We start from the raw sequence: 141,553 nt of genomic DNA, 5'->3' as shown, positions 1-141,553 counted from the left end.
ACTTATTCTCTTCTCTTCTCTCTATACCAATTGGATCTATCGCTGTCGTGTGCTTAGGTGTGTAAATCGTTCAATTTACACAATACATAACGTCATATCACGAAGGTTCTCTCTTTCTCTTCCCACGTCTTACCTCTCTCTTTCCCTTCTTGCTCCCTGGCCAGGCTGATGATTGACGGCCTGAGGGTTTTAATGGGCACTAGAGAGAAGAGCTGAGGTCGGGTTGTCATGGCAACAAGCTTGGTACGACAGGTTCCCTTTTAGGCAATATCGCTGGCACTATATGGACAGGATAGAGAGTTGCGAGTGGGGATATGCTGCCGTTCCCTCGCTGGCTGGCCTGACTACAGTCTGTCTGTGTGCTTCAGAACTCACTCGATGGGCTGTTCGACTTGCAAGGAATTACAATCTCTGAAACGTATAATCATTTACCTTCTCTTCTACTATTTTCCCCTGACATTCACATTTTTAAGGTAAAAGTGTTGATCCTAACTGGACCTAAAGAAGGAATTTTTTTTAACTGTTGGATTAAAAATGTCAGGATGTGAAAAACTTGAGTTCGGCACAAACTGTATGGGTCTAGGTCTATTGGTAACCTTCCACAACTTCCCCCGGCTAAGGTCTATGGTAAACTTCCCGCACTTCACCACTGCACAAATACAAAAAATTTGCAAAAAGGGTGCTTAGCCTTGGCCGTTCTGAGACTACAAGCAAAGTGGGTTCAACCCCCCCCCCCCCTCATGATCTCTCCTCCCCAACATGAGCAGCCCAGCCTGCCGTCCATGTCAGCTTCTACTGACCAACCGGTCGCCTGCGCTCAGCTCAGCTACCCAGCATGCCACTGATCACACTGCAGATAATGCAGATGAGGCCACCTGTAATTCTCTCTGCTCAGACAGACTTCTGTCTCTGTCTCTCCATCTGTGTACGTCTGTGTGTTTTTATCTCTGTGTGTATGTATGTAAGTTTGGACACACGTACTCATTCAAGGGTTTTACTTTATTTTTATTATTTTCTACATTGTACAATAATACTGAAGACATKAACTATGTAATAACACATATGGAATCATGTAGTAACCAAAAAAGTGTTAAACAAATCAAAATATATTTGAGATTATTCCAAGTCATCACCCTTTGCCTTGATGACAGCTTTGCACACTCTTGGAATTCTCTCAACCAGCCTAATCTGGAATGCTTTTCCAACAGTCTTGAAGGAGTTCCCACATATGCTGAGCACTTGTTGGCTTCTTTTCCTTCACTCTGTGGTCCTTCATCAGAGAAAATGACCTTACCCCAGTCCTCAGCAGTCCAATCCCTGTACCTTTTGCAGAATATCAGTCTGTCACTGATGTTTTTCCTGGAGAGAAGTGGCTTCTTTGCTGCCCTTCTTGACACCAGGCCATCCTCCAAAAGTCTTCGCCTCATTGTGCGTGCAGATGCACTCACACCTGCCTGCTGCCATTCCTGAGCAAGCTCTGTACTGGTGGTGCCCCGATCCCGCAGCTGAATCAACTTTAGACGGTCCTGGCGCTTGCTGGACTTTCTTGGGCGCCCTGAAGCCTTCTTCACAACAATTGAACCTCTCTCCTTGAAGTTCTTGATGATCCGATAAATGGTTGATTTAGGTGCAATCTTACTGGCAGCAATATCCTTGCCTGTGAAGCCCTTTTTGTGCAAAGCAATGATGATGGCACGTGTTTCCTTGCGGGCAACCATGGTTGACAGAGGAAGAAAAATGATTCCATGCACCACCCTCCTGTTGAAGCTTCCAGTCTGTTATTCGAACTCAATCAGCATGACAGAGTGATCTCCAGCCTTGTCCTCGTCAACACTCACACCTGTGTTAACAAGAGAATCACTGACATGATGTCAGCTGGTCCTTTTGTGGCAGGGCTGAAATGCGGTGGAAATGTTTTTTGGGGATTCAGTTCATTTGCATGGCAAAGAGGGACTTTGTAATTCATCTGATCACACTTCATAACATTCTGGAGTATATGCAAATTGCCATAATACAAACTGAGGCAGCAGACTTTGTGAAAATTAATATTTGTGTCATTCTTTTGGCCACAACTGTACACACACACGCACACACACACAGGTAACTGCCAGAATAAAAAGGGTTTTGTTGATGGTGGGGAAAATGCTGTCTCAGGCGCCGCTCCAGAACCTCTCATAGGTGTTCAATTGGGTTGAGATCTGTTGACTGAGATGGCCATGGAATATGGTTGACATAGTTGTCATGCTCATGGCAGCAGCTAATGGGGATCCATAATAAATACAAATAGCCATGGTAGCCAAAATAATGTAAAAAAATAATGGCCTACCCAGCATTTTTATACATGACCCTATGCACGATGGGATGTTAATTGCTTAATTAACTCAGGAACCACACCTGTGTGAAGGCAACTGCTTTAAATATAATCTTTTATCCCTCATATATACTCAAGTATTTATATTATTTTGGTATATGTTTTGGTTGAACAATAACCGCTATCCAAAATGTCATGACCGTCAGAGCCCTATGTGTCATAGACCTACCTGGAGTCTGGATGAGACGGTAGTCTGCAATGACAGTTCCTGTGTGCCGCCATCATACCCATTTTTGGTTCAGTCCAGTCCGTGTCTCCATGGTTCTTCCACTGGCTCGGCCCTGACATGTTTAACATGCGGAGTGCTGCCGTGTTTGTTTCTGAGGGTTTTCTAGCCTCAACATGATGGCAGTAGTGTGTAAATGGCACACGAGGCCAATCAGCCAACATGATGGCTCCACTGTGCTGGACTAACCACTGCCATTGAGTAAATACGTGCTGACAAACTCTGTTAACCACCTCCGCTCACTCACTCCCCTCCCCTCTGCCCTCTCGCCTTTCACTCTGCTCTCCCACTCACTTCCCCCTCTCTCCTCTCTTTCCTTCTCCCACTCTTCTCTTTTTGTTGTTGTTGAAGCTGCAGAGAAAATTATAATCCACCATTTATACAGTCACTATTTTCTTTTGCCTGCTGAATAAAGCAGAAGGTATACAGCCTCTGTTCAGTGGCACCTGGTTCAACTGTATGTAATGAAAACATCTTCTTTACTACCATTATCTTGCAATCTCATCACACGCCTTTTATATACACTAAGGAGGAGAAGCTGTGTGAGTGTGTTTGTTTGTGTGTCATGGGCTGGCCCCTCTGGGTGTGTTCTGCTCTCAGTCCCTGACTGTGCCCGTGGGGCTTACGGCTTCACACCCTCACACCAGGGGTAGCAGCCATTGTGTGTGTGCGCGCTTGTGCATGCGCTGTGCCTTGTGGTCCCAGGGCCCGTTAGTGAGTTTCTGGGCCGATAGGGGTCAGGGATGGAGGGGCTGTTTGCTCTGTGGCTGGCTGGGGGGAGGATCTGGTTACAGTGGGGGGGAGGAGAGGAGGGGTGGGNGGGGGGCTCTGGGCAGCTGTGTAATCCCCTTCACTGGGTGCTGCCTGGTGAATAGACAGCCTGGGAAACACACAACAGACCCAGCCACTGCCTTACATACAGTACATACATTGGGGGAGGGGACTCCAAACCCAAACCCCATTTAACTGCCTAGGAGAGATTTCACCAGAGCTAGCCAGACACATACTCCATCCATGCCCTGTGTTTTTATTTCTACTCAGCATAAATGTTCACAGATTCATAGACCGACAGATGCTTGTCTTTTTTTAATATCGTCTTAATGCGGCAACGGAGAAGCAATCTGAGCCAGACATTCATGTTCCAGAGAAACGTTACGCTGTAACTGCGTCGTTTTTCTCCGCCAATTCCTCCCGCTGTCTGAAAACGCCAAAACCACCCAAACAATCAATGTCTCGCTAATGTCCTTCCTCATGTTGAAAAAACACACCAAGCAGTGGAAGCTAGGCCACGTCAGACTCTTGTGGTGAGAGTGTGTATGACGTACAGTACGAGTCAAAAGGTTGGACACACCTACTCATTCAATGGTTTTTCGTTATTTTTACTATTCTACATTGTAGAATAATAGTGAAGACATCAAAACTATGAAGTAACACATATGGAATCATGTAGTAACCAATTWAAAAAAATAACATTTTAGATTCTTCAAAGTAGCAACCCTTTGCCTTGATGACTGCTTTGCATGCTTAGGGATGGTGTATCGCTGCAGAATGCTGTGGCAGCCATGCTGGTTAAGTGTGCCTTGAATTGTAAATAAATCACAGACAATTTCACCAGCAAAGCACCCCCACACCATCACACCACCTCCATGCTTCATGGTGGGAACCACACATGCAGATATCATCCATTCTCCTACTCTGCGTCTCACAAAAAGACACGGTGGTTGGAACCAAAAATCTCAAATTTGGGCTCATCAGACCAAAGGACAGATTTCCTCCAGTCTAATGTCCATTGCTCGTGTTTCTTCGACCAAGCAAGTCTCTTATTATTATTGGTGTCCTTTAGTAGTGGTTTATTTGCAGCAATTCGACCATGAAGACCTGATTCACTCAGTCTCCTCTGAACAGTTGATGTTGAGATGTGTCTGTTACTTGAACTCTGTGAAGAATTTATTTGGGCTGCAATTTCTGAGGCTGGTAACTCTAATGAACTTATCCACGGCAGCAGAGGTAATTCTGGGTCTTCCTTTCCTGTAGCGGTCCTCATTAGAGCCCGTTTCATCATAGCGCTTGATGGTTTTTGCGACTGCACTTGAAGAAACTTTCAGTTCTTGAAATGTTCCGTATTGACTGACCTTCATGTCTTTAAGTAATGATGGACAGTCGTTTCTCTTTGCTTATTTGAGCTGTTCTTGCCATAATATGGACTTGGTCTTTTACCAAATAGGGCCATCTTCCCTGACCACCCCTACCTTGTCACAAATGCATTTCAGGTGACTATCTCATGAGCTTGTTGAGAGAATGCCAAGAGTGTGCAAAGCTTTCATCAAGTCAAAGGGTGGCTACTTTGAAGAATATGAAATATAAAATATATTTTGATTTGTTTAACACTTTTTTTTGGTTACTACATGATTCCATATGTGTTYTWTCATAGTTTTGATGTCTTAACTATTATTCTACAATGTAGAAAATATAGAAAATTAAGAAAAACCCTTGAATGAGTAGGTGTGTCTTTTGTCTGGTATTGTATGTGTCTACAGCGTTTTAATCTGTGTTTCTGAGTAGTGTGTGTGTGTTTCTGAGTACTAAGTGTGTGTTTGCTTTGTGTTTTACAGAGTGCAGCCGCTGCCCCCAGTCCGGTGATGGGCAACATGCCCCCCAACGATGGCATGCCTGGCGGACCCATGCCCCCGGGCTTCTTTCAAGTAAAACCTCTTTCTCTCTCTTTGTCCCACAACATGCTAATCCTATCCCCCCCTCCACCTCCTTTTTTAGTCTCTTTAGCTGACCTACTCCCTGTCCAGATGTCTCGCTCTCCCTGTCTATGTCTCGCTCTCCTGTTCTTGATCCCGTCTACTGTTCTCGCTCTCTCTGTCTATGTCTCGCTCTCCCTGTCTCTATGTCTCTCCTCTCTCTCTGTCTATGTCTCGCTCTCTCCCTGTCTATGTCTCGTCTCTCTCTCTTCTGTCTATGTCTCGCTCTCTCTGTCTCTGTCTCGCTCTCTCTTGCTCTATTCTCGCTCTCTCTGTCTATGTCTCGCTCTCTCTGTCTATGTCTCGCTCTCTCTGTCTATGTCTCTCTCTCTCTGTCTATGTCTCGCTCTCTCTGTCTATGTCTCGTCTCTCTCCCTGTCTATGTCTCGCTCTCTCTGTCATGGTCTCGCTCTCCCTGTCTATGTCTCGCCTCTCCTGTCTATGTCTCGCTCTCTCTGTCTATGTCTCGCCCTCTCTCTGTCTTATGTTCTCGCTCTCCCTGTCTATGTCTCGCTCTCTGTCTATGTCTCGCTCTTCCTCTGTCTATGTCTCGCTCTCTCTGTCTATGTCTCGCTCTCTCTGTCTATGTCTCGCTCTCTCTCTGTTCTATGTCTCGCTCTCTCTCTGTTCTTTGTCTCGCCTCTCTCTGTCTATGTTCGCTCTCTCTGTCTATGTCTCGCTCTCTCTGTCTATGTCTCGCTCCTCTCTGTCTATGTTCTCGCTCTCTCTGTCTCGCTCTCCCTGTCTATGTCTCGCTCTCCTCTGTCTATGTCTCGCTTCTCCCTGTCTATGTCTCTGCTCTCTCTGTCTATGTCTCGCTCTCTCTGTCTATGTCTCGCTCTCTCTGTTATGTCTCGCTCTCTCTGTCTATGTCTCGCTCTCCCTGTCTATGTCTCGCTTCCCTGTCTATGTCTCGCTCTCCCTGTCTATGTCTCGCTCTCTCTGTCTATGTCTCGCTCTCTCTGTCTATGTCTCGCTCTCTCTGTCTATGTCTCGCTCTCTCTGTCTATGTCTCGCTCTCTCTGTCTATGTCTCGCTCTCTTGTCTATGCCTCGCTTCCTCTGTCTATTGCTCGCTCTCTCTGTCATGGCTCGCTCTCTCTGTCTGTCCTCGCTCTCCTGTCTATGTCTCCTCTCTGTCTATTCTCGCTCTCCCTGTCTTATGTCTCGCTCTCTCTGTCTATGTCTCGCTCTCTCTGTCTATGTCTCGCTCTCTCTGTCTATTCTCGCTCTCTCTGTTTCTATGTTCTCGCTCTCTCTTGTCTATGTCTCGCTCTCTCTGTCTATGTTCTCGCTCTCTCGTCTATGTCTCGCTCTCTCTGTCTATGTCTCGCTCTCTCTGTCTATGTCTCGCTCTCTCTGTCTAGTCTCGCTCTCTCTGTCTATGTCTCGCTCTCTCTGTCTATGTCTCGCTCTCTCTGTCTATGTTCTCGCTCTCTCTGTCTATGTCTCGCTCTCTCTGTCTATGTCTCGCTCTCTCTGTCTATGTCTCGGCTCTCTCTGTCTATGTCTCGCTCTCTCTGTCTATGTCTTCGCTCTCTCTGTCTATGTCTCGCTCTCTCTGTCATATGTCTCGCTCTCTCTGTCTATGTCTCGCTCTTCTTGTCTATGTCTCGCTCTCCTGTCTATGTCTCGCTTCTCTGTTATGTCTCGCTCTCTCTGTCTATGTCTCGCTCTCTCTGTCTTCTGTCTCTGTCTCTCTCTGTCTTGGCTCTCGCTCTCTCTGGTCTCTTGCTCTCGCTCTCTCTGTCTTGTCTCGTCTCTTCTCTGTCTCTGTCTCGCCTCTCTCTGTCTCGCTCTCTGTCTCGCTCTCTGTCTGTTCTTTCTGTCTCTGGTCTCGCTCTCTGTCTTGCTGTCTTCTGGCTCGCTCTGTCTCTGTCTCTGTCTGTTCTCGCTCTCTGTCTCTGTCTTGTCTGTCTCTGTCTCTGTCTCTCTGTCTGTCTGTCTCTCTCTGTGCTCTGTCGTCTGCTCTCTGTCTCTGCTCTGTCTTCGCTCTCTCTGTCTCTGTCTGTCTGTCTCTCTCTGTCTCTGTCTCTGTGTCTCGCCTCTCTGTCTTGCTGCCTGTCTCTGTCTCGCTTCTCTGTTCTCTGTCTCTTGTCTCTGTCTCTGCTCTCTCGCTCTCTCTGCTCTCTGTCTCTCTCTCTCGCTCTCTGTCTCTCTCACCTCTCTGCTCTCTGTCTCGTCTCTCTCTGCTCTCTCTGTCTCGCTCTCTGTGTCTCGCTCTCTGTCTCTGTCTCGTCTCTCTGCTCTCGTCTGTCTCGCTGCCTCTCTTGCTCTCGCTCGCTCTGTCTCTGTCTCTGCTCTCCGTCTTTCTCTTTCTTCCCATATGTCCTTGTGTCCACTCCCTCCATCAGTCTGTGTGGCCAGGGAGTTGGGATGGGAGGGAGATGTTTTCTCTGGGTGTGTTGCTCCTCTAATTCCTTCTGTCATCACTGCTCTCTGATGACTGTCTGGAGGCTAGGGAGATCACCTGATGATGGGGGCACAACCCTATCTGACTGTGCGTACGCACGCGAACACACACACACACACACACACACACACCATAGCTAAAAAATATCCTGAAAATAACACTTGTAAATGTCATGAAGCAAATATGGTTTCCAAGTTGTCTCGGTGTGGGTTTTATAGGAGGAGGTAGAGAGGGAGGTAGAGAGGGAGGTAGAGAGGGGGGGAGAGTGTGTGCGTGCTGGGGTCGTAGGCAATGTTAATGATGTATGTGGAGTGATCAGAGCAGGGAGCTGCTATCTGATGGTGTTGCGTGAGTGACATTGCTTTCCATAAATAGTCTGCTGCGTGCATTGGAGGGAGAGAGGGACAGAGAGAGAGGGGGGGGGCAGAGAGAGAGAGAGACGACAGGGAGGAGGGAGGGAGGGAGAGAGAGGGGGGCGGGCAGAGAGAGACGACAGAAGAAGGGAGAGAAGGGAGGAGGGAGAGAGAGGACAGACAGGGAGGGAGGGAGAGTGGAGGCTGAGATGGAGAGAGACAGATAAGGGGGGGGGAGGAAGTCTTGCTCCAGTGTTCTCCACTGCAGCAATTCCCTCCCTGCTCAGCGGCCAGTCAGGCAAGAGAGAGAGGAGGGAAGGAGTGTGAAACGAGAGCCTGCAACACACACACACACACACACACACACACACACACACACACACACACACACACACACGCTGCTCCCTCCAGAGCTTCATATGTGTGCTATCAAGTTCCCCCAGCAAGTGGACACTGAGGCCGGAACAATGCTGTGGATCAGTGTGTAGTAGTATATAGTATGGAGCAACGATGACACCAGTTATTCCCTTGGCATCATTTTAAACTGGTGTACTGTAGAGGGAAACGCACACAGAGAGCTCTCTAACAGACTGCCCCTCCCAGTCATGTAGTCTAATGTCGTTGTTGCCTATGCACAGTAAGATCTTGCTAATCATGTGTTACTTCTGTTTGTACTACTATATTTCTTATCCAAGCTTAGACCTCTGTAGAGGAGTTGTGGTGTTCTGAAAGCTCCCAGTGAAAATGGTAAACACTTCACTGTTATGGACAAGCGCTGTCTTCTGTCTACTAATGACCTTCCTCCTCTCCTCCCTCCATGTGCCTGCTACCTCTCTCTTTTGCTTTCTCGCTCTCGCTCTCTCTTTCTCTCGCTTTCTCTCGCTTTCTCTCTCTCACACACACACAAACTCCTGTCTCTGCCCCCTCTTTCTCCTGCTAACCTCTCCTTTTTGCAGGATTCAGCTACCTTCCTCTATTCTTTCACCATTCCTCAATCTTCCACATCCTGCTTCTCTCTTTCTCTCTCCTCGTGTCTCCTGACCTGTCTGACTGTCTCTTTCGGTTAGGGAAGGAAGTACATGAAAAAGTATTCAAAAGTAGTGCATAAATCAGAGCGTTTCAGAAGGTGCTTGCTAGGGTGTACAGTACTGCATACAGTATGATTGTGCATGGCTGTGTGTGTGTGTGTGTGTGTGTGTGTGTGTACAGTAGTAGCAGGCAGTGTGTTTTCTACCATCCGTCCCAGATGCAGAGGAGAGGGGTAATTAACATAGGTGACCCTAGCACTGCCGTGGTAGCAGCAGCCCAGAAAGCGAAGACTGGGCGGGGGGTAGAGGGGGGGGGGCCCCGCAGCTTCAAGACTCCCCTAATCTGTACCTTGCAGGCCAGGACTCAGTTCAGGCTCCTGCAGGAGAGGAGTGAGAGAAGTGTGGAAGGAGGACCACAAAGCCTGCATGTTGGCGTCTGGCCCGGATCTGCGATTCTCCCTGGTATAGCAGGGGTCAGCCCGCTTAATAATCCTCACGCCAAAACTCCACTGCAGCAGCCCCTCTGGGAAGGGCAGGCCCAACTCACACTAGGAGAGGACAAGGAGAAACTGCCGGCACACACTAACAGCATGTTGGCCCAGTGGGGATCGAAGAAAACAATGTCAATCCATTGGTATTACAAACACTGAAGGAGTAAACGGTGGTGATAAATGGAACAGAGATGGTTTCTAATCTATATGTACTGTTACAGGAATGTCTCTCCATAGTCACTAACTGTCATTGAAGTTGGATCACAATTGAACGTTTTGTAGTTCTGCAGCCCGGGTGTAAACTCTAAATCAAGACTAACTGAGTTTGAGGTCAGTTGAATGTGTCTGAGTCGAGGTACCGATAGGTAGACTTGTCTAGCTTAGGTATAGTAGCTACTCTCTTGTTGAGAATCAGGTGCTGAACTCTGAGTTGGACTACCCATTGTGATTGGAGATGGCTTGGTCTCTGGTAGGTTAGACTGGATCCTAGAGGTAAAAGTTTGAAAATGCTTAGTAGAAGAAGTGATGAGTGAATGGGACCACTGGAGAAGGAATGTTGGCATTCCAGGGCCAACCCTTTCTCTCTCTCCACTACCAACCACTCTGTTGTTCACTCTATCAACGGTCTGTCTGTAGCCTAGTCTGGAAGTAGCATATCGACTGACATTCCTGACCGCTGAGGCAGGAATCATAGATACACGGCAGTGACTCACAGAAACATGCTAAACGACTGTCAGCGCACTGTTCTTCAGTCTCCTCGGGGGGAAAAACACTCGGGGCAGTCTCTCTCCACCGAGCTGACATGTTGCCATGCCATGAGCCTGTAGAGCTGCTGCCTCTGCCCGCTGGAATGTAAGAAAGGAATGACAATGAGTGTGCATTGTGCTGTTGTTCATCCAGGCTTTGTTTGTTGTGTTTCAGTTTGGCTTTGTGCTCTGCCTGCCTCTCTCAGTAGTTCCACACTGCCCTCTTGTGGTGGTGGGCAGTACTGTATATACGGTACACGCATACACATGACTGGCTCAGTATAGCCATCCGTTCTGTGTTCAGTGTTACTACCCCTTCAGGGATAGCAGTAGCAGAGGTGTTGTGTTCTTCCTAATGCAGATCTGAGGAGGGGGAGTCTGGGAGTACGTCGGGGGGGGGGGTTTGTTGATGGGTTTGTGGTACGCTGCCAAGCTGTTATCTCCTTAGCTGGGTTGAAAATGATTGTTTTATTTTTTTCTTTTTCCCCCCCCCCCCCCCCCCCCCCGGTCCCCCCGTCTCTCTCTCACACACACACTCTTACAAACACAGACACTCGCACAGACACCCACACACAGTCCAGCCGCGTTGTTTTACAGACGCGGATTGGCCTAGTCCCTTTCTCTCTCTGCAGGCACACATCGAAGGGACCGCAAACCTCATGAATGCCATATGCTTCCCCATTCAGTCCTAATAGCATGGAGACTGAGGGAGGCCAGAGTAGCGAGTGGAGCTCCATTTATAAGGTATTATAGGGGCCAGATAGAGAGAGGAGGAGCTGGGGGCTGCAGGTTACAGCAGCTGGGCTAGCGTTGCCTGGCTCTGCAGGGGTGGCTTGTTAGAAAAACTGCTACGACAGACTCCCCAACAATAATAACTCTGGGGTCTGACGGATGGACAGCGCTTCCACTGCAGCGCTAGCCCTTCATGCTAACCTGCTGAGGCCAGCAAGCGCAGCTGGTGTTAACCACAACCCAAAACGCTGCTCAGGACCCACCTCAGTCATTTCTAGAACACTTACAGTATGTCAGAGCTACCACTCTATAGATGCAGTCACATTTGTTACCATTTAAAAATTGAATATTTGTCTCTACTCAATATTGGTAAGAATTGGGAATGAAAGCACAAGGCCACTATGGTAAGTGGGTTTTATATACAAAACACATACTTGTGAAGACTTCATGTGAAACGCTCTATTGGGCAACAATTTATGTGGATTCAATACACCACGCTGCAAACACTTCATCTCAAGAGCTCCTCATAGATCCACAGCTATGTGCCTTTATCAACATGGCTCTGACATGGAGAAGCCTGTACGTGAGGTGGCTGAGGAGGACAATGGCTGACTGCCTACCCCATTTACCCTGTACACCTCTCAACCACCCAGGTTTGACTTGCTGCTTGACTTCTCGGGCTGAAGCATTTCTGTACTGCATCTGTAATTCATCTTTTATGAAATAATAGTTGAATGCATTAGTCGAGGTTTTTATTCCTTTGTTTATTCTGCTCAAGCAGTGCCCACGGGTTTTCACTGCTCTCCTCTATCAGCTCACCACCATCTCCCCGGTGCCAGAGCTTCTCATGGTGGGTGAGAATGAGAAGATGCTGCTGGTATCTGTGCAGCTGCTGCTGCTTGGTCTGTTGGAACTGAAGAGAGCTTGTTTGATTTACCGAGAATTAGGTTTCATCAGACAGGTCGGATCTTCCTAGTGAGATGACGTTGAATAGTAGAATTGTCTCCTGGCCAGGTGCAAAGACCTGCAAACGATCAGTGTCTCTCTGCTGCCGTGAAAAGACGTTTAGGTGAAATGGGGACGTATGTGTTGGTGGATGGGGACGTATGTGTTGGTGGATGGGCTTGGTACTCATACAGGTGTGTGTCTGGTATTGCTGATTTTGAAAGGGCAGGATTACCAGTCTGCAACATTACCTGAAGGCTTCAAGGGTAGTGTGTGTGTGTTGCATGGTTACCCGAGTGCTTCGGGTCTCATGGAGGTTCACAGACTGGTTGATAACACGCGGCTGTGAACGTGTGTGGTCTCCTCTCTGTACGCTGTATGACTCTGGGTATACATATGGCTTGTTAAAGTCGGAACAGGGCCTGGTTTGAACGTGGTTGCTTAGCAGGTTATCTGAGGTTAGTTATCAGTTGTTCCATATGTCATATGTTTACATAGTTCCTGTATATGATCAGCTCTTTTGTCATCTCAGCCATCTTTTTTTTCACACAGATAGATGTTCTGTTGGTTAGAAATTAAGTTTAAGAGATTCATTGTGTTAATTTCATTTCATTGGACTTATTATTCAACACAAAGATGTATGATGCATTTAAATAACTATATTAGAGATCCATACATTCATATGTGTTGTGGTAGTGATCTACGGTACAGAGTGGTGTATTGTACTGCTGCTTCTGTCCTGTGCTGCTGTTATTGTGAGGTAGACGGAGCAGCTACAGCCAGGTTCAGTCCATGGTCCTCCAAGCATCACTGTATCACTCATCTCCCTCTCTCTTCTCTCTTAAAGGGACCTCCCGGCTCCCAGCCGTCACCCCACGCACAGCCACCCCCACACAACCCCAACAACCCTATGATGGGACCTCACGGCCAGGTAAGACACACTCACACACACCCTGGTCTCTCACACACACTCTGCTCCCTCTCCCTCGCCTTTCGCTGCACAGGCAGGGACAAACTTTTTTTTCGCGCCACGTCGATACAGATACGCCCGGAAGGGATTTTCTTAGCAGGTTAGAAGAGCATTTTCGCTAACCCTAACCCCTTTCCTAACCTAATTCTCCTAACCTGCCACATTCCCCCTACCTGCTGCATAATTTCTCCTAACCTGCTATGAAAACGTAACTTGTGGCGTGAAAAGAGTGTTTCTCACACAGGCAGGCAGTCCCTCTTCCACTTTCTCACTCAATCACTATCTCCCTCTGCCTATCCACTCACACAGAGAGGCCTCTGTTCTCTTCCTCCCTCTCTTCCTCTTCTACACCCACTCACTCCTTATCTTTCTCACTCACTCACTCGTCCACACCCCCTCTCCCCCTACCCCCACTCCTAACCTGGCTCCCACCCCCCACAACATATGTCTATACAAACTGCCCTGCTACCTAGTTGTGGACAGACAGACAGTGGCCATGACGCTGTAGATAGGATAAATAATTCAGCTGTGTTGGCCCAGCTGTAGGAAGGAGAGGAGGGGAGGAGCAGGCCGACTCTCTCCTCTTCCTAAGCCCAGCACTCACTATCCCATCTCCCATCAATATCCCATTAATATTGCAGCAGGGCCTGACACTGTGGAGCGCTCGTACACAAACTCACCACAACTTGGCTAAGACAAAGGCAGAGGGAGAGAGATGGAGATTGGGGGAGAGAGAGAGGGAGGGACCTAAGGGGAGAGAGAGGGGGTGGAGGGGAAACGGCAGTCTTTCCCTTCAGGGCCTGGTCATTATATAAGCTGTCCTCCAGCTGGCCTCGTTTTCCCTCGCCCAACTAGTAGCTTGCGTTTAATTGGCTCTGAAAGCCTGTTTCTTTGTTGTCATGGTGTCATGTTTCGCCTGCCTGTACGCATTTCTTATAGCGTGATAATGTGTTTGTAATGATTTACTGTCAATCACACTGGTTAGTTGCACTCTTGATGATTATATTATATTTAAGTTTGTTATCCCTTGATGGATTAAATTATTTTCCGAATTGTATTGTTTRGTTAGATACGTTGAGCTATTTTCTGTGGTTGCATCACAATGTAGAAATGTTTCTTGTAGCTCTCTGGTACGATGGTCAGTACAGTGTGTGGATGCATATGGAAAAACAGATGTAGGTTTGTATATTCTTCACTACCCTCCTGCACACCCTCCCAACCACATCCACCACCCATCTGCACCCTCATTCCCTCATTCCCTCATTCAACATGCTGCATCACCCACAACCATGTTCACCCTCAGCTATATATCTGTCTCTCTGTCTCTGTATGTTCTATTTGTTTTCAGCATCCGAGGACTGGTCTTCAGAACCCTGACACAACCTTTGCCTTGTGTAGAATGACAACAAAGCACCTTCAAACTTGGAGCTTTTTCTCCAGCACAATGGCTCCCCCTGTTGACAGCTGCAAGTAACACAGTAGCATGATGGATAGGACTAACGTTAACATCTGTCCTCCTCCCCACAGCCTTTCATGTCCCCACGGTACCCAGGTGGACCTCGTCCCTCACTTCGCATGCCAAATCAGGTAAGGTACCTATCTCTGAGGTGTACATTTTTAGGGAGTTGAATGCTCTGTGCTAATGTTTCTCTCTCTCCCGTCTTCCTTCAGCCACCTGTGGGAGTCCCAGGGTCACAACCACTCCTGCCAAACAGTCTGGATCCCACCAGACCACAGGGTATAACTTAAGGATATGTGCTTGTAGAATGTATTTGGTCTGAAATTGTCCCATGCTGACAACTTTCTCTCAATCGTTCCTCCTCCAGGACATCCAAACATGGGCGGCCCGATGCGGATGAACCCCCCCAGAGGGATGGGCGGCATGGGCCCACAGGTACAGCCAGGCACCATCCCTCTCCCCTAAAGTCTGCTGCTCCACCCCTCTGTCCATGAACCCCATGCCCCTTTACAGCACAACACACTGAACACACAAGGTTTTATTCATCTCTACTTTATTCCATAAATATAGTCTCAACCTTTTTCTATCGGTCTCAAAGCAAGCCTGACATAATACCTCTCAAGTACCACTCGCTCCTCGTTGAGTTTTTAATTCCGCTGTCTAGTTTCCAATCACCAAGTCAGTCAGTTTGAGCATCGTGGCCCTCTGTGCCCTGCTGCCCTTCTCCCCGCCTCCCTTACTGTGTGACTTTGGCAGTCAACAATTCAGCAGCTGGTGCGGCATCTGCTCGACAAGTGTAATCGTCTGCTGAACAAAACTCTACCTCTGAGTGGAGCTGCTCTGTGTCCTGCCCCACGCTGCCGTCCTGCCAAGCTCCCACTGTGCAGCCATCACATCACAACTTAGACACACACAAGTCTGCCCCTGTTATCGTTATACACATACATTACTAATCAGGATCGAGTCATTAAAATCTCAGCGCCTGGCTCAAACYGAACAAATGAGAGTGTGATCCCTGGCATGTATTCTCCTCGGTAGTATGAAAGGTTGACGCTGTGTGTTCCTCTCTCTGTGTAGAACTATGGTGGTGGAATGAGGCCTCCTCCCAACTCGATGGGGCCAGGAATGCCAGGGATGAACATGTAAGTACAGTCATTCTCCAAAGGCATTTCATCACCTCCATCTACTTACTATGATGTTTTATTTTGTCCAAATATCTGAATTACTAATACAATTTCTATTAATAGCACTGATGGGACGTAAGAATATTTGACAAGCAACAATATGAGGGAATACAAGCTCTAATTTGTTCTGCAGTGAACCTCTCTCACACAACCTCTTCTCCTCCCCTCTGTCTGTGTCAGGGGTCCTGGAGGTCGAGGTTGGCCCAATCCCAACGCAAACTCAGTAAGTCCTGCTCACTCACCTTCTCAATCACTCTAATGCCTTATTGGTTTTTAGAGCCTTTTCTTTGTTGTGAAAGTCACAAGTTTACTGATTGTGTCCCCTTTCTGTTTTCTCTCTATAGATAGCCTATTCCTCCTCATCTCCAGGAAACTATGTGGTAAGTCTCAAGCCTAAACAATGACTAGTATTGTTGGCCACATCTGACTGCTACTTTATATGTCCAGATGTTTTGGGAATATCATTCCTCTAAATCTCTCTCTCCTCTCGTCTTTATCCCAGGGTCCTCCAGGGGGCGGAGGCCCACCAGGAACTCCCATCATGCCTAGCCCAGGAGGTTCGTCCTACTTATTTGTCTCCATGTGCCTCCTCACTAATCCCACTCTAATTAAACTCCCAGTGCTCATTTACTTTGTGGGCACAGCCACACTGACATATTGAGTGATTTGTATGTTAAACAAGCGTAGCTATTTATGTGTCGTCTATACTGGACCTGTGTAAATTAGCAGAGTATTGAGCTGTGATCATCTGACTGTGATCAGTCTGATGTTCCTGTTGAGGACAGCACAGACAGAACAAACCGCTCTGGTCTAACATCCTGTGGATGTGCAGTTTTTGTTCGGGTGTGGAGCGGTTTCTTTTTGTGTCCACTATTTATTATTTATATACATACTTCTATTGTGATGCGTTGCCTGGGCAACCTGTGCACAGTGCTCCTTACACGTAGAGCTGGAACACAGTTTTCCACTGCAGTCGCCAAGGCCCCCCCCCCACACTCCGCCACACCCTCCGTCACGACTGCACAACCTGCTGCACAACCTACACCCAGGGCCACAAACAGGCATCAAACCCCACACTCTCTTTCTTTTTCTCCCTTTCTCTTGCTCTCTCACTTGCTCCCCTTCTCTCTCCCTCTTGTTCCCTCTCTCTTTCACTCGTTCTCTCTTATCTATCCCTTAATTTGTTATATACATGTATCTCCTACTATCACCACACTGCAATGTCAGCTCAAGGTCACCTCTATCCTCATATTCTATTCAGGATGGAGACACAAGGAGAGCAACATGATGTGCTGGTCTTGTTTACTTTCTACTGTAGTCATCAGGATTTAACCCCAAGTTCATGGAAACATGAGATATGAAAAGTGTGAGACATTAGGCTTTCCCAATCCATGTGGCTAGATGAATTACAACCTGCATGTGTCTGTATGGAGCATTGTCATGTTTGGTGGTTTTGTAGAGTTCAATCTCAAAGCTGTCCATGCATGTGGCTGAAGGAAATACAGAACAACACTGTGTAGTTGTGCTCAGTTACTGTAGCCTGGACTAACTGTTTCCTTCTCACCAGACTCCACAAATTCCAGTGAAAACATCTACACAATGATGAATCCTATTGGCCCTGGTGGTAACAGACCTAATGTAAGCGGGCTCTTTGTTTTTCATGAGTTTCCTGTTTTCAAATCGGTAGAGGTGATCATTATACAATTGAATATGATAATGACAAAGTTCAGTAAGTTGTAACTTTTTTACAGTTCCCGATGGGGCCGGGCCCTGATGGCCCAATGGGTGGAATGGGAAGCATGGAGCCACACCATATGAACGGATCGCTAGGTGAGTTTTAACAGCAGCGATCAGCTGATCAATCATTTAGAATATTCTTRTCTGTCAGCATGTACAACTTTTGTCTGGAATTTGTTTAACCATTGTGATGAACAGGACCATTTACATTTCAGAAAATTGTGTGTCAATATTAGGCAGTAATTTAGAACTACCGTAGAACTACCGTAGAATCTAGTTAAAATTGTTGAAAATCGGTAGCTGAGTTCTGTGAGAAGTAGCACTTTCCTATTGTGACAATGCCCTCTTGTGGATGGTGGAGGGAATGCTCCCTTCATAGTAGTATTGATTGAAGTGGAAGCAGATTATGTGGGCAGCACGCAGGCACATTGATTATGTAGACAGGTGAGACATGATCGATGAAGCCAATGAAGTTGGGTCTCATCTGTATTTGAAACAAATAGCTTAATTAAAGTACATTAGCTGTGTTAAGTGTTGAATGTGATCCCCAGCCAGAGATGTTGATTATAGCTTTACAGTGATGAGCTTTTCTCTCATGTCAATCTCTCTCTCTCTCGTTGTTTTCAGGCTCTGGTGACATGGATGGGTTGCCAAAGGTAAGCCTCTATAAAAGACTCCATATTAGATAGACTTACATTCATTTCAACGCACACCCATCAGCTAAAGTTTATCCAAAGCACTTATAATACTGATGATTTGGTTTGGACCCAAAGCTGCCAGAAATTCAATAATGGCACTTTATGATGACATCCAGTCACTAGAAAAGGCTGATGAGAGTGGAAAGGCCTGTCTTGGTAAATCTTGATTTGTTTCTTTCTCTGTTTTGTGTAGAATTCTCCCAACAACATGGCAGGCATGAATAACCCCCCGGGAACTCCGCGGGATGATGGGGAGATGGCAGGCAACTTTTTAAACCCATTCCAAAGTGAAAGTGTGAGTTCTCCACAGTGGTTCTCTTCCCTAACCTGCAACCATCAGTCAGCGTGCTTCTTTGAACAAATTCTCATCTCACTGCTGACTTTATTCCTATATCCTAAACACTTTCTCTTCGGTCTTTATTTCACGTTGTTGGAATGAGATTTGTTTTATAATGTCAACGTAGAAAATTCCTAATTACCTGGCTGTCTCATAAAGCAGTCTGCTTGTTAACACATTTTTACGTTGACTAAATCGTAATTACATTGAGTGAAGTTGCTTATTGCTTGCATGTTGAATTAGCATCATATAAACAGTGTAATATAGCATTGGCTCATCTATTTCCCCCCTTCCCTTCTTCTCTCTTTGCAGTATTCACCCAACATGACGATGAGTGTGTGATTTATTTTTTATTTTATTTTTCTTTTTTTTCTTTTTTATCTCTCCCCCTTTTCCTCTTACTCCGTTTCTTCTTTCTTTGCCCTCTCCTCTCTTCCCTTCTCTCTCCCCCTTTTCTCCCTCCTTCTCCCCCCTGGATTTCTTTTTGCAGTCCCCCCTCCCCCGGGATGTCACTGGAGCGCAGGACTCCCATCTAGATCACCCATCCCAGTGTGTGCAAAGTGGGGCTTCTGAGCAGGAAACAGTCTCAGAGCCACAGGAAGAGCCAGCTCAGTGACTCTCCCTGTCTGCCTGGTTTCCTCACAGGCCCAGGACAGTGAGAGTGGGGGACTCTGGCTGTCTTGTCTGCAGGAACCCTCCTCAGCAACAGTTCTCTCAGCATCAAGGCTGGTGGCGCCACTCTACTTTATCATGTTATTATTTGTTTGTTCAAATGTTGTTTTTGCATGCAGCAGTTGCGAGGTTTGAGGCTCACCTTCATTCAGTTAATGTGTCCTTGTTTTGAAATGAAAAGCTTAACTGGTGATGCATTAGGGCAAGAACAGTTTATTATATGTTTATTTTATTAATAATAATGATATCATTTTCATAATTGATATTGTTGTAATGATGTAGTTATCATTTCCTGTTAAGGGCACATTGTATCTCAACAACATCGACAACAGAATAAGCACACACTCAAAAAATGCACAATGACACTTCTGTTTACATGATTTTAGGTATTTGATGTTTCTTGTTTGTTTATTTGTCTCAACGCCCTACGCATACCTCTCTGTTCTGTTCTTCGCAGAACTTGTAGCCAATGTCTTTACTACCAGAAAACCATGGCACCAAAATGTAAACACTCAAGCAGAGTGTGATAGGAGTACAAGAATAGCTGTTCACCTGCTTGAAATCACTCATCTAGGAATGATCCTTCCTAAGACTCCCATCCATGTTAGCACTGGAGTTCCCCAAAACGTGAATGTGAAAATGGAGGCGATATCATAAACTTCTTTATCCTTTGGTACTCTAGTCTGTCAGTCTTCTACATGTCTGGTCACACGTACCCCTCCCAAAATGTTGAGTCAGTGTATATAAGTGTTTGTTCAGGCTTGTTGCATTACTGTGCAAAGATGGACTGATCAAATGTAATTTGGACAATTGCTAATTCTACTTTCAGTTCAGGTGGCTTTGAACATGTATTATTCTGTCTTGCAACCTGTGTCCTTCCAATTCAGTAAAGACAGAAAGGGTTTTACAGACCCTCTATGTTCTTCTATGGATTTGCTCTTGCCTGTAAATACAACATATTTAGCTTGTATTGTGGTTGTTTATTTGTTGTTTTGATATACAACTTGTCTGTGAATCCTGAAAGTGGATCCTTCTCGTCCTGCATTGCTTCCCTGCATACAATCTCGAGGCTCAATCTTTATTTACTGATTATGTCATACAGGCCACGTTCTATCGGTTTTCATGTCGTTGTTGTTGGTGTACAAACCTCTATCTGCTTCCTTCCAGTTAGGGTTGAACTCACAGATCCTTATGATCCGGTGTCTGACCCCTCTCACATGCAACCATAGTTTAGAGAGGGGCCAACTCCACAGAGCTCCCATCCACCTGTTCCCTCTGTGGGTCTGGGCCTGTCCATGGGCTGCTAGATCCTGGGTATGGGGTGGCTGTAGCACCACTGGTGATGGGAGTGTGAAATGACTGGAGTGACTGCACAGTGTGGCTTAATTCACTCTCCTGCTACAAGAAAGGAGTGCTCTATAGAACCGAGTAGCTTTTAGTCCACCTACTCACACTTGAATATGTACTTTGAGAAATTAGAGAATTCCACCTGGTTGGACTGAATTGTGAGTCAAACGATGTCTTTTATTCTAGTTTTTTGTTTTGTTTTAATTTCTATGAAGTCTATTCAAGAAATTGTGTGCAAAAAAGGCCATAGAATATGTACACCTAAGGAATGAATTGACCCAAGGCTGTTCCTCAAACTTTCATGTGATTTGCTTATGTGTTGTGCTTCTCTAACCTGTTAAGTGGCAGATACCGTTTATTTCAAAAAGTCATTTTTTCAACAAGCTACATATTTCTGTTCTTATTTAATATCATTCTGGCCTCTGTCTGTGATTGGTCTTTTGCCAGTGACCTTGCTATAGTGTTGGCAGATACTTTATGGAGTAGCTTGGATTCAGAGCTGAACAGGGACATCTTCTGGGTAAGTTGTTTTGAGGAACGACTAGCTCCAGTGTTCCTCTAGCAGACTGACTGGCACACAGCCCTCTGTCCCCCACCCGCCCCCTACAAGCCCCATCCTCACACTCTTGAGCCCTCCTTTCCTTTAATTTCCTTTTTGTAAATACTGTATAATGCATTTTGATATCATTGACATGTTTTGATATGTCAGTCACTACCAATGAATACAGCTGAAAGTAAATTATAAATGAACTGTCCATGTTTTCATAATAAAGAGACGATGTGCTGGACATTTTGATTGGCCAAAACAAAATTGTGGTAAAAATGAAATATGCATGTAAATTTACTTGAACATGTGAACATAGAGTAACTGCACCCTAAACACTTATTTCTGGTCGGGATACATATGTGAAAATAAACTGTCATCCATTTAGCTGGGTTTGAGGCGTCATTTTATTATCTTGTAAGGACAGAGAGGGCGGTGAAGGGGATGTATGATGTCAATGATGCTGTTTATTCTTGCAATTGGAGCGTCCTCACTCTGTCCTTGTCTTCTATTACCAATAGAAATAATCTCAAATGGTTTCTAAGAATGGTTATTGCCTACTCAAAGGCCATCGTCTCATTAAAACATGTGACCACCTATTATTACAGTTTTTAATATGAAGGATTTTTATCAATTTAAGAACTTTAAAAAGGAAAACATACTTAATGTCATTTTAAATTAAAGAATAGATCAAAAGTAATGCTTATGCGGAAAAACTGTGTCCTTGCCATTCACTCCTGATGAAATAGCGTTGTATATATTGATTCTCACTGATCCTCTCTCAGTCCTCTGTGTATAACAATTGTTGGCCATCTCTGTACTTCTATTGTGATGTATAATACTGTAACATTAGAAGATTTGCGGGTGATGGGATGGTTGTGTGGGGCAGGGGTCAAGGGGAGGGGATATAAATATTCTCCTGTACCGTTCATTGTCCTTTCTGATGACATGGCAGTATTCTATATGAAGCAGTCTGTCCCTTGGGTTTGCTTTGTATTTCATGGTAGGATAGTTCAGATCTTGTCTTAGGGACTTAGGTGTCTTGTGTAGGTAATAAAMATGTCCTTTGTATGTTTCTTTATATTGTAAAGTTTCTTTAGACTGAAAGAAAAACGGATAATTTGCTTATCAAAAAAGAAACTGCATCAATAATAAATGTAATTTGATTTTTCCTCGTTGTTCGAGTCTTTTTTCTGTGCACATCTGATCATCAGTGTGTATTTATTTTATTAATTGACACTTCACACAGCCTGACGCTTTTCAAACTTTTGCAAGGACATCATAAAATATGACAGCTTAATGTAGCCATTAAGAGAATAAAAAGTGATTAATCTCCCAAAGTATCTTGTAAGACAGTAATAATAATTTACTAAATTATAAATAAATGTGTGGTTTGAACCTATTTCAATGTTTTTGGCAACCATATAAATTCATTCAATAATTTTTGAACCAATTATTTATATATACACTAGATGACTAACTGGGTGCTGTTTTGAAGCCGCCGCGCCTCCATCTTGGCACTCCCCCACGATCGTAAAATTGAGAAGCTATAAGCAGTAAGACCCGAGGAGGTGTGGTATATGGCCAATATACCACATGACGCAATGTGGAGTACATGGACACAACCCTTAGCTGTGGTATATTGGCCATATATCACAACCCCCGAGGTGCCTTATTGCTATTATAAACTGGTTACCAATGTAATTAGAGCAGTAAAAAATGTTTTGTCATACTCTCTCAGCCAATCAGCACTCGGCTCAAACCACCCAGTTTATAAATGCATTTATTATTGTCTACCTTTATTTTTGCCACATTTTTTCTATTACAGACACCTTTATGCATACTTTTAAATTATATGTGTGCTAAACAAAAATATAAAATAAAACAAARATAAATGTTAAATACGAATGTTATTGTCCCCACTACACCAAACATTATTAAATACATGACATTTTGTTCTTTATTTTGATTTATTTAAAATACTGTTGAATTCCATTCATTCCTATGGAGGACTGCTTCTTCGTGTTGGCTTAACCTGTTGTGACGTTTTGATAACTGTAAATCTCTCTAGGACAAGGTAACTTTTATCAATATATTCACCTGTATTTACCCCCCCCAAAAATGAAATGCGGCAGGTAGCCTAGTGGTTAGAGTGTTGGGCCAGTAAATGAAAGGTTGCTGGCTCTAATCCCTGACAAGCTGACAAGGTAAAAGTCTGCCCCTGAACAAGCCTACCACTGTTCCCCGGTAGGCTGTCATTGTACATTTGTTCTTAACTGACTTCCCTAGATAAATAAAGGTTAATTAAACATTTAAAAATATATATGTAAATAGCTGCTGATATGGCTATCATAAAGAACTACAAATGCCATGATGAGACTGCTGAATCGAGGTAAAGGTAAAAACTCTGGATTAACTATCTAATGCTAGCTAAACATAGTAATGAATAAATTGGCACCATTTCTTTAAATGGACAATTCTGTGAACAGTCTTGTGCAAGTTTTTAATTTACAATTCAATACCTGTTAGCAAAGGTGTCCTGGCGTGCAGGAGCTTGCGTGGATTTGTAGTTTTGCATGATGTCTACTTTGACGCTAATTAACATTTTCGAATCAGATTAAATAGAGCCGAATATATTGATAAAAGTCACCCTGTCCGAAAGCGATTTTTGGTTTTCAAAACCAGGGTAAACCTACGTGAAACACAGCCCTTATTTTAAGTGTTTCTAAAATCCCCTATGGGAAAAATTAATGGAACCATTTCCCTGTTTGACCGCTAGGTTTTACGGGTAATATGACACCTTCACTGTGGGGTTCGATATGGTGGCTGGTGGCTCTCAATTGCAAGTGCAGAGCGTCAGCAATCCAGGGTTTATATCATTGGTTTGAACAGCCAATTAATCTGTTTGACTGTCACCTGGATCTACCAATTGCGTGATCGCTTACAGAGGATGAGCCAATAGAAATAAAGGAACGATGTCAGGCCAAGTCTTTCTACGCCTGCTAAATTAGGTTATTGGTTTAGGCCCAAAGTGAACTCAGGAAGAGTCTGCCATCGCATGACAGAAGCATCAAGCAAAGCAAGCTATCGTCACAAACACTTCGATCAGGCATTCTGTCCTTTTATCAAGCATATCATAAGGTAAGGGTACTCACTGTAGCATCGTTAAAATAAACATGAAGGACACAATTACAGAGGGGTAATTTTGTATAAGATAGCAACTAACTAGCTAGCCTTCTAACAGGCAAGCTTGGTCGCTAGCTAACTCATAACAACAAACTTCTCAAAGTTCTKAAAACACCCACTGAAATCCTGAACATTATCACCAAAATTATTTAAAATAACTGATACTAGTTTAATTTGAACAGTTAGCTATATAGCTCATGCTAACTTGCTTATGAAATGTGCTAGCTAGCTACTAGTAATTGGCTCTAGTTATGCACAGTGCTAGCTAACTACATTTATTGCTAATTGACAAAACTAGCTACTGTAGCAAGCTAGCTAACTGGCTGTTTTCGAGCTTTTCTCTCTAAGAAACGCAATGAGTCTTCACTGTTATGGTAACGAGCTAACGTTACGAGACCCAGAATCATAGAGGAATCTGGTCAAACCACAGCAATCCATTCTTTCTAAACAAGGTGCACTGTATAATTCCAGTGTGTATAACAAATAACACCCCTTTATTTGAAAGGCACAGTTTATGCTGTTTACCAAAACATGCTTGTCTTTTCTCTGCTGTATTTCTAACTGACATTGACATTTCAACAGATGACTGACAATGAGGATGTGACTGGTGCTAGTGATAACCTAGAGGTGATTCTAAGAGGGAAGAAGTCAGGGAAAGCCTCGCTGCTGGACAGTGGGGAAGACTTTGAGATGTTGGATGATGATGAAATTGATGATGACCCTCCTCCTTTGGAAGATGCTGGGGGTGGGAAGAAGACWAAAAAAGAGCCTGCAGAGGACCAAGATGCTAGCCCTTCATCTCTAGTAGATGAGTGGATGGATATACTAGGTAGCAAAATGACCTTTATATTTCCTATAGGTCAAAGAAAAGACAATGATCATGGATTGACAGTCGTCACCATTTGGTTAGGCTTATTCTCACTTATCTATTTGCAGGTAATGGCCAGCTAAGGAAGAAAGTTCTGCGGGCAGGGAATGGGCCAGACAGCAGGCCCACAAAAGGCCAGAATGTTGTGATTCACCTGAAGACTTCACTGGCTGATGGGACTCTAGTAGAAGAGCAACCGGAGCTGTCTTTCACTCTGGGAGATGGTGATGTCATCCAGGTACATTCTACTTAGTCTTTTAAGTGAAGGCAAATCTGATCTGATTCTATACAATGCAGTGATGTGAGTAGATATGAGAAATGTAAATGGAACAAATGTATGTTTATGTTCAGTGTTGCTTTTATCCACCAGCAATGCCTACAACTTTGATCTTTGATTTAAGATGAGAAGTATAACTATCAGGCTTTAACTCTGGTGTGCTTTCTCGCAGGCTCTGGATCTCATAGTGCAGCTCATGGAAATGGGGGAGAAGGCCCTCGTCCAAGCCGACGCTAAATATGCATATGGTGCCCTGGGGAGGTATGGAGGGTTTCTTAATCTTGCTGGTTCTTTGTGGTTTCACTGGCATGTCTCGTTGTTGTTACCCAAACAAGCCATCTATTCTAAGATAACTCTGAAATGCTTGCTATGCTTCATGACATCAGAGTAGATATCATTAACCCTTGTGTAGTCTTAACATTCTGTATACTCCCCTTGTCCTAAGGGACAAAAAAATGACCCGCCTTCACTAAACCCCTAAAATAAAGCAGCTTAATTGAATTTTAAACCCCAAATCTATTTAGCATGAAGAAACAACCTGTCATTCATCACAAACTTTGTGAATATCTGGGTTTTCCCTTTTCACAATGCAGAAAGACTGCATTTAATCAGTGGACACCACTCGTTTTTATTACAACACCTGTCATAAGAGGTTTTTTATTATTATTGCCAAAGGTACTGCATAGGTGTAAACACAAAAAAAAAATTGCAAGAGATGGCACTTGTATAGCCTAAGAAAGTAGCAGAAATGTGCAGAAAGTAGTTTTGAATGCATTTTATTTAAGGGAAACAATAAAAGTCTCAATTTTTTTTGGCAACATAATGATATATTCTTATATACTGTACAATGAGGAATTCGACTACAAAATACTAGTCTTCTCCCATTTTTGGAACCATTTCCCCCACCTACAAGGTGTATAAACAATAAATAAGAATAAAATAAGGTAATAGCTACAAAACAAAAATGTGAAGAATATCAATCAACTGTAATTAGCACATGTAGGACAGTATGCAAGTGTGTGTGCATGGACTTTGCAGATYTATTTCTCACATGTGCAGCACATAGTATTTGTTTTACAGTCCTTCTTTGGGGGGCAGAATTGGCATCTCATCTTGCCTGCTGCAGCCTCAGGTGGCTCAGGACAATATTTCGCCCCCTGAACAGCTTTCACAAGCGCTGCTGTGCGAAGGAGGCGCTCCCTCCTTTGAATTTGTGGAGTTACAAGTGTCTTTCCCAGCTGCTCCAAGAACAACACCCTCTTGTTCCGCTTGTCAGGCATCCAGGTAGGGTTGATCTTGTTCCATATCACGAAGGCATTGTATGAGGACACATCAATGATGTTATGGAAGATTGCCCGCTGGCCTCTGGTCGTCATCCTCCTGCAGCTATAAGTTCCAATCACCTTGTCCAGGTTGTCCACGCCTCCTTTGTTGTGGTTGTAGTCCAAGATGATGGCTGGCTTCCTGTCCTCACGATCACTGATCTCAGCCGTTTTGTGCAGTGTGCTCAGGAGGACCACATTATTGTTCCTCTTTGGGAGGTAAGAAACTAGCGTGGGGGTGAAGGCGAACTTTGATGAGAAGGCCTCTCTCCCCCTTGCTGCGAGGAGTGCAGGGGGGAGCTCAGGCTTGTTCTTCCTAACTGTGCCAATCATGGTGATCTTCCTCTTCAGGAGCTGCTGGCTGAGTTCATAAGAGGTGACAATTGTCACACGTGACATTGTTCCCCCTCAGTCCATCTGTCACATCAAGCACAACCCGCATCCCCTGGTTCTTCTCCGGGCCTCCACTGGTTGGCTTCCCTGTGTAGACTAGCATCTTCCAAGCGTAGCTGAATTGTGTGTCACAGACCACCCATATCTTGATGCTGTACTTTGCTGGGCATATACTGCTGGAAAGGACAGTGACCTTTTGACAAAAGAGATTAGTATCAGCGTCACAGAAAACAATCACATAAATCAATGATATTACAGCAATACATTATACAATTAACAGTGAAAATCACTTACATTACAGATATGAAAATAAAAATGTACCTCTGAATGGAACCAGCTGCTCATCCACTGTTACTGCAGGCCCAGGGTTGTACATGTATGGCAGACGCTCCCCCAACTTCTCCTAAACCTCTCTTATGGCCGCCAGTTTGTCTCCCACACGTCTTGCAGGTCTTGACTCACGGTTATCAAATCGTAGCATTGTTGAGAAAGTGTGAAAGACTTTCAGTGGCATGGAAAATCGCCCTTCCACTCTCTGGATCGCAGAGACTACATAGCAGCCCTATGTAGGCACGCAGGTCAATCTCATCCATCCTTTTCCAGTTGTCTCCATATTTACGGGAACCCTCCATCTGTAATCTCCAGGCTGATTTTTCTTTTTTTCGATGGCTGGTGTGATGAACATATAGAATGTTGAGGCGATGTCCTGGGCATGGGCAACTGCATCTCTTGTTGGCCCTGGGGTCAGCCTTATGACATTTTGTGCTGCCATCCTGCCCTGGTTGTCATATGGTAACAATGGCCATGTTATTTTTCTATTCTTTGACAAATGTCTCCTTCAGCTTGGGTATTTCTTCTTCATCTGAAGATGATGCATCGTGCTCTGGGTTGTATTATTCCCTATCTTCTACAGATACCTCTTCTAAATCATTGTTCTCTTCCTCCTGGACATCTGAAAAAATCATATCTACGACCTGTTGTGCACTGAAACGTGCACTTATGGCTTCAGCAAAGAGAGAACTGGGGGGGACTGTCATCTGCAGCACCTTTATAGCCTCTGACTGCATTCCACATTAGTAAACCATGTTTATTTTCTCTGAAATAGTTTTTTTTGTCTGTGAACTTGAATCATGTGGAGGGGAGATCCTGCACATGCACAAGAACGTTTTAGTTTTGTCTGTGTGCTACTGATTTAACACAATCTAAATTTCGTGTGCGTTTTTGTGGTGTAAATGATTTTTAGAACTGCCGGGTCAAAAATAACCATAAGATAGTCTTTGTACCCTGGTGGTGTACAGCTTTAATGGAAATATGAGCAGAGGCAATGTTTCCCTTTTTCTAATGTTGGGGTCAATAGGAAAAGTCATCAAATTTCAAGTTGAAAGAATATAATTCAGGGGGATTTCTCTGTTAAACAGTGGTGGGTCATATTTTTTTTACACTTAAGACAACACAAGGGTTAACTTGTGTTCCTCTTAATGGGAGCTAAACTCCTCAGCACTCTTCCCTTTTTAAGAAAGAGCCGTGAGTGGAATGGTGCTGTCTTGAGCTCACTGCTTATAGTACACGACCTGACTTTGCTCTCTGATTGTGTGCTCCCTGCCCTGGCCTTCACCACTGTCTCCACTGGCAGCCTTGCCCCGGAGGTGCTTCCCAATGCTGATCTGGCCCTGGAGGTACAGCTGCTGGATGCCACTGAGGCCATCGACCTTGAGCTCCTCTCCCCCCAGGAGAGGGTCGCCCTGGCTGGGCAGAAGAGGGAGAGGGGGAATGTCTACTACCAGAGAGGAGACTACGCCTTCGCTGTAAACTCTTATGGCTTTGCCCTGCAGATCACCGAGTCCAGCTCTAAAGGTGACCGTGGTGACAGATTTTTTTTGTTATTTGCGAAAGCACTGTTTTTGGATGGGGCCTGGGCACAAGACTCCCTGTAATTTACTAATCAAATGTATTTATATAGCCCTTCTTACATCAGCTGATATATCAAAGTGCTGTACAGAAACCTAGCCTAAAACCCCAAACAGCAACCAATGCAGGTGTAGAAGCACGGTGGCTAGGAAAAACTCCCTAGAAAGGCAAAAACCTAGGAAGAAACCTAGAGCGGAACCAGGCTATGAGGGGTGGCCAGTCCTCTTCTGGCTGTGCCGGGTGGAGATTATAACAGAACATGGCCAAGATGTTCAAATGTTCATAAATGACCAGCATGGTCAAATAATAGTAATCACAGTGAACAGGTCAGGGTTCCATAGCCGCAGGCAGAACAGTTGAAACTGGAGCAGCAGCACGGCCAGGTGGACTGGGGACAACATGGAGTCGTCAGGTAGTCCTGAGGCATGGTCCGAGGGCTCAGGTCCTCCGAGAGAGAATTAGAGAGAGCATACTTAAATTCACACCGGATAAGACAGGAGAAATACTCCAGAAATAACAGACTGACCCTAGCCCCCTGACACATTAAATACTGGAGGCTGAGACAGGAGGGGTCAGGAGAGACTGTGGGCCCATCCGATGATACCCCCGGACAGGGCCAAACAGGCAGGATATAACACCACCCATTTTGCCAAAGCACAGCCCCCACACCACGAGGGATATCTTCAACCACCAYCTTACCATCCTGAGACAAGGCCGAGTATAGCCCACAAASATCTCCGCCACGGCACAACCCAAGGGGGGGCGCCAACCCAGACAGGAAGACAACATAAGTGACTCAAGTGACGCACCCCTCCTAGGGACGGCATGGAAGAGCGCCAGTGACTCAGCCCCTGTAATAGGGTTGAAGGCAGAGAATCCCAGTGGAGAGAGGGGAACCGGCCAGGCAGAGACAGCAAGGGCAGTTCGTTGCTCCAGTGCCTTTCCGTTCACCTTCACACTCCTGGGCCAGACTACACTCAATCATAGTACCTACTGAAGAGATGAGTATTCAATAAAGACTTAAAAGTCTAGACCGAGTCTGCGTCTCTCACATGGGTAGGCAGACCATTCCATAAAAATGGAGTTCTATAGGAGGAAGCCCTGCCTCCAGCTGTTTGCTTAGAAATTCTAGGGACAATTAGGAGGCCTGCGTCTTGTGACCATAGTGTACGTGTAGGTATGTACGGCAGGACCAAATCGGAAAGATAGGTAGGAGCAAGCCCATGTAATGCTTTGTAGTTTAGCAGTAAAACCTTGAAATCAGCCCTTGCCTTAACAGGAAGCCAGTGTAGGGAGGCTAGCACTGGAATAATATGATCAAATTTTTAGGGTCTAGTCAGGATTCTAGCAGCCGTATTTAGCACTAACTGAAGTTTATTTAGTGGGTTCTGCATCATTTTTGGACAGAYKATTTCTGATTTTTGCAATGTTACGTAGATGGAAAAAAGCTGTCCTTGAAACAGTCTTGATATGTTTGTCAAAAGAGAGATCAGGGTCCAGAGTAACACTGAGGCCCTTCAGTTTCATTTGAGACGACTGTACAACCATCAAGATGGTCAGATTCAACAGAAGATCTCTTTGTTTCTTGGGACCTAGAACAAGCATCTCTGTTTTGTCCGAGTTTAAAAGTAGAACGTTTTCAGCCATCCACTTCCTTATGTCTGAAACACAGGCTTCCAGCGAGGGAAATTTTGGGGCTTCACCATGTTTCATTGAAATGTACAGCTGTGTCATCTGCATAGCAGTGAAAGTCAACATGTTTTCGAATGACATCTCCAAGAGGTAAAATATATAGTGAAAACAATAGTGGTCCTAAAACGGAACCTTGAGGAATACCAAAATTTACAGTTGATTTGTCAGAGGACAAACCATTCACAGAGAGGAACTGATATCGTTCCGACAGATCTAAACCAGGCCAGAACTTGTCCATGTAGACCAATTTGGGTTTCCAATCTCTCCAAAAGAATGTGGTGATCGATGGTATCAAAAGCAGCACTAAGGTCTAAGAGCACGAGGACAGATGCAGAGCCTCGGTCTGACACCATTCAGGTCATTTACCACCTTCACAAGTGCAGTCTCAGTGCTATGATGGGGTCTAAAACCAGACTGAAGCATTTCGTATACATTGTTTGTCTTCAGGAAGGCAGTGAGTTGCTGCGCAACAGCTTTTTTTTTTTATGTTGAGAGGAATGGGAGATTTGATATAGACTGATAGTTTTTTATATTTTCTGGGTTAAGGTTTGGCTTTTTCAATAGAGGCTTTATTACTGCCACTTTTAGTGCGTTTGGTACACATCCGGTGGATAGAGAGCCATTTATTATGTTCAACATAGGAGGGCCAAGCACAGGAAGCAGCTCTTTCAGTAGTTTATTTGGAATAGGGTCCAGTATGCAGCTTGAAGGTTTAGAGGCCATGATTATTTTCATCATTGTGTCGAGATATAGTACTAAAGCACTTGAGTGTCTCCATTGGTCCTGGCAGAGTTGTGCAGACTCCGGACAACTGAGCTTTGGAGGAATACGCAGATTTAAAGAGGAGTCCATAATTTGCTTTCTAATGATCATGATCTTTTCCTCAAAGAAGTTCATTAATTTATTACTGCTGAAGTGAAAGCCATCCTCTCTTGGGGAATGCTGCTTTTTAGTTAGCTTTGCGACAGTATCAAAAATACATTTTGGATTGTTCTTTTTTCCTCAATTAAGTTGGAAAAATAGGATGATCGAGCGTCAGTGAGGGCTCTTCGATACTGCACGGTACTGTCTTTCCAAGCTAGTTGGAAGACTTCCAGTTTGGTGTGGCGCCATTTCCGTTCCAATTTTATGGAAGCTTGCTTCAGAGCTCGAGTATTTTCTGTATACCAGGGAGCTAGTTTCTTATGACAAATGTTTTTAGGGGTGCGACTACYTCTAGGGTATTGGAAAAACATTAAGATCCACAAAATGTATTCCATGGGACAAAACTAGGTCCAGAGTATGACTGTGGCAGTGAGTAGGTCCGGAGACATGTTGGACAAAACCCACTGAGTTGATGATGGCTCTGAAAGCCTTTTGGAGTGGGTCTGTGGACTATCCCATGTGAATATTAAAGTCACCAAAAATTAGAATTATATCTGCTATGACTACAAGTTCCGATAGGAACTCAGTGAGGAACGCTGTATACGGCCCAGGAGGCCTGTAAACAGTAGCTATAAAATGTGATTGAGTAGGTTGCATAGATCTCATGACTAGAAGCTCAAAAGACGAAAACGTCTTTTTTTTTTTGTAAATTGAAATTTGCTATCGTAAATGTTAGCAACTCCTCCGCCTTTGCGGGATGCGTAGGGGATATGGTCACTAGTGTAACCAGGAGGTGAGGCCTCATTTAACACAGTAAATTCATCAGGCTTAAACCATGTTTCAGTCAGGCCAATCACATCAAGATTATGATCAGTGATTAGTTAATTGACTATAACTGCCTTGGAAGTGAGGTATCTAACATTAAGTAGCCCTATTTTGAGATGTGAGGTATCACAATCTCTTTCAATAATGGCAGGAATGGAGGTCTTTARTCTAGTGAGATTGCGAAGGCGAACACRGCCATGTTTAGTTTTGCCCAACCTAGGTCGAGGCACAAACCGGTCTGAATGGGGATAACCTAGCTGACTACACTGACTGTGCTAGTGGCAGACTCCACTAAGCTGGTAGGCTGGCTAACAGCCTGCTGCCTGGCCTGCATCCTATTTCATTGTGGAGCTAGGGGAGTTAGAGCCCTGTCTATGTTCGTAGATGAGATGAGGGCACCCCTCTGGCTAGGATGGAGTCCGTCACTCCTCAACAGGCCAAGCTTGGTCCTGTTTGTGGGTGAGTCCCAGAAAGAGGGCCAATTATCTACAAATTCTATCTTTTGGGAGGGGCAGAAAACAGTTTTCAACCAGTGATTGAGTTGTGAGACTCTGCTGTAGAGCTCATCACTCCCCCTAACTGAGAGGTGGCCAGAGACAATTACTCGATGCCGAAGCATCTTTCTAGCTGATTTACACGCTGAAGCTATGTTGCGCTTGGTGACCTCTGACTGTTTCATCCTAACATCGTTGGTGCCGACGTGGATAAAAATATCCCTATACTCTCTACACTCGCCAGTTTTAGCTTTAGCCAGCACCATCTTCAGATTAGCCTTAACGTCGGTAGCCCTGCTCCCTGGTCAACAGTGTATGATCGCTGGATGATTCATTACAAGTCCTAATACTGCGGGTAATGGAGTCGCCAATGACTAGGGTTTTCAATTTGTCAGAGCTAATGGTGGGTGGCTTCAGACCCCGTAACGGGAGGAGTAGAGACCAGAGAAGGCTCGGCCTCTGACTCCGACCCGCTGCTTAATGGGGAGAACCGGTTGAAAGTTTCTGTCGGCTGAATGAGCGACACCGGTTGAGCATTCCTACAGCATTTCCCTCCAGAAGCCATGAGAAAGTTGTCCGGCTGCGGGGACTGCGAGGGGATTTATACTACTATCTGTACTTACTGGTGGCACAGACGCTGTTTCATCCTTTCCTACACTGACATTACCCTTGCCTAACGATTGTGTCTGAAGCTGGGCTTGCAGCACAGCTATCCTCGCCGTAAGGCGATCGTTCTCCTGTGTATTATGAGTACTGCGACTGCAATTAGAAGGCATCATGTTAATGTTACTCCTTAGCTTCGGCTGGTGGAGGTCCTGACGAACCATGTCCAGATAAAGCGTCCGAAGTGAAAAGTTGAGTGAGGGGAAAAACAAAATATAAACGGTTAGTAAAAAACGTAACGTTGTCAGGTAGCAAAGTAAGGTTAGCAACAAAACGCACAGCAGCACGTAAACAAGTCGCAAGTTGTGACCGGAAATGACACGTATCAAACTATGTGTCACGTGGCTCCAACTGATGGTGTGTGTGTGACTGCTGTTTCAGTGGACATTAGCCCAGAGGAAGAGGAGGAGCTGATGGACATTAAGGTGAAGTGTCTAAACAACATGGCAGCTGCCCAGCTCAAGTTGGATCACTACGAAGCAGCACTACGGTCCTGTGTTTCAGTGCTGGCCCACCAGCCAGACAACATCAAAGCCCTATTCCGCAAAGGCAAGGTAGGTATCACACAACTGAATGTATTTGAGTGTGCATGTCTGAAAGCATCACCATGGACTTCTGTATCTGTAGGTATTGGCCTTGCAAGGAGAATATGCTGACGCTATAAGGAATTTGAAGATGGCCCTGAAGTTGGAACCAAGCAACAAGGTACTGCACTCAACATTCACAAAATCATTATTTAGAAAGATGTGGAATGAAAACAAATTCTCAGGACCACATGTTTTTGCAGTTCTTTCTGACATCCACCAGGTGGTGCCACATTCTCTAATATTGGTGATGAAGGAAACCAGGTGGACTGCAGACTCATCATTTTGGTGGATCTGATTTCGTGTTGTTGCTGTAAATAGGTTGGTTTATCGATGCCCAGGTGAAATCTAAGCATTGCTTAGACATGTTGCTCCCTGCACAGGGAAATCTGACAGAGCGAACCACAGCGCGTTTGCTACTTGGACCAGCTGCATGTTAATACTTAACACTCATGCCCCCCCCCCCCCCACTCACTCCTGCCGCCCCTGTATTTTTTTCAGTCCCACACACCAATGTGAAATCATGCTCTGACAGAATGCCTTGTACAATTGTCCCATACAGTCTTTTTCTTCTTCTTGGACACTAATGTAGTGCATGAGTGTGTTGGGCTGGTAGTTGTTCATATGTTGACATTTTCTATTAGCATTAGACAAGCTCTTGCATTCTGGACTGGGCTGCAGGGTGCACCACAGAGTTGGTTACACCATCTCAAGTGTGGCTGCCTGGGAATGTTTATGGTGGTGTTTTTGCTGAAGTGTTTTAGATTAGGAGCAGTAAACCATTGCAAGTAGAATCTCAATGGTCTAGATTAGAAGATTTCATATTTAGATGCAAAAATTGTGGTCCACTCCCTACTTTATATTTTTTATGGATGTTATCGTTTTCTTGTCTGAATTGATTAATTTAATTAACACAATTTGCCTTTATCTTCTCAATACAAAAGTTTTTGTAAAATGGGGAAAGATGACAAGAACTGCAGCAGTTATGTAATTTCTGTCCTCAAACATTACTGTTGTGTACATGACCAGAAGTATTGGCTGATTTGAACATGGGAATGCCCTGTAGAAACCTGATATTGTGAAGCACCCATTTAATCTTAGCAGCAGTGGGAGATGAGACCCTAAGAGCAGAGACTTACCCAAACTCTCTACCCCCCTCTGTACACAACACAGTGCCTGTAAGTAGCTCCTTGGAAGCTGTAATGGACATTTTGGCCAGTACTGTGAAAATGTTCTAAATTTCCCACTCACAAACCCTTGAGAAAAATAACTAAGACTTGATATGAAGGGGCTTGCTCATGCAGGGAAGCTGTTAACTTACTACCCTTTTGTTGGCTGGATTTGTATTGGCACGAATATTCATTTTACAATAACATCAATTGCTAATAATCAAGCCACCTGCAGTTAACAGAACACCTGACTATTATGGTGTATAAATGAAGCCATGAGGCATTGGGAATGGGTTGTCATCAGTGAATGTGTTTTTATATACACAGGCTGTGGGAAGGGGGTAGAGTAGTACGCCTGCAGCTTATTCTCACACTTTGCTGTCTCCTGGGGTAGACCATCCACTCAGAACTCTCCAGGCTGGTGAAGAAGRACTCGGAGCAGAAAGGCGCAGAGCAGGCCATGTACAAGAAGATGCTAGGCAACCCAGGCAGCGATGGCATGCAGAAACACCAGGCCAGGTCATCATGGGTGAGACAGTCCTCACATGAGGCTTAACCTGCTCATGTCAACAAACTGATGCTAGCATAAAATGTTATTTGAACCCAGCTGGGGATCAGAAATATATGTTTCGAGGTGTACATGGATGTCTTACCTTTTTGAATGTATGTCAAAGTGATGAAACAGTCTTCCAAGTCAACATAAAGCCTCACATTTTTATTTTCTTTTGTCCCCAGGGTGTCAGCTGGAAATGGCTGTTCGGTGCCACGGCTGTAGCCATCGGAGGTGTCGCCTTGTCAGTTGTCATAGCTGCCAGAAATTAGATTAGACCAATACATTTTCTGGTGATTGCCTGCACCCTCCACAGTGGGACCCCACAAAAAGCAACTGGACATCTGGCAGTGCCTGTTGGAACTGGTAAAAAAAAAAAAAAAGGGGGCACAGAAATGGCTTTATCTGCCACAACCTTTAGTGTGACGGTCCATAAGTTTCTCACACTGTTCTGTCACTGCTTGGGAGAATTATGACAAATACTATACAATAAACATTTGTATATGAAAAGTACTTACCACTTTTTAAATGTGCATATGACCATTTATTTCCAGAGACAAATTGTTAATTGCTCCTATATGGTAATGATTCTAAATATAAATTGATTGAGCACTCTGAAATGAGAATTCTATGAATGATCGGTCAAAGTTATTTAAAATTAGCGAATGTGATATGGTCCTATATTTTTAAAGCATATGATTGTGCAATTATTTTATTGCTGATCATTTTTTCTTCGTATTCTGCTTTTGATCTTTTACTGGGACGGTGCCAATGATGGCTATGAGATTAATCTAGATGCTGTATTATCTGGCCCTGGGATCCACACAGTCTTGGTTGACGGAAACTGTCACATTCTTTTAAATGGAAGAAAGAAGAAACTCTAAGTCAATGGAGAATACCTCAGTTTTGATAATTCTGAGAACAAACTTTGAAGGGTGTACCTTCTAAATCTAATTTTAGTTTAGGTCAGTTTAACAAAATGGCTATTTGATTATCATTTTGTTATATTCAGGATACTTGTTATATTCATGATATGTGTTATATTCATGATACTTCTCACCAAATGAAAAGTATCATGTTTTCTCTACAACAGACTATATGTCAAGACAGTCAAGTGTTGCAGACATAGTTTGAGTTTCACATTCCTTTATTTGTTAATTTTGTATTTATTTCAATAAAAGTTTGTCAATTCTGTTACTATGAGCCACACCCTTTTTTGTATAATCAACCTTTTGGTATCTAATCTTTAAGTTGTCTTGTCACCCGTACAACTGTCAATCTCTGTTTGACAGGTTGGGAGCACTTCATCACCTGTTATTACAGTACATAGACTCCACGCCTACACACTTAAGTCAAATGAGCGCTTGTTACTGTCAAAGTAAATGGATTTATAACACTACAGGAGGTAGAAAACACTGATTTTGTTTGTCTATTTTATATTTGACACTGCTCGTTTTCAATATAAACTGTATATGTGTCAGACAACAGGTACTCATTTTCTTAGAGCAGGGGTGTCAAATTCATTCCGTTGAGGGCAGTGCTTTTTCTTTCAATTTGTGTCCAATTAAGAGCTATACCGCCAGGTGAGGGGAATTCCTAACTAATCAGTGATCTTAATTCATCAATCAAGTACAATGGAGCTACCCTCCATGGAATGAGTTTGGATCTATTTTGCTGGTTGGCTTTACAGCTAGCAAACTAGAGCATTTCCTCTCATGTCCAATTTTTTTTTTTTTTTTGTACCAATTTGTTATTGACTGCACATTCCCAACTCATGGATTCAGTCAGACATTGACGTCTCGTTGACGTTGTCCAGTGACCGAGTGTTTCTTCCTTGCAGATCTCTGGTGTGTATCTGCTTTACTTTGGTAGCCACTGACCAGACATGTCTCATGTTTTTAATGATTCACATTCTATTCTCAATGCCTCATTATATTGAAGTAAATAAACAGTTTATGATTAATCCTCCTTATAAATGTGTCGACCTTATGTCACGTGGATATGTTTATATATATTATTTAGCATGTTTCAATTTAACTTGTGACTTCATCACGCAATGCACGTAGCATGAATATTCATTGTTAAGCTAATGATAGGTTTGTGCGTTTACGACACAGTGCTGTTCGTGCGTGAGCGTGGAGGAAATGGTAGCAAGATGGCGGCGTTGAAGGAGGAGCAGTGCTACGGATTGTCTTGTGGACGAGTGAGCAATGGCAGTAATGTCTCCGTCTTTCACGTAAAACTCACTGACAGCGCCTTGAAAGCATTTGAAGGTTATCAGAGCAGCAAGGTAAGTTAACTCAAGTACATTGTTATTTAACTACACGTTGGGTCTATTTTGCTGGGTGGCTGACAGAGCTAGCAGTGGATATGGTAACGTTACTTCACTGCCAAACCATGCCAGCTCAACTAGAACTAGCCAGCAAGCTTATTTGGTTCGATAGTCACTTAGCCAACGTTATCGCGTTAACGCTATTTTATTTACATGAGTTAGATGGTAGTTAATTACTCACTAGAAAAGTTAGTCCTTTTTACCTAGGCAATTGAGCAATATTTTATTTATTTATTATTTTTATACAGATTAGTTAACTTTTTTAAAAACCTGAACGTAGTGGCAAACGAGGCTGGTAGCTACCAATGTGTTTCAGATATAACACTAGCTAGCTTTATCCCGAAGGCTCGCTAGTTTTATCCCGAAGGTTCGCTAACTCGCATAACAAGTGTTCTTGTCAGCATAGGTAGGAATTCAGCTATATAGTTTTTGTCGTTACAACCACTAGTCGGAATCGATTAGTTAACGGTCAACTCCATTAACTAGGTAGGTAGCAATGTAAGCTAGCTAGCCAACATTAACTAACCAACTTGTTACCTAGATATGCTGTTAATCCTTTGATTCGGGGTCTGTAATCGAGCTAGGGGCGAACGTTATAACAACCATATATTTTATGTAGTTAGCAGTCTAGTTAGCTAAAAACAGTTAACGATAGCTAGTGGTGTTGAACAGCTAACTTGGCCAATCGATGACATTTGGAAAAGTTTAGTAGCTAGCTAAGTTTGCCGAGTTAACATTAAACTCTGGCGAGCAATGTCATCAGCTAGCTACCTAGCCAGCTATGCATGAATTGTAATCCACAAGTAAAGTGCAATAAAAATCCCTAGGTTACGTTGCTTTGCTCTGTTGCTTCTGACAGTCCTGAAAAGTGAGCTTTTAAGGCTAGAAATCAGTAGCCCAAATTGCCTGCTCGATCTTGCAGTTTTGGTCAGTTTAACCTTCTCCCATTTACAGCGATTATCATTTTTAAAAGCTAGTAAATAACAATGTTCTTGTGGTGATGATAGTCAGTCATGGACTTGGAGAATTATGTTAGCTAGCAATATAAAAGGTCCCCTCCCTACCTTTTTTTGATTCTACTCCTCCCTTGCTTGATTCTAATTGGGGAGCTGGCTGGCTGGCTCATTAAATATTTGACTGAGAAAAGCCTGGTCATGCAAGCTAGCTACAGTATAACAAACAAGTTTTATAGGTAGTATGGCAAGTGTTTTTATGATTGTCTTTAAATTAAGTTAGGGAAGAGGAAGTGCCCAACACAGCCAGTGATATTTGACATCAGCTACCTACCCTGGTAACACTTAAGTGTCCTTGATGTAGGTAATAAGAACATGAATGATATCCTGCTGTGCTTGTCTTTGAAGCGCATTGCCTATTAGTTTCATAATTCTGTTGCATTGTCTTGCCCACTAAACAAACATTAATTTAAAGACTAGGCTACATTGTTAGGAGTACAATGCAAATAGTCTGGGTAGCCCATTGATTAGCTGTTCAGAAGTCTTATGGACCAAGACTTGGTGCTCCCGTACTGCTTGCTGTGCTGTAGCAGAGAGAACAGTATCACTAGGGTGGCTGGAGTCTTTGACCATTTTTAGGGCTTTCCTCTGACACCGTCTGGTATAGAGGTCCTGGATGGCAGGAAGCTTGCCCCCAGTGATGTACTGGGCCCTACGTGATGCAACCAGTCAGGACGCTCTCGGTGGTGCAGCTGTAGAACCTTTTGAGGACCCATGCCAAATCTTTTCAGTCTCCTGAGGGGAAATAGGCTTTGTCGTGCCTTCTTCATGACTGTCTTAGTGTGTGTTGACCATGATCGTTTGTTGATGTGAACACCAAGGAACTTGAAGCTCTCAACCTGCTCCACTACAGCCCCGTCTATGAGAATGGAGGCGTGCTCGGTCCTCCTGTAGTCCACAATCGTCTCCTTTATCTTGATCACGTTGAGGGAGAGGTTGTTGTCCTGGCACCACGCGGCCAGGTCGCAGACCTGCTCCCTATAGGCTGTCTCATCGTTGTTGATCAGACCTACCACTGTTGTGTCATCGGCAAACTTGATGATGGCGTTGGAGTAGTGCCTGGCCATGCAGTCACGAGTGAACAGGGAGTACAGGAGGGGACTGAGCACGCACCCCCTGAGGGCCTACTGTGTTGAGGATCAGAGTGGAGGATGTGTTGTTACCTACCCCTATCACCTGGGGATGGCCTGTCAGGAAGTCCAGGATCCAGTTTCAGATGGAGGTGTTTAGTCCCAGGGTCCTTAGCTTAGTGATGAGCTTTGAGGACAATATGGTGTTGAACGCTGAGCTGTAGTCAATGAATAGCATTCTCACATAGGTGTTCATTTTGTCCAGGTGGGAAAGGGTAGTGTAGGGTGTAATAGAGATTGGGGCGGTATGCAAATGAGGGGGGTTAGAGTTTCTGGGATAATGGTGTTGTTGTGAGCCATGAACAGCCTTTCAAAGCACTTCATGGCTACAGACGTGAGTGCTACGGGTCAGTAGTCATTTAGGCAGGTTACCTTGGTGTTCTTGGGCACAGGGACTATGGTGGTCTGCTTGAAACATGTTGTTATTTCAGACTCAGTTAGGGACAGGTTGACAATGTCAGTGAAGACACTTGCCAGTTGGTCAGCGACTGCTCAAACTACACGTCCTGGTAATCCGTCTGGCCCTGCAGCCTTGTGAATGCTGACCTGTTTAAAGGTTTTACTCACATCGGCTGCGGAGCGCATGATCACACAGTTGTCCGGAACAGCTGATGCTCTCATGCATGTTTCAGTGTTACTTGCCTCAACGTGAGCATAGAAGTAATTTTGCTTGTGTCACTGGGCAGCTTGRGGCTGTGCTGCCCTTTGAAGTCCGTAATAGTTTGCAATAGGCCTGCCACATCCGATGAGCGTCTTAGCCGGTGTAGTAGGATTCAATACTAGTGCTGTATTGACACTTTTCCTGTTTGGTGGTTCGTCAGAGGGCATAGCTGGATTTCTTACAAGCTTATGGGTTAGAGTCCCGCTCCTTGAAAGCCGCAGCTCTAGCCTTTAGCTCAGTGCAGATGTTGCCTGTAGTCCATGGCTTCTGGTTGGGGTATGTACGTACAGTCACTGGGGACGATGTCATCTATGCCCTTATTGATAAACCCAGTGACTGATGTGGTGTATGGAAGAATCCCAGAACATWTTCCAGTCTGCTAGCAAAACAATCCTGTAGCTTAGCATCTGCTTCATCTGACCACTTTTTTTATAGACCGAGTCTCTGGTGCTTCCTGCTTTAATTTTTGCTTGTAAGCCGGAATCAGGAGGACAGAATTATGGTCAGAATTGCCAAACGGATGGCGAGGGAGAGCTTTGTACGCGTCTCTGTGTGAAGTAAAGGTGGTCTAGAGTTTTTCCCTCTGGTTGCACATTTGACATGCTGGTAGAAATGTGTGGTAGTTAAACTGGAGGGATTGGACCGCTGTGATCTGTGGCGATGCGGGATAGCTTTTCTCTTTTATTGCCCTGCCTGAGCTTGGTGCTGATTTTCAGAGGATGCAGCTTTGTAGTTGATGAATAGTGGCATTTTTTAAATGTCTTTCATCCCAAGGCTCCATTGTCCACTGCTGAGGGAATTAAGTTTTGAAATGTCTCTCGTAGAGGTTAAGAGCGTTGGGCCATTAATCCAAAGGTTGCTTGTTCGAATCCCAGAGCCCGCTAGGTGAAAAATCTGTCTGTACCCTTGAGCAAGTCCTCCCGTACAGACATGCCAAGTAGTCCCTTAAAGGGATATTCACCCAAATTACACAATGACATATTGGTTTCCTTATCCTGTAAGTAGTCTATGTACAAGGTATGAAAGCAATAAATGCTTTGGTTTTATTTCCCTTACTCTTCTTCCAAATGCTAAACTTTTAGCATTTGATTCACATTCAAATCATGGTACCGATATTAGCATTTTCTTAATCATTTGAAATTATCTAACATTTGAGTCGCTACAGTCACTTATAGATTTGAACATGATGTGTGAGAAATGCTAATATCGGTGTCGTGACTTTAATATGATTTGTGTTATATATGGGATTTGGGSAAATGCTTTTGGCGAAGGTGCCAGGGAAACCAAAGCATGGATTGCTGTCGTTTTGGTGAACTATCCTTTTAAGCTATGTCAGTATGTAATAGTATAAACCTCATCCTATATTCACTGGTATTAGACCACAAAGGCGTCCTCATGCTTCCCAGCTGGAACAGTTCGGAAGAGTTTGTGCATATAATTTGTCCATTTGATGATAGTTTGGCAAAAACTTCAATTAATGACAGATTTCTTGTTATCTTAGATTATTTCTGACTCTTTTGGCTACAGCGTCTCAAAATGGACAGACAGTACTGAACTCAGCAGAAAAGAAACGTCCTCTCACTGTCAACTGCGTTTATTTTCAGCAAACTTAACATGTGTAAACATTTGTATGAACATAAGATTCAACAAATGAGACATAAACTGAACAAGTTCCACAGACATGTGACTGAAATAAATGGAATGTGTCCCTGAACAAAGGGGGGGGGGGTCAAAATCAAAAGTAACAGTCAGTACCTGGTTTGGCCACCAGTTGCATTAAGTACTGCAGTGCATCTCCTCTTCATGGACTGCACCAGATTTGCCAGTTCTTGCTGTGAGATGTTACCCCACTCTTCCACCAATGCACCTGCAAGTTTCTGGACATTTCTGGGGGGAGTGGCCCTAGCCCTCACCCTCCAGTCCAACAGGTCCCAGACGTGCTCAATGGGATTGAGATCCAAGCTCTTCGCTGGCCATGGCAGAACACTGACATTCCTGTCTTGCAGGAAATCACGCACAGAACGAGCAGTATGGCTCGTGGCATTGTCATGCTGGAGGGTCAGGATGAGCCCGCAGGAAGGGTCCCACGTGAGGGAGGAGGATGTCTTCCCTGTAACGCACAGCGTTGAGATTGCCTGCAATGACAACAAGCTTAGTCCGATGATGCTGTGACACACCGCCCCAGACCACGACGGACCCTCCACCTCCAAATCGATCCCGCTCCAGAGTACAGGCCTCGGTGTAACGCTCATTCCTTCGTCGATGACGAACGTGAATCTGACCATCACCCCTGGTGAGACACAACCACAACTGATCAGCGAAGAGCACTTTTTGCCAGTCCTGTCTGGTCCAGCGATGGTGGGTTTGTGCCCCTAGGTGACGTTGTTGCTGGTGATGTCTGGTGAGGACCTGCCTTTTCAACCTGCCTACAAGCCCTCAGTCCAGCCTCTCTCAGCCTATTGCGGACAGTCTGAGCACTGATGGAGGGATTGTGCGTTCCTGGTGCAACTCGGGCAGTTGTTGCCATCCTGTACGTTCAGCTGTCCGTCCTGTCTCCCTGTAGCGCTGTCTTAGGCGTCTCGCAGTACGGACATTGCAATTTATTGCCCTGGCCACATCTGCAGTCCTTACTTACTTACTTTATTGTCCCCATGGGGAAATTTTGTTGCAGTGTCATGTACACATTTAAAGTGGCGTTAAATACAAAACAAGATTGACAATACAACTTTCAATAACAGTCACGCACCAATAAATAAAATAAAATTTTTAATTTTAAAAAGAAGAAAAGACTAGCCTGCTGGCCTTACGGGGTCAATGGGAACATTTGCCAGAGCTATTTAAGAGGGATATCACACCTGGCACAAATGATTGTCTCGTTCTATTTTTCCTGCTGAGGGGTGCCCTATACCTGCGCCCAGAGGGGAGTAATTCAAWGTCCAGGTACAGGGGGTGACTTGGGTCTAAAATGATTTTGTGAGCCTTACGGAGGGCCCTGACCTTAAAAATCTCATCCAGGACTGTCTGTTTGAGTCCTCATGCCTCCTTGCAGCATGCCTAAGGCACGTTCACACAGATGAGCAGGAACCCTGGGTATCTTTCTTTTGGTGTTTTTCAGAGTCAGTAGAAAGGGCTCTTTAGTGTCTTAATTTTTCATAACTGTGACCTTAATTGCCTACGTCTGTAAGCTGTTAGTGTCTTATCCTCTCTTGGGTACGTGAGACGTTAGCGTCCCACCTCTTCAACAGCCAGTGAAACTGCAGGGCGCCAAATTCAAATACAGAAATACTCATTATAAAAATTCAGAAAACAAAACATATTTTACATAGGTTTAAAGATTAACTTCTTGTGAATCCAACCACGGTGTCAGATTTTAAAAAATTRGCTTTACGGCGAAAGCATACCGTACAATTATTTGAGAACATAGCCCAGCAGCCAAATCATTACAAACAGTAACCAGCCAAGTGGAAGAGTTACACAAGTCAGAAATAGAGATAAAATGAATCCCTTACCTTTTGAGGATCTTCATATGGTTGCACTCAGCAGACATTCATTTACACAATAAATGTTCCTTTTGTTCGATAAAGTCTCTTTATATCCAAAAACCTCCGTTTGCGCGTAATCCACAGGCTCAAACGCAGACAAAAAATCCTAATTGTATCCGTAAAGTTCATAGAAACATGTCAAACGATGTTTATATTCAATCCTCAGGTTGTTTTTAGCCTAAATAATCGATAATATTTCAACCGGACAYTAACGTCATAAATGTGAACAAGAAAGGCACTCTCTCGGTCTCGCGCATGAAAAAGCTCTGTGACACTTTAGGGTCCACTCATTCAGACTGCTCTTCTTCATTTTTCAGAATACAAGCCTGAAACAATTTCTAAAGACTGTTGACATCTAGTGGAAGGCATAGGAACTGCATTTTGAGTCCTAAGTCAATGGATACTGTAATGGCATTGAATAGAAAACTACAAAACCAAAAAGAAAAATACTTCCCAAATGGATTTCTCAGGTTTTCGCCTGCCAAATCAGTTCTCTTCTACTCAGACACTGCAAAGAAAGGAGGGAAGTTAAGATGACAATGCCTTGTGCTCCAGTTTTGATATCTGTGCCCAGGACTCCCGAGTGGTGCAGCGGTCTAAAGCACTGCGTCACTACAGACACCCTGGTTCGTTTCCAGGCTGTTTCACAACTGCTGTGATTGGGAGTCCCATATGGCAGCGCACAATTGGCCCAGCGTCGTCTGGGTTTGGCCGGTGTAGGCCGTCATTGTAAATAAGAATTTGTTCATAACTGACTTGCCTAGTTAAAWTTAAAAAACGGCTATGAAGTGAGTTCCCAAGMTCTGGCTGGTCCTGTTTTTCCTCTCTGGGGACTTCTGTCTATTCCAAACACACAGCAGAATGACTAATCTTTTATTGCTTCTTGCTTTGTGAAATTAAATATTGGTTGTAGATGGAATAGAGTTGAGCACTGCCAGTTCATTTAGGCCTCTGGCCCCATGTTGACCAGGAGGATAACCTATAAGATGGTATATAGAAAGTATTGTTTTAACACATCCTGTTTCACCATCCAATAATAAATTATTTCCTTTTCTAGGTCTAGTCCTCCTCTGAGAATGGTATTATACAGTAGGCTTGGGTGGTATCCAGATTGTCATACCGACCTTGTGCCATACCAGGATATTCGATAACACCGGCAATGAACACAAGGGGGTGCCAAAAAATGGCCTTCTTCCCAGAATGCTAACGAAATTAGCACAAGTATTAGTGCATTTTTCAATGGAGGCTGCTAGTTAAATATGCTAACCAGCTAAATATGCTAACCAGTGCAAATGAAAATAAACTAATTGCAGAGACATTCAATCCCGCTCCATAAAGTTATGCATGTGTAGGTAGATGTCATTTTTGTTGAGTTGGGACATTGACAAGAGATGTGAATGAGAAACATTTTGCAAATGAACAGTTTTGACAATTGCTTGTCTGAAGGAAGGCATCGAACAGAATGTGTAGGCTTCACGCTGTCTTTGTGGAGTCTGGCATTGCTAGGGCAACAGGCCTGCCTGCTCTGCTCGGAGAAAACGGAGAGGAGAAGAAACGTAAGGAAATCAATATCGCGGCTACTATACATGTAACTCATCCAATGGGCTTTGACTTCTCAAACACGGCAGAAAGCTAACATATTATGCCCCATCACCTTATTAATTCAGCCATGTACTTGCAAGTTAAATGTAGGGCTCACGGTTTTCACGCAGGATAAAAAGAATGCGTAAAATATCTAGTTGCGCTTTTATAAACGCTGAATTAAAAAGCTTATTGTGATTTCTGCTCGGCATCAGACTAATTTTGCGCTTCAGTTGCACTTCAGCACTCAGAATGCTGTTTAATAATTCTCATCTATCAGCAGACAGCACTCTAAGTTATTTTCTCCGGTAAAATGCAAGCTAAACTTTAAGCAAAACATGAAATGTAGCTGGCTGCAATCTTTCTATGATAAACATTACAAATATGATGGCTGTGCATTTTTTGGGCTTTTTCATAGTAAGCTCATTTATCTGTGGCTACCAGCCAAATAGCATTGCACTACTGTTGTCATCTGATAAAGTTAAATGTTCTGCTGAATGTGTTGCTCTAATGCATTTCCTGTGAAGGAAAAATATAGTTGTATATCCTTGATCACTTGAAGCAAAAACACTGTTGGCTTTCAATATAAAACGGGACCCCTGTCAATACACAGCTGGAATCCCTGCTCCCGCTTTCTCCTGTTCTGGTATTTAAGTGATAATGCCCTAGAAGCCGGTGGTTGGAGGATTATATTGGCAAACGTATTGCACAAGTTGACTGAAGGTATTTACTAAAGTAGCTACWAATATAAAAATGTATTGAACTAGTTTAAATGGTATTTCCAAATACACCGGTATGCCGACCAAGCCTAAACAGAGGCACTGTTTTTAAACCTCACTGAGGTTCTGTAATCCGGAAGTTAGCAATGCTAACAACTACATGTAAAATCACAGAGAATGCGCACAAGCACATTGCAAACATTTTATACAGTCTCTGACCTAAACTGTACAAGGAACTTAAATGCTACTCAGTTTGCTACTTGTTTAAAACAGACATCACGGCTTTTGATCTAGGAGCGGATTCTATGCTGTTACCAAGCAGACTGATTTTGAATAAACTAACCACTTTAACTAGCTACTAAATTAGCAAACTGAAAACAACACCAGTGCATTTTTAGCACCTTTTAGACAGTTAACTTAATAGTTAAGGTACATGGCTGGCAAATTTATTTGTGAATTCCATACTAGATCACCTCTCGTTGTTGTGTGCTTGTAAACAAACACCACATGACTCGGGACTACCTGTAAGCTTCATAAAGAAAAGTAGTGACCGATGAAGTGAGTAATGTGGTCTTCTAACGTATTTCACAAGTTGACTGCAGGTATTTACTTAGATACAAATACTCAATTGTATAATACAAACGGTATTGAAAAACCTGTTATTTTCCAAATACCCCGGGAATACGGTATACCTCCCAATCCTATTATACAGCATTTAGAGCTTTGTGCTGTTTAAGTACGTTGTGCAATAGTCCTCAGGTAGCATGGCAGACTGTTATCCATGTATGACTTGAGCAGTGCCAACGTCAGCACGTTCCTCTGCTTGTACATCTGAGCGGAAGTACATAGTGAACTCGAGCTCCATTCTGGGGATTGCCAATCTGGAGCCCTAATGCGATATTTTATCCTTTGAAGCTTTGATATAAATGTACTGCAATGTGTTAAAACGTGGCCTCTTTTATGATGCGGTCGTCCTCTACCCTACATATCCCCCAATTGTCAGACAAGCGCAGGTTGTAAAGAATTGAATACCATCAAGACCTTTTCAGAACATTCTATTGCTGTACCATCTTGTTTTTTGATAGGCAGTGTTTATTCAAACGGCTGCTGGTTTTCATCAAAGTATATTTTGCCGCCAGATGCCTCCAGTTACTAAAGCAGTAACCTTTTTTAGAAAAGCAACCAGTGTATGAAATCATGCCAAAACCTTCAAGATTGCACCTACAATAGGCTATTTCAATAAAATGGATAGAAATTTAGTTGAACTTTTGGTGTCCCTTTGTGGGATGATTGACACTGTTTTGGCCCAAAGCCTTTTGGTTTCAATGGCCAAGTTATTCTTGGCTTCTGTGCAGGTAGAATGAATTTTTACATGACGTTCCTTACACAGCATTGAGCTCTATGTATGATAAAAGGATGAAGATAAGTTTATAATTTCTAACCAGTTTTTCATTGATAAGCTGAGTTAAAAACATGTTTCTCACACGTGATCCAGTCTTGCTAGTACAGAGATGTTTGTCAAGTAGCTTCACAAACTAGCAGAGCAGACACGCCTCATATCTTGTCATTGGAGAGCCTGTTCAGTCCTTTTAGTTTGCTGGTGGGCACAAGGAGAGATGTTAATGCTCTGGGTTGACTTTTCCCCTTGACACTAGAGACAAGGGACTGATTGAGCTTTAATGAGCTGTCCTCTTTCCTACTTTTTAAGTTGTCAGTTAAGAACAAATTCTTATTTACCATGACGACCTAGCGGGGTACAGTGGGCAGAACGAAAGATTTTTGCCTTGTCAGCTCAGGGACTCGATCCTGCAACCTTTCGGTTTCTGGCCCAACGCTCTAACCACTAGGCTACCTGCCTCACTTAGTATGCACGTTTGTTGCCTCCGGTGAAGGACTTCGATTGACTGTCACTGGAATTGATCGGCTGTCACCGATGTATTCCAGCCTCATAAAGACGTTTCCTCCAAATCGTGCAATCCGTCAGTTGAAATAAGCCAAAATAGAATGTACTTTCTTACTGCTTGTTGCCCATTTGTTAAACAGTAGGCCATATTTTGCGTTGTCTGAAAATCATGGCATTTCCTTATTTGTCAAAGAACGCACTTTGAACGTTTTTGTCTCACGCTATCTGGGATGATACAGGGAAGGTTTCCGACCCTATGGGAAGGAGCAGCGACTGGTCTGGATTTTGTTGCTTCGTGCTGGTCAGCCAGCCCTGATGCCATGGATTTTTAAGGAATGCTGACTCCCCAGTTTGAACAGAATGAATGGGGCGCTAGCGAGACCATAACCACAGGCATATGACTGCCGTGGGCTAGTCACACTGGACGGCCTGGTGTCAATGTGTACAGAGCAGACCTAACCTGCATTCTTGCTACGTCTCGTGTCTAGTCATTGCACTGTAAAAGACATGACCCAGTAGTCAAGTGTTGGGAGCTGCCCCAGATAATGTCCTGTCCTTCTGACAGCTGGTCTGGTGCTGTTGTTGGATCTTAACACCATGTCTGAGGCCCTGGGCCCACATGGGGAGCTTCTCTGTTCCACTGCCCTCTGACCTCCTCACAGACGAGTCCTGGACAATTCAGAAGGATCCTGATCCTCATAACAGCATCTGTCATTACTTTTAGTTCCTTTGTCACAGGTTAGTTAATGTCCCATAATTGGATGGCATTATGTGGGTAATTTGACTTGTGCTGATAAACACACACCCCTGAGGGGCCCCTGTGTTGAGGGTCAGCATTGAGGTGTTGCCTATCCTCACCACCGGGGGCAACCTGTCAGGAAGTCTAGGATCCAGTTGCAGAGGAATGTGTTCAGTCCCAAGGTCCCGAGCTTAGTGATGCTTTTGTACTTGACTATTGTGTTGAACGATGAGTTGTTGAACATTGCGGGTAACTTGCTACCAGAGAGAAACACAGGAAAATAGTACCAGAGAAAAGTGTACACATCAGTCTGAGCGCTGTATGGTGATCAAAGCCTGTTCGTGAATGGTGGAATTTGATTGGTCAAGACGAAAGCAAAGAGATGTATCTGACCCAGAGAAGTGCAACTGAAACACAAAATTTGTCCTTTTACATTCATGATTTGGAGCAAACTCTGACTGACGCCGAGCAGTATTTCCAATAAGAATAATTTTAGATCTGTGTTCTGTACTTTTCTGCCCGAAAAACGCAGAATCCTGCCTTAATGCGTCCTCTGTGGAGCTGTCTGTCACATCTTGAATAGTCTTCCCCACTTCAACCTACAACTGGAACTCCCAGCAGTGTTCCTTTTTAATGCATTGAGATTTTTCAAAGTTCAAGTAAGGTGTATGTATCTCAAGTTCCAATTTCTGCTGTTTGTAGAAGCTTCATAGAAATGTCACCTTCACTTTCCGACCTGAATTTTTCTTTGTAAGGAATTTGATTGCTCAGTTCCTCTACAGACAGCTGTTGCAAACTAGCCTAACCTCGTAGTATTTTGATTTCGTTTTCAAGAGTGGAACAATGGTGTTACGTCGTCATTATTTTCAAACGTCACTGGTACGTGAAATTTATTTTATTTTATTATATCTATCCATGTGGAAACAGCCTCTTCTGTCAATCATTAATTTAAGCTGTTTTAGGCCTATGTGGTTTAATACATTAAGCAGTTTTATGTAAAGTAGTACGTTTTTGTTTCAAAGAACTGTGGAGACCCCTTTGACGTGATTCCAAATAAGCCAACACAATGACCCTCATTGATTTGTGAGCGTTTGTTACATTGAGTTTAAACTTTAAACCAGTGTTTTATAGTAGTGCAAATATCTCCCCAGAGAGATGAGGGAAATACACCACTGCGCTGTTATCTATAGGGATGTTTATTTGGTGAACATTGAGGCCTGCAATGTTTTAGGAGTAGCCCTCCTACCGACCCTGACACATGGCATGCTAGTCTTGTTACAGGCAGGTTCATGTGGATGGGGATTAAGACTAACTATTCTTGTCTCTTATATTGCAGGACTGTAATCCAAAAAGAAAGTAGCCCTAATGTTAAAAGGGGAAAGCACCAGTGAAAACATTGTGCTTTTGCTTTGGCAGGAATGTGTCTGTGCATATGTCTTCTCTTCGCATGCAGGTAACACGAGACTCAGACAGCTGACACTTTGCCAACTAGTCTGCAGGTCAATAACTTCCCAGTGTCCAAACCACTCATTAAACTGCCAACAACAGGTGAATGTTGAAGGAACACCATCGCTCAACTCTCTATTCTAACCTCGTGTTATCAGTCTTTGTCTTACAAAGGTACTCCCCGGAGAGTAGAAATCTTGGGCCTAGACTCAATCAGATTTGTCTCTTTGTTGCATGACACCAGCTGGTGGCCATTCTCTGGTGTTGTGTGAACTTCCATGGCCCTGTCATTGAGTCACGGTCAGAATTAGGGCTGTGACTTTACCAGTATTGCAATATTTTTCCATGGCAAAAATTAAAACACAAAGCAGGCAACTCTTTGGTCCTTTAAAAACCTGCTGTATGTAAAATATTGTGTGCTATAGCTTGGCAAGTAAATGTCATCTAGTCACACGTAATCTTTGTTTCCAGGATTGGGGCTGTTTTCCTAAAGAAGTTCAATGTGCTTTGTTTTTTGTTTCCTTGCCGCAACACTAACGAGTATTGCAATACTGCTATCGCCCCAGACCTAGTCAGGGGCCACATTCTGTCCTAAGGTTAGCTCTGTAGAACATTCTGGGCTCCAGTCCCAGAGAATAGTGACATGTCAGCAGCCCATTCAAATGAACAGGCTGAGTGTTGCACTCTGTCAGTGGAGGGGGATGGGGGAGCTAAATTCGGTGCTCTGTTTTATATTCCAGTGGTGGGGGGGACTGAATGTGCAGGCTCCATTAAAGGTCTGGCTGGCTAGTTGGACTGAGCACATGTCTAGGTGAAACCAGAGGGGATCACTTCCCAGGAAAGGGATGGGTTGTATTGGAGAACATCTGGGAGAAGATCTCTATTCTGTTGGTTAGAATATGAAGTGCCTCTTTCAATGACTGTTTGGTATCGTTACTTGTGAAATAAAAAATGTCACATTGCATCACACATTCCAAATCATTCACTCAAATCTGACCACAGGTGTTGGTTTTATTACATTCTTGTGCGTTGTCTTTATGCCCAATTTGCACTGAATCTGCATTCACCACATAGTGTGTTCAAGTTAGCACCTCATTCTCATAAGGATGTGGCAAAGGAAGAACCTGAACCTTTTTGATGTGTCAAGTCACCCATGATTTGAGAACACTAAAAAACATAATTATATGACTAATGGGAAAGTACGCATGCCAGGGGCTACCCTGTTCAAGGTGCTATGTTCTCAGCTGCCAGTGTGAGCTCTGTGGCTGTTCAGTAGGGCTCTATAAAATCCGCATTGCGGAGAACGTGGACGGAATCCAGACATTAAAACAGAATTCGACAATATAAAATAATGTATGGAACTTAGTAGGAAATCAACTAAATGTATTTAACTTAATCATGACAAGAAAAGGCATCAGTAATTTCATATTTTCTAGCCACTTTCTGAAACCTGTGTGTATAGCCGTTAGCGATGCTAATGATAACCTTCTGGGAGATGGAAATGCTTTCCCAAAAGCGTTCTTAATTAAATGTTAACTTCAAAGTAACCTATGCCTACCTGGCAGAATGATATTATGACTTGACATAAATTGAATTTTATTTGTCACATGTGRCAAATTTAAGCAGGTGTAACTCTGCCATCACAGGAGCGCTACAGAAACATCGCTAACCAATGGTCTCTTGCTAGTGCTCACTTGCATTAACCCTTAACCTACAATGGTCACGCCCCTGTGTAAAATCAAATTAACATTTAAAAAAAATCCAAGCTGCGTCTCAATCCGCCGCATCTGCGGTGAAAGGTGGCAGAGCTAAAGCGGTGTTTGTTAAACCATGAGACGTCCCGAAAATCGGCKTTCTCACAAAATCGGATGTAGCGTCCAAACGGTTTGGCCTACAAACTACACTCTATTGAAAGATGAGATTCTCACGAACACGATGATGTTCTGTTTTGCTCTAGGGCCTCCACAAGCCTCAAAACTCGTCTGAAGGTTCCCGGTGCCAGTAACATTTAAGCATAGATAACGATTAGTGCCTAAAATAAGGGCATAAATGCATGTAAAAAATTAACTGATCATATCTCTCAGATATAGGACAGACGCATAATAAAACATTTTGTAGGGCTCTCAGTCAGTGGTTGGGTGTTCTGCAGTGCCAGCATCCCCTCAGTTGCAGCTCGACCCTGGTCTTTCCAAAGGCTGTTCAGGTTGGCTAGCCTCACTTTATGGTTCACGTGAGCTCTAGACGTGTCAATGAGGAAGGAAACCAGATGGACTTCCTCTTGCTTGTCAGTTGTCGTCAAGCATTTTCCCTCGGAATATTGTTCCTTTGTTCATTACATAGGCAGGCTAACTTATAGAAGCTTGGCACTGCTTAGTGGAATTAATTTTTGTGCTTTGTCTCCCATCAGGAAAATCATGTTATGCTCTTAAGTCTCATCATGCAACCAAAAGTTTCCTCAGTAGTGGTATGTTTATGGCTAGGTCTGCTTGACTTGGATAGAGTAGGCTATACACTGACATTTGCCAAGCTGTCTGCTGTGCTGCTACCATGGCTTCTTTAGCAGTAGCAGTTTACACCATTGTGTAATAGGTTTAAAGCTTTACCTAAGGTGAAAGGGGGAACTTGTTCTTCAATCTTATTTCTCTCACACATTCGTACACGGTCAGGCTTTGTTGTAGGTTGAACGGATGATTACACTGATGGGGCTCCAAAACCCCACATGCTATGCGTGGAKGTTTGTGTACAACTTGTTTACCAAAGTTATTTTGCTCATAACATTAAAGAATTATCACAACTTTTTTTGTTTATAGTTCTATTCGGCTTTTGATGAAGTATATCTCATGCCTATTCACACAACTGATGTCGGTTTCTTAAGTCTGCCTATGTCATTCGATATAATTTGGCTGTGCTGTTGGGCACATTGCGATCTAGGGTTGGGTGGTATCCAGATGTCCATACCGTGCCATCCCGGGATATACAGTTTTACCGGTAGTGCACACAAGGGGCGCTATTGTTATTTTTTTCCAAAGTAAAAAAAAAAAGCCCATAAAACTTACCAGAATGCTAACAAGTACTAAGGAATTCTCATAGCGGATGCTATGTAAATGGTAATGAACACATGCAATAATTTACTACTAGGACAGGCAACCCAGCTCAAAGTTATGCAAGTATCTCAAAATGCAGTTTGCAGCACACACAAAACAAATATTAGACCGCAGGGATCTTAATCCAGGAGGGGATTGTCTCTGCTACTGTTACCAAGAAGCTTTATCTAGAAGCTTTATCTTGCAAGTTAACGTTAGCCCCTTAGCTAAAGTTAGAAAACCCCAGCTGAAGAGAATGTATTTGGCACATATTAACTTAACTTATAAGATATATAGTTGGCAAACATTAGTATTGAATTTCAAGTGTAACTTGATCACCTCACTTAAGTTCCCCTGCAGGAGTGACTCACCTCACGAAGCTCCCATTTTGCTAATTTTGCTTCTTTGTAAACAAACACGCATGACTGCCTTAAACTGTTGTTTTTTTGGGAAACTAGTACCTGTAGGCTTCTTAATGAGAACTACATCATAAAAAATGATCTAGCGGGCAAAATGAACGTGTTCTGCATTATCTATTACCTAGTGCACAATTTGACTGCAGGTATTTATAAAAGTATTAATATTCAAATCCCCAAAAACATCACTTACCAACAAGTACAAAGGCAGTGGTTCCTAAACTTTTTATAGTCCCGTARCCTTTCAGCAAACATTCAACCTCCAGCTGCGTATGCTTTCTAGCACCAGGGTCAACACGTTCTCAAATGTTGTTTTTTGCCTTCATTGTAAGCTTGCCACACACTATACGATACATTTAGTACTCATAAGAATGAGTGAGGTTTTGTCACAACCCGGCTCGTGGGAAGTGACAACGAGCTCTTATAGGATAATTTTATTTAACCTTTTGTACATTGAAATGGTCAATAACTCACCACAGGTTAATGAGAAGGGTGTGCTTGAAAGGATGCACATAACTCTGCGATGTTGTATTGGAGAGGGTCTGTGTTAAATCATTTTCCACACAGTCTGTGCCTGTATTTAGTTTTCATGCTAATGAGAATCCACTCTCAAATAGGTACGTGGTTGCAATGGGCATCTGTGTCTTTAACAGTGCAATTTGCCAAGGCAGGATACTCGGAGCACAGCTGATTTAAAAACAAAAAATAATAATCACAGAACCGCTTGTTGCAATTTCTGAGGCACAATTGTTCAAATATCAGTAAGTYGACTGGAGGCAGGGCATGAAAGGGATAACGAATCCATTTGTTTGTCATCTGTTTCAGGAAAGTACCTGCGTAATTGCGCACCCAACTCACTCGGGTGCTTCGCTATATCACATTTGACATTGTCCATAAGCTTGAGCTCATTTGCACACAAAAAATCATACAATGATGGAAAGACCTGTTGTCCTTAATGCAGACCGAGAAGAGCGCCAACTTCTTAATCATAGCCTCAATTTTGTCCCGCACGTTGAATATTAAAAAAAAATATATATTTCACCTTTATTTAACCAGGTAGGCTAGTTGAGAACAAGTTCTCATTTGCAACTGCGACCTGGCCAAGATAAAGCATAGCAGTGTGAACAGACAACAACACAGAGTTACACATGGAATAAACAAGTCAATAACATAGTAGAAGAAGAAAAAATATACAGTTGAAGTCGGAAGTTTACATACGCCTTAGCCAAATACATTTAAACTCAGTTTTTCAACATTCCTGACATTTAATCCTAGTAAAAAATGTCCTGTTTTAGGTCAGATAGGTTCACCACTTTATTTTAAGAATGTGAAATGTCAGAATAATAGTATAGAATGACTTTCAGCTTTTATTTCTTTCATCACATTTCCAGTGGGTCAGAAGTTACACTCAATTAGTATTTAGTAGCATTGCCTTAAACAATTTAAATTTGGGTCAGATGTTTCGTGTAGCCTTCCACAAGGTTCCCACAATAAGTTGGGTGAATTTTGGCCCATTCCTCCTGACCAGAGCTGGTGTAACGGAGTCAGGTTTGTCGGCCTCCTTGAAGGCACACGCTTTTTCAGTTCTGCCCACAAATTTCTATGGGATTGTGAGGTCGGGGGCTTTGTGATGGCCACTCCAATACCTTGACTTTGTTATCCTTAAGCCATTTTGCCACAACTTTGGAAGTATGCTTGGGGTCATTGTCCATTTGGAAGACCCATTTGCGACCAAGCTTTAACTTCCTGACTGATGTCTTGAGATGTTGCTTCAATATATCCACATAATTTTCTTTCCTCGTGATGCCATCTATTTTTGAAGTGCACCAGTCCCTCCTGCAGCAAAGCACCCCCACAATATGATGCTGCCACCCCTGTGCTTCACGGTTGGGATGGTGTTCTTCTGCTTGCAAGCCTCCCCCTTTTTCATCCAAACATAACGATGATCATTATGGCCAAAAAGTGCAGTCTTTTGTTTCATCAGACCAGAGGACATTTCTCCAAAAAGTACAATCTTTGTCCCTATGTGCAGTTGCAAACCGTAGTCTGGCTTTTTATTGGTGGTTTTGGAGCAGTSGCTTCTTCCTTGCTGAGCAGCCTTTCAGGTTACGTCAATATAGGACTCATTTTACTGTGCYTATAGATACTTTTGTACCGGTTTCCTCCAACATCTTCAAGGTCCTTTGCTGTTCTGGGATTGATTTGCACTTTCGCACCAAGGTACGTTCATCTCTAGGAGACAGAACGGGTCTTCTTCCTGAGCGGTATGACGCATGCGTGMTCCCATGGTGTTTATACTTTTTATACTATTGTTTGTACAGATTAACGTGGTGCTTTCAGGCGTTTGGAAATTGCTCCCAAGGATGAACCAGACTTGAGGTCTACAATTTTTTTTCTGAAGTCTTGGTTTATTTATTTTGATTTTCCCGTGATGTCAAGGAAAGAGGCACTGAGTTTGAAGGTAGGCCTTGAAATACATCCACAGGTACACCTCCAATTGACTCAGGCTAATTGACATAATTTATCAGAAGCTTCTAAAGCCACAACACAATTTTCTGGAATTTTCCAAGCTGTTAAAGGCACAGTCAACTTAGTGTATGTAAACCCCTAACCTACTGGAATTGTGATACAGTGAAATAATCTCTCTGTAAACAATTGTTGGAAAAATTACATGTCATGCACAAAGTTGCTMTCCTAACTGACTTGCCAAAACTGTAGTTTAACAAGAAATGTGTGGAGTGGCTGAAAAACAAGTTTTAATGACTCCAACCTAAGTGTATGTAAACTCCCTGTAATCCTAGATTCAGATCCTTCAAGTGAGGAAAAAACATCACCCAGATAGGCCAGTCGTTTGAAACTCAACATCATGCAAGCGGTAGGACAAGTGAAAATTATGGTCTAAAGAACTTTAAACTCGTCTCTCAATTTAAAAAAAAATCGTCAGTACTTAGCCCCTTGATAACCAGCGCACTTCTGTATGTTGTAAAGCATGACATGGTCGCTGCCCATATCATTGCGTTGTGCAGAAAATACACGAGTTCGGTGGCCTTGCTTTACAGTGAAAATTGTTAACTTTGTTAGCTTGACAGACGTTTTGGACACTGTCAGGCATTGTCTTGGCAGCAAGAGCCTCTCGGATGCTGCAGTGTACCCAAGTGGCGTCGGGAGCAACTGCTTCCACGCGCGTTACCACTCCACTATGCCTCCCTGTCCATGGCGTTTGCACCATCAGTACAGATACCAACACATATTGACCACAAGTCCATTTAATGTCACAAAGCTATCCAGTACTTTAAAAATATCCTCTCCTGTTGTCTCGGTTTGCAGAAGGTGTCTTCCTTAATTGACCCCCCCCCCCATAAACGTAACGGACATATACCAGGAGCTGTGCCAGGCCCACCACTTCTGACTCATCCAGCTGTAACGCATASAATTCACTGGCTTATAATAGACGCAGTAATTGTTTCAAAACATCTCCTTCCTTGTCACTGATGCGTCGTGAAACAGTGTTTGAAGGCTTTGTCTCTAGTTTTTTGGCCTTTTCCCCCAAGATTGTCCCAGCCATATCTGTGGCAGCAGGAAGAATTAAGTCCTCCACAATGGTATGGGGCTTGTCTAAGCCATTCGGTAGCTCACCATATAAGATGCTTCTAGTCCTATCTTATTAATAGTATGTTCATTTTAGCAAGTCAATTAATGAATTGTTCATCAGTCTAATTGCTTGGGGGTAGAAACTGTTTCGGAGCATTTTGGTCCTAGACTTGGCGCTCCGCTACCGCTTGCTGTACGGTAGCAGAGAGAACAGTCTATGACTTGGGGTGACTGGAGTCTCTGACAATTGACAGACCAGCTAGATCTGACTTGGCGCTCCGCTACCGCTTGCTGTACGGTAGCAGAGAGAACAGTCTATGACTTGGGGTGACTGGAGTCTCTGACAATTTTATGGGCTTTCCTCCGACCGCCTATTATATAGGTCCAGGATGGCAGGAAGCTTGGCCCCAGTGACGTACTGGGCCGTTTGCACTACCCTCTGTAGCGCCTTGCGGTCAGATGCTGAGTAGTTGCGATACCAGGCGGTCATGCAACCGGTCAGGATGCTCTTGATGGTGCAGCTGTACAACCTTTTGAGGATCTGGGAACCCATGGCAAATCTTTTCAGTCTCCTGAAGGGGAATACGTTTTGTCGTGCCCTCTTCACGACTGTCTTGGTATGTTTGGACCATGATAGTTTGTTGGTGATGTGGACACCAAGGAACTTGAAGCTCTCAACCTGCTCCACTACAGCCATGTCAATGTTAATGGGGGCCTGTTCGGCACGCCTTTTCCTGTAGTCCACGATCCACTCCTTTGTCTTACTCGCAATGAGGGAGAGGTTGTTGTCCTGGCACCACGCTGCCAGTTCTCTGACCTCCCTATAGGTCGTCTCATCGTTGTCGGTGATCAGGCCTACCACTGTTGTTGTCAGCCGACTTAATGATGTCTTACTACTCGAAAGTCGTCTTAATTCTCACTCAACTCCCGTGGCTTATTTTTCAAATTGGCATGTTTTTTTTCTTCTAAAATGTCTGTGCAAGAGTCAAGGTTTCATTGAGATGTGAGTACTTTCGCGCACAAAATACAGGGAAGGAAAGGCACTACTCCCAATATAAGTGAACCCCAAATCAATGTAGTTGGCATATTTGCAACTCTTCGATGGTCCAACTTCCCTGTCCGTTCGGTGCTTTCCCGGGTAAGGGTAGGGGGTAGCTCTTCGGCTGTATCAGATTCACAACTGTCAGTGTCCGTGCCTGCTGGGCTAACAACAAATGTACAATTACTGATGCTAGCATTGGTTGTGCTCGTGGAGGCAGAACAACTTGCCGTCAACAGGTGAAATACTGCTGGTAGTAGCAGTACTACCAGTAGAGCTGGTATGTGTTTCTATGGACTTATTAAATGGACTATTTGAGGATTTAAAAATATATTAAAAAATAATAATTATAATGAATCACATTTTTATTTGGGGTACCCCCAACAGCATTGCGTGTACCCCACTTTGGGAATACCTGTAATAAGGAATCGTTAGACAACGCTAACTAAATGCTAATGAGCGCATTGCCAACATTTTGTACGTTTCTGACCTAAACGATAACATTTTACTCAAACGCTACTTAACCATTAAGGCTCTTGTTCCAGGAGGGGATTCTCTGCTGTTAGAAGAAGCAAACCACTTAGCTAGATAACTAGCTACTAAATTAGCAAACCAAATGCACAACTGCAGAGCATTTAGAACGTAAACTTAATATTTATAAGAGATCTAGCTGGCAAACATTTTAGTTGTGAATTCCATACTGTAATTAGATCACCTGGCACATGCTGCACAACAGTGACTCACAAGGCACCGGTATCTTGTCATTGTGTGCTTGTTAACATAGTGACTGGGGACTACCGTAAGCTTCTGTACGTAATGTGACAGATGAAATGAACACAATGTTCTTTATCTCCTAATGTATTGCACAAGTTGACTGCAGGTGTTTACTTAAAATAAATAGTTTTGGCGGTATTGCAAAACCACCCCGTGGCTTTTTCCAAATACCCCGGTATACTGGCCAAGCCTATGGTCATCAGGCTATGCTCATCTGATTTTATGGGTGTGCTTAGTGAAAATCTAGAGGATTTATTGACAGTGTTTGTACCCCGTAACTTCATTTATCAGCCTCATCTGGGGGCTGCTAACAGCTGAAAATATTTTGAAAAATGTCAGCACCTTGAACACTATACTGATTGACTGGCTGTTGTAATGAATAGCATGTGTGATATAAAACAAATGACTGCCCAGCTACTGGCATGCTGCTTTTTATGCGTACAGATTATCTGATGAATATGCCTGTATATCTGTCTGCTTGTGTGTCTATGTAGGTGAACACATGAAAAGGAGGAAGGAAGCTCTGCTGATTGAAGTTGATAGGCTGCTGCTTGCTTTGCATTTCAATCCTGTCACCCTCTAAAGGGATGGTTTAATGGGTTGAGCGATAGCAAGGCCTCAACGTTTAGAGATAGTTTGGAGCGGCATTGTGAGGCAATTTCCACTGCACAGGGGCAGGTCCAAAATAAACTCTAATCTGAATGCTTGATGTAAAATACAGACAGTTGTTACCCCCTCATCCAAAAATGACATTTTTAAAAGCTCATGCTGACAGTGATCCACTGTGAGTTAGTATGCACATGGGAAATAAAGGGACTACTTCCTCACCTGTTGCTGCTTGACATATTAGTTATATCATAATGTTCAAAGGACATTAGCTAGATTATCAAGATTACTCTTTTTGTATGCCTAGACTTTTTGAAGATTCATAACAAGGGTAATACGATGGTAATTTCGAGATGGTTAGATTTCTCTATTGCACAGTGCTTTGTTCAGTGTGCATGTCACTTGAATGGGCCTTAATGAACAGTCCACTACATTTCCCCACCAAGCAGGATCTATGAAGTTTCACCCACTAAATGTACAGTATGATCATTTTTCAATGTGACTATTAATTTGTCCTCGTCCATCTCTCTCAGGGCCTGTCTTCACAACCGCTGATCCGATTTACTGGAAGCCAAGGGGTAAGTGCATTCGTAGTTTTTATAAACCTTTTAATTTTGTATCTGTCCGAGTGAAATTGGGATCACTGTCTTCAAATTATATGTTGAGTTTGCACCAACAACTACATTTTCCTATCAGTAAAGAATGATTAACTCAATGACTGTGTCCTGTGTGTATAACCAGGCACTGACTAAATTGCCTCTGTCGCTGCAGTGAGCTGTATTTGTTGTTTGCAGGTGACTGGCAGGATTAGATTTTCCTGTAATTTTAGCGTGGCTGCACTGAGCAGGAAGAGCACGGCTATACTCGGAGCCCTGGAGTAGGGGTTGCCTTCCCAGGGTGGACAGACAGGAAAGCTATCTGAGACAAGGACCCAGACCAGCCCATCACTATTCCAGTTCTTGCAGCAATAGCCTGTATAATTCACCCATACATTCTGCAGTAGCATTAAAATAGAAAAAAAACTACAGTGAGCGTTGTTGCATTCTCATTACGAGCAGCATTGTATGCATTCCAGACATTTAGCTCTGCTAGTCCAACGTTTCTCCACCAAACGAAAGCTTACTAATGTGGGTCACAGTGAAGCAGCCTCAATATCAGAGGTAACACTTTTCAAACGGGTGTCATGCCTTGCCTTATACCCTGTGGTGTTTACTGTGTAGATGAATCTATTATCATGTCAGAGGTCTCCAGAACTTAAACTGGAGCGGTGTCTCAGATCTTGCTAACGTGTCTAATTTATTGGTTTGGATAAGCTACGTAGGCCGTATGTCTAATCAGTACTGTTTAGGACTAGATAAGCTAAAGCTAGGTGGGCTGCCTGAACAGTTGCATGTAGAGAAGGAAGGTGGGTCCTAGCAATCCAGTGGGTTATAGAAAGGTTTGTGGCCATTGGATTGTTCTTTTTAACTTCTGTCTCTTGAATGTCTTTAACCCTCAGTCTGTAATATTTGATAAAGCTAGAGAGTATTGAAGGTGCAGCTGATTTCTTCTTATTGTGGTGTATCTCCATCAGATGCCTGCATCTTTCCTCCCTGGCTCATTTCAAATGCTTGAGGTGGGATCAGTAATTGGTCCGATCAACTTGAGAGATCAGAGGGTTAGAAAAGATGGTGTTTTTCCGTGATGAGTTATGGCTGGGCTGGGTGTGAACCTTTTTAGAGTTCACTGGAAAGCTAATGAGAGAGGGGAATGAGGGGGAAAGCTGCTAAATGATGTCGGCTGCTCRGTGAGTCCCATAACATTAACATTCATTCATATTGGCAGAGCTTTCATTCACAGCCACTTCCAGGGTCAAGGTGGCATAATAGAACCAGCTCAAAGAACAGCCAGGAAAGGTAAACATCCTGTTTGTTTGTGTCAGTGTTCCTCCGGCTGTGTGTCTGGCTGTATTTGGCGAGGACCGGTATGTGCCAGAGATGATGGCCCCCTGCTGTACACAGCCTCTCCTGCCTCAGTTTAATTAATTTTAGCGCTGAGGATGAGACCAGAGGAGCTGCTGTGAAGGGCCAGTCCTCTCGAGTCCCCCCGGCCTGAAAAGAGGCTTTGTTTGCAGGACACCGTGCAAAATAAGAGGAGAAGGGGGTTGAAAATGGCTGTTAAAATCCACTTGCTTTTCAAATGTTAGCGGGGTAGGGTGGGGGACCGTGTCTGTCTGGGCCAGAGGGTACACTGGAGTGTGCCGTTCATTCAGCTTTTTGTTMAGGATGAACTTCCCTTCTTTCCATGCACCCATTTTTTCTTGCTCCATGTTTTGGTAATGCATAATTTTGTTTTAGCATTTCCTCTGGGAGATGGCTGCTTCCAAACTTTCTGGTTTGGCTAGATGCAGTGGTTTTATGGGGGGGACACTGGTGTTTGTGGATTAACGAGGCTTTTAAAGAGGGTTGTCAGTCACCACCTGATGGTAACATGTCTATGTGAAGTTCCATTGTACATAGATAACTGCCAGTATGCTCAGCCAGTAGCCCATTACTGCAGCAGTACTTTGGTTGGCCCCATGCCTGCAATGGGAATAGGGCATCTGTTACGTGAAGTCTGTCAGGCCTGGCTCTGTCATCCTGTACTGTGTCAGACTGACTCACCCCTCTGCCTTCGTGAGTTCCATTCCTCCTTAGTCATCTTGGGTTACACCCACACTTCCATTATACGTTGTGTGAGGGTAACATACTCCTACAGCTGAGGAAGATTTCAACGTAAGTGTCTGGTGTGCACATATGCAGAGTCACCTCAGTTAACAGGAAGCGGTTAATGTTGATAACATTCAGCGGAACCTTTTGAGTGAGGAAGCATGACTGTTTTCCTGTATTTGTTTTGTTCTTGTGACGTACGATTAATGTCTATCTCAACAGGCTACCTCAACTGGACATTTAGTAAATGGGGCTAATCCCATTGAGTTTCATATAAACATACAAGGCAATCCGTTGATAACTTGGCACTGAAAGGCTAGATCTCTTCATGTGGAGCATGTAAGGCAGGGTTGTACTGGAGCTGAGGCTCAGCATCTCAGGTAAGAGCCCTTGGCTCCCAGGAAGGCGGGGACACAGTGTTTATTTATAGATGGCCACCTGCAGGCTTCACATGTGTTGGGACCTTGGGTAAACAGAGCCGAGCAGTGAATCACTGCTCTCCAACACTGCAGGGAGCCGCCAGGGGTCTGTCAGCCAGCCAACTACCCCAACACAGCCCTTGCCCTGCCTCACTCCTCTCCTGTTAGACAAGACAGACTAGCTCACATACCCAACTACCCTCTACACCAGCAGGCATAGGTCCAGGATCAAATTTAGGAAATTTGTTGATTTATCTGTTCCTATGTAGGAGAAGAGGGACGTTTATGTCTGTTCATTCACCACTAAGGTCTAAGGGGCCTGGTTTCTACTAAGTGCGTTGGAAATTTGCAGAATAATCGATTAATTTACAAACGCTCCACACCCATTGAAAATGGCCGGTGTCAGTAAAATTTGACAAAAAAGCATAATACAATTTTCAGCCGCACAGTTTGGATTACCTGAAAACAGCCTAACCAGCTCTGCTACGGCAAGTTAAATGGTCAGTGAGGTGTTCTCATTTTGTGTCTTGAAGTAGCTATCAAGCTTGTCAACGTTAGCCAGTTGGCTTGGGTATTTGACTGCCGTTGTGGGGTCAGAAAGCTCAGATCAACCCTACTCCAGTGTGCGCTCTAAATGCTCTGAATTTAAGAACGGACAATCTGACAACGGTCTGAATTTAAGAACGCCCAGAGCGCACTCTGAGCACACACTGTCACTCCAGATTGAATTTACGAACTCACCCTAAACTAACATATGGAATTGTTTTAAGATGGTCATTCCAAGGATAATTTACCTCTGAGTTGGAATTTTAGTATAAAAATGATTTGTTTGATTTTGGCCTTACTGCTATTAGCCCATAGGAAAGCATATTCATACATGGCAAAACAGATGGTCAAAATATCTATAAAAAATAAAGTATGTTTTGAAGGGTCTGTCCTATATCAGTTTATTTTTTTACACTGGTACTTCCATATATACTTCCATTATTTGTTTTAACTTGTACCGAGCTACCTTCAGACGAGGCTTGTGGGCATCCTAGAGAAAAACGTGTTTGAGAATCTTACCTTTCGATGGTGGCGTCCTATTAGTGTGTAGCCTAAACTGTTAGGACGCTTCAGACAGAAGGTGGTTGTGGTGGTACCAACTTCAGACGAGTCTTGTGGAGTTCGTAGTGTTTGAGTCCTATTAGTTTGTCGGCCAAACCGTTCGGAAGCTAAAGAATGTTTTCGTGACGAACCGATTTTCGGGATGTCTCCTGGTCTGACACCACTGTAGCTCTGCCACCTTCCACTGCAGATGCGGAAGGCCGACATCGGTGGATGCGGTTGATTTTGAGACTCAGTCCATGCTAAGAACATCTCTAGATTAATCAGATATTTGCTTATGCTAATTAGATTACCATGGGGGCGTGGACATCGACTCTAGGTTAATGCCAGTTTAGCCTACTCACTGTTTCTCTTAAGATTGTGGTGTTTGTGTCCTAAATACTGAACTCTGACAGCTCAACAACACCTTTCTAAATGAATATTGGTATTTTCTTGTTGCTTGCATTTTACAAATAATTTTCCCTCTTTTTAAAAAAACAGTCTGTGGCCCCTGTCATTAGATGCAGCTGGGCCTCAGCGCTGGGCGGTAGTCATTTCCAAGTTTGCCTAGAAGTAACACCTGTAATGTTGGAGCAGCAGAGCAATGGTCTAAGTGGGGGGGACTTTGGGTTGCGTCTAGCTGCCTGTGTATTTGCTTTTACTAAGAATGTTACAGCACGGAACAGTGGGGACATGTGGGCTAACCTAGCTCGGCTATGCACCCCTGTATTAGCTTGAAGCCTCACCCTGTTACTCATAATCCCACACCGCCACCATGCAGTCCTGAATGACACACATACCTATACTGTACATTTGTTTGTATAGTACACATACAGGCAACTTCCAAAATAATAGCACAGCTTCAATGGCACAGATTCTACAAGTGTCTGGAACTCTGGAGGGATACAACACCATTCTTCCATGAGAAATGTTATCATTTGGTGTCTTGTTGATGGTGGAAAACGCTGTCTCAGGCGCTGCTCCAGAGTATTCAATTGGGTTGCGATCTGGTGAGACACACACACACTTGAAATCCCCTATGCTCCTTTGAAACCCCTCTTTCGAAGTCCCAGATCTCTTCTAGCCATGGCAGCCAAAATAATGGGCAACTGGGAACTTTTATACATGATTATGAGATGTTAGTTGCTTAATTCACTTAGGAACCACACTTGTGGAAGCACATGCTTTAAATATACACGTTGTACAAAACATTAACACCTTGCTAATATGGCGTTAAACCCCCTTTTGCCCTCAACAGCCTCAATTCCTCGGGGCATGGACTACAATGTGTCAACCGTTCCACATGCTGGCCCACGTAGACTCCAATGTTTCCGCAGTTGTCAAGTTGGCTGGTATTGGATCTCTACTCTGAATAGCTTGTTCCATCTCACAGATGCTCAATTGGGTTGCAATCTGTTTACTGGGCAGGCTACTGCAGTAAGCTGAATTCCCTGTCATGTTCATGGAACCATTCCTGACAATCCTAGCCTTGTAGCATGGGGAAGTTACCCTGCTGAAAAAATGTATTCCCAGATGGATACACTGCTGTCATGATGCAATGATGTTCCGCTATCCTGTGGCACGCAAACGTTGCTCCACTTATCAAGGGGCACAATGTGTTCCATGAAAACACATCTAACACCACCACCAGCCTGCGACGTTGACACACGGCATGATGGATACATGTCTCATGGATTTCTCAATACCCTAGTCCTCCCATCAGCGTGAAACCGAAGGAGCCGGTATTCATCAGACCAGGCCATGTTTTTCCAGTTCTCCGGTGTCCAGTGTTTTCATTCCTTAGCCCACTGCAACTGCAGTTTCTTGTTTTTTACTGAAAGAAGTGGAACTCTGTAAGGTTGTCGGCTGCTATACCCCATTCATGTCAAGGTACCATGAGTTATGTGTTCTTTTATGGGTCTTGGGCATCAATGTTGTACTGGACTGTCAGTTGACTGTAGCCCATCTATTGCGCTGCACAATTTGTCACTTCTGTCCTCTCTCATTAATGACCTGTTTTCAACCACTGGCCTGCCATTGGCTGGATGTTCTTTGGGTGGTGGACCATTCTTGATACACAGGGGAAACTGAGTGTAGAAAAACCKTGCAGCATTGCAGTTCTTAACACAAACTGGTGCGCCTGGCACCTACTACCATACCCCATTCTAAGGCACTTACATCTTTTGTCTTGCCCATTCACCCTCTGAATGGCACACACATACACAATCAATTTCTCAAGGCTTAAAAATCCTTCTTTACCCCTGTCTCCTTCCCTTCATCTACACTGATTTGACTAGGGCTGACTTGAGGCCGTCATGGTCATAAAATTGTCAGCCGGTGATTGTCAAGCAAATAACTGCCGGTCTCACGGTAATTGACCGTTTAACTCTTTTAGCATCTCCTGGCTTCCACACACAGCCTACAAGCCATTGATGTAGACCTTTTGGAACATCCATTTTTAAAACGTTTACATCCATTTAATATAGCTTACACATCACAATAAATCCATTTTATTGTAGACCGACTTTTCTTCATGTTTCTTTAGACCTATTTCAGAAGAACAGAATAGCAAACAGAGGTGTCCTTATGTTAGGCCCTGATATGGCAGTGGGCTACACTAGTTCATTTAACAGGCAAGATTGACTTAGAATTCCGTGGCATTATTTTAGTCAGAAGAATACAATTGAACATGGCTGAATACAACAGAATGGATATTTTCTCCAGACGATTTCTAAGGAAGTGCGCACATGTGGCTATTGTGTTGAGTGGTTAACAAAGAAACAGCTACTCCTATATGCTTAATTTGGTGTTATTTATGCCAACATTGGGCTATATGTATTGAATATTTAAAAAAAWAWATATATATATTCTAAGGCTGTATGATGTGACTAATGATCACATTTTTTGCATGAAAGGCATGAGCTCTGATTTCTTGTGCGGGCTGCACACACTTCATCAGTCTCTCTCTCATTCAAAATTTGACAAGCACTTCATAATAATCTCACCAGGCCTCACATTTTCCCACAGCATCCCCCTTGTGTGGCCGTAATGCCCCCCCTTTTTAAAAATCCATGCCTTTTGCGGCCAAAGTGGCCGTTGTGCCCTTGGGCTGAATATAATTAGAATTCCCGGCTGCCGTTTTCTGAAGCACCTCTGACTCACATGGCTCTCTCAGATCACCATTCTTATTAGCAAATGCCCATCACGTGATCTGGGTCCTTCTCACAGCTAAGAAGTAGGCTACAAGTGAAGACCGACACATGGGGGACGCAACTGTGCGCGTCCCTCTTATCAAATTCCCAGGCTTGTATTGAAGATGTTAAAACTGTCCACGTTTGGCCTACTTTTAGTCAGCCAACAAGATGAGTAAGCCTAACAAACAGCAAAAGCACTAGTCTGTCAATCTACTATCCCCATAGTACAAAAGTTGAACGAAATGTCCTTCTGTGCAAAAAATGTATATTCCAAACATACGCTGGGACAGTTGTGGGATGCAATAGATCCCAAATTAATACTACAACAACTTTTAAAAGCATTGAGGCTGATGCAACAGATCAGAATGATTAGCTTAAAATGTTAAATATTAAAGCATAGAACTTTCACTAAAATCATCAGTCATACAAAAGTTATACTTAAATCCAAAATGGTTCTCTAGTAAATTAGTAAGAATGTCTCACCCCATTTTCAAGAATGGCCATTTTCCCTTTATTCAGATTTACAACCGGTTATTTGAAAATGAAGTCATCAAACTTTTTTTTTTTTTTTAATGAGCCATAGAAAGTTGGTTGCAAGTTCAGTTTAATCCACCTGAAAAGACAGAACAAAGTGGTTACACTCAAATACAGTAATTGATATAAAAAATAAAACACTTTCAATGTTTTAAATATATAATTTTTGTAAATATCATAAATAGGACTGCTGGAGTTGTCACACATGCAGCTAACACACCTATGGAATTGTCTGTTCTACCCAAAATTACAACCAACTAATTGCAGCATTACCACAAAAAATGAAGTGGCAAGTAGAAGGGGGGGAGAGTAAGGTGCTTGTCTGTCGGCCCTGTAATAAAGACCAAAAAAAAWAAWWATGAGATTTTCGATGTACCGATTCCTTGGCACATGGTTTATGAATTGACCCTGTCTTTCAAAGATAAATCCAAATAACTTCACAGATCTTTGTAAAGGGTTTAAACACTGTTTCCCATGCTTGTTCAATGAACCATAAACGATTGATGAACATGCACCTGTGGAACGGTCGTTAAGACACTAACAGCTTACAGACGGAAGGCAATTGTCACAGTTATGAAAACTTAGGACACTAAAGAGGCCTTTCTACTGACTCAGAAAAACACCAAAAGAAAGATGCCCAGGGTGTGAACGTGCCTTAAGCATGCTGCAAGGAGGCATGAGGACTGCAGATGTGGCCAGGGCAATAAATTGCAATGTCCGTACTGTGAGACAGGGAGACAGGACGGACAGCTGATCGTCCTCGCGGTGGCAGACCACGTGTAACAACACCTGCACAGGATCGGTACATCCGAACATCACACCTGCGGTATAGGATGACAACAACTGCCCGAGTTACACCAGGAATGCACAATCCCTCATCAGTGCTCAGACGGTCCACAATAGGCTGAGAGGCTGGGCTGAGGGCTTGTAGGCCTGTTGTAATACAGGTCCTCACCAGACCACAACAATGTCGTTTATGGGCATAAACCCACGTCGCTGGACCAGACAGGATTGGCAAACAGTGCTCTTCACTGACGAGTCGCTGTTTTGTCTCACCAGGGGTGATGGTCGGATTTGCGTTTATCGTCGAAGGAATGAGCGTTACACCGAGGCCTGTACTCTGGAGCAGGATCGATTTTGGAGGTGGAGGGTCATTCCCCCCCCCAGAAATGTCTGGGAACTTGCAGGTGCCTTGGTGGAAGAGTGGCAAATCTGGTGTAGTCCATAAGGAGATGCACTGCAGTACTTCATGCAGCTGGTGGCCACACCAGATACTGACGGTTACTTTTGATTTTGACCCCCCCCCCTTGTTCAGGGAGACACTCAATTTCTGTTAATCATTTGTCTGTGGAACTTGTTCAGTTTGTCTCAGTTGTTCAATATTATGTTTATGCAAATATTTACACATGTTAAGTTTGTTAAATAAATGCAGTTAGCAGTGAGGATGTTTATTTTTTTGCTGAGTATATATCTTCCCTGCTCTGCAGATTTTGCTGCGAGGAGGCAGTCATTAGATCATTTATTTTGGTACTGCCCATATGTTGCTTGTTTTTGGTCACAGGTCCAGGAATGGCTGAAGAGTTGAACATTTACTTAGATTTAACGCTGCAGATAGCAATACTGGGCGATTTGAAAAGTCCCAGTCAATCGATTAATATAATTATTGTAGCAAAAATGTTTATTTTCGTTTACAATCTGTAGAAACTGATAATAGAAAGGTTCAGTACTTTTGTGAAGCATCACAGCACAGTTGAGAAATATGGCAAATAGAAATCCAAAATGGATGGTGTTAAGAGCTAGGTGGGAGGGGTTGAATGAAGCTGAAGGGTGGGACTAATAACAAGAACAAATGTAAAACATACGGTGTCTTTAAAATGTATATAGGTTCAGAACTTCTGTGAAATGGCAATTACAAATAAATCAAACTGGATGGACATCAGAAATAAAGGAAGGCCAGTACTAGACAAAAAATATAACTATTGTGTATAAACTGAAGGTAGAAGCCTAAGTGTTATTGTTTATTAGTTTACTCCAAAATGGGGAGGGGTGGTAGTGTTTGCTGGGAATAAGAAAGGTATTGTAATGAAACCATCAGGGAGCAGGTCTCGAACCCTCGACCTTCTAACCCGAAGTCCAGCGCGCTATTGACTGCCGCAAAAAGCATGCTCCTGCAGCAGTCGATATCCACGCTTATAAACCCAGGGTTGTTACAGTATATATAAAAAAAAAAGTGTATGGGTGATTGGAAATTATGCAGACAATTACATTGATGGAAGCAACAATTTGCAATATTGAAGCTGATCACCCCCATTTTTTTTTAATGTAAAAAGTTGATAAACATTAGGCTATTTCTTCACATAAGCGCAGCAGTGCGCACACGGCAGTAGGTTATAAGCGTGACTCTTCCAAAATGCAATAAGTTAGCGTGTGAACACAAATGTGATTATGCATGAATTTGACTGCGGTCATGACTCATGAACACCAGTGTGGCGGTAATATGGTCACCGTAACAGCCCTAGGCAGACCCCATTTGGTCGTTTAGGCTGTTGGTCTACCGATCGTATTTGTCGCAGTTGTGAAATGACTTTTTTGTGGCATGTCTTGATTGACACCTGTCTCAGTGGACTAATCCATTGCGGAGGCGCAGGGATGTCACCTGTAGTACATTTAACCTTAATTCCCATAATTGCTKATCTACAATGTTTGTTAGGTAAGTAATTTTAATTGAATGCTTATTATTATAGAAGTTAAAAAAAATAACACCAGCCACGTTGGCGGGTGGTCAGGGCTCCACAGTGCGAGCGTTACTCACATTTGTGAATAAAAATAGTAAAGTATGATCACATTTATAGTAACATAAATGCTGTAATAGCGGTTTCTAAAGTATTTCTGCCGTTTTGTTTCATAGCTGGTAAATGAATCACACAGTCAAAGCACTACTAATAGGCTACAATATCGTGCCGCAACACTGCCTGGCTAGGGGCTGTGCGCACAAACAGAGCTGAGTGAAATATTCATTTTTAGAAGAGCTGCGCACAGGCATACATTGTTCTAATTTACATGAAACCAACGTCTACTAAAGTGAGACTTAGTCCTTGTGTTTCTTGGCTATTTACATTGTTTTGTTCTACGCTTCTACTAGAGACTCCATCTCACAGCAGACACGAACGTGATTTGAGTCATGCTACCACTGTAACCTCCCGCCCTTAAAGGGGCAGGTAAAAATGTTTGTCATATGTAACATTTTGGTTAAGATTTTGATCACAAAATGAAATTAAACAATATACCACATTACTTCTTACTGGTAAAACATTTGTTTTAGTAACATTACAAAGCATGCTCATTTTTTTTGTATGTGTGTAGTTTTCGTGGGGGAAAATATTTTGGCTGGTAAAATCTGGGTGGTTGGTATATTTTATCTTCCTGCCACAGTAGCTGGTGTACCAAAAAGTAAGTTTTATCCCCTGAGGCCTAGGCTACCTAGTCTGTGTGCAAATATAGGCTTATAAATGTGGCCTTTTTTGGGGATCTGATAGTGTTACTGATTGTCACAACCACCTCATGAGTTGTGGCACTTTTTTAAAAACTTTATTCACTGAACATGTCAGAACACCAGATTGGCCTGGGGCATGCTTAGTGGGTCAACCAGCGTTTAGAGCTTTGCGGATATTTGTAGTTTAATTTCTAAAGCAGATATGGTTCCCCTATTGGAGACCTACTGTACTCCACACCAGTACACGAGATTGCTCATAAGTGGTTTTACTGTATATGGAGGGCAGTGAGACTTTCGGCAAACAATGCTGTAAGATTTATTCTCTAAACCTGTCACAAGCTGGTGGCTGTATTGATTGTAACAGATTATGGATGACCTTTCCTATATTTATCATTAAATGCACTCTCAGGGAAGAATGTTAACCATTTGATTTATTATTTTCTCTGTCCACAGAAAATCTCAATACCGTGGTCGGAAAATCCGAATGAGCTGCGACTGTTTACTTTCTACTTGTCCAATGTGGGTAGGGACAACCCACAAGGCAGTTTTGACTGCATCCAGCAGTACATCACCAGGTGAGGGACCACAGAGGAACTGGACATAGGCTGGCCTCATCCCCTCTGACATATAACACATGCACAAATTCATCACTCATTCACACATTATATATACATTTAAACACCCTTTTAAAGAGTTGTGTTTTGGATTGAAGCTTCTGTACCGTGGCCCCATGCGGAGGAGTTTGTTAACATGGTTAACTTCTTATGGCTGCATCCCGCTAACGGGATCGATATGACAACAGCCAGTGAAAGTGCAGGGCGCCAAATTCAAACAACAGAAATCTCATAATTAAAATTCCTCAAACATACATGTGTCTTATCATTTTAAAGGTACCGTAATTTCTGGACTATTAAGCGCACCTGAATATAAGCCGCACCCACTGAATTATTTAAAAATATGTATTTTGTACATAAATAAGCCGCACATGTCTATAAGCCGCAGGTGCCTACCGGTACATTGAAACAAATGAACTTTAAACTAAACACGGCTTGTAACAAAAWTTTWAAAAATAGCAGTAAACAGTAGCCTACCAAGAAAGTCATTGGTCACTATCTTCCTCCTCCTGTGCACTGAAACCACTGAAGTCATCTCCTTCGGTGTCGGAGTTGAATAGCCTCATTTTCTAGTTCGGGCCATCTGCTTGCTTTTCTTCCCTCTGAAAGCTGCTCACGCTCCTCACGCTGCTGTTTCCAACGTCTTATCGACTCATTAAGGCCAAGCTCCCGTGCAGCAGCTCTATTTCCTTTTCCAACAGCCAGATCGATCGCCTTCAACTTGAAAGCTGCATCATATGCKTTTCTCCGTGTCTTTGCCATGATGAGGGTGACAAAATGACTACCGTAATCAGAATGATGGGAAGTTTGAGCGCGCTCGATTTACGTCACATTATGTGACGGTGCTCAGTTTTTTGGCGGCATGAATCTTGTGAAAGCGGGAAAAATCCATAAATTAGCCGCGTCATTGTATAAGCCGCGAGGTTCAAAGCGTGGGAAAAAGTAGCGGCTTATAGTCCGGAAATTACGGTAATCTTATTGTTAATCCCACCAAAGTGTCCAATTTCAAATATGCTTTTCAGCGAAAGCACTACAAACGATTATGTTAGGTCACCACAAAACCACAATAAGCACAGCTATTTTTCCAGCGAAAGATAGCTTTCACAAAAAGCAGAAATAGAGAAAATGAATCACTAACCTTTGATTATCTTCATCAGATGACACTCATAGGACTTCATGTTACACAATGCATGCATGTTTTGTTTGATAAAGTTCATATTTATAACAAAAAATCTGAGTTTACATTGAGATTCACTAGTTCTAAAAACATCAAGTGATTTTGCATAGCCACATCGTTTCAACAGAAATACTCATCATAAATGGAGATGATAATACAAGTTATACACATGGAATTATAGATATACCTCTCCTTAATGCAACCGCTGTGTCAGATTTCAAAAACTTTACGGAAAAAGTAAATCATGCAATAATCTGAGACTGAGCTCAGAACAATAGCCAAATTAGCCGCCATGTTGGGGTCAACAGAAACCAGAAAATACATGATAATGTTTCCTTTGAACTTCATCAGAATGCAGTCCTAGGAATCCCAGGTCCACAATAAATGCTTGATTTGTTCGATAATGTCTGTTTATGTTCAATTATCTACTTTGGTTAGCGCATTAGCGGTAATCAATTCCAAAMTCACAAAGCGCATCCACTATAACGTGACAATGTCCAAAAGTTCCMTAACAGTCAGTAGAAACATGTCAAACGATGTACTGAATCAATCTTTAGAATGTTGTTAACAAACATCTTGAATAACGTTCCAACCGGAGAATTAGATTGACTTCAGTTGAGCGTTGGAATGGACGTCCTCCTCATGTGAAGGCGCGTTTTCAATGCGTGGTCACCTCGTGGCAGTGATTACTAATTCCTGTCTCCTTCGGCCCCCCTTCACATTAGTCATCAGACTTAGTTCTATTGACTGTTGACATCTAGTGGAAGTCGTAGGAAGTGAAAACTCATCAATATCTCGCTGTAATTTCAATGAGAGCTTGGTTGAAAATCTGCCACATCAGAAAAATTTCAAACAGGAAGTGGAACTTCTCAGGTTTTTGCCTGCCATATGAGTTCTGTTATACTCACAGACATAATTCAAACAGTTTTAGAAACTTCAGAGTGTTTTCTATCCAAATATACTAATAATATGCATATATTAGCAACTGGGACTGAGGAGCAGGCAGTTTACTATGGGCACCTCTGTGCACCTTTCATCCAAGCTACTCAATACTGCCCCTGCAGCCATAAGAAGTTAAGAGCTGAACAGGATTATGTTTTTAGGAGAGTACCATCTGCTCTAGTGCTGTCTTCGGCCTATCTGCCTCTGGAGTCTGATCGAAGAACAATGTTGTGCAAATGTATTGAATTGGGTCAGATGTTTGCGTATTGACGTAAGGATTGGAACTAAGTCCCGGCTCTGACTGTCGTATTTGAACACCTATCATGTCCTCAACCATTTCTAATGAGATGTGTTTGGCTGGAGTTCACCCATCACCCTGGATGCTTATGAGCCCCTAATTCCAATATAAACCAGAGGCAGAGCTGCCAACTTTATTTCATCCTCTGCCAAACCATCATCGAAGTTAGAAGGAATTAAAGGAGGAAACCAAGTCAAAACCAGGAAAGATTAGGGTTTAATGCAACGTTGGTTTGTTAATGTGGGAATTCACTGTTGAATAGAGTATCAAGTTATAATGCCCTCAATGCAGTGGTATGTCATGAATATTAACCCGGCTAGGAGCGTTGGGCATAAAACGTTTACTGAATGTTCTTCCTCACTAGTCTTTATAGGCAGTAGTGTTTCACCTAAGATTCTTCTTTTTTTCTTCTTTTTTTTGTGGTGTTAAGGGTAGGGGGTCACTTAGTTGACCTGTTGGTCTCTGTGTCTGTTTAACCCTTTCTCCTATGTGTTGTCTCAGTGAGGGGAGCATTCAGCTGGACTGCCTGGGTGGAATCCAGGACAAGATCACGGTGTGTGCCACGGACGACTCTTACCAGAAGGCCAGGCAAAGCATGGCTCAGGCAGAGGAGGAGACCCGCAGCAGGGGTGCGATCGTCATCAAGCCTGGGGGGAGATACGTGGGTAAGGCCCTTAGACATTGTCTACACTGAGAGCTGTGGTCACATCCAAATCAGTCAAAAACATGGGTTACTAATTTAGCCCTAGTCTAGGATGGATGCATACAAGATTTATGAAGTTTATTTTTTGGGAAATGTTCCCTCATGTCTGTTTACATCCAGGGTGAGTGAATGCTGACTCAGTGGGAGGGACATTTTCATGTGAATGCTGCTCCCCAGTAAGCTGTCTCATATCAGGGTGTGGAGCACGCCAGGCAGTCAGAGCAGTAGCATGCTCATCAGCCAGGCTCTTATTGAACATGATGTGGGTTATTTCCACATCAGTTAAGCGCTCTGACCTCCTAGTGTGGCCCTGTCCAGTGGGAGAGATTTTAGACTCTTATCCAGCCTCCTCCAGGGTAGAGATGCCATTTCCACACTGAAAACACACACACGCAGGGCTGTTTCAAGTGAACATCAAACATACTGTGTGGGCTTTTTACTAGTCTCAGGAGAGCTGCATACTGAAACTGGTTCTGCTGCAGTTCAGTAAAGGCCTTAGCAGCCCTGAACAGAAACAAATGTACCTAGAAATCAAACCGCATAATCTCTATTATACATTGTTGTTTTTGATTACGCTTTTAGGATACACTGCAATTTACTTGTTGGAGAGGAAGTTAAAACTGTGTGGTGTCATTTCCGTCGAGTCCCAAGCTGTCTTAGTCACACTCTTATCTCCACATGACCTTAATTCTGGTGAAAAGTGGCTGAGCTCACAGTGTATGTGTAATTGCAGGCTCATGGTTCCCTGTGTAGGGCCCAAGGGGCTGACTTGGCAGGATGTTTAGGAGCTCAGAGCTTCACAATGTCACGCCTGTGACTCGGCACCAAACCAATTGCCTAACTGCCCAGTCGCCACAGAAACGCCATCATAGGTTCACAGATATGTTTAATGTAGCTGTTTGGCCAGGAAGCAGCTTGTTCAACTATTTGTACTGTGGTGACTTTATAGACTAGTTGGGTTCATTTATGAAGCTCACCCTGATATTATAACAGGTACTGCTAGATGTGTACTTTTGTCTGTTGAAGAGAACATTTTGATGGCTTTTAAGTGCCTTTTTGAAGATGTACTGTAGGTTGATTACGAACAACTTCTCATTACAAAGCCAACCTCTCATGGTTATGTCACACAGGCCCAACCTTTCTGACACACAGCCATGTCTCTGTTCTAATCAGGTAAGAAGGTGCAGATCCGGAAACCGGCACCTGGGCTGTCTGACATCGCTCCATCGCGGCGGACGTCGCGGCCTGTCATCATCTCTAGCAGTGCGGCAAAGAAGAGCACGGCGCAGCAGAGGCCCCTGAGGGAGCGCCTCACCCACCTGCTGGCCCTCAAGCCTTACAGAAAGCCTGAGCTCATCCTGCGCCTGCAGAAGGATGGCCTCTTGCCCTTCGACAAGGACTCTCTGGACAGCCTCCTGCAACAGGTTAGTTAAGTCAGTCACGCTCCTAGGGTACGGTGCCTTTCACAACAAGTTAGTTGAACTGGAGCTTGGCAGACCCATGGCCCTTCTGAGCCCAGTGTCCTCAACAGATAAGTTAGTCACAGAACCCAAACCTCCTACTAGAAGTCCCTTAGAGCCAGGGGCTTAGCCTGTGGTTACAGGCCAGCCCACTGCAAACAACTCACTGCCGGTGTTGCAGGGTATTAATGGTGCGTTTCTTGAGGATAGGTTTAGAAAATGCATTCCTCCAGAATACTGTCATGGCATTAATGTCATGTATTGATTGCTGTCTATAGGTGGCTAACCTAAATGTGAGAGACAACACCTTCACATTGAAGGACTCTTTGTTCAAGGACGTTCAGAAGGATTGGCCAGGCTACACTGAGGGAGACCAGCAACTTCTGAAGAGGATCCTTGTTCGGTATGTGCTAGGTGGCGCTATATTACTATATTGCATGCCATATTAAAACCAGTGCTTTTGTGTACAGTCCACATGTCAACTGCCAATGGCATGAACCAGCAATAATGGAATCCTCCTAACTTTGGTTCGTGTACTTTATCACCTCAGCTTTGTGTGTTAGTTTAAACAAATTTCCTTAGAATCTCAGGTGCTGTAGTTCCAGATATCCTCAGGAATAGTACAGACTCAAGTCTGAAACCAGGCACTGCTTGCCATGTGTGGTTTTCTCTCTGCCCTGTGTTCTTGACAGGCCTAACTGGATTTTTTTACTGGTGGGACCAGGGGAAAAAATCTGGTTTCTCAAGATCTGGGGCAGTAAGGAAATGCAGCTCGTAGCTAAATTTAGAACAGGCATTACAGCGTGCTTAGTTGGGTTTACTGAGTTGACCCAAAATTGTTGGACTCAATATAGCAGGGAATATTTCACATTCTCAATGATTAAATGTTTTTGTGGAATTCATCCAAAAGCAAGAGATTCCTACCGTATGTCTTTTTGGACTGCACTTTGAGCCTTGGGTAGCTTATCAGCTGAACACCCTCCCACAATGTTTGAACACCAGTTATGGTCACGCAAGTGTAGTGCAGAAAAATTATTGGAAGACCTGTGATGCAACACTGTTCCAGCACATGCTGATCCACATGTGAGGTGGCACTGGTTCAAGGTCCAGGCTCGACGCTTGAGTCGAGGCTCCTTAGGCTTCGGCTGTGACGGGACCACTGCACAGCAGCCAGCCTCTTCCCTAGGCTGTTCTCCCCACCCCTCTAGCGTTTCTTACTCTTTCGCATTTTTTTTTCTCCCTCTGTAGGGGCAGGACTTGGATAATTCCCCACTGTATCCCACTGCCCCCTACTGTCAACACTCTACCAACATACACAAATAATATTCTGTTGATGTACACATCACACAACCTCTGTATACCGTGTTTTTATTTAGCAGCTGATACTTAGCATCTCACCCAAGGCTTTGCCAGATATCTATTTATGATGTCTGACTTGTTTAACCAGGTCAGTTAAATGTGTATGTCTGTCTGAGACAAGGAAAATAACAGAATGTAGAGCAAGGCCACCATAATATGGTCATGTGCCAATGTCACAGGTCCATTGGAACTGTGAGTCAAATTGTATTGGTCACATACACGTGTTTAGCAGATGTTATTGCAGGTGTAGCGCAAATCTTGTGTTTCTAGCTTTAACAGTGCAGTAATATCTAACAATTTCACAACAATGCACACAAATCTAAGGTAATGGGGGAAAATTAAGAATTGTCCCTGGAGTTGGTGCTTTGAACACACTGACTCAGAACTAGTTACATGGCACACTTGCCAACTCAATGAATGTACTTGTGCACAAGATTTAACCTGAACCTATTTTGGAAGTTTTTCCAAAATAATGAATGTCTGAATTGGGCTCACGCAATGTATTTATGTCTGTGGTGACTCAGCTTCTGACTTGTTTTTTTTAGGAAAATGTGTCAGGCCCAGAGTCAGACTCCGAGCACCACCACAGTGGCTCCTCCAGCTGAGGTCCAACTCCCAGTGAGCCCTCCCAAAGAGCTGGCTAGCAGCTCCCCGTCGCAGGTGAGCCGTCTCTTCTACTTCTCGTTGTCTCCATGCCCCTGCTCCTCCCCTTCTTAACCACTTACTTCCCACTCCTTACAGAGTGTCCTCATATGGCCTTTCACTGTTTGTGGTCCCATTAAGAGGAGTTACTGTAGATTTTGTTTGCTCCTTCCCCTCTGAGTTTTCCTGAGACACCGCATGTCCTTTACTTTCGTTTCCTCCCTTCTTACGCATTAGCAAATACACACCCTCCTCCGTACACACACAGTTGGTTCTGGTGTTCATTGAAAAGAGGGTGTTTTGGAACACTCGCTGTAAACATAAACCCACCGACGAGCAGTTGTGTATGTGGCCAGTCTGGGTTTGGTGAGAGAAGTTCGAGGAGTTCTACCAAACTAAACAGGTTATGGAGCCGTGAAGGTCCACAGGGCTCCAAACTGTACCCAGTGTTATTTCAGAACCAAGGACTTTCTGCTCCACTGTGATTAGGTCAGCCACTTCCAAAGTTGTTAGTGTAGGTTGGGTCAAATGTAGTCTGTTAGTAATACAGTACCATGCATTGTGTGGAAAGGGGATGGTCATCCTTGGGGATGGGCACTGTTTTCCAGATATCTGAACAGACGTTAGTATTCTATTACTTGAGAGGGTGTTCATTTTTGCAGATATTTTCATTTAAGGCCTATTTTGACAATGAAAAAGCTTTGTTATAAATTAAATTACGTTATCCTTGTGATATTACCCACAAGGATATACCATGACATTTTGAAATACATAATCTAATATAGCAAACTTTTGAATGTAGTTTTTATAACTGTGCGTTGATCTCCTGCTGCGCATTTAGCCCTCTACTCCAGTCTGCCCTGACATTGGTATTCTATTTTCCCCACTTCAAATGGTAAAAGCACACACCTAACAGTTTCCACAAGACCTGACACAGATCATTGCAAAACACCTTTTTTGTGACTGAATCTGTTCAATCATGGTGAAAATCAGACTTCTCTTTGACTGTTGCTTTTAGTGAAAAACTACAGAGAAAAGCAGCCGGTCTGCTGTTTACTTCTGACATATGCATTTGTCATTCTGGTCAAGAGAAAAGCATGTGTTTGGGGGGGGACTATCCTGCTATCGGGAAAGAAAAGTCATTGAGATTATTTGAATAGTGAAATGCCCATCCCTAGTCATCATACTCCCAATGTGGCTGAGAGATCCCTTTCACTCTGACCTTCTCTGCTTCACACCAGCACAAGCTTAAAGTTAATAATCAGGATTTTAGTAGATATTCTTTATCTTAATCTGTCAGTGATGGTTATCTGCTCATGTTTTTTCTCCGAATCCTTAGTTGAAGTGAGTCCATTTTCCCGTTTTTAATTTTCTGCCTTGAACTCTGTTTATGCCAGAAACGACCTGCTGCAGATTTCATCGATCCTCTGGCCAACAAAAAGCCCAGGATATCACACATGGCTAACAAAACAGCGGTGCCAATAAATGGCAAGCCGAGTTCCTCCAATGGAAAGGAGGGGAGTGGGGCAGTGGTTGCGGCGCCAGCGGTTGAAGGCGTGACGTCCAGCTCCCAGCTCCCCCTACTTGACATCCACCGGCCCTTCGACCCACTCTCCGACGTTAGTAACGACTCCAGCCACAATGGCCGGGACTGTGAGGGCCAAGAGGCCGCTGTAGCTGAGAGACTGAGCCAGCCACCAGTCTTCTCTGGGCCTGCAGCGCTGTCCGTACCAACCCTGGACCTCTCGTCCCTCGGACACACCGGCCTCGATGGGCCCCAGGGCAAGAGCACCTTGCCCTCCCTGCACGGCAAGTCCAAGAAGAAGTCCAAAAAACACAAAGACAAGGAAAAGTCCAAAGAGAGGGAACGGGATAGAGTGAGAGAGAAGGAGAGGAAAGGAGCAGAGGAGCGTGTTCCTGAGCCAAGAAAAGCCTGTGACATCACCTCCAGCCCCGAGAACCTGAAGAGCAGTAGTATTCCACACAGCAGCACAGGTGAGATGTGTACAAGCTATGGTGTGGATCTCAACCTCTCTATAAATTTACAGAGAGAAGTCTGTGTCATTGTACTATTAGATGAACGATTGGCAGAAGGGAGACCTGTTAAGCATGATTCCATGTCATGAATTTCGACCTTGGTGATTGAGACATTTTGCAAGATGGAAAGATGACATTATGCACCCAATTTTAAATGAATTGATAAATGGATGAATGAATCCTATACTTACAATACCAGTCAAAAGTTTGGACACCTACTCATTCTTTATTTTCACTGTTTTCTACATGTAGAATAATAGTGATGACTTCAACTATGAAATAACACATATGGAATCATGTAGTAACCAAAAACCAGAAAAGTGTTAAACAAATCAAAATATATTTGAGATTCTTCAAAGTAGCCACCATTTGCCTTAATGACAACTTTGCACACTCTTAACCAGCTTCATGAGGTAGTCACCTGGAATGCATTTCAATTAACAGGTGTGCCTTAAGCTAATTTGTGGTATTTATTTTCTTAATGCGTCTGAGCCAATCAGTTGTTGTGACAAGGTAGGGGTGGTATACAGAAGATGGCCCTATTTGGCAAAAGACCAAGTCCATATTATGACCGCTCAAATAAGGAAAGAGAAACGACAGTTCGTTACTTTAAAACATGAAGTCAATCCGGAAAATGTATAATGGCTTTGAAAGTTTCTTCAAGCGCAGTTGCAAAAACCATCAAGCGCTATGATGAAACTGGCTCGTGAGGACCGCCACACGAAAGGAAGACCTGGAGTTACCTCTGTTGTAGAGGATAAGTTCATTAGAGTTAGCAGCCTCAGAAATTGCAGCCCAAATAAATGCTGCAGAGTAAAAGAAACAGACGCATCTCAACATCTGCTGTTTAGAGGAGACTGAGTGAATCAGGCCTTCATGGTCGAATTTCTGCAAAGAAATCATTACTAAAGGACATCAATAAGAAGACTTGCTTGGGCCAAGAAATACGAGTTATGAACATTAGACCGGTGGAAATCTGTCCTTTTGGTCTGAGTCCAAATTTGAGATTTCTGGTTCTAACCTCTGTCTCTTTGTGAGACGCAGAGTAGGTGAACGGATGATCTCTGCATSTGTGGTTCCCAAGGTGGAGGAGGTGGTGTGACGGTGCGGTAGTGCTTTGCTGGTGACACTGATTTATTTAGAATTCAAGGGCACGCTTAACCAGCGTAGCTACCACAGCATTCTGCAGTGATACGCCATCCCATCTGGTTATGGCTTAGTGGGACTATCATTTGTTTTTCCACAGGACAATGACCCAACACACCTCCAGGCTGTGTAAGGGCTATTTGACCAAGAAGGAGAGTGGAGTGCTGCATCAGATGACCTGGCCTCCACAATCACCCGATCTCAACCCAATTGAGATGGTTTGGGATGAGTTGGACCGCAGAGTGAAGGAAACGCAGCCAACAAGTGCTCAGCATATGRGGGAACTCCAAGACTGTTGGGAAAGCATTCCAGGTGAAGCTGGTTGAGAGAATTCCAAGTGTGCAAAGCTGTCAAGGCAATGGGTGGCTACTTTGAATAATCTCAAATAAAAAATATTTCGTTTTAACACTTTTTGGATACTAGATGATTTCAAAGTTTTTAGATGTCTTCACTGTTATTCTACAATGTAGAAAATAGTAKAAAATAACGAACCCTTGAATGAGTAGGTGTCCATACATTTGACTGGTACTGTATATTACTGCAGTCTGCATTCTTGTGAATGGAAGCCCAAATTGATCAGTGAGTTTATTGTCTTCAATTAAGAAAGTAGGGCTGGGAATTGCGAGGGACKTCACGCTATATTATCACGATACTTAGGAGCAGATACGATATGTATCGCATTTCGATTCTTCAATTTTATCGCAATTTGATGTTCATAAAATATTGCTCACTGTCGGCTGCAGATGAACAAGCGGGCCATAAAACGAGTTTTGATCAGTGAAAGTGCTGAAATCATGTTGGCTCATTTTTTTATTTTTTMTATTTGAGGACACGCTATAGGAGGAGAAATACCTAAGCTTTGTCACAGGTACAGTAGACTAGCTGTAGCTAATATTAACTACCTAGCAAAAAAAGTTTTACTTGGAGTCATAGAATCGATATATTGTTAAACCTTAAACTTCACTTACAAAGTAACCTTGTACTTCCTTTCAGATCTCAATGGAATGTGCAACAACACCAGTGTTCCTTCGTCATCGACTGAGATGGCAGACTATTTATCGTAAGCACTTCCTACCTCTTATAAAACCACAATACATGTATTAGGAAATTACCATTTGTTTCAATGCAACAGATTCTGATGACATGGAAAGTGTGCAATTGAAAGCTATTTCATTGAAGTACTCCACTCTTAGTTCTGCATTCTGTTTCCTCTTTCTGAACAGGGAGTATACTGTGATTGGCTCTTCTGAGCAGCGTCAAACATACAAGAATTACTTTAATACTGAGTATAGTGAGTACCGGGGCCTCCACGCTCGGATAGAGGGCATCACCCGGCAGTTCACTGTGCTCGACACTGAGCTTAAGCAGCTCCAACAAGGCACAGACAAGTACAAGGTACGACCCCTTTGGCCCACTGACGCATACTGTCTACGGTTCTACCTAAGCTGCAATATGGTATTATTATTGTTCCAATGTTCAACTTCAGGATTCAATATGGTGTTGTGTTATTATTATTCCAATGTTCAACTTCAGAATGAATTTGTAGTTAATGTTCTGACAATCACTGATTGACACGTTTATTCATTGTTTTGCCATTTTGTCTTTTCTTTTAGACAATCCACAATCAGATACTCCAAGAGTATCGTAAAATAAAGAAGGTAATCTTTGCATCTGACAATTTTGTTTCTCATGAAGCTGCTCAGGTAATTTTTCAATAAATACTGATTTTGTTTTACTTCACAGACGAATCCAAACTATAGCCAAGAGAAGAACCGCTGTGAATATCTACACAGCAAACTGGCACATATAAAGAAACTTATAGCAAAGTATGATCAACAGCAACTTCAAAACTGGACTGGTTGACATTTTCTCTTTTCTCTCTGCAAACCGAAGAAAGAGAAACTCTGGATTCTGTTAGCTCTAAAATAACTTATTAAAGATGCCATGAAGGGAGGGATTATTCCTAAAGATGCCATGAAGGGATGGATGATTCCCCTCATTGGGGCCAAAAGCACTAGTGAGGACAAAGCAGACCACATTTCTTTTTTTTTTTTTTTTCAAAGATGTGACACTGGCATGTTTGGCCAGATCTCTGTGTAGCTACACTGCATCCGGAAAAGCTTTGCGTGCTGTTTCTCATACTCTGTCCTAAGTGCACAGAGATCTCTCGAAATGGAAAAACCACATTCTTTGGAGATCTCCAAAACAGCCTTTCCTGGTTTGTAGACTGGGCGGTGGTGGTGACACTGAAATGGAGTCGGCAGATCTTATGCCAAATGCAAATAGTTTGTTTGAGAACAGATAAAATGTAATGAATTATATGGTATCACATTTTTCCCCATATATTGAAATGGAAGGTTCTAAACTCTATTTTACTGTTTTTTATTTATTATTTCATTTTTGTTCTTCCATAGGAGTAACAAGTTCTGTTATTTTACACTCCTCAGTATCAGTACTACAAAGCAGTGTCTCTTTTTTTCTTCACATCTTGAATGTTAGTCAGTATTTTATGCAAAAACTGCCTTGGCAATCAAATTGTCCATCTGTTGCAGTTCATTATTTTCTTTCCTTTTAWAGAGATGCACCTATCCCCATCAATTTAATAAAGACAATGCTATAAAAAATCGTCAGGCATAGGTGCCTCTGCTTGGCTTTTCTTACATATTGTTCAAATGTCTTAACCAGAAGGACATCATCATGTAAGAGCAGCCTCAGGTGATAGGAGCTTACTGAATTTAAAGGTTTAATACAAGCTGGGAAAGTGTGTTTTTTCACCACCAGTCATGGCAAGCTCTGATTTGTTTTTATATGGTTACGGTGATGGTACTTGGCTATGCCTGCCATGTACACCAGGAAAATTTGGATCCTTGTATTTTTATCAACTAATGCATACAGGGAAGATGAAATAATCGGTGCTTTGACCTAACGTAGTCTGTTTTAATCACAAGTTGGAAGATACAGTATTAGTATACCCCATGCAGCAGCTTTTACCATTGTAACTTTTCTCTTTGCGACTGTTTTAAAGTGTACTAGAATATATTGGTAGTATAATTTCCCTCTAATTCATTCAAACAATTGGCTCTTAAACAAGGATTTTATTTCCTATATCTAGTACTTGTTCATCTACATGATTGTCAAGACTGTTAACCCAAGACCAGCCTCACCTATCTTCCAAATGGAGTGGATGACTTATCTTTGTATCTGCCAGGCTAAAGTATTCCAGATCTTTTGTGTCCTGAACCCCTGAAATGATCAGGAACGCTGTAATGTTTTTGGAATCTGTCACCGAGCTCTCCCGAAATCACTGTTCAGTAAATTTTGGGGTAGTCAACTAATGCCTTTCTGATTGACCTTTCTATGTGAATATGAAAAATCGTTAATCTTGTTCCTCTTACATGGGTTTTATCCAAATGAGACGTTTCCCTTTGTCCATCAGAGTTCGTGCTTTATGAATGTTACAATGACCAGTATTTGTATCTTTACTTAAAACTGCTGCCTAAAAAATCCAAAGGCCTGATAAAACCTCAATATGGAAATTATTTCTGACCAGCATTAATAGCAAAACAATGCGCTCCCATGAATCGAGCAAACGGCAAAATCATTTGAGTATATTCTACTTACCATTGGCGATAAAGAATTGTTGATTTAGTTGACATGTCATTTTTTAATTCCAATTTGCCCTATGAAATTTCCAGTCTTTGGTTACGACGTGAGAGAGGGCTCTTATTCACTTCAAATGGGATATCATGCGCTCAGATGTTTCAATGTAATGTATCATCACCTCCTGAAATCCAAACACGGCCAACGCTCAGAGATTCATTTATCACAATGCTGATTTGAGATTGCCTCTGGATTGAATGTTTTGTGACCAGAATCATTTCTCAGCATCACCCAGTACCGTGGAACCCTTTAAATAAGTGACTTTTCATCTCAGAGTGAGTTTTATAGAGACGTTCTGATAGGATTACTGTATACATTTCTCTTGCGGTCAAATCAATTTTGATGCCGTTCTCATCAATACAGATGGTTAAGGCATTTATTTGCTCAGATATGGAGCTAAATTGTTTTTAGTATGAATTGCCAGTACAGAACACTATGGTATGAGTTGAATGTGCCAAATGACCTGTTGTATAGGTTTTCATATGACTACAAATGGTGCTCTTTTAGCAAAGAAATGGCTTCGGAGGAGAGTCTGGGATATTGGCGCTTTAAACCCAAAGCACGCTTTTTGAAACCGTAAGGGATTAGGATTGAAATTGACATATTTCAATAAAATTCTTTCAAATCCTTATTTTGGGTCATTCTGAGGCGGTTATTGCACTTTATTGTATAGCATTTGAAACACACAAACCACACATTGAGTTTGAGGGAAGATTTGTTAAATATTACAACTGTCAAATGCTAAACATTAGTGATAATTATCCTTACCCCTTTTCAGTCGTAACCTGAGATTTTACTGAATACAGGAAAAGGGTTACTTTCTATAGCAGTTCCTTTGGTTCTAAATTGTTCCTCCTTCCTGGTACTTTAATTGCCCAGGGTCGTCAGTTGTTTTACTGATCATTGTAGTGTTTCCTGCCCCATTTCTAAATATGATTCCCCCATGATAATTTGCCAGGAAGCCTATATTTAGCCCTGTGGACATGAATCATTGGAGCCTGATGAGAAATTGTGGCAGACGTTTGACTTTTCTATTGACAAAACAGTATCTAAATTTGTTGAGCTCCATTGTATRTTGTCTCACCTGTCCTTGATTAATATGAATACCATTGTAAAGAAGCAACATCATGGCATATTGAGAGAGTACAGTATTGACGTCAACAGTGTAACTGGATATATTGCCTCACAATCCTCTTGGGGGCAGCAGTACTTTGTTTATAAATTGCAGTTTGTGTCCATGACTATCAATCAGGAGAAAGCTTCTATGTGCAGCAACAATACTATTTGGCCTTGGAGCGAACACTGAGGCTACATTAGTGTGAGAGGTTCCGTTACCACAAAAAATCTGTCTCTTCAATATCAGGGGTCTTCAATATCGGGTTGGTAAAGCCCAGGAATGCACAATCATGTACTTATCAGAATACCATTCCATAGGCCGTATGTATGCTGTGTATTTCTGGTTCTGTTGAGCTTCATTATATCCCACAGGAATGTTTAGTTTTCCTGCCTGATACACTTGAAATTTGGCTCCAATAAAGGCATTGGCATGGCTGTGTGGGCAGAAGATGGCTGTGTGTGGCTAACAGGAGGGCAGCAATCTGACGCACTGTGTGAAAGATCTCAGAAATCCATACATTTATCCAGTTGGCCAGGCTAAGCTGACTTTGGCTCCCGTCCGAATGTTGGCCTCAGCTCAGAGAGCTGGAGGGGTGTCAGCGAGTTCAGTTTGGCAGCTTGCCCTGTTCCTGGTGGACTCCAGGCTTGCCCCCTCCCTCCACTCAACAAACACTACCACACTATTCAGCCTCTCTACAGAGCCCCTGATATGTTTATAACTACACCAGAGATTAAGGGCTTTGCCTGTGTGTTCATTGGTCTGTCAGTAGGGCATAATCCTCTCATTTGTCTGTCCTAAAGATAGGGCTGAGATATGTTCTGTAGATTAGAAGTACAGATCACCACCCTAATTTGGGAAAGTAGGTKATGTTTGAGTGTATCTGGCTGATTTAAATTACCTCTACACACCTCCATATTTGATCATTACACAACGGGTCCATGCATATGTACAGATTCAACACTGTTGGAGGAGGAGGTTACATAAGTACAAAGTGTTGATCATTTTAATTTGGAAACAAAAATGAGCTTCCATCCCGAGCATCCCATTCCCCCACCCATCCAACATGTCTCCATCCAACCACCCTTCCCTCGCAACCACCACTTATACACTAAGCCCCCCCCCCCCCCCCAAATCCACCCCTTCCCTGTGGAAGCAAAGAACGTTAAAAAAAATATATAAAGATGTGCGTGGCTGTCCATGTGGGTGCTGGAGTGAGAAAGACACAAGTCACCAATTTGTAAGTCGCTCTGGATAAGAGTGTCTGCTAAATGACTTAAATGTAAATGTAATGTAYATGTGAACCAATCAGTAAAAAAAGCACAGCCCTCTTCATTAGATGCATTGTGCCTACAACATCAAGGACCCTTTCTAGACTCTAAAGTCGGGAAGACTTCGAGTTTGGTATCAGCCAGACTAGATTTCTGAACTGTGCTGTTGAGTGTATGTGCGTTCATGCTTCAGCACTGCAGAACTGGCAGGAGTACTCATACTTCTTGTGTGTACGACAATGCTGCAGGTAGGTTGAGCGATGGCTGAAGCTCCCTCCACAGCACTCCTCTGGGCAGACAAAGGTCATCCCACCCTTGTGGAAATGCAAATTGTCCTTTAGTGACACCTCCCATTTAAAGTTGCACCCACAGATGGTGCACCCAAAGGGATCTTCTGTGGAATTTCTGATGCTTTGTCAGGCAGGCTGCCCGCTTGAAGCCTTTATCACACTAGGCACAGACGAAGGGAAGAATGTCTTCATGCAACACCTGATGCTTGTTAACATCAGCTTGAAGCTTTTGCCACAGATGGGGCAGGAGTATGGTCGTTGGTCAGAGTGGACCAGTCTGTCGTTGATGAGGTCAGAATTTCAAATGAAGCGCTTGTAACACTGAGCACTCGTATGGCATCTCTCCACTATATATCTGCGGATGATCCAACAGGCTATAATGCAAAAGAACATACACTTTTTGACAAGGAATCTACGGGTGTGTTCTAAATAGCCCATAAGCAGGATTAAAATGTTTTACAGTAGCATCCATTTTCTATTGCTACTGTGATCTCTGCATAATGTAAAGAATTTCTCTCCCAGATGACCATTATAATTTTGTCGTGCACTTCTTGGGAGTTCCACGTCTTACATTTCTGGTTCTAGTTTTAGTGGTACTACAGTGACCATTTCTCAGTCTTTTACTCTCTCATTTTGTCCTGCTGCATTTGTTGAAAGTTCCAAGTCTTCCTTCTGAGGTTCTAGTTTTACAGTGACTCTGATTCTAACTATCCTTTTGTCCTGTATACCTAGGTCACATTTGTTGTTTGAGGTTCTTGTTGCGGCACTACAATGATGTGGAATTTCTGATTACTCAATGACACAAGTGTCCTGAGTGTTTCGTTGAAATTAGAATATAGTGACCTTCAGGTCTGTTTCACTGGGGTATTGTTCTCAGTGTGACTATCACAACTATCTGTTGATCACATTCTTCCTCTTCGCTTTTCACCTTCATTATCCTGCAAAATAAACAACAATTTGTTAAATACTTGTTTAAAATGAATTATTATATTGCAAATAACTAACCGGTCACTGGGCGTTAATATCATTCTCTTCCCTATGACAAGGATACCTTGAGGGTCAAAATCACTGGGTCAGGGTACTTCTGTTGGCTCTCCCACGATGAAATGCTGTAATAAACCAGTTCTCAGTCACTGATTGGTTGTTAAATCCCAATGTAGACAGATGGCTATACACTGAACTACAATGTAGTTTACGAAAGTTCAACAGAAATGCTGGTCTGAATGCTCATTTAACTTCAGTAAGAATAACAATTCACCTTGTTTCCTATTCTATGGGCATAGTGGGAATGAATACAAACGTATCAGCATAGCATCTTGTTTCTTATTTTTCCTGTTACCCATGTTAGGAATGTCGTTCACCTTTTAACCTTATAGCCTAAGCACGGCACAATAATGCTCCTTCCTCATGCTTGCTATTTAACCTATGMGCTCACTCTGGCAATTTTCACCTTCCTCAAGCTCAACCAATAGGAGTACATCTTGGGATGTATTTGTATGTCAATTTACCCTTTTGTTCTCTCACTTGCTGATTATCAGCAACAGTTTTGGACAACCCCACCACCTTAAGGCCAGTCATTGGAACACCTTTCACCCAGCATGGCAGTTTGGATGCCAGCAGCCCCACATAGGGATACATGCCATCACCTGGCTGAGGATCTTCCCTCGGAAATGAGACCGTTCCCAAAACTGTTTCATTAAATTTCATATTACATTCAGTATTTGTTGTTCATTCAGTTAAGCCTGTACTTGACTGAAATTACAGTGTAGCTCACAGTCAAATCTGAGCAGTAAAATTGGGAGTCCGGATTAGAGCCCTGGAAAGCCAGCAACACTGGTCGTGACACTCAGACCCTGATCCTGTGTGTTGTGACGGAACACGAAGTATAAAAAAATGGAACCTAATTGCAAGCAAGGAGCAATGGGGAGGATGGTATGGCGGAAGCAGATGTGGAACGTTAATCGGATGGGGGTGGGAAAAGGATGAATTGACTTTTGTACAAAATAAATGGGAAAAGGAGKCAAATTGCTGTGGAAAATGTCAAGATCTGTTCATACTCCATATCTGGTAGGAGTGTGTTTTTAGTAAAAAACAATGTATGCCAGACTTGGTGAATCTGTTTGAAGCATTTAAAACAGTGGAGAACGCTTTGGGTAAAGTGAAATCGGTGAATATCACGAGAAGTGGGCTTATTTTCATTTTGTGTGTTTCTGCGGATTAGAAAAGGTGTCTGTCGGGTCTCACACACATTGATGCATTTTCTTTGATCTACGGAGCAGGGCACCTGTCAAAGGAGTAATTTCTGGAGTCTCGAAATGAGGTCACTAGCTGTATGGTGTTTCCTCCGACACTGGCTTCAGGGTTAAATGAGCAGTGTGTCAAGAAGCAGTGCGGCTTGGCGGGGTCGTGTTTTTTGGAGGATGCATGGCTCACGACCTTCGCCTCTCCCAAGTCCGAACGGGAGATGTTGATGCACGAAGGACGAATTGTGTGGTAAATGGCATGAAGTTTATCTGTTTTTGTTTTTTATGTGTAGTGTCTCCCTACCCGAGTGGAGCTGGGATATGTGTACTATCCTGTGGGAGCCTTTATATCCAGGCCTTTACAATGTAACTGCTGTAAAATGTTTGGACATGTAGCGAGTGTCTGCACATGGGAGAAGCCAAGCTGTGGGAAAGATCACTATGATGGAGACTGTTTAGCAGAAGAGAATAAACAAGGACCAATGTGTTGTAACTGTGGAAGAGAACATGAAACAAAGTAAGGGCAGTTCAGAGAGTCTTAAACAGAGGCTGTCAAAAAGGTTGAAAGAAGAAATGGTCTCTGAAGGTCCCATAGGGAATACTGTAGGCCTACAGTACTGTTGATCATGCCATTTTATTATACCAGTTGTCCTCGATTGGCCTGAACTCTGACACCTGTTCATCTTAGTGACAGAACTCGGGCCATTGTGATTGATGGGTTTAAGTCAGAATTTCTTGAAGTACATAAAGGTGTTCCGCAGGGGTCGATACTAGGACCTGCTCTTTTCACTATATATACAATTCTATTGGTCAATCTGTTAAAAAAAATATATAATTATTATATGCGTATCATACTTATGTACTCAAACGCCCCGACTGCTGACCTGGCTGTGACAAGGCTACAGTCTGATTTTGCAGTTGTGCAGGAAGCACTTACTGATTTAAAACTCATACTTAATACGGGCAAAACTACACTGAACAAAAATAAACATGCAACAATTTCAAAGATTTTTCATAGAGTTACAGGAAATCAGTCAATTTAAATGAATTCGTTAGGCCCTAATCTATGGATTTCTGGACTGGGAATACAGATATGCATCGGTTGGTCACAGATACCTTTAAAAGAAAAAAGGGAGGGACGTGTGTAGTGGCTTCCTTTCCTCTTTACCATAGCCACTGCCCTCGCCTGAAGAGGGGTTGTTTCGTATGCATACAGTCCACACTCAAGGTTTCCAAACGGCCAAAACATTCAATGAGATCCAGGGATATGGTGCAACAAAAAGGTTTATTCTTATATCTAATTTAAAAAATGATTCTCCAATCAAGCAGAGATTACTTGACATGGAAAATACATAATATGACCTGTTTGTATGTCTGTATGGTCAAAAGACAATACTGCTCCCAAGTCTAGCTAGGACTCCTCCCTCCGAAGGCCCAACTTCCTGCCTTTATCCTAACACACTTACCACAGTACAATGAATGGGCAAGAGGGGGGGCCAAAAACTAACAACAAATGAATATATCTCAATCAGGTAAATATAAATCATAAAGGTACGTACCTAATATTTCATATACATTCATATTTAATATATTGCACAAATGTACATGGAGCTCTGTATGTTCTGTCTTTTATACAAATATGTCCAAATCGGCTCTAACATACCGACCCCTAATTGTTAACTGCACTGAATGCACAACAATTACTTAATATTCAAACGTAGAGCCAATACACAAAACATTCTATACCAGAGCACTATTACAGTTCATAGCTATATACAAGGTCCCATATATGAAAAGAGTCCATAGATCTCAGTCTGAGTTGAAGTGTTCAGGTGTTCAACTTACAAAAAATGTCAAAAGTTTGACGTCCAAAAATGTATGACTACGACATCAAAGAATCAGAGGTGCACATGATTCAAAGATGGCGCACTGTGTGTGTGTGTGTCTCACTCCGCCGCCTCAAGGAGCAGACAGAGTTTATTGATAGGTCTCTGTAAGATATTGGTTTTGGTCTTAACCATGACGCTCCGGACAAGACCATTGGCCCCTGGCAAAGCCTCCACCACACGCCCCATTAGCCAAGAGTTCCTTGGGGCGGTGTCATCGACAATGACCACAAGGTCACGAGGACTGAAGTTTCTCTTAGTTTTGATCAGAACAGTCTATATCTGGTGTGACCACCATTTGCCTCATGCGGCGGGACATCCTTTGCATAGGGTTTGTTTAGGCTGATGATTGTGGCCTGTGGAATGCTGTCCCACTCCTCTTTAATGGCTGTGTAAAGTTGCTGGATATTGGCAGGAACTGGAACACGCTGTCGTACACAATCAAGAGCATCCCAAACATGCTCAATGGGTGACAAGTCTGAGCATGCAGGACATGGAAGAACTGGGACATGTTCAGCTTCCAGGAATAGTGTTCAGATCCTTGGGACATGGCGCTGTGCATTATCATGCTGAAACATGAGGTGATGTCAGCAGGTGAATGGCATGACAATGGGCCTCTGGATCTTGTCACGGTATCTCTGCATTCAGATTGCAATTGTGTTTGTTGTCCATAGCTTATGCCTCCCCATACCGTAACCCCACCGCTACCATGGGGCACTCTGTTCAGAACATTATCAGCAAAACGCTCACCCATACATGCTGTCTGCCATCTGCCCGGTACAGTTGAAACCGGGATTCATCCGTGAAGAGCATACTTCTCCAGCAGCCATCGAAGGTGAGCATTTGCCAACTGAAGTCGGTTACGATGCCAAACTGCAGTCAGGTCAAGACCCTGGTGAGGACGACGAGCATGCAGATGAGCTTCCCTGTAAGAAGGGCTTTATAAATAAATTTGATTGATTGGTTGTGCAACCCCAGTTTCATCAGCTGTCCGGGTCCAACAAGTGAAGCAGCCGGATGTGGAGGTCCTGGGCACACGTGGTCTGCGGTTATAAGGCCTTTTGGACGTACTGCCAAATTCTCTAAAATGGAGGCGGCTTATGGTAGAGAAATTAATATTCAATTCTGTGGCAACAGCCCTGGTGGACATTCCTGTAGTCAGCATGCCAATTGCACGCTCTCTCATCTTGAGACATCTGTGGCATTGTGTTGTGACAAAACTGCACATTTTAGAGTGACCTTCAGATGCAATCGTTATGCAAGTGCAGGAAAGAATGAAAGTGTCTGTGCCACCAGTAAGTACAGATAGTAGTATAAATCCCCCTGCATAGTACCCGCAGCCAGACAATTTTCTCAAGGCTTCTGGAAAGAAATACTTGTCAGCATGCTCAACCGATGTTGGTCATTCAGCCGACAAAAACTTTCAACTGGTTGTCCCCATTCAGCAAAGAGTCAGAGGCCGAGCCTTCTCAGGTCTCTCCTTCACCCGTTACGTGGTCTGACCCACAGAAGCCTCCCACCATTAGCTCTGACAAATTGAAAACCTTAGTCATTGGTGACTCCATTACCCACAATATTAGACTTAAAAAGGATTATCCAGCGATCATACACTATTTACCAGGGGGCAGTGCTACCGACGTAAAGGTTAATCTGAAGAGGGTGCTGGCTAAGGCTAAAACTGGCAAGCGTAGAGAGTATAGGGATATTGTAATCCACGTCGGCACCAACAATGTTAGGATGATAGTCATAGGTCACCATGTGCAACATAGCTTCAGCGTGTAAATTAGCTAGAAAGATGTGTCGGCATCGAGTAATTGTCTCTGACCCCCTCGCAATTAGGGGGAGTGATGAGCTCTACAGCAGAGTCTCACAACTCAATCGCTGGTTAAACTGTTTTCTGCCCCTCCCAAAATATAGATTTTTTTAGATAATTGGTCCTCTTTCTGGAACCATCAAACCTGGCCTGCTGAGGAGGGACGGACTCCATCCTAGCTGGAGGGATGCTCTCATCTTATCTATCGACATAGACAGGGCTCTAACGCCACAATGAGTTCGGGTGCAGGCCAGGCAGCAGGCTGTTAGCCAGCCTGCCAGCTTAATGGAGTCTGCCACTAACACAGTCAGTGTAGTCAGCTCAGCTATCCCCATTGAGACCGTGTGTTTATAACTAGGGCTTTATAACTACATTTTATTTATTTATTGATTGTCCCCAGCACAAGGTGCACCTGTGTAATGATCATGCTGTTTAATCAGCGTCTTCATATGCCACACCTGTCAAGTGGATGGATTCTCTTGGCAAAGGAGAAATGCTCACTAACTGGGATGTAAACAAATTTTCTTGGGGGGGGCAGTGCCTGGGGAACCCCTGGGGGTCCCTGAACTACAGCATTCCCTCTCTCTACATTGGTTTGCTACACTGGTGGCAGCAGAGGGATGCCTATAGGCATTTGTGTAGAACCTTACAATGCCTAAAGTCAAGCAACATAGGACCTCTTGGCATAATTTGCAGTGACAGCACAGATACAGTAATCTTTGGTGACAGGGACCATGGTTGAGCCTTCCCCACCACCACCCACCCTAATTTGAAACACTGGTGTTAGAAGTGGGATTGCACCCAATTGAGTGTGTTTCTTGTACAAGATCCATCACCACCTCTGAACATGAAATAAGGAACGCAAACTACTTAGAGGTCTGCCCCTCTGCTCCATAACAACAAAAACATTACTTTCGTAATTCACTGTGACCATTTTACTTGATTACTCACTGTATTTCCCGCCAGTTGGCCGTTATTGCTCCCGGGAAATCCCAATTCAAACTGTCTTACATAAGATAATGACTCGTTGTTTTCGTCATGGTCACCGTTCGAAATGTAACAATCCGGTTGTACACTCCCGGTAACCGTATACTTCCCAAGCTCCGAGTCCCCCCTCCCTGACGTTGTCACTTTGGTAGAGGCCGCTTCGACTTTTTTTTCACGCCGAGCGGAGCAAGATGGCGGCTGTACTGCCGAGGACGAGGTGTAGTAGCCGCTCGGCATGAACATTTATTTTTGAAATAAATTGATTAAAATCAAACGGAAATATTTGAACGTCGGACTACAAGGGGCGTGCACTACTTCACTCCATTACAATAATCGACATTTTGTATATTGTCTTAAGATTTTTTTTCTGACAACATGATCACATTGTAGTAGCTAGCTCACTAAACTAGCAAGCATAGCCAGCCTACCACCGTAGCAAACGCAGGAGAAAGTGTAGAATGGGAGAAAAGCTAGAACTCAAGCTGAAGTCGCCGGTTGGAGCCGAAGCTGCTGGCTATCCGTGGCCGTTACCAGTATACGTAAGTATTTAATCAGACCAAACAATTTGCCAGCTAACGTATAACTTGGGCAACCAAGTCAGTACTGGATTTATTAATCTATGTAATGTTGCTAGCTAACGTTAATTCGCTAACGGTAGCTACTAGCTAATGATCCGCTTGCTAGCTAAGGTTACTTACTAAGCCAAGGCAAGCCATGCAGGTCAGACAGACGGCCCACTAGTCTACCACCACTGAGTTAGCATACAGTGTAGATAATACATTTTCGGAGCTATCCAGAAGCGACAAATGTGCACGTGGAGTGAAAGTAGATATTGCATTACGGTATAACGTTATCCATCCACTAAGTGGGATAGGCACCTAATGTGGCTACATACTGAACCTAAAACCAAGGCTAATTAACGTTACTATAGTAACGTAAACTCGTACATCGCCTTGGTCCGTACAATTGCCCTTATTTTAGCGCCCCAAAAACGTAATACTTCCAGATCAGCTGTAATGTCAATAACATTGTAAAGCACAATTTCTCCCCTTTCCAACAGAATCAATTACATGACCTAAACACTGCCCGTTTCTGCATAATTCAAGCAGGKAATGAGCACCGTCGGGTCTTTTTAAAAATGGCAGGTGGGGGAAGCGAAACTAATGCGTGATAGTGAGAAGGAGAGATGTCTTGTGGGAAAATTGCTTTTTTTTTTCACTCGATCTGTCCAACTTATCACCTTATTGCCTCTAAAATGTAAATAAAACACTATAAAGAGTTTATATAATGTGTGATTACATACCTATTTGAAGGTTTGTGTCGAATTTGAATCGGGTTTTTAGGGCGGTGCTAAATTGATCTTAGAAGTTAACAGCGGCTTTGAGAATGATGATGACGCAAAAAATGACTAGGTATCCCCCTTACCCCCGTCACTGTCCATTTCTTGTTTTTAAAGGATGAGAGAAGTGCTACACCTGGTGGAGAGAGATTGTAAGACAGAAATAGTTGCTTTATGCGTGCTGTACGTTACGACATGACACGCCACGATGTAACGGAGGGTCCGTTTTTTTCAACTTTTCGCCAATACTATAGAGCCATTACCATGTCGATCAACGCTTGAATAGAAACCTAGTTCACACCCCCGATTTTGAAGTCAACACAGTCGCTGCAGTCCCATTAGTTGTCTTTGTAGCCTCGTTTGAATGTTGCGGTTGCGCACATTTGTACGTAATGGGGTGAGTTTACGTTAGTGTACACAAATCWTTAGATAGGAGGATTTCACAAATCACACGAGAAACATTGCACACTTAGCTAACTACATCGGTTCCTCGTTTTCATAAGTCTAGCTGACATTCCACGTTAGGTCATTAGCTTTAACAGTTTTATTTAACTCTCGTTATAATTCTGTCTAAAATGCTGACCAGACCGCACGTATAACACGTGCATGTTGATTTTGTCCACCCACAGACGCGATCAGGACACGCAGGTTGAAATATCAAAACAAACTCTGAACCAACTATATTAATTTGGGGACAGGTTGAAAAGCATTAAATATTTGCCAATTTAGCTAGCTTGCTATTGCTAGCGAATTTGTCCTGAGATATAAACATAGTTATTTTACCAGAAAAAGGTCCTCTACTCAGACAATTAACCCACAGATAAAAGGGTAAACCAAGTTCGTTTCTAGTAATCTCTCCTCCTTCAAGCAGCTGCTGCTGCTGCTTCTTTGGACTATATATGGCAGTTGGCAACTAACTTTAAAGTGCATTACCACTACTGACTGGAGTGTGTACCTCAATTCCTGTTTCAATCACCTATGTAGGTATATGGTCCTAAAAACCAATGAGGAGATGGCACGTGGGTATGTGCTTCTAAAAACCAATGAGGAGATGGCACGTGGGCATATGCTTCTAAAAACCAATGAGGAGATGGCACGTGGGTATGTGCTCCTAAAAACCAATGAGGAGATGGGAGCGCCGCGCGGGACTTGCAGTGTCACAAATAGAACCAGGTTCTATTTTAGCGGCTGGTGTCGCAGATGCTCGTGAGCAGTGTGGGTGCAATGATTGAATAACATGTATGTGTATATTTATTTTGCAATGCTCACACACGCAACACGAGCGGTGTGGTCAGCATGTAACGTTAAACATTTAACAAACATTAGCTAGCTCGCAAACTTTAGCACCTGACCTACTTACTAGTACATGCATAAAAATGGGTTGGTTACCAGTAAGTTTCTTTGCTAACTACTAGCCATGTATTTATGTTAGCTAGCAAGTAATATTTTTTTCGTGTGGGTCAGACTCTGTGGGATGTTTTTAGTGACACCCCAAGTGGTGTAATGTTAAAGTACTTAAGTACTTTACTTTACTAGTACTTTACTTTCCAATTTATATTTTTGACAACTTTTAATTTTACTCCACTAGCGTTACATTCCTAAAGAAAATAATGTACTTTTTACTCAATACATTTTCCCTGACACCCAAAAGTACTTAAATGCTCAACAGGACATGAAAATGGTCCAATTCACGCACTTATCAAGAAAACAACCCTTCTTATCCCTACTGCTTCTGATTTGGTGGACTCACTAAACACATGCTTCATTTGTAAATTATGTCTTGAGTGTTGGAGTGTGCCCTTAACTATCCATAAATTAAAAATATATAAATAAAAATCGTGCTGTCTGGTTTCTCTAATATAAGGAATATTTTTTATTGAACCTTTATTTAACTAGGCATGTCAGTTAAGAACAAATTCTTATTTACAATGACAGCCTGGCAAAAAATTATTTGGTTGACCGTTTTATGTGTGAATTAATTGTCGGAGTAGAGGACCTTGTTATTTGACCTGAAATGCACAACTCAATGTTTATATCCCAGGACAAATTAGCTAGCAACAGCAAGCTAGCTTAATAGGACAAATTAGCTAGCAAGCTAACTAGCTAAATTGCCCTAAATGTTTAATGCTTTCTGACCTGTTCCCAAATTAATGTAATTGGTTCAGAGTTTGTTTTGATATTTTAACCTGCGTGTCGTGATCGCGTTTGGTGTAGGGGGACAAAATACATTTATGCACGATGGCGTACGCGCGCAGCCGATTTGGGTTCCGTGTAAGAGAGTTTTATAAATAAGCAACAACCAGTGGGTCTTGCGACGGGTATACAGAGATGACCAGTTTACAGAGGAGTATAGAGTGCAGTGATGTMTCCTATAAGGAGCATTGATGGCAAATCTGATGGCCGATTGGTAAAGAACATCTAGCCGCTCGAGAACACCCTTACCTGCCGATCTATACATTTTGTCTAGCATGGGTAGGATGGTCATTTGAATCAGGGTTAGTTTGGCAGCTGGGGTGAAAGTGTAGCGATTACGATAGATGAAACCAAGTCTAGATTTAACTTTAGCCTGCAGCTTGGATATGTGCTGAGAGAAGGACAGTGTGCCGTCTAGCCATACTCCCAAGTACTTGTATGAGTTGATTACCTCAAGCTCTAAACCCTCAGAAGTAGTAATCACACCTGTGGGGAGAGGGGCATTCTTCTTACCAAACCACATTACCTTTGTTTTGGAGGTGTTCAGAACAAGGTTAAGGGTAGAGAAAGCTTGTTGGACACTAAGAAAGCTTTGTTGTAGAGCGTTTAACACAACATCCGAGGAGGGACTATCATCTGCCTGAGCTATGTTGTTGATGTAAATTGAGAAGAGCATTGGGCCTAGGATTGAGCCTTGGGGTACTCCCTTGGTGACTGGCAGTGGCTGAGACAGCAGATTGTCTGACTTTATACTTTATACACTGCACTCTTTGAGAGAGGTAGTTAGCAAACCAGATACCTCAGAGACACCAATACTCCTTAGCCAGCCCACAAGAATGGAATGGACTACCGTATCAAAAGCTTTGGCCAAGTCAATAAAAAATAGCAGCACAACTTTGCTTAGTATCAAGGGCAATGGTGACATAATTTAGGACCTTTTAGGTTGCAGTGACACATCTATAACCGGAGCGGAAACCAGATTGCATACCAGAGAGAATACTATAGACATCAAGAAGTCCAGTCAGTTGATTATTGGCAAGTTTTTCCAACACTTTTGATAAACAGGGCAAAATAGAAATAGGCCTATAACAGTTAGGATCAGCTTCATCTCCCTCTTTAAATAAATCATGAACATTGGCTGCCTTCCAGCAATGGGAACCTCCCCAGAGAGGAGAGACAGGTTAAAAAGGTRYGAMATAGGCTTGGCGATGATAGGGGCAGCAACCTTAAAGAAGAAAGGGTCTAAACCATCTGACCCAGATGTTTTTTGGGGGTCAAGTTTCAGGAGCTCCTTTAGCACCTTGGACTCAGTGACTGCCTGCAGGGAGAAACTTTGTAGTGGGTCAGGGGAAAAAGAGGGAGAAGCATTGGGGATAATCTCATTAGAAGGGGTGGGAGATGAGGAAATGTTGGCTGGGCAAGGAGGCATGGCTGAGTCAAATAGGAATCCTGACTTAATGAAGTGGTGAAATGGTTTATACTTTTACTTTTTGATATTTAAGTATATTTTTGAAATTACTTTTACATTTGATACTTAAGTATATTTAAAATGAAATACTTTTAGACTTTTACTCAAGTATTATTTTACTGCGTGACTCCCGTTTAGTTGAGTAATTTTCTATTAAGGTATCTGTACTTTTACTCAAGTATGACAATTGGGTACTTTTTCAACTACTGGAATCCCCCCTCATTTGCAATACGTGGAATTCAACTCATGTATGCATTTAATTTTGCCGAAACTTTCAGCAATGTAACGTTAGCTATACAAAAAGAAGGGAATTTGTTTAGCAAAATATTGTGCTGAAAAATTACAGCCACTGTAGTAGCTAGCTAGACTATAGGTGACTAAACTCAACACAATGGTGAAGGAAGTTTCTGATGAACTCCACCAACAGAGTTGATCAGAGACCAGGCATTGTGGAATTCAGCTCTGACTACAAGATCAAAAGTATTTCCTTTTACTTATGTTGGTCCTCTGTATTTAGATGCCTTTCTTTGTTTGCTGAAATCATACTTTTTAATAAAATGTTAATCAAATACAACCACCTACTGTTTCATCATTGCTGTTGCTCTAAGATGGCAACTTAGCATGAATGTCAACAAGGAAACATTTAGTGGCTGTATTTGATTTAACGTTTTATTAAAAAGTATGAATTCCAGCTAACAAAGGCACGCAACTACAGAGGACAAACTTAGGTACAGGGTATGCATTTCATAATATAATATATTGAAAGTATAGACCTTGGGCGAATAGATGTAGTCGGAGCTGAATTTCACAAAGATTATTAGAAACTTACTTCACCATGGAGTTGAATTTAGTCAGCTAGCTGGAATCCAAATGAAAATGGCTCTGCCTGGCGGTCACTGCCTTTAATGACGTCTACTGTTCCTGTTATTGCACACTCTTTGGGAATCTGGGGGATAGCTGGCGACTGGGCTTGAACCGTTTTGCAACTTGTTTGGATGAATTATTACACCCCTGCACTCATGGGACAAAGCACCTTCTGTGCCAATAGGAAGAATGACCACATCAGAAGCTATAATTTGCAGCTGCATAGAAGGTACGATACATAATTCCCCATAACTGTAGTTCCTTATATTTGTGTTTCAAAAGGCAAGTTGTGGATGGCAAAAGTCTGCACCCACTATGGATATATTTTGCTTTTTCACTGGGTCACAAGAAAACAATGAAAATTAGGGATATACCATCCCATGTCACTCCCACGTGTGTCTCATTGTTTGATCACAAATATCCATCCCAATTTTGAAACCAGTGCAGCAAATTCAGGGAATTAGCTGAAAGAGTTGAACTTGGAACCTAGTCACGAACATAAACGTGAACACCCAATACAATATTGCTAACGAAGTTTAGTCTCCTCAAACATGTTTTAGTGCAGAGGCGACTACTAACAGCCAGCAGCAAGGGTGTGTTAGACTGAGTACTAATTACAACTCTTTTGGCATCCAGAAATAGCCTATATAGCTTGAAGAATATATGGAGGACTAGGCTACGTTTGGGTTGTTAGATGCAAATGCCACTGAATAAACCTGTAGGGTAGGTTGAATGTGGACAATAGTCTATTGCATTCCATGGGTTTTTTAAAGCTTTTGCAGACTGGTGATCCTGGGTAGATTTAAAAACAGTTGATTAAAAACAATGAATCAATGCTGAGTGTTCTTTATGATGTTGGCACCATGTAGGGTTGGGCGGTATACCGTATCTTACAATATACCGGTATTGATACACGGACCGGTTTGGGTTTTTACTTTACCTTCTATAATGCTATTTGAATGTTTGGTTTGTTAAATGTGATGTAACTTCCATTTTTATAGTTTACTTCACTACTTGAGTCAAATGTAATTAGAGCAAACGTAATTAGCTATACAGTCTGATAATACCAGTGATGGTGTTAACCTAAGTCAGTATTTTGTTTGTGCAACAGTATCTTTTTAATCAAAGAGGAATACATTAAGCACGAATGTTAGCTACATGAAGAATCTAAGAGAGAACATTAAATGTAGCCAAAAATTATAGGGTCCCCTAGTTAACACTTATCAACACTTTGGTTCCTACCCTGTCACAATAACTCCTCCTTGGCATTTTCATTCGTTGTCATGTCTAACACTGTATTCAAAATGCCAACTATTTATATTCTAACTATAGAATTGGAATAAACATTCTATTTCCATGATTCCAACAGTTCATCCAAGTTTTTTGATCTAATTTGCAAGTAAACAACATTTGCTTAAAAATAAGGCCTTTATTGTTTGCCCTCATGCAGCCCTAGGTAGCAGTGTGGAAATGATCTCAAATGAGTGCCTGAAATGCAGAAATGTATGACAATGCTGAAAATACATTTTGGTTGAAGTTGAATTGAACAGTCTAAAACAATCAGAATGGAGAAAGACCCATTGAAATCACTTAGAATATATGTGTCGCCACCCTAGTGTCACACACTACTCATAAAGCAAATGTAGAACTTTTATTAATCAAAAACATAAAATACTGTCAAATACCATCTTACCGTCCAAAATGTTTTTTATACCATGATGTGGTGTTTTGGCCATATCACCCAGCCCTTGGACCATTACCAAGCTTCTTTAGATTTTGCATCAATATAGTTTAAAAATATTTTAACCTATGTTGAACTTACTAGATAGAACATATGTTGAAAATATTTATCCTAGTTAGGGCCCTAGTACAACTCCAACAACACATTTGCTGGCAGATTCTTGTGTTTTTAGACCTTGCATGTGCAGCATGCCTTGAACATATCCTTTAGCTGAATGCTAAAGTTTAGCAGATTGTACAAGCGATTACAGAAATGGAAGCAGATTAAATGGTTGTGGTTTCTCTGGTGGCTTCAAGTGTGTTTCAGGTGTATTTCTCATTTTATAGTAAATTGTGGTGAGACTGTGCTAAAAAAAAAATGAATAACCTGAAACAGAATTTCTCAGAACAGCACGGAGGAGTGTTGTCTGTTTGGGACCTGTAGTGTCACACTGGGTAATGCTCCTTTACGTCAGAGTACAGGAACTAGGCAGTGCTGCTGCTGACGCAATCCTCCACAGTTGGACTCGGCTGACTTCACTCCATTACGCCAGAGACCGATAAGAGCACTGTTGCATGACTGGCCATTTCTCAGGAAAAGGCATTTTGCAAACTGTTTAGAGCTGCTGGTGCCTCAGTTATTCTGTCGAAGTTGGTGTCTTGATATCATAAATATAGACTTAAATATCATAGGCATGTCCTGCACTGAGTAACAAGGCAGCCAGTGCTCATTATCTGTATGTGTGGCGTCCCAGCACTGTTTTCAATAAGGACCTCCTAGACAATTCCTCAATATCCACTTTGAGGACATGAAGGGGCGTTAAATAAGACTAGGATTACAAAACACTTGAGTCTGCAAACCACATGCCCTTGATGTTTCATTGTGGCTATTTTTGCACAGTTTGATCTATGGAAGAGGACTGTCACTGTAATAACGCTTGAGCAGACTACTTAATTTCCATGAGTATGTTACTGTGCAATATGTCACTATTCAGATGAAGTTGTATTAATAATGCTGCCCACTGCTCTCCACCACAAAAGATAGATCACACATACTCCAGCACTTCTGACTCCCGAAGTGCAACCCAAATCGCCCCATTCACCCACAGATAAACAACGCACACTGTGCTCTTGTGTTGTGCAGTGAACAACAACAGAGTTGTAATATATGCTGCCTGCGTGTCTCCCCACGCCGAAGCTGTTACCACCACATGCTTGAATACTCTTTCTCTCACACACCCAGTCACCATCTGCAGATTTAAGTCATCCGTAACTGCTTCCATATGAAGTACACCTCTTCTGCTGCAGAGGCCTWTGTTAAAAAAAAAATCTTGGTGCTTTAACTAAAGCCAGAATGCCTTTAAACAAGACACTATTTGAATCAATGTCATCTTGCCTAGTTTGTGTTGTCGATAGCCTAGCTAATGGTGTTCATGTGTTCCTCTCAAGTGTGTTTGAAGTTCAACTTTGTAACAAGCCAATCCCTCCTTAGACAAACCATGTGACCTGTGTTGTTATCAGTGAATAGGATAAAGAAGACAGGCATGTATAAGGCAGTTCCACCTGCCTCCCTCACCTACTGAACAACATGCGGGTGAAAACGGATACCGATAAGGACAATAAGTCACTGGACCATAGTCCAACGCTATAGAAGCCTGTCACCATGTTCTAGGACAGGCAGCGTTTTGATGGAGTCAGTTATCTTTCTCTGTGGTAATGATATCACTGTTGCACACGGTTAGTTATTTGATTATTGGCCGTTACTAATGCGTAGTGAAGCAGGCGTTATGCCCGGCCGTCCGGCTGTGTGTCATGGTGAGGTGAAGAGAGCGTGAAAGAGAGGGGGAGGGAGGGAGTGGGTGGGTGCGTCAGTTCCGTCGTGTGCCCACAGCAGGGGGTCAGGAGGAGCGGAGGAGAAGAGAGTGTGGGATTGGCTGAGAGCTCCTATCTCATGTGCCACACGCTCTCTTTCTCTCAGCCAGAGTTTATTTTTAGCACCACAGTGGGTGTTGCTGCGTGCCGTCTGTGTGAGCGGCAGGAACACCCCCCTCTCGCCGCCTCCGCACACTCACGCACACACTGCTGTCAGTCTGGGACTAGCGCGTTAACCCTCGTTTTGGCTGCATGTATTCTGTGATGGTTGCATTACTAGGCTATTCATAGCAGCGTTTGCTCCTCTTGTGAAACGCTTTGCCTCCCTTGTGGCGGGAGATTTTATTTCATATCCTCTGTGGTGCAATAATCTCAGGCCTGGTGTTATTGGCAGCGGTGCCATGGCGGGAGTTGTGGTGCTATTGAGCGGGAAGCGCTGAGCCTAGTAACTGGAGGCTGCTACTGTGCCAATACCAGTCCAGCTGAAAGCAGCTGGGCCTGGCTGGCTGGAGGTCGCTCTCTACCTTCTTCCCTCACTCCCACCCTCCTTCGTTCCCTCACGCCGAGCCCCTCCCAGGCCCCGCGCTGGAGCAGGACACAGAAAGTGGGTCACTGGGTTAGCTCAGGCTGCCAGCAGCCAGTGTGACTGAAATCCTGCAGTTCCTCTCATGCTGCAGCAGTGCTCTGACAAAACCCAGCAATCTTAAGTGACAGAGTGCTTCACATGCTCACAGTCTCCCAGACCACATCCAGTTAGAGAATGTCTGCTTGATAACAGTGATACACTCAGTGGTGTCTCCTGAATTGTTATGCTGGCAGTCATAACTACTATGGTTTGCGCTGTGTGTGGATTATTAAGTCATTGAGTGCTGCTGGCCTTATCTGACCCGGCTGTCTGAACTCGTGTTGGTAGCTGTTAGCATATTTGTGTACATTTTTGGGATATCTGTATAGCTTTTGGTTACTGCCAGTCTGTTATATACTGTAGTAAGTCAGTATTTTTATTGGCTGTCAAGAAATGCTTTTTGCATAAACAAATCGTACTGAGAGTACTCAATCTCGCTTCTCTCCTGTGTTCACTTTCTGTCTCCAGGACAAACACCACGATGCTGCTCATGAAATCATTGAGACCATTCGGTAAGTAACTAGCACCTTTCTCCTATCAATCTCAAAAGCATGGTGCAGTGAGTGACTGCACTTCTTGACTGAGTTAGACTACTAGATCAAAGTGAACCATGTGTTGACCATTGTTCTCAGGTGGGTGTGTGAGGAGATCCCAGACCTTAAGCTGGCCATGGAGAACTATGTCCTCATCGACTACGACACCAAGAGGTGAGCCGAGGGTCAGACGATGAGGAACAAGGATTATGATGCTGCTCTGAAGCACAGTCTAACAGAGCACCTGTAGTCACAGTCAAACACCATAGTAACATAACACTTAGACATCCAGAGTATGAACCAAATGGACCTCACCTCCACTTTACATTTGAAGGATAATTATTCCCAGAAGGTAATTAAGATATTAATGGCAGCGATGTTAATTTAGGAATATTTTTGTTTCCCGTGGCAGCAGCCCAAAAGAGATGAGAAGGAGTCTCGTAGAGGGATGGCAAACTGATATGCAATTAGCATTCCTGTGTCCAGGGTGCTGGACAAGCTCACAAACAAAGTCATGGGCTGTTGGTTTCTTGTCATACAATGTTGATGTTATTTCTTTATTTCTATGTGTGTTGTTACAGCTTCGAGAGTATGCAGAGACTTTGTGACAAATACAATAGAGCCATCGACAGCATCCACCAGCTGGTGAGTTGGAATGTCTCCAGATGAGTTGCGTCAAGCTTATTTGTCCACACATTAATTCAAGCAGACGTCTTTCTTGTAGACGTATTGTCACCGAGGGTAAAACCTAGCTCACTTCAGCCCAGCAATATGTTTATATCCTAGCTATGTAATATACTGATTCTAAACCTCTTCTCCCGTATGTGTGTCACAGTGGAAAGGCACAACTCCGCCCCTGAAGTTGAACAAGCGGCCGTCCAATGGGCTGCTCAGACACATCCTGCAGCAGGTGTATAACCACTCGGTCACGGACCCCGAGAAGCTCAACAACTATGAGCCCTTCTCCCCCGAGGTGTACGGCGAGACCTCCTTTGACCTGGTGGCCCAGATCATCAACGAGATGGAGATGATGGAGGATGACACCTTCGTAGACCTCGGCAGCGGTCTGTGTTTGTTTACGATGTCAATGTTTACTTCTGAATGAGATAACCAGTCTTAATGTGTGTCTCTGTGTGTTGATGTGGGATGTGTCTAAATAAGCAGGTTGGTGCTATTTTTGACTCGCAATTATCTGTAATTGCAGGGGTGGGACAAGTGGTGCTGCAGGTTGCCGCAGCAACGAACTGTAAACACTACTTTGGTGTGGAGAAGGCAGACATTCCAGCCACTTATGCTGAGGTAAGTTCCCACATCTAGCTTAAGAGTCTTGGTTATCTTGATGATTGTCAGTCAACGGAGAAGGAACAGATTTTAGAATGACTGTAATGTTTGCGGTTTGCCTTTCAGTCTATGGATAAAGAATTTAAGAGGTGGATGAAGTGGTATGGGAAGAAACACGGGGACTACACGGTATGTGGTATTCTGTTGTCATGACAGACGTGTGTCACTCAGAAATTGTCCCTGAGTAATCGATGTGCAACTCATGTTCCTCTTTATTTTATTTTAAAGCTGGAGAGGGGGGATTTCCTGTCTGAAGTGTGGAAGGACAGGATCGCCAACACAAGGTGCATTATCTCTATGTACACTGGATGATACCACTGTGTATTTACACACATCTGAACATGAAGAGAAACATCAGCACAGCTTCAACTCTAAATCTTTTTCTTCCTCTTCCCCCTTTTCTCCTGTTCCCCGTTTGTCTAGCAGTGTTATTTTTGTGAACAACTTTGCCTTTGGTCCAGAAGTGGATCACCAGCTGAAGGAGCGCTTTGCTAACATGAAGGAAGGTAGGTAGAAAATGGCCCTTTTGTTACCCAGTGTCAAGGACACCCTACCATATTGTTGTTATAGCAAATGAAGAACCTGGGATCATTTCAATATGTTATTGATTCAGCTGCTTTCATTAGTGATAACAAGAGAGAGGGTAACATGCTGTAGCTAATGGCAGCTGTGTCAACTCCACGCACTTCACCTCTGACCTCTCAGCTGTGTGACCTCTCCTCCACATGACCCCGTCTTTTAAAAGACAGATATGAGAGGATCTATAATCTATGCTACCATTGATAATGTATAGCAGACACACACAGATCAATGGTTTGATCTGGGACTCATTATAGATCAGTGTTTGTATTGTTTACTTTTAATCTGTCAATTTCAAACAACCTTTTGTGAAGTGCCTTCATGAAAAGTTCATCTTTGTTTCTTTCTCTTAGGTGCGAAAATTGTATCATCAAAACCTTTTGCACCTCTAAATTTTCGAATCAACAGTCGAAACTTGAGTGGTAAGTCTTCATCATGGAACAAGTTTATGTTCAGGGCAGACCCCGGAAATGGAACTGCAGAAATGTCAACAGAATTATGTAGATAATGTTATTAACATGAACACTGTCTGATTCAAAACTAAAAGTTGCACATACATTTTTTTCTTTTTAATCATAGTTGAAATATTTTGCATCAATTATAGCGCATCTTGGGTCATTTCCCTTGCAACGTTCCGACGTTGCTATATTTAACCTTAGTTACATTTGTTGCACACCGGTGTTCGGTGTTTTTCGTTTCGCCAGCTCAAATAAGACGTTGCCTTCACTGATCGAGATGAACCCCGAAATGAGGAAATACTTTTGGTCATGCAGTGTATGTGAACACCTGCTCGTCGAACATCTCATAACACAATCATGGACATTAATATGGAGTTGGTCCACCTTTTGCTGCTATAACAGCCTCCACTCTTCTTTACACCACGCGCTTGGCATTGCGCATAGTGATCTTAGGCTTGTGTGCGGCTACTCGGCCATGGAAACCTATTTCATGAAGCTCCCAACGAACAATTAATTTGCTGATGTTGCTTCCAGAGGCAGTTTTGAAGTCGGTAGTGAGTTTTGCAACTGAGGACAGACGATGTTACCGCGCTTCAGCACTCTGCTGTCCCATTCTGTAAGCTTGTGTGGCCTACCACTTTGTGGCTGAGCCGTTGTTGCTCCTAGACGTTTCCACTTCACAATAACAGCACTTAACGTTGACCGGGGCAGCTCTAGCCTGGCAGAAATTTGAGGAACTGACATGTTGGAAAGGTGGCATCCTATGACGGTGCCACGTTGAAAGCCACTGAGCTCTTCAGTAAGGCCATTCTACTGCCAATGTTTGTCTATGGAGATTGTATGGCTGTGAGCTTGATTTTATATATCTGTCAGCAACAAGTGTGGCTGAAATAGCCGAATCCACTAATTTGGAGGGGTTACCACATACTTTTGCATGTATAATGTATGTTTTAACCATGTACAGTGGTTTTCTCAGTTAATAGATGATGTTTTGGCAGTGGTATTTAGCCTACAAGGGCCATCATTGCTTTCGCCTGCTAGCCGAACTATAGAAGGCACAACGTTTGCTAGCTAGCACAGCTCTCAAAACAATCAAGGTCTCGACAACTAAATAAAGCGATGTTCTGGCATCTGAGAAAAATCTATTTAGTCTGTTTCAACAGCTTCTTATCTTGTATTATTTGGCAATTTGTCCGGTGCATGCGTTTTCTTTCTGCAAGCATGGACAACAGAAGTTTACGTAACGAGTGTAACAATTCTATCCAAGATATAACATGGAAACATCATGTTGAGGTTTACCCAAATGACCCAAAATGCACTATTATTTCAAAATGCTACCTTTTTGATTTATAATATTTAATTAATGTGCAACTTGTATAAGTTGGAGAACACAAAATGATGGGTCACACATTATTTGGATAGTCCGGATAGTCCTTCTGTAGATGCTCTACAGATGGTCATACCAATAACAAACAATCTGTTGATAAGCAACTGCTTGTTAGGATTAGTACATAGTTAGTTGAAATGTTACTGATTGTCTATCCGAATGTAGCAGGCATAAAAGAAACGCTTTAAACTATACTGAACAAAAATATAAATGCAACATGTAAAGTGTTGGTCCCATGTTTCATGAGCTGAAATAAAAGATCCCAGAAGTGTTCCATATGCCCAAAAAGCTTATTTCTCTCAAATTTTGTGCACAAATTTGGTAACATTTCTGTTAGTGAGCATTTGTCATTTGCCAAGATAATCTACCTACCTGACAGGTGAGGCTGATTAAACAGCATGATTATTACACAAGTACACCTTGTGCTGGGGACAATTAAAGGCCCCTCTAAAATGTGCAGTTTTGTCACACAACCCACAGATCTCAAGGCTTGTGGGAGCGTGCAATTGGCGTACTGACTGCAGGAATGGCCACCACAGCTGTTGCCAGATCATTTAATGTTCATATCTTTACCATAAACCGCCTCCAACATCGTTTTAGAGAATTTGGCAGTACGTCCAACCGACCTTAACCGCAGACCATGTGTAACCACTCCAGGCCAGGACCTCCACATCCGGCTTCTTCACCTGCGGGATCATCTGAGACCAGCCACCCGGACAGCGGATGAAACTGTGGGTTTGCAAAACCAAAGAACAAATTCTGCACAAATTGTCAGAATCTTTCTCAGGGAAGCTCATCTGCGTGCTCGTCTTCCTCAACAGGGTCTTGACCTGACTGCAGTTAGGTGTCGTAACCGACTTCAGTTGGCAAATGCTCACCTTCGATGGCATGCTGGAGAAGTGTGCTCTTCACGATGAATCCCTGTTTCATTGTGAAGAGCAGATGGCAGACGGCGTGTATGGTGTCGTGTGGGTGAGCACTCCGCCGTCATCACCTCATGTTTCAGCATAATAATGCATGGCCCCATGTCGCAAGGATCTGTACTAAATGTCCCACTTCTTCCATGGCCTGTACTGACCAGACATGTCACCCATTGAGCATGTTTGGGATGTTCTGGATCGACGTGTACGACAGCGTGTTCCAGTTCCCGCCCATATCGAGCAACTTCTCACAGCCATTGAATAGGAGTTGGACTACATTCCACAAGCCACAATCAACAGCCTGATCAACTGTCGTGCTGCATGAGTCAAATGGTGGTCACACCAGATACTGACTGGTTTTCTGATCCACACCTCTACCTTTTTTTTTTAGGTATCTGTGACCAACCGATGCATATCTGTATTCCCCATCATGTGAAATCCATAGATTAGGGCATAATGAATTTATTTCAATTGACTGATTTCCTTATATGAACTGTAACTCAGTCAAATCGTTGACATTGTTGCATGTTACATTGTATATTTTTGTTCTGTGTAAATCCCCTACATACTGGTCTTGATGATAAGAAGAAAAGACTGTCTGGGGAGGTTCTCTTCTGCACCGTTCAACCAATTCAGTAAATATGGAGGAGTTAAGATGGAGTGTGGCTTTGTTAATGTCTCGCTCCATTTCCCATGAGAACCAAACCATCCAGTTGTTGGGGACTCGAGAGGCTCCGGATAGTCTGAAGTTGTAGAGCATCTACAGATGGACTGTCCAAATAAACTGTTACCAAATGATGTTGACATTTTCCATTTCCGCTTCCTACCTGGGACACAACACCTTTTCTGAGATAGTTTTTGGTGGGTGGCCCTTGGACAACATATCTTAGTGTGTATTTCAATGAACTAAAACATTTAGTTGATTTCCTTTGTTTCTCCCTATAGACATTGGCACAATAATGAGAGTCGTTGAGCTGTCTCCATTGAGGGGTTCAGTTTCCTGGACAGGGAAGCCAGTTTCCTACTACCTGCATACAATAGACCGCACCATAGTGAGTCCTGCTCTCCTCTTTTATACTCACAAAACGTCTTCTCTGTCCCACACACAATGTTGCAATGGCAGTTGCTCCATTTAAAGAAGGGTAACCTTGAACTGAATGAATGGCCCACGCTTCAAAGGTCTCCATCAGTTCATCTGTCCTTATTCTGTATGTGTATCAAATACCATGGTAAATAACAAACCCACGTGATATTTTCTGACAATGCGTACGGTAGCAGTACTCAGAACATGTTTAGTCGGCCATATCCCTGCAGGAAACAACTGCAACTGCTGGTATAGCCCTGCAGTGGACAGAGGAGATGTGGTACAGCGACAGGTGATGGAGCAACCAGCATTCCTACTACATGTTGTACCATGAGTGTTTTCAACTTGTTTAGAAACACTGAAAACAAGACTTAGTACTTTTTTTGCAAACAGTTAGCCTAACTGCAAGCAGAAAATCTAACATTTTCTGCCTGTCTGTTGTGGGGGGCATATTTTGCCAATATAACCTAGAATTTTCTCTCTGTTTGAATATGTTTCGTTTTGATACTTGTCTATACCGGCCCATAACAGTCTGCTTAAAAACTTAGCCAGTTGTTTCACTTGCGCATTCAAGCGATGAGACGGTTCTCATGTCTTGAAAGCGCAAGTGAAACAACTGGCTGTTTTGAATGTTTCCATTCACTTGAGGCAGTGGAAACGGTGAGGTCATCGCTGCATTGTTTCTGTACCCCCCCACTCACATGCACGTGTTGGAGGGCTTATGGATAGTGTCACACAAGGTGACTGCACTAAAGAGCGAGAGGGGAGAGTGACCTCTGCTGTCTACGCCTCTGTGTCCATGTGCAGTACTTTATATTTTCTTTTCTTTTTCAGCTTGAAAACTATTTTCATAGTCTCAAAAATCCTAAACTCAGGGTAAGCTCCATTTTGTTCCTTTGGTCACTGTATTCCATGTTGCCCACAGAGTATGTGTAATGACAATCTTAGTCACTTCCGGTTTGTCTTTGCAGTTACACCCAGTTTATATGCCCTCCTGAACTATTCACATGGTGAAACAACACTAAGATGTTCCTATGTGTTTTTAGGAGGAGCAAGAAGCAGCTAGGCGTCGACAAGAAAAGAATAGTAAAGACAATAAGAACACCACCCCAACCAAGGCAAAGGAGCACAAGGTAAGTCCCTTTATTGTCTTTCACGTCTCTCTGCTCAGTTCTTCTCCCGATGAGATCACCACTCTATCTTTGGTTTGTTTTCACGCTGGCCTCTCCCTGTGTGTGTGTCTCAGGATTCCTGCGGGGAGGATGAGCAACCGGGGCTATTGGCAGTCGTGAAGGCGTCACCCAAACCCCGCCGCGCCAAACTCCTCAGCAAAGGCCGCAAGCTGAGCGCTCGGAAGCGCGGGCGTCCCAAGAAGGCTGCCGTGACCACAGCCGAATGCAAGAGCAAGAAGAGCCAGAGTGCCCTGGAGCTGCTGCACGCCAAGACCATCTCTGCAGCACCCCCCCAGGGTGAGCCACCTGCTCACTCTCTCTCTCTCACACACACACACACACACACACACACACACACACACACACACACACACACACTCCTACTCAGGGCTGAGTCTATATACCCTTGTGCATTTGTGTTTATTTAGCCTTAAACTTGTTTAATGGTCCATGTTTGTTTAGTTGACTTGTTGTTTCTACAGATGCATACAGGTCACCTCAAAGTCCCTTCTACCAGCTACCTCCCAAAGTTCAGCACTATGCGTCTGGGCAACTGCTGCTGGGCCCCACTCCTCCTGGCCTACAACAGCTTCTAGGTGAGCCTCGCTACCCTGACCCCACCCTTCCTTATCACACAGACCTGTCTATTAGTCACAGCCAGCAGAGCTGAAGGCCAGTCCTCTCTGTGTCTCTCCCCCCACAGACAACATTAAAGTCCAGTACCTCCAGTTCATGACCTACATGAAGACACCTCAGTACCGCAATCACCTGCAGCAAGTCCTGGAGCAGGAGAAGGTAAATAGAATGTCCAAATCACTCAATCCATCTTGTAAATGCGAATAATCCATGTGACAACAGTATCGCCACCTCGTTAAAGAGTAATAGATGATATCATAAATTACTGCATTCAGATTCACTCCCTCAGGCTCATACTTCAGCTCTCAACCCTCCCTTTATCAGTCATGTTGAAGGAGACTAACCCCCTGGGAATGTTGCTTCTGCTTTAGTCTCAACCTCTAAACCTTTCCCTTTTCTCTTGTGTTACTCCTTCCCTCTTCCTCCATCTCTCCTCCACCTCTGCAGCTAAAACACAGAGAGCTCTCTGGGCAGGCGGAGCAGCTGCAGACTGTGTGTCAGACCCATAAAGAGAAGATCAAAGGCCTCTTCCACACCAAACTGGATGAGGTAGGCAGATAACGTGGTGAATGTCTAATGAAACCAGCTGGTAATGAGAAGCCAATGTTGGGAGTGTACTCGATCGCCAAACGTCTTACCCTGTCTCTGTGTTCCCCTCAGCTGGGAGTGAAGGCCCTAACTGTGGAGGACCTGCTGCAGGCCCAGAAGGAGATCTCAGCCCACAACCATCAGCTGAAGGAGCAGACCAAGCAGCTGGAGAGAGACATGATCGAGCTGAGGGACCACAGCCTGTTCCTGGTGAGACAACCTCGCTACTCCTGGGTGCCATCTCTCTGCCCCTTTTCACATTGGGGTTGATCTGCGTGTTGGGCATTCTGTCAGACATATAGCCAGAGACTTGTAACTCACTAACTATAACGGTCTGTTTCAGTTGAAGTCTCGGTGTGAAGAGCTAACGCTGGACTGGAGCTCTCTGTGTCTTGAGAGTCTGCTGAAGGAGAAGCAGGCCCTACGTAGACAGATCTCTGAAAAACAGCGGCACTGTCTCGAGCTACAGGTACACACCTCTGTGCCCCTTCCTCTCTCTTCCACCTATCTCTACCGACAAACTTAGAAACAGTGGAGGAATTGGTCATCTACTGTTGTTGTGAAGCATAGTTTTTGTTAGCAAAGTGATGTTCCTATTCCTTACCTTGTGTAACGGCTCCCCCTTGTGTTGGTTCTCAGATCAGCATCGTGGAGCTGGAGAAGAGTCAGAGACAACATGAGCTGCTCCAGCTCAAGTCCTACAGTCCCTGTGAGGGTTCCCCTTACCGAAAGGGCCTCCCTCGCACTACCCTGGACCACGACACCCCCAAACTGAGCCTGGTCGTGGCCGGCCTCAGCCCCGAGCTGTCCATCAATTGCACCACCTCACCCTGCTTCGACAGGAGGGGCACCAAGGGAGAGCTCCTCTCCCGCTACCTGCCCATCTCGCCTGACCACGAGATCGTGCCCCCCACCCCGGACGCCCGGCACAGGCAGCTGGGTCACCCCCTCCCTGACTACACCCGCTTCTCCCCAGCCAAGATCGCCCTGCGCAGACACCTGAACCAGGACTCTAGTACTGCACACTTCAGAGGCTTGGGCTTCACTGGTCTCAGGTAGAGTCCTGCACGGGTCCGTTTTTTGGAGCCGCACCCACCCCGCGCTGGCCACATCAATTCGGAGCCTCACCCGATATCCGACATCAGGACAGATTTTTCTCCGCAACCTGACCCATCCGCGTAGAATTGTTCCGAGAAGCGATCCGTGACCCGCCAAAATAACATCGACAACTAACAGAGTTGTAGAGTATTCCCATTCCCTGCATGAATTCATTTGTGTCTATTTATGTCTATTAAAAATGGAAACTATGCAGAATGCGATGCGGCACATTGACAACTCAAATCACTTTGAAAAAGAGCTTTCTAAGTAACCTCCTTATTCCTTATCTAATGTAAGTCTATTGCCAACACAACAATACCTTTACGTTCAATATTGTTTCGATAATCAAGTAGTTGAATTGAAACTTAAATGAACATTTCCCAGAATCAAATAGGCTACATTTATTTAGTAGGCTATTGGCTACTCAAACTTTTACCAGCCGCACAGGTGTAACATTTCCTGCGTATATGGTCTAAATGCACGAAAGCCTGAATTATTGTAATAATTAACTGACAATTAACTGAATTATTGTTAACAAACACCTGCTTGCACTTTTGCAGGCTGTGCATCCATCTACTGGGTTGTTGTCCTCCTTGTCCACAATGACTCCAAAACCGAGGATTTCACTCGTGCAGCACCTCTTTCCACGATGGTGTATTCATCTTAACCTTTTTATTTCTCCTGTTACGTTAACCATTTTCCCGTGAGCTAGGAGTCCGGGAAAATAAACTAGCCAATGTATCGTTGTGCGGCAGAAGGGAACATAAGCTCTGCACGTGGACAAATTAGGAACGTTTCAGCACCACACAACAAATGGACAGTTCCTGCTCCACTCTCTCGCTGCGTGGCTGGTAGCCTAGGCTATGTCTGCCTCACCACTAACATAGCCTAATTGAATTCACAAGACACAATTTAACAGAACAAGCTTCCCAAAAATATGATCTTTATTTAAAACGTTAAACGCAGTATAATTGTTCTGAACCGCGAGCCGACCCGCTGGTTGAAAGAATGTTTTCATTCCACCCGCCAGCTGATTTTTATTTTTTTTTTGCGGATCAACCGCGAGGAACCGTGGGTATCCGACCCGATGCAGGACTCTAGTCTCAGGTTAGTTATCAACAGACTGACATAGTAGATTGTCCTGAAAACATGGAGATGTGTTCCATGTTTGTTGAGGACAGTATTCCTGACTGTTTTTCTACTCCTGCAGGGGGGATATGGGCGCCATCACCTCTCCACTAGGCGCTAAACTGAGCTGCCTGTCTCCCAACTCATCAGACAGTCAGCAGAACAACACACCCAGGAGTGCTGAGAGGGTAACTGTCTGTCCTCTGTCCACACACTGACACACAGCCTACCCTGTTGACTCACACACAGTATGTACTCAGTCTGTCTGACTGGTCCTCCCGTGTGTCTGTGTATGTGTGATGTCCAGGGGGGTAAGGAGAAGAGTCCAGCAGGGGGTCAGGGTGACGCCATCACCAGCCTGCCCATCAGTATCCCCCTCAGCACGGTGCACCCCAGCAAACTCCCCGTTAGCATCCCCCTGGCCAGTGTGGTGCTGCCCAGCCGAGCAGAGAGACTGGTGGGTACATATGTCTCCTATAACTCTGGCTTAGAGCAGTGGTTCCCAAACTTTTTCACTCTGGACAGTTGATCTGGATATTTCTGAAGTTATAAATACTGTAGCTCACGAAGGTCTGCAATGACTGACATGACACGAGGAAAACTGTTGATTCACTATCCAATTTCGAAGTTGCGCCTTGTGCATTCTATGATTACAACTTTCCAGGGTAAGTTGAAAGGCTGACTGACTTTGGGAACCACTGGCTTAGAGAATGGCAGGGCTACAGGTAGATTTCTGACTGGGTAGTAAGGTCATGTTTGCTGTAATAAACCACTGTGTTGATTCAAGTGCTCCGTGTTTGTTTTTGTAGAGGAGCACACCGAGCCCTGTGTCCCAGACAGGCCAGACCAACGGTAAGCAGTCCCAAATACACTCTATTACCTTGTTTACCGTATTGATCTCATCCATTGAATCCTGCATGTGTTGAGACATATCATGACTGACCAGTGTCCAACCCCCTCTGTTCTTCTTCAGGGTACTCCTCTAGCTTAGGGCTGATGAACGGAGGCTCTCACTCTGAGGACCAGGAGGGGGCTGCCCCCTCCCCTCCCCCTCACGGTGCCCCTCCAATGGGACCAACACAAGGCCACAGCCCCCCCCTCAGCACCGGAGGGGTCCTCCAGTATGCTGACGGCACCCCCAGAATCCTCCCTGAGGACGGGGCCGAGCGCCAGGGCGAGTCTGACTCGGAGCCCCAGGACAGCGAGTCCAGACGCCGCATGTTCTTCTCTTCTTCCTCTTCGTCGTCTTCCTCCTCCTCTGGGGGCGCCGCGTCTCGCCTCCGCCTCGGCTCGGCCAGACAGAGCCAGCATCACCTAGGTAGCCACAGTAACCACAACAACCACCACCACTCGCCGGGCTCCCAGCACACAAACTCTCACGGCCATGGGTCTCAGGAGGAACGCAAGCGTGGGAGGAGGAAGCGCAGCTCAACGGGGGCTCAACCTGCCAGTGGCTCCCCAAAGAGGAAGTCCTTTCCTGGGCTCAGCTCCACCAATCACCCATCAGGATCCCCACTCAACATCAACTCCATGGTGAGTCGAGCTAAGTTCAGGTTGCTCCCCTGTTCTTTAAAACGTGGTACACGGCTTCAATGGCTAAGTTGGTTGCAGTGCAGTACTTGCGACGAGTTGTATGTTTGATTCCTTAATATCTAGGCCCTACTGAATACATATTTTAACTGTAGGCTAAAGATGCACAATGTAGAAATCTCTCCGCCAATTCCTGGTTTCTAAAATTTGAATAGTTCGCCTAATTTCAGTTTGTGACAAAACAAGGAAGTATAGAGTAGACAATCATTGTACCATCCAAACCACTGTGAAATATATTTTCCATAACCAAAAATAATGTTTTTTTGAAGCTGGTGTACAAAACCGAAAGTAAGATGCAAAAACTAAACTTAAATACGGAAGCATAGAAGTAGCGCACATAGAACAGATCTACCGCTTCTTAGACTTGCTTTCTTTGAGAATGACAAAGAAAGCAAGAAAGCAATATAAGAAAAACTTATATTTCTTTGTGAATTTTGTCAGGTCGACCAAAAAGTTACATATTGTAGCTTTAGTGTTAGGGCAMGGTTTCCCAAACTCGGTCCTTGGGACTTCAATGGGTGCGCATTTTGGTTTTTGCCTTAACACACAGCTGATTCAAATTATCAAAGATTGATGATTAGTTGATTATTTGAATCAGCTGTAGTGTTAGGGCAAAAACCAAAACGGGTCCCGAGGACTGAGTGGGAAACCCTGGGTTAGGGCTAACCCTCTTTTCTGTGTTGTGTCAGGTGAACAACATTAACCAGCCTCTGGAGATCGCTGCCATCTCTTCCCCGGAGCAGTCTGGATGTAGCCCCTGTGGTCCAGACATGGACCAGCCCCCCGTATTGAAGCGAGAACGCCCTCTGGAGATGAATGGCTCAGGACGCTACTCCTCCGCACCCAGCTCTGATGACGACTCTGGCTACCCCGCTGACAGCTCCAGCTCAAGGTATAGTAAATGGTGAAGAAAAAAAAAACATGTGGTTGCTCACTCATTTCTACAGAAGAGTATTTTTTGAAGTAGAATTTTCTTGAATTTGTCTTGATTTAGAATTGAAAGGAAGATTGCCACTATTTCCTTGGAGAGCCGAGATGGGCCAGGCAGATCAGGGGACAGGGAGCGCGGTAAGGAACGTCCAAAAATGTGACTGCTGAAGCCTGCATAATTAACATGATATCACTGTCAGCTATCTACTGTGCTTTTTCTTTTGCTCTTTAAAAAAATAATCTCTATTGGGTTAACAGGAAGGAAGTCAGGAGGCAGCAGCAGTAACAGCACAGGAAGTGAGGTCTCCTCATCATCTTCCTCCTCATCCAACAGCAAGTGGAAATCCACCTTCTCCCCCATCTCCGACCTCAAGCAGCCCCTGTCCGAGGTGAGGCAAGGGGGCTCCCCCTTTGGCACAGGGAGAGAGCCGCGGGGCACGGGTACGGACTCAGACTCTGATCACAAACCGCAGCAGCAGAGGAGGGGGGGCGAGGGGGCCGGGGGTGAGCCCTCAGGGTTTCAGGACATCCCCCTTAACCCCTTCCTTAGCCAGGAGTCTGGGGGCCGGCCGGGGGCAGGGGCCCATGGAGGAAGCAGCTCTGAGAGGCAGGCCATGCCCAAACAGAAGCCCCGGGGTGAGTGGGAGCTGAAGACATCCAGCAGCATAGGCAACAGCCAGAACCTCTTCATCTCTGCAGCCGTCAGCGGGGGTATCCTGAGCGGCAAGGTGGGGGGCAGCCCTGTATCTTCAGCCTCAGGGGCCTCTGTGGGACATTACCTGGGGGCCCAGTTCCCCCTTGGGGGCGCCTCTGTCCTCCAGTCCCTGTTCGGAACCCAGACGCCCGGAACCTCGGTGAGCGGGGCCCCGCGCCTGGTCAACGGACACTCTTCCCTGGGGAGCTTCTCCAGCGCTGGGCTGGCAGGTGAGGCCCACTGACACACCCACTCTAACCAGTCTCCTTCCATTCAGCAGCACCATTGGGTATGGTTTGGGGTAGAGTGAGATCAGAGTCCTCAGATTGGGTGTGTTAGATAGTGGTACAGAGGAAGTCAATCGGAGAGGCCTACTGATGGACACAGGTAAGTGGGAGCCCTGTCCTGATGCCTGTCTGAACGCCCTTGCTGCTTTGCTTTGCCATGGACTGGCTGTACAGATGCTGAGTTGGACACCCTTGGAAAATGCCTAACATTTTGAAGAGAGCAGATCTTAAGAATGATATACTTGGCCACAGGCATGGTTAATGCCCTTCAATCTGTATACTGTGATATAGCCTACAATTGTCTGTGTTGGTTAGCTATACTGTAATACTCTGAAGTATTTACAAATTACAGTGATTAGTAATTAATTAAAGGAACTTGATCTGCATTTTCTTTGGGTGTTGGTGTTAATGCTGCTGGTCATGTGTGTGTAATTCAGAGACGTTTCACTATGATTAGACTTGTTTTATTTGCACAAAACATTTAGTTCATTTCAGAGGAATGGCCTTTGGTCTATAACAGTTGATTCAGTCAACCCTTTTATAGTGACATGTCTCTGTTTGCTTTCTGTGTGCCTGTCTGTAAGACTCGCTTGGCGCTATGCAAATCCTGCCTGAGTGTCTGTCCTGTCTCTCTCCTCTCTCTCTCTCTCTCTCTCTCTCTCTCTCTCTCTCTCTCTCTCTCTCTCTCTCTCTCTCTCTTCTCTCTCTCTCTCTCCTCTCTCTCTCTCTCTTCTCTTTCTTCTCTCTCCTCTCTCTCTCTCTCTCTCTCTCTCTCTCTCTCTTCTCTGTGTCCTCCCCCATCTCTCTGTCTCTCGCTGTTTAATCCACAGGCATGTTTCACCACGTGGTGCCCTCAGTGTCCTCCCATCAGTTTGGGGCTGCGCTGCCAGCCTCAGGAAGCCTCATCTCTGCTCAGTCTCTCCTCCTCCCAGCGCACCAACACCCCACCCCCCAGTCAGGCTCCTCCTTCCTGGCCTCTGTATCCTCCTCCTCCCCCTGCCCCTCTACATTCCCAGCACAGCCGCACCCAAACAGTGCTGCACACCCCTCCACCCCCACGCTCTCCCTGCCCCCTCCACCACCATATCTCAACGTCTCCTCATCCTCGGTATCGTCCTCTGACCCCAGTCCCTCGTCTCGCTCTGAGGCCTTCCCCTCTTCCCTCCAGCAACAGAGAGCACAGTCCTCCTCTCTCTCGGTCTCCTCCTCCTCTGCTTCTGTCTCCCCCTCTTACCTTCCTCTCGTAGCTTCACAGTGCACTACCCCCTCATCTGCCCCCTCCAACCCAGGCCAGTAGCTCAGGAGGTGGGTCAGCATGTGGGGACTCTGGGCTTGCCTGCTTCCTACACGTCGTCCTCTCACGACCCTGGCTCCCGGCCTAGATAGGGCATAGGGTGAGGGGCGGGTGGGGGATGTTGTAGGGAGGGTGTGGGTTAATCAGAGGGATAAGAGGGAGAGACTGGTAGGGAGAGAGACACACAGACAACCTGGTTTTCCTGTGCTTCCAAAGCTGCTATTCAGTTCTAACAAGGTAAGTTATACTCCTCTTTCCCGCTGGGGCCACCCATACGAAAAATGTATGATGCATGACGCTTTGGCTAAAAGTAGCTTTGGATAAAAGCGTCTGCTAAATGGCATTTATTATTATTATTGTACATTTGTGAATAAATCATAACAATACCTGTTAAAATCTAAACATGTGTTTTTGGTGCTTTTTAACTCTGACTCTCACTCTTCAGGAGCAGTCTCCTGTCCTGCTTTTATATATGCTAATTGCCAGCATTTGGTTTTGACCCTGGCTCTTTCCTCTGCCTGGCAGGTAACTGAAGAATATCTACCTCAACCCAACGTAACCTATGCAAATGGACAGGTGTGGACCAATGGACTCTACTATCTCACTGGTGCTCCTAAGCCTGCTAAACCGCCACTGTACTGGGACTCAACACACACACACACACACACACACACACACTGCTTCGGCAACTCACGCTGACACACACTCGCAGCATGGCGTCCTGAGCAGAGTTGAGCGGTCACGGGGGTGTTTGTGTTGTGGGTTGAGGCTAATAGTAATCACTGGGTTGTGTTCATCCCATCCTTAATGAATTGGCATGCTGCCTACTCTTAACATTATAGTGACACTTGAAACGCACTGTTTCCATGGCAGTAACTTGTAAAGGTACATCACTGTCACCATGTAACGTGGTGCTAATAAGATTTACTAAATATACATAGTTATTTGTTAAAGACTCAATTCACACATTTGACTACAGAAGAAGTCAGTCTGCAGTGTAGTTTTACATATCACTGATGCTGTTATATTTGTAAAGGCAGACGGTGTGTACAGTGGGAGATTCGTGTGGGTCTGTCATCCTAGTAGACCGCACTCTCCTCTTTGTTCTGTCATTATCTGACTACCGGGTGCTATATTAGACCTCACCCTCCACGCACACCATCACACACACGCTAGACCAGTCTAACCCAGCTCTGATCAGGACTAGGGACCATGCAGCTGTGCCTCACTGCATCTCTAGCACCCTGCTACCTAACCTTGAACCCTGATCATTTGTTCAGTGAATGAAATATAATTTGAACACATTAGCTTTTGGCTACAGTATAAAACAGGGGGAAGCTGTTGGTTCAAATGCACTGGGTAAAATATCTGTGTACCCTGTTACAATGTCCCTGGTGCAGGGACAGCACTATAGTCAGCTGTCAGCCCAGAGTAAAAAGTTCTTAGTTATATTGGTGTAATTATGGTCCTTGTCAAGTCAAAGGATCAATTATATGAATAACGTTCGTGTCTGGAAATGAAATAGTAGGCCCCGAGGTTCTCATTCACTTAAGTGCTGCCGGCTGAGCTGTGCATCAACATGTATGATGTGAACAGCAGAAGGACTGGAGGATGGAAAGCAGAAACAGGATTCAGTTACTGAGACAGTCCGTTTATAATCACTACTTATAGAGCCAGCTGGAGTGCTAGGGCGTAGGGACCCGCAACGCAATGTGCATTCTTCACAAGTAGGAATCTCAACTACTCTTAATCTAAGCTTCTTTGTTATGTTTTTTTATCCCTGCCGAAACACTGATATGATGATGAAAATGCAGGTGTAATTTTGGGACTCAAATGTTGTTTGTGTTGTATTCAGGCAAGTCTCTGGAGTCATATCTCACTGAGTTCACAGGGTTGGGTAGAAATGCTGTCTGTACGTGTCACCTGTTGTCCACTAACACTGTAGTGGCGCTTTCTGCAGTCACTTCAACCTGCACACACTGATATACAAACACCGCTCACACACTGGGAATGCATGACTAACAACAACTACTGGGCCATTTTCACAGCTTTTGATTGGATTTTATTTTTCATTTTTGTAAACAGTATTGTACTGTGAATAAGAGACATTCTCTGACTGTATAATTGTGTATAATTTAGATTATTATATTTATGCTGTCAAGTTTCTCCATTTTGTAAAGTTTTGTTTTTGTTTTCCTGAAACATGTGTAACAGTGTAGAATGCAATAGGTTTAAGTGTGTACTTGACTCAGTCTGAAATCAATGGTGCTACAATCTGTATAACTCTGGACTGTGCCTAATATTATTTATACAATATTAAGAACATCAATAACTGTCAATACTTGGTGCTTGTTCACAGTGACATTTTAAATGCTATTTTCTGGCATTCTTTCTCGTATTTAAAATGTAATTATCCAATTGAATTGTTTTAAGCCTAGTGTACAACTGTAGTCACTGCACGATTTGATAAAGCTATCTTCAACCTACGGCTGACTCAGAGTTATGAAAACAGGTAAAGCTCTCATTAGATGTGATTTTTCACAGTATTTTTGGCATACTGCGAAACACCCTTTTGCTTTCAGAAACTTGCAAATTGTTCAGGACTATTTGTAAATGCATGTGATGCTGTGTTTTGTACAGATACGTTTGTGTTAAGAATGGTGTGTAGTTGAATAAGAAATGCCTAGATTGATTTGGGGTATTATATTTGTATGTATTTTTTTCTTTTGGTGCTGATGTGTGACCCACATCTACAGCCTGTCAAACAGGTTGGGCTTGGACCCAAGGGAAACAGCAGTGCAGAGTTGTTAAACCAGGGCCTTAATAGAGTGAGTGAAACACCATGACTGTTCAGTGTCAATGAGGGCATGCCAGTCACATGGCACCATCTCCTCTGATATACACAGAGAAACTCTATGCTTCTACTATTATGTGGTTAACACATACAGAGGGAGAGATTTGTACTGCAACTAGACTGTCTTGATTTGTTCTGGATTGTAATCAGATTTACTTCATGCTTTTTAAAGAGAAACTTCTACTCTGTGAAACAACATGCCTTTCAGTCATTGTAAAAAATATTTTAAACTAGAAAAGAGAAGGTGCTGTTTCAACCATAAAAACTGATTTCAGATAAGGTTCTGGGTGCATCCAAAAGCCAAATCTCATCTTTCACTTCTGCCTGTCCTGGGATATGGCTTAAAGCCGCCTCCTTCCCATAGTATGAGCATAATACATCTGTTGTAATTACAAGTTCATTGTTCCAATATAACTGGTAGTAGAATAACTAGTATGTGTTACGTGGGTTTGCAACAACCAGGCTCCATTTTGATCTGATTGTCATGTGTCAGTCCTTACTAATTGAGGATGTGAAGCAGGATATTCATTTATCTTCATTGTTTTGTTTGTTTCATCTGTGTCCTTGAGGAGAAATAAGACATCACAGCTTTATAGTCACAATGTTGTCCAGTAGACAACAGTACTTTGCAATCAGGAATGAGGACAATGATTTGCTCATGTCAGTCATGACCAGAGAAGCTAGTCCCCTGTTATCAGCACTGACAGGTCTTTTGTAATTACTGTTATTGTTGATGTTTTCATTGTTTTTTTTATTGTTTGATATAATTGCAGTTGCTATCAATGATGCTTTTATTATGACATAAGATTCAGATCAAATTGGAATACTCTTAGACAGACAGTACGGTGCTCTCCTACACTTAAAACAAGGAAAATGCAGCTATTGATTAAATACACTTCCTCTCCTGTTGTGCTAGAGGAGGGAAAGGTTTAATAAACTTCAACACAAGCTCGCTTGTTGACTTATTATTAATGTCCCATCTGAAAATATACTTCCTAGTTGGCTGGAGTGGCAATGTGTGTGGGAGAGAGAATAATATTGTGTAGTGAATATTGTTACTTTAGGTTTGAACATTTCAATGTACCCCATTTTTAAATACGTCCCCTAAAGAAGTACACATGATCTCTGGCAAATTTGGATACATATTTAATACCGTAGTGCAGTATACTGCTCTATTAACTTTACAGTTAAGACTGTTTCACATAACAAGACTCTGAATCCTGCCAAAGGTCTCTCAGGAACATAGCAGATATCTTGAAGCGATTTAACACTACTGTATACGTCACACTTATCTATAAACTGTGACTTCATTATTTCTTTCCCTAACTCAGGACCAGGGACCTCTTATATTTTGATGTAACTTGAAAATTCATATTGGTGCTTGGAGTTGACAGACTTCCTCGAAGATGTATGTTTGTCTCCTCAATTTCTCACTGTCGCACACATCCAGCCACTCCAGCAAAAGATTGCAGCTTTGTGTTCGACTGGTCTGACAATGTCGTGGAAAATCCTCTTACACTCTCACAAATGCCTCGTCTCACTCCCTCTCTCTGAAAAGGAATTAATGTCCTTTTTTTAAGTGTTGTGATCCCTACATAGGGAGAATGCTGTGTAGTTGGACTGAATTTTAACTCCACATGTGGATCAGTAGAACTAAGGGCAGGTTTGAGGTGCAATAACAGCAAACCTACTTTCCAAAACGCCTTGGGCTGTCATGGGAACTCTTGTTTGGTGTTGGTGCTATTATCTTAGATGTTTAAAGACAAATTGAAATTTGTTTGTTTTTTTGCCTTTTTATGATAATTATTAATAAAATGGTTTCTTATAAAGTATTTAATTTGCATCTCTGCTTATTGGTGATATTTTGCATGTTGAAAATGTGGTTTTATTTAGGCTTTTTATTCAAAAAAAATTGGGATTTGTATATGGTGCATGATATTTTAGTTTGTTATCAGTGAAGGATTCAGACTATGTAGGGGTGGGATGAGTGTCATTTTTCTAATATCATTATGGTAGTTCTGGTACATTCTGTACTAAAGCTAGGCTTATCATGGTTTTGACCAAAGATGGACAGTAGTGTTTTGAGAATTGTTCTTCAGTTCTGTCTTTAGTGGGGAATACACATTTAAGTCCAAAATGTCCACTATTGGGGAATAATTCAACATTCAATGTCATCTTTATGAATACTCTCTGAAATAGTGTTCTGCAATGTTACGTGCATGTTTTCAAGCCATTAGAAATGATAAACAATTCTTGTAATTTTTAGTGGATGATTTGTGAATCCTTGACTTTATCACTTGGCGCTGTTGTCCACCAAGCAGGACAGACTGAACTGAACGACCTTGATCGTGTGCAAAACAAAGCTGCAGCTGTTGGATTTCTCCATGAAACCAAGGCCGTGAGGCACTTTTCAACCCGAGAAGTCTCAACAGCAGCATCTCATAGTCTGTCCATAGATCCTTTAATCCGTCAAGAGCTCTTATTTAGCCAACACTTGTTCTGTATCCATCTGGCATGCAGCACATCCCTATTCCATCACTGTACTTCGTCCAATAACTGCTGAGAGAACTTTTTAAAGCCAACGTGTCTGTAATCAATCGTCAATTTGCAATCGCATCCTTAGAATTGCATCACAAATGGCTACTTTTATGAGGACAACTGGTGGGCCGAATTTGGCCCCCAAGTTTCCTAAGCATTTTCTTGTATTTATTATTTTGGAAGTCTGTAAAGTATTCCTACGCAAAGTGTGAAATTAGCATGTTTTAATCAAATATACCTGTTTGGGCTTCTTGCGGTCAATTTGCAGTCTACAAATGATTTCGTAATTTGTGTATATTTTGTTTCGCTGCTGAATCTAGTTGATCATCCCTGAAGAAGAACTATGTAAGAAATGGCAGGACACAGAAGCAATAAGATAGTGTTGATATACTGTAATAGACCAGACGTTACCTATGAAAGGCCTTTATAGAAATGTCATTACACGCATGGTTTTTCTGTCTCCTTCAAACATCCTCCCTTTTTTGAGGTGCTTCAATCTCCAGTCTTTTCTCACCCACAGGGAGGGCAGGTGTCTGTCTGCCACACACAAAACACTCCATTGTCTGTCTTGTGCTTCCTTTCCCTAGCCTTATCTCAACCCACCGTAGTATTCGCAGCATTCACTGTCCCTCCACATCTTACAACATAGGATAGTTTCTCAAGGACACATCACATAGTATGAGCTGCGTATTTGGCAGTCTGTCCTCCTTAGCTGAAAGAGGGGCGGTGTACTACATAAAACCCATCTCCCTCGCTGACCTGACCCAAAACAAGTGTTCGATCCAGACGTGACTGGACAGACAGGGTTACTATGAGGCTATGGTGCATATTCTGCTTGATACTGCTGCTGCCCAGCACAATGGTCACTCTGCCACACCAGGGCAGACTGAGTGACAGCCGGTGTCAGGAGGACCCCACGCCAGACCACCCAGGAACAGGGCCAGGTCAGTCACACTATTCACCATCCCAATTACACTGTCCGTACTGCTGTTTGTAACTTGTTGCCTTGATATGAATCTGTATGCCTGGGACCTGGCCATAGCTGTGACCATACATGGATTCATTAGCATTTGCAAGAAAATATTGTATGCATTGTAATGTACAGTTTTTACTTTGTGCTCTATTTGTTAATTGCATTAACTAACTGCTTATTAGAATTTTCTGTAACTTAATTTATCAAATTGTGAATGATGCAATTTCATCTCTGAATAAGGTCATCATCTTTTGGCCATCAAATTAAACATCTGTCCAAATATTGTTATGGGAATACTGCCTTCTGTGACTACATTTAGTCTGTTCTTTCATCCAAGGAGACAACAGTTCAATGGAGGTTGGAAAAGGTTTGGGAGAGAATGCCTTAACAGTGAAGGAGACCATAAACTCCCATCCCAGCGCTCCTCACCTACCTGGGGACACTCCATGTTTCGGAAGGATACCGTCTCATGGAGAGGTTATTGAGGATATGCTTTCAGCACTTCGTGAAGGTTGGGGCCAGGAAAGCAACCTGAGAAAGGAGGATTTGACTCGATTTGGCGTTTGCTCACACTCTGATGGTGCTCCAGTACCTGCCTTATCCACACTAGCTGAAGAAGCCAAAAAAGAGAAACATGGGCTACATGTTTGGCACCCAACCAAAGGTACATTTTTGTCTCTTTCCAGATTTCAGCTTTGAAGGTATGGCACAGATATGGATATGATTCTGGATGTACTGAAATGGGATGTTATGTCTTGTCTATCAGAGCTCATGGAGGGTGAAGTGGAGGGAGGGGGTCTTGTGTTGACCCTCCACCTCCCCCGGCCTCCCCTCTCCAATATCAAGCCCATACTGCTCCTTGCCTTTAGAAACCCCAGAACAGGAGCGCTCGGTGCCATCACTTTCACCAGTCACTCTCTGCAGCCTTACAAACAGGTTTGAATTCATTACCTGCTCAAGAACAACATTCCTGAACTTCTTACTTGTCTCTCACATTTTACAAGTCTTGTCTTACCATGATGTTTATAGACCATTAAAGGAAAAGTCCACTGTTGATACAGTCGCAAATGTTTTGTATGTCAGCTGTCAAGTTTTCAAGATATTGTGCTTTCAAGAAGCAAAGTGTCACTGGCCACATCATCACGATGATGCATTTCTCATCATGATAATGTGGCCGGTGACACTTTGTTTCTTTAGTTTTTGATGTTCTGCTATTATCTGACTCCACCTTTTCCCACTTCTCCCAGACAGTATGCATTTCAGAAGGAACACAGTTCCTCATCCTAACAGGAAAGCAACCCGAGGGCAAAAGTCAACTGAAATGGAGATTCAATGTTGACACAAAAACACCAGAGACAGGTAATAACATCGCATACAGCTTATCGCGTTCAAGTTAATATGCTTTCCTTCCATCAGCATGTCTCAAGATTATTCACCTTTCGGCAGGACAAAAGCTTTCTGAACTACGAGGTATCCTGATTGGTGACGGAACAAGAAGTGATGTCAGTGTCATTCCCCTGGTGCTTTTCTCAACGAATAGAGGAACTGATGAAAGGTCAGTTAGCTTTGTCTTTTTTCAAATGCGGCACCTATTACTGTCTTTTTCTTTAAGTGATTGAAGCCATAGAGATTCTTAAATGAGTGTAATTGTCTTCCTCAGAGTGACAGAAAAGCTGAGTCCCTCCCCTGCTCCCTCTGGGACCTACACGTTTCTGTGTGAGCTGCAGAAGTTCCTCAGTGACGTCATGCCACCACAGACGCAGTCACAACCATGGGCTGCTTCGGTCCCTCTGTACTCTCTGGACTCTCTTCCCCCCCTGTCCCTTGGGGTGTCGTCCAGTGAGACCCTCCTTGCCAGGCTGCTCAACTCCTCAGCTCCCACCCTGTTCTCTTTCCCCACACAGGGCTCTGTGCTCCAGGGGCATCGCGGGGAGCTGTCCCTGCAGCCCGCCCTACTGGAGGTGCTCAGGCAGAGGCTGGAGGAGGTTCTGGTCCAGATGAGGGCGGAGGAGGTGGGCAAAGCAGGGATGGACAGACTGAGGAGACTCCAGGAACTCTGTGTCCTTCCTAAAGAGGGCGAGGAAGCACCAGCAGGTGAGCAGGCCTCAATGTAAATTCATGATAAATGTCTGGGAATTTATTTAATTGCTAAGTCATTTAAACCTTTTTTTCTTTCACTCACATAGGTGTTGGGAGCCCCAGTGAGACGCAGTACCGAGCCCTGCTTCTGCTGAAAGCCCTGCAGACAGTAGTGGGAGCCTGGGATGTGGAGAGGGGGCAGCGGGCCACCAGAGCAGGCCAGAAGGGCCCAGGGAACCGGCACCTCTGTCGGCTGCACAGTCTCACCGTGTCCCTGGAGAAATACCTGCTGTCTCCTCCTGAGGCCACCATCTACAACTGCCAGGGAGTCTGCAGCTTTCCCCTGACCAACGGGAATAACCATGCTATCCTGCTTAACAGCCACATCCAGAGTGGCCTGGCCCTGGAGCGCTCACCCTGCTGTGTGCCTGTGGACTATGAGGACCTCAAGGTGGTGGAGTTGGATGAGCATGGAACCAATATCTGCTACAAACCAAACATGGTGGCCAAGGAGTGTGGATGCCGCTGACTCCTCCATGTGGTGCAATGATTGGTATTAAAGGGCCAGGGCACCTGCATTGTTGCACCATTACTCAATAAAAGTCAAGTAGAATTGCATGTTTTAGGTCAACGAGTGCATTTATTTTGTTTATTGTAAATACATTATCACATCTAGTTCTCCACAATATTAGCTGATTTAATACACATTTTGTCACTCAGCTATGTAAATAGAAAACTCATTGGCACAGTGCACATATTGGATCTTTCAAATACAATTTGTGCATTATCAATTTGCACCACATGATCATATTGAAGGCTGAAAGAATATATTGATCATCAAATACGAGATAGAAACCAGCTAATCTTATTGATTTCTGTATACCCTTTAAATATGAAGAACATTTATGCAAACAGATTATGCATGATCAGATAAGACTATGGTGCATTTAAGATCATTGTGATGTACTTTTTTTTACAGTAGTAACATTTTAACTACAATATATCCTTATTTCAATATAATAAACACACTTTGATTATTCCTTCAGAAAATGTTTTCCTATTTTGTTGTACGATCCTCCTCTTTCCCCTCGTTTACCATTCTCCATCATGTTATCGCTCTATCATTCCTTTAACAGCCCTTTGTCAGACACATCTCTATTTCTGATCCTCAAGATTCCCCCTCTTCTCTTTGAATTTCCTTTTCTTCCATCATCTGATCCCCAACTCAACAAGCTGTCCCACAGAGAGGCTGCAGGCTGCAGGGAGAGAACAGGAAACACCCAGGATCATTACATAAGGTTCCAAAGCCGAGCACGTAATTATTTGTTATTCACTGTGTTAGTTCTAAGAGGGACACGTGATGAAAATAAGCTATGATACCTGAGCTGTGCCGTCTGGTTGTAGACCGGTGCCTCCAAGTAACATCTGAGTAAGATCATTCTCCTCTAGAAGTACATCCAGAGCATCTAAACCACAACAGACGCATGAGCTAGTCTGTGTGCATTGAGGTTATGAGAAATTGACAAATGTTTCACAATGTTTCAACACTCACCATGTACTTCATTCACGCCGGAGCTCACAAGCACAATGATGATGGCCAACACTATGCAACGGTTCAAAGTAATGCTTTTCCATGGGTTCTCAACCTCACTCAAACTTTGGATGGACAAAATGCGTTCATATGACACTAGAGGTAAACGGAGAGAGTAATAAGTCAACATGGGACAAAATATATTATCACTGAATGTAGAAATGTAAATATATTGGAAAAGGATTGTATTACTGCCGAGGCTCTCAGATGATAATGTTCTGGGTCTGTTGCGTCCTGTAAAGTCAGGTAATATTGAGGTTTTGCTACTGCAAGATATTTAAAGACTACTAACACATTGTGTACAAGGATAGAGCTGAGTACACACGTGCATTGGGTTACATTGCATGTTTATGCTGAGGCAGTGGACATGTTCAGTCCGATTTAAAGCATATGTGGCATAGACCATGTAGCATTGCTAGAAATAGACATCTTGCTGAATCAACAGAGGAAGAGTAATATACAAACAGATAGTCTTTGTCAAATAAATGATTCCCAAACTAGATTATAATGCAAACCTTTAAAAACCCATACATGACAGATTGAGTCTTACCTGGGTTGACCTTTTTCTCCTATGGAAAGCAAGTGATTTCCGTTCACTGGTGTCGGAAAGTGTCTTATAGCCTGCCCTGCTTCAGATGACGTGGTCCCTGACAGGCAGGCACAGCTGAGAGCTTATGACAAAAATAAAAATACATCACTGGAGGGATTGTTGCTACAGACTATGCTATGGCCTGGCCACCCTCATAAACACCATACCATTCTGATATGATCCCGATCTTTGAAGTGTGTCATTGTCGGCTATGGTGAGGTGAAATAGGCAGTATAGCTACAGTTTGTATGCCAGAGATGTGATAACTATGTTTCTATTAAAGGGCATTACGTCACTTGCATGAATTATCAGACTGGGTTTTTGTCATTAAAAAAATCATAACAACGACAAACATAGTACAAAATACAATAAATGTAAGTACCTGACAATAGACACAAGGAAGTACATCAGCTGTGCAGGACAACAGTATATTGATGGCTGTAGATTCATCTGTTAGCATGGAAATACCTGTGAATTAGCAGTTAGAAAATGCGACCATTACAATTAGAGCATGCTACCTAACTCATCTCTTACAGCAATAACATACAAACGCACATCCCAGGATGCCCCCGATATCTAACAAGTGCCGTACACAGTGGCCAGTTTATTAAGTACACCCACCCGTTCACCAAAATGACCGCAAATTAATTACTTAAAAATCATACAAATGTGATTTTCTGGATTTTTGTTTTAGATTCCGTCTCTCACAGTTGAAGTGTACCTATGATAAAAATTACAGACCTCTACATGCTTTGTAAGTAGGAAAACCTGCAAAATCGGCAGTGTATCAAATACTTGTTCTCCCCACTGTATGTCTGCAGTGGCAAGTGGAAACATAACCAACCCTGTTACACAAGGAACCTCTTTGCGTAGTGCAACACATGAATTTAACAATTCTAGGTTCTCTTTGGTTTTTGTAGAACCTCCTGCAACTGGAAACGGACATTTATAAGGTAGCCTTTTCCTCCAATTCGAGAACGAAGACAGTATCACCAAGAGCAGGTTAGTTGAAAAATCTATAGCTGCGTTTTGCATAAGCTAACCTGTAACGCCCAGTAATGGAGACATAATTATCACATGTATGGTGTACAAACTGCAGCCAAGGCAGTAGCCTATGATAATATCTGCAATGTGTTAATTATAACAACAAAGTGCTCTCCAACCATTAGATATAGCCACAATCCAAAACATTATCATCATCCACATGTCTAAACTATACAGTTTAATCAAAAACATGACTACAGCATATGGCCTAGAGGAGTAGTACAGTTTGTTTGTTTAAAGGCCCAGTGCAGTCAAACGTGATTATTCTGTGTTATATACACTGCTCAAAAAAATAAAGGGAACACTAAAATAACACATCCTAGATCTGAATGAATGAAATATTCTTATTAAATACTTTTTTCTTTACATAGTTGAATGTGCTGACAACAAAATCACACAAAGATGATCAATGAAAATCAAATTTATCAACCCATGGAGGTCTGGATTTGGAGTCACACTCAAAATTAAAGTGGATAACCACACTACAGGCTGATCCAACTTTGATGTAATGTCCTTAAAACAAGTCAAAATGAGGCTCAGTAGTGTGTGTGGCCTCCACGTGCCTYTATGACCTCCCTACAACGCCTGGGCATGCTCCTGATGAGGTGGCGGATGGTCTCCTGAGGGATCTCCTCCCAGACCTGGACTAAAGCATCCGCCAACTCCTGGACAGTCTGTGGTGCAACGTGGCGTTGGTGGATGGAACGAGACATGATGTCCCAGATGTGCTCAATTGGATTCAGGTCTGGGGAACGGGCGGGCCAGTCCATAGCATCAATGCCTTCCTCTTGCAGGAACTGCTGACAGCCACATGAGGTCTTGCATTAGGAGGAACCCAGGGCCAACCGCACCAGCATATGGTCATCTCGGTACCTAATGGCAGTCAGGCTACCTCTGGTGAGCACATGGAGGGCTTTGCGGCCCCCCAAAGAAATGCCACCCCACACCATGACTGACCCACCGCCAAACCGGTCATGCTGGAGGATATTGCAGGCAGCAGAACGTTCTCCACGGCGTCTCCAAACTCTGTCACGTCTGTCACATGTGCTCAGTGTGAACCTGCTTTCATCTGTGAAGAGCACAGGGCGCCAGTGGCGAATTTGCCAATCTTGGTGTTCTCTGGAAAATGCCAAACGTCCTGCACGGTGTTGGGCTGTAAGCACAACCCCCACCTGTGGACGTCGGGCCCTCATACCACCCTCATGGAGTCTGTTTCTGACCGTTTGAGCAGACACATGCACATTTTTGTCGGCCCTGCTGGAGGTCATTTTGCAGGGCTCTGGCAGTGCTCCTCCTGCTCCTCCTTGCACAAAGGCGGAGGTAGCGGTCCTGCTGCTGGGTTGTTGCCCTCCACGGCCTCCTCCACGTCTCCTGATGTACTGGCCTGTCTCCTGGTAGCGCCTCCATGCTCTGGACACTACGCTGACAGACACCAAAACCTTCTTGCCACAGCTCGCATTGATGTGCCATCCTGGATGAGCTGCACTACCTGAGCCACTTGTGTGGTTGTAGATCCGTCTTCATGCTACCACTAGAGTGAAAGCACCGCCAGCATTCAAAAGTGACCAAAACAATTCAGCCAGGGAAGCATAGGAACTGAGAAGTGGTCTGTGGTCACCACCTGCAGAACCACTCCTTTATTGGGGGTGTCTTGCTAATTGCCTATAATTTCCACCTTTTGTCTATTCCATTTACACAACAGCATGTGAAATTTATTGTCAATCAGTGTTGCTTCCTAAGTGGACAGTTTGATTTCACAGAAGTGTGATTGACTTGGAGTTACATTGTGTTGTTTAAGTGTTCCCTTTATTTTTTTGAGCAGTGTATTTTAAAACTGAAATATCACATTTATATAGGTATTCAAACCATTTACTCAGTAATTCGGTGAAGCACCTCTGACAGCAACGACAGCCTTGAGTGTTCTTGGTTATGACACTACAAGCTTGGCACATCTATATTTGGGGAGTTTCTCCCATTCTTCTCTGCAGATCCTCTCAAACTCTGTCAGGTTGGATGGGGAGCGTTGCTGCACAGCTATTTTCAGGTCTCTCCAGAGATGTTAGATCGGGTTCAAGTCCGAGCTCTGGCTGGGCCACTCAAGGACATTCAGAGACTTGTCCCAAAGCCACTCCTGCGTTGTCTTGGCTGTGTGCTTAGGTTTGTTGTCCTGTTGAAAGGTGAACCATCGCCCCAGTCTGAGGTCCTGAGCACTCTGAAGCAGGTTTTCATCAAGGATCTCTCTGTACTTTGCTCCATTCATCTTTGCCTCGATCTTGACTAGTCCCTGCCACTGAAAAACATCCCCACAGCATGACGCTGCCACCTCCATGCTTCACCGTAAGGATAATGCATGGTTTCCTCCGGACGCGATGCTTGGCATTCAGGCCAAAGAGTTCAATCTTGGTTTCATCAGACCAGAGAATCTTGTTTCGGTTTAGGTGCCTTTTGGCAAACTCCAAGCGGGCTGTCATGTGCCTTTTACTGAGGAGTGGCTTCCGTTTGTCCACTCAACCACAAAGGCCTGATTGGTGGAGTGCTGCAAAGATGGTTGTAATTCTGGAAGGTTCTCCCATCTCCACAGAGGAACTCTGGAGCTCTGTCAGAGTGACCATCGGGTTCTTGGTCAACTCCATGACCAAGGCCCTTCTCTAGGAATAGACTAGGCCCTTCTCTAGGAATAGACTTGGTGGTTCCAAACTTCTTCCATTTAAAAATGATGGAGGCCACTGTGTTCTTGGGGTCCTTCAATGCTGCAGAAATGTTTTGGTACTCTTCCCTAGATCTGTGCTTTGACACAATCCTGTCTCGGAGCTCCACGGACAATTCCTTCAACCTCATGGCTTGGTTTTTGCTCTGACATGCACTGTCAACTGTGGGACCTTATATAGACAGTTGTGTGCCTTTCCAAATCATGTCCAATCAATTGAATATACCACAGGTGGACCGAAGTCAAGTTGTAGAAACATCAAGGATGATCAATGGAAACAGGATGCACCTGAGCTCAATTTTGAGTCTCATAGCAAAGTGTCTGAATACTTATGTAAATAAGGTATTTCTGTTATTTATAATTTAAATAAATTTGCACAAATTTCTAAAAACCTGTTTTCACTTTGTCATTATGGGGTATTGTGTGTAGATTGCTGCGGAAATAGTTTTATTTAATCAATTTTAGAATAAGACTGTAATGTAACAACATTTTGAAAAAGTCAAGGGGTCTGAAGGTTAGAGCYTTGGGCCAGTAACCGGAAGATTGCTGGATCGAATCCCAAAGCTGACAAGGTAAAAATCTGTCATTCTGCCCCTGGGCGCTGAAGACGTAGATGTCAATTAAGGCAGCCCCCTGCACCTCTTTGATTCAGAGGGGTTGGGTTAAATGCGGAAGACACGTTTCAGTTGAATGCATTCAGTTGAACAACTGACTAGGCAGCCCCCTGCACCTCTTTGATTCAGAGGGGTTGAGTTAAATGCAGAAGACACATTTCAGTTGAAGGCATTCAGTTGGACAACTGACTAGGTGTCCCCCTTTTCCGAAGGCACTGTATATTAATATTGGCTAATTTCAACCCTTTCTTGAGTAGCTTATCAGAGATAGACATAATATGCAAAAGACCAAACAAAGCAAGAGGAAAAAAATATACATTCAGCACTCCATTAATCAATTGGTGTGTGTGCTGCGGGGTTGGAGCTATGTCACCCATAGGCTTGGTGCTCTCATCCCTGCCGGGCTTCTGGGAGGAAGAATGAGCCTGTCATAGCAGATGTAAGCAATGTCCCCACATGCTCTGGCAGCTTTCATGGCTGGGATAAGTTCTTTCCTGTTCTGGCACACAGCTTCAGGATAGTCCTCGTTGAGGAAGATAAACGTTCCTCTCAAGTTCTTGGCTCTTTCCAGAACAGCTACCTTGTCCTTTAACCTCAGGAACTTGACCACTATCGGCCTGGGCCTGTCACCTGGGCGGGTGATGTATTTTCCAGTTCTGTGGGCATGCTCCACCTCAATCTTCCTGTGGTCCATCTTCAATTTCTCAGAGATCATTCCCCTCACTCAGACTCGGCCCAGGTCTCATGTGGAGATTCTGCAATTCCATCCACAACCATGTTGTCCCACCTTGATTGTCCCTCGAGATAATCTAATTTCTCTGTCATTGTTATCATGGATTCACACACAGAACTGATGTCCTCTCTCAAAGACTTACAGATTGCTGCCATCTTGCTGTTCTCCTGTTTCAACTCATCGACCTGACCCTGGGAGAACTGCAAACTGTTCTTCAGGTCCTGGACCTCTCTAGTCAGGTCGTCCATTCTTTTATTAACTGACTCCACCAATATTTGGACAAAACACTTGAAGCTATTTTCTTGTTGTTGCAACAACTGCTTGTAGAACTCTTTTTGTTAGTTTAAAAGATCCTTCACCTGTGATAGAGAGACACCACTGTCCTCAACATTACTACCGCCAGCTTAGGTCTTTGTCATGGTAGCTAGCAACGTAGGTTACGCTGTTACTTCTCGTAGTTCCAAACAGGGCAAGTTACAGATTGAAAACAACAACAGCAGAGATCTAGACAGCCACAAATCTGGGACAATCCTTGCTCCCAGCCACAATGGCTAACCCTGCTAGCTTGATAGGCAGGTAGCTAGCAGCTATGTTAGCTGCTACGCCAAATAGCTCCTCAGACCCGGCCTTGGTCGGCAAGATCATTAAACAGAGAGTAGCAGTCCCAGCAACTGATACCAACTGCGTTGCGGAATTGACAACCCCCCCATTTATTTATTTATTTTTACACAATGCTGCTACGGGCTGTCGTTCTGCCCACAAATTTTCTATGGGATTGAGGTCAGGGCTTTGTGATGGCCACTCCAATACCTTGACTTTGTTGCCCTTAAGCCATTTTGCCACAACTTTGGAAGTATGCTTGGGGTCATTGTCCATTTGGAAGACCCATTTGCGACCAAGCTTAAACTTCCTTGACTGATGTCGAGATGTTGCTTCAATATATCTACATCATTTTCCTACCTCATGATTCTATATCTATTTTGTGAAGTGCACCAGTCCCTCTTGCAGCAAAGCACCCCCACAACATGATGTTGCCACCCCTGTTTTTCACGGTTGGAATGGTGTTCTTCGGCATGCAAGCCTCCCCCTTTTTCCTCCAAACATAACGGTGGTCATTATGGCCGAACAATTCTATTTTTGTTTCATCAGACCAGAGGACATTTCTCCAAAAAGTACAATCTTTGTCTCCATGTGCAGTTGCAAACCGTAGTCTGGCTTTTTGTATGGCGGTTCTGGAGCAGTGGCTTCTTCCTTGCTGAGCGGCCTATGAGGCTGTCTCTTATACACATCTAGATGTGTATAAGAGACAGGTCCCATGGTGTTTATACTTGCGTACTATTGTTTGTACAGATGAACGTGGTACCTTCAGGCGTTTGGAAATTGCTCCCAAGGATGAACCAGACTTGTGGAGGTCTACAATTTTTTTTCTGAGGTCTTGGCTGATTTCTTTTGATTTTCCCATGATGTCAAGCAAAGAGGCACTGAGTTTGAAGGTAGGCCTTGGAATACATCCACAGGTACACCTCCAATTGATTCAAATGATGTCAATTAGCCTATCAGAAGCTTCTAAAGCCATGGCAGCATTTTCTGGAATTTTCCAAGCTGTTTAAAGGCACAGTCAATTTAGGGTATGTAAACTTCTGACCCACTGGAATTGTGATACAGTGAATTATATGTGAAATAATCTGTCTAAACAATTGTTGGGGAAATTATTTGTGTCATGCACAAAGTAGATGTCCTAACCGACTTGCCAAAACTATAGTTTCTAAACAAGAAATTTGTGGAGTGGTTGAAAAATGAGTTTTAATGACTCCAACCTAAGTGTATGTAAACTTCCGACTTCAACTGTAAGTAAGCATTTCAAGGTAAGGTCTACACCTGTTGTATTTGGAGCATGTGACAAATAAAATGTCATTTGAGCCAAACTTAAAAGTTAGCGAGCTACTAGGTCTCTCTTTGTGTAGTGTTGTGGTGTCTCTCTTGTCGTGATGTTTGTTTTGTCAAATATTAACATTTTTAATCCCAGCCCCCATCCCTGAAGGAGGCCTTTTCTGCCCTTGAGTTGCGTTCCCATGCAAAACTAGACAGATAGCTAACAACTAAGTCTTCAATAAAACTCCCAAGGCGTAACTTTTCTTGAATGAATATATTGTAAACGTTTGTGTTGTAAAACTGCAAAACACAGAAAAGAATATACTTTAGTATTCAATTCACACCAACATACTGTAGCTGTACATTATACATTTGAAGTTGCATGAATACAAAGCACGTGCTACGGTACCATGCATCTGGCATGATGCCAAACCATATAGCTAATTGCTTTCTCATATGGTAATTGACTAACTCCTTTCATTACTCTAATAATGTACAACCATCTATGTAGAATAACAAGGCATATTACACTAGAAACAGTAACAAAAATACAGTATTGTATATTTTACAATTCGTTTGTATGACGCACGAGCAAAGTAATACAGCTAACATCATACATGAAAGGCATTGCAATTTGTGAGTAAATGCAACCAACCAACATTGATATGTAAGAAACTCTATCAATAACAAGATTATCATCATTAGCTAAATGCTTGAATCGAATTTACAAACAAATATTTTCCAAGGCTGAAGCGTGACAAGAAATAACTACACTGAAAGACCTGCACCGTAGCGTTGTTTTTAGCTGCTTCTAAGCGTGCAGAACGAATTCTCTACTTCCTGTTTGTGTACACTCTAAGTACCAGAAAGCTCCACTAGGGGGCAAATAACATCATGAAACACAATGAAAATCCATTTTAACTATTGTAATAAAATAATCTGTTACCTTCTAACAGTATGGCAGCACAAGGCCTTTTGGTAGGCCGTCATTGTAAGTAAGAATTTTTGATTAACCGACTTGCCTAGTTAAATAAAGGTTCAAACAAAAAATAAGAAACTTTTCAATACAATTTCTAAACAATAAACCGAGCTCTCCCTCGTGCTGCGTTTAACAGCAATGAGATTCACTCTACTTGCATGTAGTCCAGGGTGGCTAGGGCAAAAACCAAAACGTGTACTCCTTGGGGTCCCGATGACTGAGTTTGGGAAATGCTGATGCAGTCTAGTTAAGTTGACAAGTTCTACATGTGCTTCCTCGATGCCGGGTGTCTTTTGCTGCCATTGCATTGCTGCTCTAACTAGGTGTTGCTCACTATGCTTGCTGTTTTCTGATATCCCACCACCCCATTCTACACTTGTCTAGGTTCTGTGTTTCTTCCTTCAGGGAATTTGGTATAGAATATCGTGCTCACTGCCTGTAGTTATTTTATCATATTTATATGATGCTTTGCTCTGGCAGTGAGCTACCCTGAAAGAGCAGAGCACTAATGCCAAGACTATCATGTTTTATGGAAGACCCAGATGCAGACAGTGTCAAAGTAACAAAAGTTTATTACTAGAACAGGGGGCAGGCAAAACGACAGGTCAAGGGCAGGCAGAGGTCAGAGTCCAAAAGGTGTACAGAACAGCAGGCAGTCTCAGGGTCAGGGTAGGCAGAGGTCAATAATCCAGTGTGGTGTGACAAGGTACAGAACAGCAGGCAGGCTCAGGGTCAGGGCAGGCAGAATGTTCAAAACCAGGAAAACAAAAAAAAACTGGAACTAGCCACAGACAGGCGCAAGGGGAAAACCACTGGTAGGCTTGATAAACAAAACGAACTGGCAACAAACAAACAGAGAACACAGGTATAAATACACTGGGCATAATGGGGAAGATGGGCGACACCTGGAGGGGGGTGTAGACAAGCACAAAGACAGGTGAAAGAGATCAGGGAGTGTCAAAGACTATGCATTGTAAACTTTTCTAATAAATGGTTAAAGGTACACTTGGTGTTTCCTTTATGAACCCTAGTTGTCAAAAAATATGAAAATGCTGATGGAAAATGGTGACCCATAAAGTATGCATATTTAGCCTTCTTGCCATTAAAGCTAGTTATTCTTAAGCCTAGGCGTCCCGCTAGCGGACAACTTCCGGTGACACTGGAGGGCACGCAATTCAAATAAATAATCATAAAAATTATGAATATTAAACATTTAGGTACATACAAGTGTCTTATATCGGTTGAAATCTTAAACTCTTGTTAATCTAACTGCACTGTCCAATTTACAGTAGCTATTACAGCGAAAGCATCCCATGCGATTGTTTGAGGATGGCGCCCCACATCAAAATATTTTTTACACTGGCACAGGTTTCATAAATTCACAAACTTTGTTTCAACAAGTCAAAATGCGTTTCTACTTATTCCTCAGATACCCTAACATGTAATCAAACTATAATATTTCTTACGGAAAGAAGTATGTTCAATAGGAAACCGATTTTAGCAGGTGGGTCTTGTCTTCTTTGTCCGCGCAAACACGAATTTCCAAGCCGGTGTCCTTATACTAAAACTGTTTTTTCTTATTCTTTCAAGTTACATGCCTGAAACCTTGAACATAGACTGCTGACACCCAGTGGAAGCCATAGGAATTGCATCCTGGGAGGTAGAATTGAGTATGCCCTTATACCGGCCATTGGAAGAGCATTGTCTCTCAAAAAAAACGTAATTCAGACAGAAAGTGGAGAAAAAAGGGGTCT

At 43.5% G+C, this 141,553-nt stretch overlaps 5 protein-coding genes and 1 long non-coding RNA gene across 8 annotated transcripts in view; 5 read left to right on the top strand and 1 right to left on the bottom strand.

The window, feature by feature from the left end:
• Positions 1-18,831, top strand: part of ssbp4 (single stranded DNA binding protein 4) — an 87,107-nt gene extending 68,276 nt beyond the window's left edge. The window contains exons 5-18 of the mRNA XM_024004758.2: positions 5,210-5,299; positions 12,902-12,985; positions 14,552-14,611; positions 14,696-14,762; positions 14,851-14,918; positions 15,561-15,625; positions 15,848-15,890; positions 16,012-16,047; positions 16,170-16,224; positions 17,235-17,305; positions 17,419-17,497; positions 18,032-18,060; positions 18,296-18,397; positions 18,752-18,831. Coding sequence (XP_023860526.1) covers positions 5,210-5,299; positions 12,902-12,985; positions 14,552-14,611; positions 14,696-14,762; positions 14,851-14,918; positions 15,561-15,625; positions 15,848-15,890; positions 16,012-16,047; positions 16,170-16,224; positions 17,235-17,305; positions 17,419-17,497; positions 18,032-18,060; positions 18,296-18,397; positions 18,752-18,781 — 879 coding nt within the window. The 3' untranslated portion in view covers positions 18,782-18,831. The remainder of the gene's footprint in view (positions 1-5,209; positions 5,300-12,901; positions 12,986-14,551; positions 14,612-14,695; positions 14,763-14,850; positions 14,919-15,560; positions 15,626-15,847; positions 15,891-16,011; positions 16,048-16,169; positions 16,225-17,234; positions 17,306-17,418; positions 17,498-18,031; positions 18,061-18,295; positions 18,398-18,751) is intronic.
• Positions 18,832-23,993: 5,162 nt separating this feature from the next.
• Positions 23,994-36,994, top strand: fkbp8 (FKBP prolyl isomerase 8). Of its 3 annotated transcripts, none has more exons than XR_011481157.1 (10): positions 23,994-24,143; positions 24,771-25,017; positions 25,125-25,294; positions 25,506-25,594; positions 28,682-28,902; positions 33,876-34,048; positions 34,122-34,199; positions 34,302-34,399; positions 35,642-35,776; positions 35,983-36,994. XR_011481157.1 is itself a non-coding variant. In XM_024003655.2 (9 exons), the coding sequence occupies exons 2-9, from the start codon at positions 24,771-24,773 to the stop codon at positions 36,067-36,069; spliced, it is 1,200 nt and encodes a 399-aa protein (XP_023859423.1). In that variant the 5' UTR covers positions 23,998-24,143; the 3' UTR covers positions 36,070-36,994. The 3 variants fall into 3 exon arrangements, 1 of the variants encoding a protein (XP_023859423.1); XR_011481158.1 differs by having other exon boundaries at positions 23,995-24,143; positions 34,282-34,399; XM_024003655.2 differs by lacking the exon at positions 34,302-34,399 and having other exon boundaries at positions 23,998-24,143.
• Positions 36,995-37,094: 100 nt separating this feature from the next.
• Positions 37,095-86,454, top strand: LOC111975389 (RNA polymerase II elongation factor ELL). The gene is made up of 13 exons (XM_024003654.2): positions 37,095-37,644; positions 37,915-38,087; positions 60,906-60,950; positions 72,239-72,360; positions 75,318-75,481; positions 76,693-76,943; positions 77,258-77,382; positions 78,884-78,998; positions 80,378-80,975; positions 83,157-83,223; positions 83,387-83,558; positions 83,777-83,821; positions 83,907-86,454. Exons 2-13 carry the CDS (start codon positions 37,953-37,955, stop codon positions 84,024-84,026), a joined length of 1,959 nt encoding a protein of 652 aa, XP_023859422.1. The 5' UTR covers positions 37,095-37,644; positions 37,915-37,952; the 3' UTR covers positions 84,027-86,454.
• A 9,136-nt stretch (positions 86,455-95,590) lies between these two features.
• Positions 95,591-125,028, top strand: LOC111975388 (histone-lysine N-methyltransferase, H3 lysine-79 specific). Its single transcript, XM_024003649.2, is given in 32 exon segments — positions 95,591-95,966; positions 105,976-106,019; positions 106,140-106,214; positions 106,622-106,685; positions 106,876-107,104; positions 107,245-107,339; positions 107,448-107,510; positions 107,610-107,665; positions 107,805-107,887; positions 108,314-108,382; positions 111,671-111,777; positions 112,644-112,685; positions 112,856-112,942; positions 113,056-113,278; positions 113,464-113,577; positions 113,685-113,776; positions 114,065-114,166; positions 114,278-114,415; positions 114,549-114,674; positions 114,845-115,260; positions 116,514-116,619; positions 116,739-116,888; positions 117,241-117,283; positions 117,405-117,964; positions 118,711-118,913; positions 119,016-119,089; positions 119,210-119,875; positions 120,763-120,928; positions 120,930-120,973; positions 120,976-121,163; positions 121,166-121,463; positions 121,752-125,028. Coding segments are annotated over 31 exon segments (4,659 nt in total). The 5' UTR covers positions 95,591-95,885; the 3' UTR covers positions 121,319-121,463; positions 121,752-125,028.
• A 2,339-nt stretch (positions 125,029-127,367) lies between these two features.
• Positions 127,368-130,691, top strand: LOC111975280 (muellerian-inhibiting factor-like). Its single transcript, XM_024003480.2, has 7 exons — positions 127,368-127,562; positions 127,929-128,255; positions 128,358-128,527; positions 128,839-128,950; positions 129,038-129,146; positions 129,252-129,685; positions 129,778-130,691. The coding sequence occupies exons 1-7, from the start codon at positions 127,430-127,432 to the stop codon at positions 130,197-130,199; spliced, it is 1,707 nt and encodes a 568-aa protein (XP_023859248.1). The 5' UTR covers positions 127,368-127,429; the 3' UTR covers positions 130,200-130,691.
• Positions 130,692-130,722: 31 nt separating this feature from the next.
• On the bottom strand, positions 130,723-131,910 carry LOC111975281 (uncharacterized). Its single transcript, XR_002878807.2, has 5 exons — positions 131,812-131,910; positions 131,454-131,495; positions 131,223-131,357; positions 131,051-131,136; positions 130,723-130,926 (listed from the first exon to the last, which is right to left on the bottom strand). It is a non-coding gene; the product is annotated as an uncharacterized lncRNA (long non-coding RNA).
• Between the last annotated feature and the right edge of the window lie 9,643 nt (positions 131,911-141,553).

This window comes from Salvelinus sp. IW2-2015, linkage group LG16 (assembly GCF_002910315.2).
Source record: "Salvelinus sp. IW2-2015 linkage group LG16, ASM291031v2, whole genome shotgun sequence".
NCBI lineage: Eukaryota > Metazoa > Chordata > Actinopteri > Salmoniformes > Salmonidae > Salvelinus > Salvelinus sp. IW2-2015.
Note: the sequence above shows the minus strand (reverse complement) of the source record. Positions and strands in the feature narration are given on the sequence as shown.

Coding starts and splice junctions, on each gene's coding strand:
- LOC111975389 (XM_024003654.2), top strand. CDS start 37,953: ATGGCGGCGTTGAAGGAGGAGCAGTGCTACGGATTGTCTTGTGGACGA. Junction 75,482..76,692: donor GCCTGGGGGGAGATACGTGG/GTAAGGCCCTTA, acceptor TGTTCTAATCAG/GTAAGAAGGTGCAGATCCGG. Junction 77,383..78,883: donor CTGAAGAGGATCCTTGTTCG/GTATGTGCTAGG, acceptor TGTTTTTTTTAG/GAAAATGTGTCAGGCCCAGA.
- LOC111975280 (XM_024003480.2), top strand. CDS start 127,430: ATGAGGCTATGGTGCATATTCTGCTTGATACTGCTGCTGCCCAGCACA. Junction 127,563..127,928: donor CCACCCAGGAACAGGGCCAG/GTCAGTCACACT, acceptor CTTTCATCCAAG/GAGACAACAGTTCAATGGAG. Junction 129,686..129,777: donor GGGCGAGGAAGCACCAGCAG/GTGAGCAGGCCT, acceptor TCACTCACATAG/GTGTTGGGAGCCCCAGTGAG.